Genomic DNA, 136,452 nt, shown 5'->3' with positions numbered 1-136,452 from the left:
ATGGTGTGAGACTGTGGTGTTGTCTGACATGACTTTCATGGCGAGAGACTTTGTTGTCTGATATATGACAGTGATGGTGTGAGACTATGGTGTTGTCTGATATGGCAGTGATGGTGTGAGACTGTGGTGTTGTCTGATATGGCAGTGATTGTGTGAGACTGTGGTGTTGTCTGACATGACTTTCATGGCGAGAGACTTTGTTGTCTGATATATGACAGTGATGGCGTGACACTGTGATGTTGTCTGGCATGACAGTGATGGTGTGAGACTATGGTGTTATCTGATATGACAGTGATGGTGTGAGACTATGGTGTTGTCTGACATGACAGTAATAGTGTGGGACCGTGATGCTGTGTGAGTTGAAAGTGATAATTTGGGACTGTGATGTTGTCTGGCATGACAGTGATGATGTGAGACTGTAGTGTTGTCAGACATGATAGTGATGGCGTGAGACTTTGTTGTCTGATATGACAGTGATGGAGTGAGACTTTGGTGTTGTCTGACATGACAGAGATAGTGTGAGACTATGGTGTTATCTGATATGACAGTGATGGTGTGAGACTATGGTGTTGTCTGATATGGCAGTGGCGATGTCAGACTGTGGTGACATTGTGGTGTAGTCTGCGTTGAGAGTGATGATGTAAGGGGTTGATGGTTTTCAGAATTTAAAACACCATTGGCGCTCAAAAGAGCAAAGATCATCTTATATGATCACTCATGTCCAAAGCAGATAAAGCTAATATACCTGACTATATCACTTTACGTCCTCTTTGATCACGACTTCTTATTCTCAATGTTGTTTTATGACTGACCCAAAGGCTCGTCATTGCATCTATATGACCCTGTGTGATGCCAGCAACAGTATTGTCGACATTTCCATTGGAAATATAGTCGTCTATTTCGCAAAGAGCTCAGAATACACAAAGAGGACAATTTCTGCTGCAAATAGAAGGACGTAATATACAAGAGCTTTTCAAAGGAAGACAAACAGTGAGTAATCTGGCCAAGTCTTTTTGATGTTAAAGTAAAAGACGATACGTCGTGTTTTCCCGCCGTTTTCTCCTCCATCGTTGCACACTCGCCCTGGGATCAAGAGATTCGTTAGTCTAATTGCTTTTCTTTCTATAAAAGACGCAGAGAGATTAAAGCGACCCATCTCGCCTTATGTGATCTGAGGTACGGATAAATTCAACGATAGGCACAGTCAGAAATGTAGTGCTCCACTTCATCAAATGAGAATTTCAGTGTTTCACCACATCAAATAAAGCATATAGTGTTCAAGCTTTATCCAAAGAGGATCTCAGCACTCCACCACAGTTTTCAACTTCCTGTACACCGCCTCATCACATGAGATAAGATATACAATGCACCACCTCATAACATGAGATATACAGAGCTCCACCACCGCCACGCCCACTCCCCGAATCCCGTATCAACTATTCTGAATGACTAATACAAACCTTTTCTCAATCTCAATGCTTTAGTATAGTGTGTCTGTAATGAACTGATGTATAGTTTTCTTTTTATATACACGCCCATTTCAAGTATACTAAACAGCGGTTGGAACCCCCGATTTACATGGAATGGTTTGTTACACTTGACTATTGCTGGGTCAAGTATCACAGACCACGCGCGGCTATGTGCATGCGGGTATGTAACCCCTGGGACGCCTTTCTACCGATCGTCACTATTGTTCATAGTTTCAATTTCAAGCACATCTTTAATTAACTCGAATTATGCAAGGGCCAAGAAAATCCCTATATTTTGATTCTTCTTTATACTCTTGTGAGCTTTACGTAGACCGTCCCCAGTCATCAATCACTGCTCATTAATTAGCGGGTATCAATTAACTTTTCAATTGCAAACCTTACACTGCACGACAGATGTGCCTGGGAAGAATTTTTTCAGCGTCTTTCTTTTTGGGAGACGAGATATTGGGCAGATTTGGTTCATTGTATCTGGGTAGGAATCCCTCATGCTAATCTGTCAAGAGGTCTTTTGAACCGCTGGGGCGCGAGTGCACAGGGGCATGCAAATCACACGCAAAATACGCGAGACGATGACTCAGATTTTAGAACATTCTACACAGACAACATGGATGTCTGGAGCAGCAGCCATTTTGAAACTGATTGATAACTTTGCTTTTCAAACGTCGTTTGTTTCATCTGTTAATTTTGACAAGATAAATTTCATTACTCGACACGCGTTCACAGTTGCTATCAGATATTAATAATCATTTTGCAGAATAAACTTTACACGACTCTTGTCAATCACTGTTCAGCTACGTCTGTCGTGTATGGTGTAGAAAGGTTGAGGCTATTTAAGGGCAACCATTGGATATGCATTAGACAAAATCACATGCTAATGGGAAAGAACTGAAAACAATTACATCGCACAAAATGCATTGTGTTTTCTTCATTTAAACAGCTGCACAGCCCTGCATCTCGTATTACACGAGAGTTCTCGAGACTCTTACCCCGTCAGACATAACAATGTGCACCTGTATGCAAATGAATTGACACGAGAGTCGTCTCAAAACTGCCACTCGGGAATGCATATAAATTAGAACAGTGCTCAGCGTTTTATACAAGGGGTATGGACTATCCTTAAGAAATAAATTGCTTCAAGATTGAGTGAATTTGATGTGCAGTGGCCTATTACATGTGAATACTGGTCGTGTGTGCACATTCAAGACGGCATAAAGCAGAGGAGCTCATGGTCTGTAATAAGCCGCCGCTGCTCCCATCTGTCTGTGTGAAATCTCTCAGCATGGCTTGTACGTAATCACAAAGCTCGTTCTAGACCTGCATACCTCACAGCAAAATACAGTTTACTCCAAATGCTAGGTATCTCAAGGAAATGATATTATTTAGCACATTTTAAGATTTGAACCCCGAGATCTGGCAATAATTACCGCCTCCCTAAACAGAACACGCAGGCGGTCGACTAATGACTTGACAGTTTAGGAATATGGTGAATAGTAAGCCAACAGGCAAACAAAAACACAGAGCGTCACAGAAGACATGGGTGAGGTGATGTGGGCTGGAGAGGTGAAAGCCTGGCAGACAGGCCAATAATGACCTAACGACAGGCTTTGTCATGAAGGGTAACGATGACGTCAGCTTCACATAAGTCGGAGATTCACGGAGGATTGTTTGAAATGCTGCAGCCGAACTTCAATCTTATATTAAAATGATACTCAAAGCCAACTGACAGCATTTGAATCGGCGAACAGGTCTTCGCAAGTAATAAGACTCTATTAAAGAAACAGACTGATTTGAAACAGAACCTAGAAACAGTTGTCGCAAGTTTCGGTCCGAATCGATTTCCTCACGATATAAGTAGAGTATGTATCCTTTGTGTTTGGCCATGATATTATCATGTAAGAAACAAGGCGGAAACAACGTTACTGGCGCAGCTTGCGCTCTATTTGGACAGTAATAACGAGTGGTTTTCATTCAAGCCATATCGGTGGTTACTGCAGTATTCTACCCCAGACACTGTAGCCACGATACTATACTGGCCAATGACTGGATGGCATACCTCTCTCTACAGCAACTGTCGTGCCATCCATCCACTTACATAGTGGTGGAGTTCGGTTGAACATTGGTGTTTGCTACTCTCAAAAAATTGATTGGGAATATATATATATATATATATATATATATATATATATATATATATATATATATATATATATATATATATATATATATATATATATATATTCACTATGTATTCATTATAAATAAGTTAACTAGAAGTAGCAGCCGAATAAGTATATGTCATAATGAAATCAATCAGTTTCCCATATTTTTCATCTTTACTTACATTAATATAAATGTATTATTGTTGCACGTAAAATTAGCATCCTACCCGACAACATATCTAAACACACACAAACCAATCTTCAAACACACTCCTGTACAACACATCTGATCACAACACTCAAATTACGAAGAAGTAATCTGACAACATTCACCCTGAAGCCTGATAAAACTCAGACCAAATCTATTTAGATGCTGCGAAACCTTTTGACCAAATAGTACTAGATGACAAACCATCTGACCACAGTAGCTGAAAATATATCGTACTACATCGATACAGTAGCTGATTACGCATATGCCCACATTACACCAGTAGCTGAGGAAACAACATGAACCAACGCTAAACCAGTACCTGAGGAAACAACATGTAACCACGCTAAACCAGTACCTGAGGAAACAACATGTAACCACGCTAAACCAGTACCTGAGAAACCATCTGATCACATTACACCAAGAGCTGATAAAACATCTGATTATATTACACTAGTTGCTGATATATAAAACATCTGATCATAGTGCACCAGTAGCTGATAAATCATCTGATCACATTGCACCAATAGCTGATCAAAGATCTGGTCACATTATACCAAGAGCTGATAAATCATTTGATCATATTACATCAGTAGCTGAGAAACCATCTGGCCACATTACACCATGGGCTGATAAATCATCTGATCACACTGCACCGGTCTCTGATATATAAAATATCTGATCACCTTGCACCAGTAGCCGATAAATCATCTGATCATATTACATGAGTAGCTGAGAAACCATCTGATCACATTACAACAAAAGCTGATAAATCATCTCATCACATTACACCAATGGCTGATAAATCATCTGATCACATTGCACCGATCACTGATATACAAAACATCTGATCACATTGCACCCAGGAGCTGATAAAACATCCGATCATATGACACCAGTAGCTGAGAAATCATATGATCACACTGCATCAGTAGCTGACAAAACCTCTGATCATATGATACCAGTAGCTGATAAATCATCTGATCACATTGCACCAGTAGCTGATAAAAAATCTGATCATATTACACCAGTCGCCGATAAATCATCTGATCATATTACACCGGTAGCTGATCAAAGATCTGGTCACATTACACCAGTAGGTGACAAATCATCTGATCACATTACACTTGTAGCTGAGGAAACATCTAATCTCATTACACTAGTAGCTGAGAAAACATCTCATCACATTACACTTGTTCCTGAGGAACATTACATCAGTAGTTGTAAGATGTCATCACATCACATCACGCTTACCAATATAATGCTAATTTATATCTGTATGGAAAGTAATACCATTGTAAGCAGTAGAATAGTAGTAACTATTAGTGTTGGTAGGGAAACATTAGTAATAATAAAGGAAGACCAAGATTGTATGATAAGGCGGTTTATTTACTCAAATTTTAGAATTAGGTTTAGCGCTAACAAAAGTTGTTGGTCTCAAATACATCTTAGGGAAAGACTAATGAAAAGCTTAATGTATAGTTGTGGTTCACCTTAGCATGTGATAGTGACTCTGCCTGACATTGAACAGATAGTACAAATGTGCAATTGCTGACCACTACCGCCACAGTGACAAACGAGTCATTGCTACAATGCTGAATTTATACACGTTTAGCAGACAAGGGGCAAGGAAAGCAACAGACACATAATTAGTTAGGAAATAAATGTGACTGATCTCATATGCTAAAGTTTTAGAGGAAATTCTACTTAAAATCCCCAACTGCTGCAGAACGCGTGCCTAATATCATTTATTGCCTAAAGTGATCATTATTTATGAACAGAAAGAATTGTTTAACACGTGCATAAATCAAGATTACTGTAAAAACTAAATTGATATGGGAGCGTTGATACATCGGGAAAACAATGAATAATAGCGCAGGATCTGTATTAAGAAGTGAAATCCCCGCTTCGGTGCTTTTGTTCAGACTTCAAGTCGACAACCAAGATAATTTAATTAGCTTCACATTTTCCTTGCTACAGTCACGCAGACAATTATACCAACAGACTACCCACGCCTGCGAAAAACGTGCAGACAATTATATCAACATACAACCCGTACCTGCTACAGTCATGTAGAGCGGGTAGGGGAAATAGACAAGTGGGAGGGTGGGTAGGTTGGTAGACTGGTGGCAGGGTGGGTAAGGGACGTAGACAAGTGGTAGGGCGCGTGGATTGAGTAAGGTGGTAGGGTGGGTACAGGACGCAGACAGGTGGTAGGGCAGGGAGGTTAGTAGACAAGTGGTAGGGCAGGGAGGTTGAGTAGACCGGTGATAGGGTGGGTACAGGACGCAGACAGGTGGTAGGGCAGGGAGGTTAGTAGACAAGTGGTAGGGCGGGTAGGTTGAGTAAGGTGGTAGGGTGGGTACAGGACGCAGACAGGTGGTAGGGCAGGGAGGTTAGTAGACAAGTGGTAGGGCGGGTAGGTTGAGTAGATAAGTGTTAGGATGAGTGGGTTGCGTAGACAGGTGGTAGGGCAGGTAGTATGGGTAGTATGAGTGGGCGGGTGGCAGGGCAGGTAGGTTGAGTAGACAGGTGGTAGGACGGGTAGTATGAGTGGGCAGATGGTAGAGTAAGTAGGTTGAGTAGACAGGTGGTAAGGAGGGTTTGTGGAAGTAAACAAGTGGTAGGGCAGGTAAGTTGAATAGTCAGGTGGAAAGTCAGGGATGGCCAGGTAGGCGAAGTAGACAGGTAGAAGGCCAGGTAAGAGAAATAGACAGTTGTAGGCCAGGTAGGGGAAGTTGACAGGTAGTAAGCCAGGTAGGAGACGTGGACAGGTAGTAGGCCAGATAGAAGTGGACGGGTAATAGGCCAGGTAGGAGAAGAGGACAGGTAGTAGGCCAGGTAGGATAGGTGGACAGGTAGGGGAAGTGGGCGGGTAGTATGTCAGGTAGGAGCAGTACACAGGTAGCAGGCCAGGTAGGAGAAGTGGACAGGTAATAGGCCAGGTAGGAGACGTACACAGGCAGTAGGCCAGGTAGGAGAAGTACACAGGTAGTATGCTAGGTAGGAGAAGTAGACAGGTAGTAGGCCAGGTAGGAGAAGTGGGCAGGTAGTAGGCTAGGTGGAAGTGGACAGGTAGTAGACCAGATAGGAGAAGTGGGCAAGTAGTAAGCCAGGTAGAAGAAGTGGACAGGTAGTAGACCAGGTAGGAGAAATACACAGGTAGTATGCTAGGTAGGAGAAGTGGGTAGGTAGTAGTAAGCCAGGTAGGGGAAGTAGGCAGGTAGTAACTGATGGTAGGAAAGGTGGACAGGTAGTAGGCCAGGTAGGAGAGGTGGACAGGTGCGTGGAGGGTAGCGGAAGGAGGCACTTTGTTTGAGGAGTTCGAGAAATATATAGTTGGGAGAGGGGAAAGGGGAGATGGGTAAAGGGTTTGGCGGGGTGAGGTAGTGGAGGGATGGCAGGTTGGTAGATAGCGATAGACAGCGTTGCGAAGAGAAAGGAAGTGTTGCGTGCTGGATGCTGGTGTGACGACTGACATCTAAAGGAACATACATGAACTATGATAAAGGCTGTTGCTCACGCCCAGGGGAATATACCATGATATATCAACCAGCTTATATTGTACTGGACTGAAGATCGCCGCCCGTCTCCAAGAAAAAGTATCGCAAAGTAGATTAACATGGAGTCGAAAATACTGTACTATGCTGCAAATGTTGAGCTTACAGGTGCCACCAGGGATACTGAATTTCAATCAGGCGCGGGGGCGCAAGAATACTGGTCGCCTTCAGGCGACATGGAGAGACGTATGCTCATTTTATCTTACTGTTATTCCGTTTGATGTCTCATACTGTTACTTTTGGTGTCATGAGACCTTGCTTAGTGATTCAAATATTCCGGCTATACACAAATTCGCTCATTTAGAAAACAACGCAAATACCTATCCCAGAAACATAATAAGTCATCCACATGAATCATCTTACATCAGTTTGACACGAAGGTGATTATAGAGTGAGTGCGTCTATCACCCAATGTACTGTAGTGTTGAAGTCAGAGTTACATATAACCAACCATCTTGACTTTTGCATAGTGACGTCACCACCTTCGGTACTTTATTATTGTACTACTGAGCTGTATTAAGAAGTACCAGTGCACTGCTTCCTCACAATCTTGTATCAGGAAGTGTTGTATTAAGAAGTAACAATGCACCGCTTCCTCACAATCTTGTATCGAGAAGTACTGAGCTGTATTAAGTAGTAGCAATGCACCGCATCGTCACCATTTTGTATCAGTATCTTAAACATGTAAAGATAACATTAAGATAAAGGGGTCGACAGTTAAATATGAGGTCCATGCTGTGCACAGTCATTTCAGGGATACACTGTCCTCCACGGCAGTGGAGTCAGTGTCATTAGCTCTGAGGAGACATGGTCTTCAAAACAAGTGTGGCAATATTCCCACCTTCACATTTGAAGGATTGCCTTCCTAACCAGTGAGACACAGTGGAGTACGACTACCTCCACCATGCTCATAGTGTAGTTCAACCTCAAGCCTGTCCACAGTGCGGTACACCCTCTACCATATCCACAGTGCATTCCACTTACACCTACAATATCCACTGTGCAGTACACCATATTCTACCATGTAGACAGTGTAGTACAATCTTTACGTTGTCCACAGTGTAGAGCAACCTCTACCGTATCCACAGTGTAGAACAACCTATACCGTGTCCATAGTGTAGAACAACCTGTACCATGTCCAGAGTGTAGAACAACCTCTATCATGTCCACAGTGTAGGACAACCTGTACCATGTCCACAGTGTAGAACAACCTCTACCATGTCCACAGTGTAGAACCTCTACCATGTCCACAGTGTAGAACAATCTGTACCATGTCCACAGTGTAAAACAACCTCTACCATGTCCATAGTGTAGAACAACCTGTACCATGTCCAGAGTGTAGAACAACCTGTACCATGTCCACAGTGTAGAACAACCTGTACCATGTCCACAGTGTAAAACAACCTCTACCATGTCCACAGTGTAGAACAACCTGTACCATGTCCACAGTATAGTGAAACCTCTACCATGTCTACAGTGAACAGCCTCTACCATGTACCTAGTGTAGAACAACAGATTCTACCATGTCCATTGTGCAGCACAAGAGATTCTACCATACCCATGGTATAGACCAATAGATTCTACAATGAAAACGGTGTATAAAAATCGATTCTACCATGCCGATTCTTGCACGCCCACAGGGTCGACCAATAGATTCTAACATGCCCACAGTGTAGACCAACAGATTCTACCATGCCCTCGGTGTAGCAAAATAGATTCTACCATGCCAATAGTGTCGACCAATAGATTCTACCATGCCCACAATGTAAATCAATAGATTCTACCACGCCCATATTCTAGACCAATAGATTCTACTATGCCCACAGTGTAGACCAGTAGATTCTAAGAGCCCCATGGTGTAGTACTATCTCTCTCATGTTCACAAATTTAGGTTAGCAGCTACCATTGTGCCTGCTTAAACGTGTGAAAGCACCCACCATTTGTACTAAATTGAACAACAATCCTGTCCTATGTAGACCTTGACATTAAACTGCTACGACATGATTCCCTTACCAAGTCACAAGTCCACATGCAACAGTCTAGTTTAATTTACAAAAGAAGTTTTATGTTGGCCAGAGCAACATGCCTATTTACAGAATATTTACAGCCAGTTCAACAACTCTAAACTAGGCATGTCAAATAAACATGCTCGAATCCTCCGGTCAACTTTACCGAAAGGGTGTGTGCCACCATCCACTGGAGACTTTGACAGAGACATAGGTTTAGCAGTACAAATAACATTACCGGCAAGAAGGGTGCGTTTCACTGACAAGCAGTATCTCACTGTCTAGGATGCCCATCACAAGTCAAGCACAAGCCTCCTTTACGCTGGTAATTGTCCTAAAGTCCGGTCTAGACCTGTTCCATTCCGTAATATGGAATATTTAGAGGTAGATATTAAGTTTGGATCAGATGGCAATTGTCTGGGAGGATAACCATGATTGATACTGTCTAGTCACATGTTGTGTGTTAACCGGTCCACGCCACTCAGCTACATCAAGCAGATCGAACCGTCTGGCGGGACAGTCCACTTCAACTGGCATGTATTAGAGTACTCTCCCTTGGGTCATTGTCATGAAAATTACATTCCCTGGTGAATTAGAGTTCTTTATAAAAACAGACATGGTATTAATTAATGTCAGCGCTGTCATATATAAGTGTGTGTGTTTGCGTAATGCACTTTCGCAGTGCTAATGCAAGGTGGAAGGGTTTGTTCAGTGAATCACTGAACAACTGTAACACAAGTTCAGACGTATGTTTATGTTTGGTACCACCACCACCACAGAGTCATCCTATGCCTAATCTAAGGCGAGTCTATTTGCAGAGTTTGTTAGAAAGCCAATTTAAAGTTGTAAAATACGAATTGACAACACGGGAATTTCAATAACGCTGCGCGGTTTCTGTATTTTTTTCACACGATAACATCTCGTCTTCTTCGGGGGTTGGGCCTTCAGCAATTTAAAGCACGTGCGCATCGCTTGCCAGGAAACCGCGTGGGTCGCTTCAACGAGATTTATTTCTAGTTCTTAACTCAGTTTCAGCAAACAGCAGATACGCCTTCGAGCTGAATACATTTTGCCTCATCTGTTTAACGTCGGACGTTCTAGTGTAGACATGGATATTCAACGTAATTAAGAGGGCTGGTCAAAAGGTTCTATGGCTACATAACTTCTAGACTGCTGACACCAACTAATCTTAGGTGTGTTGTTTTTACAGTGTTCTTCATCAGCATTTTCTGTCACATTACTCAAATAGATCAACTAGTTCGAAAGCAACATGTCCTTGAAGCACACTGGGGTATACATACGAGTACAACGTCAGAGATCTTAACTGCTGATTTTACATGACACTGCTTCGTGTCACGCCTCTCGACTGGCAAAGTCTGCAGTACATCAATGTAGCATCGAAGAACTTCCTCATCCTCCACATTCATCTGACCTGGCTCAAAGCAACTTTCACTTATTTCCAAAATTGAAGGAGCATCTCCGTGGAAAACGCTATGCCGGTAATGACGAGCTCAAATCTGCTGTATTCGTATGCATACCCTAGTATGCTTCAAGGACTTGTTGCTTTCGAACTAGTTCATCTATTTGAGGAAAATGACTGGAATGCTGATGAAGAACACGCCTAAGATTAGTTGGTGTCACCAGTCTAGAAGTTATGTAGTCTCAGAACCTTTTGACCAGCCCTCGTAGACACAACGGCCGTCCATAACACTGACCTGTAATAAACAGAAAACACGTGCTTTCGGTGTAGCAGATCTGTGTTATTCAAGGTACACACAAGACATGTTTCCAGTATAGCAAGAGATCTGTGTTATACGAGGAACACATAAGACATGTTTTCAATCTAAGAGGAGTGAGTGAGTTTGGTTTTACGCCGCTTTTAGCAATATTCCAGCGATATCACGGCGGGGGACACCAGAAAATGGGCCTCACACATTGTACCCATGTGGGGAATCGAACCCGGGTCTTCTGCTTGACTAGCAAACGCTTTAACCACTAGGCTACCCCACCGCCCCATCTAAGAGGAGATCTGTAATATGTGGGAAACACACAAGACATACTTTCAATCTAGCAAGACATGTGTATGATTTGTTTGATTGGCATTATTAGAAGCTGGTGAGTGATAAGAGGGTGAAGTCCAAAATCTGGCAGAATCAGTTCAAATTAGGAAACACAAGCCCCCAATCAACAGAGGTCAGGGATATTTCATCCCAACTGCATACAATGAACTGATAAAAATAACAGATTAGAGCTCACCGGCTACCATTACTAATTACCCTATCAGCCATGTATACTTTGTTACAGCTACAGCCACTATTGGCTTCCTCTTATTGTCACATCATTACTACCATCCATTGTTGTTGTTAATACCCCGCCTTTGATTCATACCTACATGTTGTTATTGCTTTATTCCTGTCCATGTATATAAGTCTGTTCTGTGATGTATTACTCCACTCTTGCTTGACAGGATCCATACAGAAACGTCATATGTAATAAAGAAGTTGTTATCCATAAAGAATATTACCCTCTTAAGACATCTGTAGTATACTGGGAACACACAAGACATACTTTCAATCTAGCAAGACATCTGTAATATACAGGGAACACATATGACATGCTTTCAGTGCAACCTAGCTCTCAGTGTTAAATATTCGTTGTAACTAGTACTTACAATTAATCGTGTCCTAATGTATATCCCTGCAACATGTATTACAACTCTGTTTGTAACCCTTGTGTTTAAGGGTCGATGGCCGATTACCTTGCCCTGTCAGTGTAGGGGGAAATCTGTGATATACAGAGGACAAAAAGACATGCTAGCAGGGAGTCTCAAAAGGGTAATAACAGTAATGGTTGCTGACATAAATCACTTCAAATGATGTGGGCAATGCTGACTGACCTGAGTGTACGAGCATCGATATGGACCCACTACTTCTTCAGATAATGCATGTCTTGTAAAGGAAGTAGTAAAAGTTGAAACACTCGGTACAAGTTAAATGTTCAGTTATTGGCAACAGATTAAACGATGGGCACAGTAGTTGACGGTGTAAGTCAAAACCTGGCCGATGGTAATACATTCGATAATACAACACATTGCCACTTGGTACAAAGATTTCAATTAAACTAAGTGTCATGTCGAGGTTCATTAGAGTATAGACCTCCACGGCAGTTCTCCATGTCACGTGATCACAGACGTCAGTTCACGAGGGAGACATTGGGGAGAAAGTGGGTCTTCCCATCAGACACCGTGTTTTCTGCTGTTACAAAATCATTGATTTTCTCTGCAAAAAGACCCACATCTCACACACCGGGGTTTCGTAGCAATGTGGAGTCTTTCAATTCTGAATTAATGGTGTGGGTTGGGTTTTAAGGGGGATACCTTCATTCTTTGTGAATGCATTTCGAGGATGCAAGATGTACGTAGATGCTGAGAGCAATACAAATGACTAGAGAATACAGAGACACAGTCTGATTATCCTTTCTGGTAGGACTGTGCCGGATGTAACATTGAAGGTCTCAACCATTTCATTTTTTTACAGATAAAAATAATTCACCTCATCACGTTTGAACGACGATGGTTGCTATAGCAAACGAGAACAATATGAACACAATATATGCTACTGTCGCTGTCGCACAGAACCAGGATTAAATAATACGTCTACTTGTTACTTTGAACCGCACTTATGTTTCCTTCATTACATGCAGAATTTAACAGTAAACAGGCGATAAAAAGTTAATAAAACATTTTGTATGTATTAATGTCAGCATGGCGTTGTGCATTGTAAACTAACGTGACTGTGCTGAAACAGTAAACCTGCAGTAAATATAAACCGTCCAAGTCAGAGCTGTGTGAGTTTGACATGGAACAATGTATGACCATAAGCAATCAGTCTATTTCCAACCTGCTCCATGTCTGTGCCGGAAGCACTTGAGCGGAAACGAGGTTTCATCGAGATGTGACTCTGCTATCAACCAGCTTTCATCTATGGGCTCACGGAAGTAAATTTACTTCGCTTTAATGGCAAAACTATCTGCTACTCTCAATGTGATTAACATTTTGTAAATGTGGTAATATTTCTCGGAAATTTATGACAATCCACTGAGGGCGAGATGGTCTTGGAGCTCGCATCAATAATAAATAGTTGATGGAAGGGGAGATCAAGTTCGCCGACCCTCAATCCCTTGGGAAGACTAGACGCCGTAACCGGAAGTGCAAAACGAAAGGAGGCAGGTGATTGGTGGAAATAACCTTGCTTGTCACAGAACCCGTCTGCGGCGGTGTTACTAAATTGCAATAACGTGGAAATAATTCATTACGTGATTTTTTTTTGCTGAAATGCAATACAGAATATAAAGAGAGTTAAACATATTCAATTCATCTCGTCCTGCTCTTATCGCCTCAGTGAGTCTAAAGGTCATTCGTTTGAACGAATGGTAAATTAATCATCCATCACCTTATCGTTTATCTATCCATAGTCACTACCTCATAATCATGTGTTAGTAGCTGACCAAATCACCATATGCGTTGACACCAGCACTAGTAGTACAAGACTAATCACGTCATACATCAAAATACTGTGAAATATATTCCTAAATATATCAACGTTGTAACGCGTATTTCAATGCATTTTGTTGGCAGTCGGCTTAATCTCCCGGATCAGTTTTAAACTCTATTGTCGTCCATGCCAGGTTCTCAGTGTGTTTCAAGTTACACGAGTAGCTGACTGTTACCACAGAATGCCTGTGACGTGCAGTATCTTCGCTCAATAACTACAGTGGTATTTGTCCACGTCCGCCTCCAAATATGGTACAGACCATTTACACCTGTCGTTCAACGTCTTGACAGGAAAAAAACATTTGTAAGTCAGTGCTTCGTAGACGGTAAGAGTGCAAATATGAACCCGCCGATGGTTAATGGGTTGTTATAGTCTAGCGTCAATCTTCCTTGAAGTAGCCTACAAACGACGAAGATATTTCGCCCGAGACAGCCACGCAAATAAACCATATGGAATTTCCAGTCAGTTGCAATTTGCTGAAACTAACTGTGATATCGAAGTGGTGAATGCGTCCGTATTCAATACGACTTGTGACACGATTGTCTACAGGGAATGCAAATAATGCACTGAAATGATTAACTTCCAAATTTATTTGTAAAGTAATTCGCTCAGCGTACAATGAGTGGGTATACTTTTACGCCGCTTTTAGCAATATTCCTGCAATATCATGGTAGGGAACACCAGAAATGGGAAGCATACATTGTACCCATGTCAGGAATCGAACCCGGCGTTCAGCCTACAAAACAACGTTAAGAGGAAATGTTTTCTTTTGCCATAAAAAAAACCCCCCAATTTCCTCAAAATATACAGAGTGTACAGTTGATGTTCAGGACTTGTGCTTTCACGATCACTCGTCTCTCACGGTTGGTGGGTAAAAGCTGCTTCAGCCTGTGGGATATTCTGTGCTAGTGTTTAACACTTGTAACACGTGGATCAATATAAACCAGCAATTGCGTGTGACGTCTAGTCAGTGGCAAGTGGGGATGGTCGCCTGACAGTACAGTATGAGGTGTATACAGGTGAGCGATCTGTACTGAGTTGTTGATGGTATGCATGTCCTGGGTGTTGGAGGTATTACTGCAAACCTTTTCCTACAAGGTGCGCCTGGTTTGTCTGAGACTGCCCAAAATCCTATAGAAAAAGGATATGATGTTACTACTTACCTCTATGTGCAAGAGAGCGTCGGTATGCTGTGTACTGCTTGTGCACCGTGATCATGGCAATGACGAGAATATGTCACTGGCCATATTTTACTGCATCTGTTCTTGCGCACTCATTCAAAGGACTATAATGTCTGTTGCAAAGAACTGATGGTTGTGTTATAGGAGATTGGGGCAGCGCTACATGACCGAAGGCAAACGCGAATGAATCATATTTTGAGAAGGTGGTCAACCATCCGTCAGTGCGGAGGAGGGCTGCTGTATCTTGCATGTGGAGCCAGTTCTCATGAACGACATATATATATATATATATATATATATATATATATCTTTCTTTCTCTCTCTCTCTCTCTCTCTGCGTGCGGGTGCGTGCCTGCGTGCGTGCGTGTGTGTGTGGCCGTGTAATAAGCTGCCAGTCCTACTGTCGGATGAAGCTGCTCTTGGGTTGATTACGTGTCTTAAGTTTATCTGTACCATCGAGTGGCTTGCGGGAACATTCAAAATGGCGCATATTGCCGTCTGCTTCGTCTCTAACACAATGGCGGGAAAAGTAGGGAGCAGGAGAAGCCCTCAAAAGCGCGCGACGTGATTGACGCAAACGATATGCTTTGATTACCTGGTGCAAGCGACACTTCATCAACGACGTACAAAAAACTATCTGCAATGGTGCAATTGAGATGGATCCCTAGGGCGGCCTGATTTAGAGAAAGAAGTGGTCTGGCTTTGTCTAATTATTGCCTGCGTTTGAGACGCATTCGGCCGAGGCCAGATTTCAAATTGATTCTGCCGGTCACTGGGTTCCTGTCAGCAAATATAGCCCCAATTATGAAACAGTTGCGAGGGCCATCGCCTCTCAGTTGTGAGAGATGCACTTTGCAAACTGCAGCAACATGCTTGTTAGCCAGTATCACGCGGCAACACAGCACTGCGTGATTATCTGGCCACGGGAGACGTCAAACATGCCATTTTAACCATATCTAATGAACAGTGATCAGACTAGCACACGATGCACTACGTAAGAAAGATTCAGAATGTTGTCAAATTGCACACGATACTTTATGTCAGGGATTTCTCGAGTTTCATAGCGACGTTTGACAGGATTGCAGAATGGAATGTGGCAGAAGATTTTACGAACTGAAATGCACCAGGAAGGCCCAAAGTAACGTCTAGTCTTGTCATTAATTCTGTGGTTTGTCCATATTGTAATCTCCAAGGGTTAACTGAATGCCTTAGCTAAAATATGTCTTGTATGCTGAAAGCCAGGCTTTTCGTGAGAAGCATTATTTGGTTTCTTGCCCATTAGTCTGCTTAATATATAGGTGAACCAACGTTGTCTGGTAAAACCCGCTGGTAAACTATACTGTTAATTTATTAATCCGTTGATGTTTGCCTGTTATGCTAGTGAATCTGTCTGCTACACTGGGAACTTATCCTTCTATGACGCCAAACTTATAGTGTCTCCGCTACTATACCGGTGATTCGTAGCCTGCATGCTGTACTGTACAGCTCAACACGCATGAACTAATGTCTGTACACTGATGGGCACATATGTTTTATGTCACATTTGGATCAAAACGTAAAACCATTAACAAGTTAATACTTTACAACCCAATGGAGGGAGATGGCACCGTTATATGCTCATAAAGAAAAAAAAAAGTAAGGACCAAGTTCAAGTAAATACAAGGAAATAACCGGTGTTCATCATCAGCCAAAGCATTTCATCTACGTAAACTGAAACTGTAGCTGGGACCCTGATGATCAGAGTTGGAACTAAGTGTCCCAAACAACAAGTGTATGTCTTCTACACCAGTGGATGCAAGTCTGTCTACTCATTTGGTGGATCCTTATTTTAAAATTGCCCACTCTTCTATAACTATGATAAATCCCAATCTGTCCACTGTACTGCTGTGTGCTATTCTGTCTCCGTACTACGCCAAGGATACCATGTCTGTCTATTCTGCTACACAGGTCAGTCACGTGTTCCCTCGGGGAAGTCGACTCAATATTCTTGTTTGGTTAGGTCACTCTGACCCAGGCGTATGTTCGATGCCAAGACGACGAGTAGAAAATTGTGTTAACGTAAATTGGTCTCCGACGACGATGCCTTCAGATTGTTTCTTACGGCTGCGGCCCTCGCTAGCGTCTTGTCTTTATTGAACATGCACAGCCTTATTGTGAGTCTCTGGAGAGGAGTAGAGGCGGCAATGTAAGGAAGGTTAATTGTCCAATCATCGCCTTACACATGTCCTGAATAAAGAGAAATAATTCGAAATGTAACTCTGACTCGGGCAACCTGTCTTCAAAAAATAATATCATCCACAGTGACTTTTGATTTCTGTTTTTAACTTTAGTAGTTAGACACGGAAAACAAGAAACAGAGAAACAGGATAATCAGGCCCTACAATGCCTCGTGCACGTCTAGTAGTTCGTTTCCGGTTAATTCATTTCGGTTTAAAGGGCATGTTCTTTAGAAAGATATAGGTACAGATGTGAGTCCGTCTGCCGGAAAGTCGTCCGAGTCTCTCCGTCGATGCGGCTGACATGAGCAGCTAGAGCACACATATGCTATTGAATCGCTCAGTGTCAAACAATCATAGCAGTGGTCAAACACGACCATGGGATTTGTGTACACTGTGTAGGGAGGATATTCACCGACACGGGGCCAAGGAAGTTTAAGCGATTCCAACTTCAAGACTTTAGTGGGCATCTCGAGCGCTAATTCTGAGTTGTAACGATTTCTCACGTCGCATATGCCGACACCAAATGATCACACAAACCTAACACGTCAAGTCTGGAAAGAAGCCTTTGTGAGTGTAGGAACGCGTTGATAACACGGGAATCTCAGAGTAAGAGGTTTGTTAAAAGTGACAGTAAAACAAATGCATTGGCTCTAATCACAAGGCATAACGGAAGATCAAAGAGGAAATCGCTAATCAAATCAGATAAATTACTACCCTTGGCAGGTAGGCAGCGCTCATCTTAATTGTTGCTTTGATATTGTGCAATTCAAAGACGATTTGGTCGCCAGAACACACATAACGTGTCGCATGAGAACGAAGCAATGGATGAAGAAGCATGTTTTCTGCGTGCACTGTTTCCGCCTCAGACCCAGATTTATTAAAGGTGATCCCTACAGAGCGGCAATTCCGGAAGTGAATCAATGCAGCATGGTTTAGACTATTATTGGGGAGGACGCAACACGTCCTGTACGGGCACCACGCGACTGATTCTGTCATCCTTACTTTAACGTGACGACGTTAGATCGACATATTCTCCACGCACTCCCTCTATTCTATTTTCTTTCAGTTTCTTTCTACATACCACACAAGGCTACGATGACAGCAGACACGTGCAAGAGGGGAGTTCACGCGTGATACTTTAATTGGACACGTTCGATCTCAAAGGCTCTTTTCCCATTCGGACAAGACATGACTGATTCTGTTCAAATGTTATAATGATGATTTTTCTAGGTAAATTAACATAATGGTTCTTCAAGATTCACAGATCGCCACCGAATGTGGGTATTATACCAGATCGCTCAGTCACGTTTTCAAAATCCCATAAAAAAGCTGATGGCGTATTGTAGTTTGGCCTACATTGATTTAGACAGACATGTTAATTACAAGTGGCACGCGCAGTGCTGTTACGTGTAGAGTGAATTGTACATCCAGGGAAGCCAGTTCCAGCAAGCGGGCAGATGTATCCAGGCTAACTCAACAACTATCTCGCATTCATTCACTGAAACATTGGGAATGTAGCTATGTAAATCCGCCCCAGTCTGGGAGTAATGCAGCAGCACTAAACTCGTATCTCCCTTTACAATAATAACCCATAGCTGATACCACGGACAGCCTGGTCTCACGTGGCCACGAGCCCATACTCCACACCAGACGGGATTAAATGCTTACAAATCTCTCACAGCCTGATGGTGAAAAAATAACTATCGGTTAATATTAAATTATAGACGAGTCGAACAACTGAAAGCTTAGCTGAATATAACATTTCCCTGAGCAATGGGTTAGAATGAGACTATCATAGATAACCCAATGAATTGTGCATTCTGCAAAAGAATAATGGTTTTGTGGAAACAAGCTGTAAATTGATGACATTGTGTATGTTGATCCGAGGAGTGCTGTGTCGGCTTTCAACGGGAGGAGGGATTCAGCGTGAGTGTTTGGCGATGAACATTTGACTTCATAATGTTTTATGCAGTACCTGAAAGTGTTAGCGCCTTCACAAACCAGACCGTACATATTGTCAGATGACTGTAGCTTATCATTCTATATCTCTAACAAAAATGTCAATCTTTTTGCAAACACTGTTGTACAAGTGTTTAAGTAAAATACCTCTCAAATAAACTGTGACACACACAAATCACACGCACAGATTCAGCACAAACAACACTCACACATATAAAAACACACTCAAGTCCCACCCCCACCCACCCATGTCACAACAACACATTTATCTAAAAACACTCAGACATACTCACGTCACATGTTCACCCCCTGTGACACTGGGATCCTAACTACACTAATCACAGCTTCCTCTGCTAAAACTTAGTATGCTTCTTTTTATCTTAGGTATTATTGAACAAAGTTTCAGTTCTAGAGTCTTAAAACAGTACTCGCCCAGCACACCTGCTAACACAACTATTAGCTTTTGTCCACATATTGTCCCTTAGATCAATTTCCGTTCACCAGTTTAGAAATCTCTGATAAATTACGCAGTTAATTCTCAAAAATGTCGTTTTAAACAACGCTATGGGACATCCTTTAGTTTAAACCCGTGTGTGTTGAAGCTGTGCTCAATCCTTTTGTGTAACTCCCATCCAACCTTTGTCGCAACTTATCTATTGGTCCAAACGCTTGCGCATCTTTCAGTGGAACCCCCAAGCGCTCTGTGCAGAATCTTTAGTCCGTCCTTAATTTAATCTGCCGCTCGTCACTCTTAGTTTATCATCTTGTACATACTCAGTCCTATCTGATAGAAAGACATTGAATTATTTTCCAGTTACTGGAAAAAATATCACTTGTTTTCAGATTTTACTAATGAAGCCCAAATGTTCACTGTGTGTGGGCAATGCCCTTAAATACGACAGCAAGTCCCGTTGCACAGCTGTTACCAGACAATGAACGTGTAACTGGGACTACTTATGGTTTCACGGCTTGGTACCATTGTGGTGGGATTACCTCATTAAGCTCGCTTCAGCCTTTATCACGCGCAAAGATGACACTGTGGAGATTGCATCATATGTTAAATGTAACACCTCAAACGTGGTCTTTCCCAAGATTCGTAAACGCAGCACCTAATGTACACAATGTGTTTTGCTTTATTTTCACCACAGTAATGGACACTGGACAGTGGTAGAGCGAGGGGTGACGGAATAGTCTGTTCTCCAGGCACGGAGTGCGGAAAAATGTTGCCTGCCATTCGTCCTAGATACCCTGATGGATGAGGCTTAAAGAAAGCTCCACCGCACATGTAGCATTGCGTGTTGGTCACCTCCTCCTTGTAATAGCTACTCTCTAACGACATGTTTGATTAAATGATTCCACTTAGACAAGACTACAGGCGCCTTGTGGCAATTAGCGACATAGTATTTCACAAGATATGGGGCATTAAACTATCGCCAAATCACGTAAAAATTACTTTTTACCCATTTGTACAGACACGAAGTTCGTGAAAGCAGTTTAGAGGAAACGTATTTGGAATTGCGCCCATGTTGATGAGGTCCTAATGTGACCCACGTCCAGCGGTTGACTGCCGACGCTGTTGTTGGAAAACCACGGAACCTTCAATAACGATTCATGGTCCAGAAAACACTGCCTGAACATCGACACCCACCCAATTGTTGTCAATATATAGTTTTGGGAATGAAGTTGACATCACGAGTAACTATTCCAATGTAAACATTTTCCTACTCAGTGCTCACAACCAAGCGTCATCAGTAACTATTTTAACAATTATTGATTAATCCAGAGATCATTACCATCAGTAGAAGAAACCAGACGGACGATACAGAATTTGACAGTTATCTAATCATTACTATATTGTCACAATGTACACCGAATGTGTTAGTAACATACACAGTAACTACATATAGTCTGTATTATCCACGTCGGAGACTCAGTGGACGTGGTGCAGGTTGCACATAGTCAACATTGTGTACGTGGTGAAGGTTGAACATAGTCAACATTATGGACTTGGTGAAGGTTGCACATAGTCAACATTATGGACTTGGTGAAGGTTGCACATTGTCAACATTATGGACTTGTGAAGGTTGCACACAGTCAACATTATGGACTTGGTGAAGGTTGCACATAGTCAACATTATGGACTTGTGAAGGTTGCACATTGTCAACATTATGGACTTGGTGAAGGTTGCACATTGTCAACATCGTGGGCGGGGTGAAGGTTGCATATGGTCAACATTATGGACTTGGTGAAGGTTGCACACAGTCAACATTATGGACTTGGTGAAGGTTGCACATTGTCAACATCGTGGGCGTGGTGAAGGTTGCATATGGTCAACATTATGAACTTGGTGAAGGTTGCACACAGTCAACATTATGGACTTGGTGAAGGTTGCACATTGTCAACATTATGGACTTGGTGAAGGTTGCACATTGTCAACATTATGGACTTGGTGATGGATGCACATAGTCAACATCGTGGGCGTGGTGAAGATTGCATATGGTCAACATTATGGACTTGGTGAAGGTTGCACATAGTCAACATTGTGGACTTGGTGAAGGTTGCACATTGTCAACATTATGGACTTGGTGAAGGTTGCACATAGTCGACATTGTGGGCGTGGTGAAGGTTAGAAATAGTCAACATTGTGGGCGTGGTAAAGTTTGCACGTAGTCAACATTATGGATGTGGTGAATATGTGTATATAGTCTACATTCTGGACGCGCTGAAGGATGTAGATATTCTTTGTGGGCGCAGACACTTCACGAAGTCCATGATGTTGTACAGTGTAGACGTAGTGAAGCGTGTACATAGTATACATTGTGAACGTAGTGACAGGTGTATAAATAGCCTTTACAAATGCATTGTCCGCCAAGTGAATGGGGAACATTGGCTACTGTGTAGACGTAGTGAAGGGTCAACATGGTCTACATTCTGTACGTTGTGAAAGGTGTATATGATCTAAGTGGTGGACGTGGTGAAGGGTGTATATGATCTAAGTGGTGGACGTAGTGAAAGGTGTATATGATCTAAGTGGTGGACGTAGTGAAAGGTGTATATGATCTAAGTGGTGGACGTAGTGAAAGGTGTATATGATCTAAGTGGTGGACGTAGTGAAAGGTGTATTTGATCTAAGTGGTGGACGTGGTGAAGGGTGTATATGATCTAAGTGGTGGACGTAGTGAAGGGTGTATATGATCTAAGTGGTGGACGTAGTGAAAGGCGTATTTGATCTAAGTGGTGGACGTAGTGAAAGGTGTATATGATCTAAGTGGTGGACGTAGTGGAAGGTGTATATGATCTAAGTGGTGGACGTAGTGGAAGGTGTATATGATCTAAGTGGTGGACGTGGTGAAGGGTGTATTTGATCTAAGTGGTGGACGTAGTGGAAGGTGTATATGATCTAAGTGGTGGACGTGGTGAAGGGTGTATTTGATCTAAGTGGTGGACGTAGTGGAAGGTGTATATGATCTAAGTGGTGGACGTAGTGGAAGGTGTATATGATCTAAGTGGTGGACGTGGTGAAGGGTGTATTTGATCTAAGTGGTGGACGTAGTGGAAGGTGTATATGATCTAAGTGGTGGACGTGGTGAAGGGTGTATTTGATCTAAGTGGTGGACGTAGTGGAAGGTGTATATGATCTAAGTGGTGGACGTGGTGAAGGGTGTATTTGATCTAAGTGGTGGACGTAGTGGAAGGTGTATATGATCTAAGTGGTGGACGTGGTGAAGGGTGTATTTGATCTAAGTGGTGGACGTAGTGGAAGGTGTATATGATCTAAGTGGTGGACGTAGTGGAAGGTGTATATGATCTAAGTGGTGGACGTAGTGAAAGGTGTATATGATCTAAGTGGTGGACGTAGTGAAAGGGTTATATGATCTAAGTGGTGGACGTAGTGAAAGGTGTATATGATCTAAGTGGTGGACGTAGTGGAAGGTGCATATGATCTAAGTGGTGGACGTGGTGAAGGGTGTATTTGATCTAAGTGGTGGACGTAGTGGAAGGTGTATATGATCTAAGTGGTGGACGTGGTGAAGGGTGTATTTGATCTAAGTGGTGGACGTAGTGGAAGGTGTATATGATCTAAGTGGTGGACGTAGTGGAAGGTGTATATGATCTAAGTGGTGGACGTAGTGAAAGGTGTATATGATCTAAGTGGTGGACGTAGTGGAAGGTGTATATGATCTAAGTGGTGGACGTAGTGAAATGTGTATATGATCTAAGTGGTGGACTTAGTGAAAGGTGTATATGATCTAAGTGCTGGACGTAGTGGAAGGTGTATATGATCTAAGTGGTGGACGTAGTGGAAGGTGTATATGATCTAAGTGCTGGACGTAGTGGAAGGTGTATATGATCTAAGTGGTGGACGTGGTGAAGGGTGTATTTGATCTAAGTGGTGGACGTGGTGGAAGGTGTATATGATCTAAGTGGTGGACGTAGTGGAAGGTGTATATGATCTAAGTGGTGGACGTAGTGAAAGGTGTATATGATCTAAGTGGTGGACGTAGTGGAAGGTGTATATGATCTAAGTGGTGGACATGGTGAAGGGTGTATTTGATCTAAGTGGTGGACGTGGTGGAAGGTGTATATGATCTAAGTGGTGGACGTAGTGGAAGGTGTATATGATCTAAGTGGTGGACGTAGTGAAATGTGTATATGATCTAAGTGGTGGACGTAGTGGAAGGTGTATATGATCTAAGTGGTGGACGTAGTGGAAGGTGTATATGATCTAAGTGGTGGACGTAGTGAAAGATGTATATGATCTAAGTGGTGGACGTAGTGGAAGGTGTATATGGTCTAAGTGGTGGACGTAGTGAAAGGTGTATATGATCTAAGTGGTGGACGTAGTGAAAGGGTTATATGATCTAAGTGGTGGACGTAGTGAAAGGTGTATATGATCTAAGTGGTGGACGTAGTGAAAGGTGTATATGATCTAAGTGGTGGACGTAGTGAAAGGGTTATATGATCTAAGTGGTGGACGTAGTGAAAGGTGTATATGATCTAAGTGGTGGACGTAGTGGAAGGTGCATATGATCTAAGTGGTGGACGTGGTGAAGGGTGTATTTGATCTAAGTGGTGGACGTAGTGGAAGGTGTATATGATCTAAGTGGTGGACGTGGTGAAGGGTGTATTTGATCTAAGTGGTGGACGTAGTGGAAGGTGTATATGATCTAAGTGGTGGACGTAGTGGAAGGTGTATATGATCTAAGTGGTGGACGTAGTGAAAGGTGTATATGATCTAAGTGGTGGACGTAGTGGAAGGTGTATATGATCTAAGTGGTGGACGTAGTGAAATGTGTATATGATCTAAGTGGTGGACTTAGTGAAAGGTGTATATGATCTAAGTGCTGGACGTAGTGGAAGGTGTATATGATCTAAGTGGTGGACGTAGTGGAAGGTGTATATGATCTAAGTGCTGGACGTAGTGGAAGGTGTATATGATCTAAGTGGTGGACGTGGTGAAGGGTGTATTTGATCTAAGTGGTGGACGTGGTGGAAGGTGTATATGATCTAAGTGGTGGACGTAGTGGAAGGTGTATATGATCTAAGTGGTGGACGTAGTGAAAGGTGTATATGATCTAAGTGGTGGACGTAGTGGAAGGTGTATATGATCTAAGTGGTGGACATGGTGAAGGGTGTATTTGATCTAAGTGGTGGACGTGGTGGAAGGTGTATATGATCTAAGTGGTGGACGTAGTGGAAGGTGTATATGATCTAAGTGGTGGACGTAGTGAAATGTGTATATGATCTAAGTGGTGGACGTAGTGGAAGGTGTATATGATCTAAGTGGTGGACGTAGTGGAAGGTGTATATGATCTAAGTGGTGGACGTAGTGAAAGATGTATATGATCTAAGTGGTGGACGTAGTGGAAGGTGTATATGGTCTAAGTGGTGGACGTAGTGAAAGGTGTATATGATCTAAGTGGTGGACGTAGTGAAAGGGTTATATGATCTAAGTGGTGGACGTAGTGAAAGGTGTATATGATCTAAGTGGTGGACGTAGTGGAAGGTGTATATGATCTAAGTGGTGGACGTGGTGAAGGGTGTATTTGATCTAAGTGGTGGACGTAGTGGAAGGTGTATATGATCTAAGTGGTGGACGTGGTGAAGGGTGTATTTGATCTAAGTGGTGGACGTAGTGGAAGGTGTATATGATCTAAGTGGTGGACGTAGTGGAAGGTGTATATGATCTAAGTGGTGGACGTAGTGAAAGATGTATATGATCTAAGTGGTGGACGTAGTGGAAGGTGTATATGGTCTAAGTGGTGGACGTAGTGAAAGGTGTATATGATCTAAGTGGTGGACGTAGTGAAAGGGTTATATGATCTAAGTGGTGGACGTAGTGAAAGGTGTATATGATCTAAGTGGTGGACGTAGTGGAAGGTGTATATGATCTAAGTGGTGGACGTGGTGAAGGGTGTATTTGATCTAAGTGGTGGACGTAGTGGAAGGTGTATATGATCTAAGTGGTGGACGTGGTGAAGGGTGTATTTGATCTAAGTGGTGGACGTAGTGAAAGGTGTATATGATCTAAGTGGTGGACGTAGTGGAAGGTGTATATGATCTAAGTGGTGGACGTGGTGAAGGGTGTATTTGATCTAAGTGGTGGACGTGGTGGAAGGTGTATATGATCTAAGTGGTGGACGTAGTGAAAGGTGTATATGATCTAAGTGGTGGACGTAGTGAAAGGTGTATATGATCTAAGTGGTGGACGTAGTGAAAGGTGTATATGATCTAAGTGGTGGACGTAGTGAAGGGTGTATATGATCTAAGTGGTGGAAGTAGTTAAAGGTGTATATGAAGTGTGTGTATTCGCATTAAAGAGAGGGCGAAATGTTGACGATATGTTTCATAGTTGTTCCGTTTATGTGTAAAGAAGGTCATACTGCCTCTAAATCTAGAAATCTAGTCTCTCTAGGGGGATTATCATTGCCCCATTAAATTGAAGCACATTATCTCAGGCACATAAACACAGGAACTATTATCTAGCATGTCGGTTCATCTAATAAAATCTCAAAATTTAATGTTCAGAAGTGGCAGTATTGCACAAAGGTTCGGTGTCACGTTACTTCGTTTTCAACGGAAATCGACAATAAACATTACCCAGAAATCCCCTGGGTTGTTGGTTGAGCTCACCGCGTCAAAAACAAAAATCTGGCCTCACAATGAAAACAAATACTGCTTGGAAATTCAATTGCGAAAACGGTGTGTTGACTTCAGAGTATCAAACACAAAAACAGTTAATACTAATTTGAAATTTAATCTCTGTTAATAAGCCTTCTCTTGAGACAATGAATTGGCGTATGTGGCCTCTGGGTGGGCAGACTGGTGTTGTGAGCGAAGGCTACGTCACGCATGCTGGGGCATGGACTTCCAGACGTAATCGGATAGTAACACGTGAATATTGCACGCCAAGCTCGCCAAGAAGACATCGAGGTGGCACGTGATTAAACCAAAGTACATCCAAGGGAATTTGTCTGATCGAGACGGATTCCGCTAAAGTGGAAGCGTTAACGTAATCGCCCATTGCAAGCTGACCAGGAACTGGATGTACTGTGTTTAAACCGTATATATACTTTGTTGATGTGTGAACACACTCAGACTACTGCAACACCAAGCTGCTTATACTGCCTCTACTTCGCTGTTGGGTGCATTGATTCACAAACGTATATTCTTAGGACTACAGCTAAAATGTGCTACTAAAGGATTATATTCCGTTATACACTGCACTGGACATCCACATTGTTGTATAAATAAGACGCATGTCGATCTCTGTGTACTACACAAACTGTGAGAGATATTTCTATAATATGCAATTGATTCCTTCAAAAAACAAAAGAGCATTGCGTCGGGATTGAAGCTGACGCTGTTGCTAGGATGTGCTGATGAAGACACCGGGCGTTGTACAGGTGGCGCTATCTCGGTAGTCGGCAGGCTCCCGTACCTATTCACACACATGTCCAAGGTTGACAGGCGTACACATGCCCTTTAGAGACATTGTGAGCTCATTATTAGAGTTGTAGAGGGTTTTATAAGTGTTACTATGCATTAGCATCAATATTGCAGGGATGGTGGAAACATAGCATTACAAATTCAGTAAGTGCAAACCACGTACCCGGCATTTACGCCGGCTCCGCTGGTCACGGACGTGTATTTTGGGATGCTAAAACCCCGGCAACAACAGGTCGATACAAAATGAGTGAGTGAACGGCGGTCCACAAACTAGTAATCTCCTTGCTGCACCTGAGATAGAATGGCTAATCTAGATTGATCTGACGAGCTCATTACATCGGCTCAAGGAGTACTCGGAAATATAGAGTGGTATAGTTGGATGTGCCTTGTCATGCAATACATGGATGAGGCAAAGGTTGTGTTGGATATGATTTGTCATGTGTAACTGGGGTGAGACAAAGGTTGTGTTGGATATGGCATGTAATGTACAATCTGGGTTAGATGAAGGCTGTGTTGATACGACATGCAATGCATAATCCGAATTAGACAACGGTTGTGTTGGATATGACATGTATTGGGCAATCTTGGTCAGACAACGGTTGTGTTGGATATGGCATGCGGTGTACTATCTGGGTCAGACAAATGTTGTGGTGGATATGACATGTAATGTACAATCTGGGTTAGACAAAGGTTGTGTTGGATATGACATGTAATGTGCAATCTGGGTTATCCAAAGGTTGTATTGGATATGGCATGTAATGTGCATTCTGGGTCAGACAAAGCTTGTGTTGGATATGACATGTAATGTGCAAATGGGTTTAAACAAAGGTTGTGTTGGATATGAAATGTAATTACAATCTGGGTGTGACATGTCATGTGGGCGTTTTTGCTTGATGGGGTGGTCAGTTTTTCTTCATAGTTCTAGAGTGTGTCCAAAGCAGTACTACGGTGTGTCCGAAGCAGTGCTCGAGTGTGTCCGAAGCAGTGCTAGAGTGTGTCCGAAGCAGTGCTCGAGTGTGTCCGAAGCTTGTTTTATTGTTGTCAGGCTTGACATTACCCTTGATGATATACCATGACCGGACATATCCGCCACACCGCCCACACATCGTGCAGTGTAACTCTACATGGACACGACCATATTGTATGTGTATTGGATCCCATCCGCTACACCTCTGTTGCCATGACACAAGCTGTTTACACTGCGTCACTGGTATGAGACTATTCGACCTTTCTCGATCACTAACACACCGTCCGGCTTCTAGGATTGTTTAATAGTTATCCGTGTTCCCACATTGCATCAGCGTGCTCGTCCCAAGCATTGACGAGGTTACGGGGTTGCATTTACCCATTAACTGAGGTAAATCATTTTTTCCCTTCCTGTCGGATCGATACAAAGCCGTCAGCCGCTAAAGCATCTATTGGGAAAACCCTCATTATGACTGGCTGGCTGAGAACTCAGCAGGTTGACCCAGACATATAAAAAGAGATGCATCCCGGAGATTACCGGGCTCCGATATGATGGCCTCTCCAGCCATCTCTACATCCACCATCGATTATCTCAGTGCTGTTGGTATCCACTTCACTATAATGCTACCATGTACAGATAAAAGATGTTGCTGAGAAAATATAACACTAGTCTCCATTAATCATTTGGTGCACAGTTTGCGAAGGTTTCATGGTTCCGATGTAACATGGTTCAACAATAAATCAAGATAGTTATGAAAGACACATGTCCAGCAAAACATATCGAATACAAAATCATACATTAGTACGGCACGAACTGTACAGGACTAAACAGACTATAAATCACACTTTCAAAACCTTACCAAAATAGCATTTACAAGCCTTACAGCACAACAGAACATGCTACTCTAACGAGTCCTGGGGGAATATCATGTGTAATTAGACAAATTCTTTGGGGACTAAGCAAAATATCCGTTGGAGTGTGAACCTTATTGCCTACAAAGATTAAGCTATCGTTAAAACCCTCTTTTTAGTCTCTTTGGAAGTGCATTAAGGAAAACATGAACTCTCACAATGGTCGTAAATTTCCTCTCTGCCTCCACATCACACAAACTGCTTGTTCACATATGTCACTACACGGACCTTTTTCGAAAGGAATTAATCTTGGCCACGTTCAACTTTTGGTAAAAAAATACCAGCTCTGTCTATTAATCCTGTATCAAGCTAATTGCGGAACAGCCCACAATAAACAAACGGCCATCTTGCACGCACTAATCGTTTTGGAACGGGCGATTAAAAATAGGAAACGGATTAGATGATGGAATGCAGATTTACGATGAGAATCCTATTACCTGAAACGTTTCTTCAAGATGGGAAACCGCTACGTGGGACAGTTTGAGATTAGTGCAGCCTGAAACGTATAATGGATGCTTGCCGAAACTTTAAATAGTGTACACAGAAAATGGAGTAGAAACACCATGTGCACATGCAAACAGGATGAGATGTAAGACACCGGAACAAAGAAATTTTGTGTCACGGGGTATCAGGGAGGTTTATGCAAAATTTCACCTCTCTCAGTCCATAGAAATTGCCGCTCGGTCACAAGGTTTACAATACATAGCTAACTTTAGGAGGTTTATTACGTCATGTGGTAACAATGAAAGGCCATGATAGTTACATGTCAGTATCGTCTTACTATATACGGTAACATAAGCCATGACAGTTACAGGTCAGTATCGTCTTACTACATACGGTAACATAAGCCATGATAGTTACATGTCAGTATGGTCTTACTATATACGGTAACAAAAGCCATGATAGTTACAAGTCAGTATCGTCTTACTATATACGGGAACATAAGCCATGATAGTTACAAGTCAGTATCGTCTTACTATATACGGGAACATGGGTCATGATAGTTACATGTCAGTATCGTCTTACTATATACGGTAACATAAGTCATGATAGTTACATGTCAGTATCGTCTTACTATATATGGTAGCATAAGCCATGATAGTTACATGTCAGTATCGTCTTACTATATACGGTAGCATAAGTCATGATAGTTACATGTCAGTATCGTCTTACTATATACGGTAACATAACTCATGATACCTACAAGTCAGTATCGTCTTACTATACACGGAAAAATAAGTCATGATAGTTACATGTCAGTATCGTCTTACTATATACGGTAACATAAGTCATGATAGTTACATGTCAGTATCGTCTTACTATATACGGTAACATAACTCATGATAGTTACATATCAGTATCGTCTTACTATATACGGTAACATAAGTCATGATAGTAACATGTCAGTATCGTCTTACTATATACGGTAACATAAGTCATGATAGTTACATGTCAGCATCGTCTTACTACATACGGTAACATAACTCATGTTAGCTACATGTCAGTATCGTCTTACTATATATGGTGACATAAGCCATGATAGCTACATGTCAGTATCGTCTTACTATATACGGGAACATAAGTCATGATAGTTACATGTCAGTATCGTCTTACTATATACGGTAACATAAGTCATGATAGTTACATGTCAGTATCGTCTTACTATATACGGTAACATAACTCATGATAGTTACAAGTCAGTATCGTCTTACTATATACGGAAACATGGGTCATGATAGTTACAATTCAGTATCGTCTTACTATATACGGTAACAAAAGCCGTGATAGTTACATGTCAGTATCGTCTTACTATATACAGTAACAAAAGCCATGATAGTTACAAGTCAGTATCGTCTTACTATATACGGGAACATAAGCCATGATAGTTACATGTCAGCATCGTCTTACTATATACGGTAACATGGGTCATGATAGTTACATGTCAGTATCGTCTTACTATATACGGTAACATAAGTCATGATAGTTACATGTCAGTATCGTCTTACTATATATGGTAGCATAAGCCGTGATAGTTACATGTCAGTATCGTCTTACTATATACGGTAACATAAGTCATGATAGTTACATGTCAGTATCGTCTTACTATATACGGTAACACAACTCATGATAGCTACAAGTCAGTATCGTCTTACTATACACGGAAACATAAGTCATGATAGTTACATGTCAGTATCGTCTTACTATATACGGTAACATAAGTCATGATAGTTACAAGTCAGTATCGTCTTACTATATACGGGAACACAACTCATGATAGTTACATGTCAGTATCGTCTTACTATATACGGGAACATAAGTCATGATAGCTACATGTCAGTATCGTCTTACTATATACGGGAACATAAGTCATGATAGTTACATGTCAGTATCGTCTTACTATATACGGAAACATAAGTCATGATAGTTACATGTCAGTATCGTCTTACTACATACGGTAACATAACTCATGATAGTTACAAGTCAGTATCGTCTTACTATATACGGAAACATAAGTCATGATAGTTACATGCCAGTATCGTCTTACTATATACGGTAACAAAAGCCGTGATAGTTACATGTCAGCATCGTCTTACTACATACGGTAACATAAGTCATGACAGTTACATGTCAGTATCGTCTTACTATATACGGAAACATAAGTCATGATAATGACATGTCAGTATCGTCTTACTATATACGGTAACATGGGTCATGATAGTTACAAGTCAGTATCGTCTTACTACATACGGTAACATAACTCATGTTAGCTACATGTCAGTATCGTCTTACTATATATGGTGACATAAGCCATGATAGCTACATGTCAGTATCGTCTTACTATATACGGGAACATAAGTCATGATAGTTACATGTCAGTATCGTCTTACTATATACGGTAACATAAGTCATGATAGTTACATGTCAGTATCGTCTTACTATATACGGTAACATAACTCATGATAGTTACAAGTCAGTATCGTCTTACTATATACGGAAACATGGGTCATGATAGTTACAATTCAGTATCGTCTTACTATATACGGTAACAAAAGCCGTGATAGTTACATGTCAGTATCGTCTTACTATATACAGTAACAAAAGCCATGATAGTTACAAGTCAGTATCGTCTTACTATATACGGGAACATAAGCCATGATAGTTACATGTCAGCATCGTCTTACTATATACGGTAACATGGGTCATGATAGTTACATGTCAGTATCGTCTTACTATATACGGTAACATAAGTCATGATAGTTACATGTCAGTATCGTCTTACTATATATGGTAGCATAAGCCGTGATAGTTACATGTCAGTATCGTCTTACTATATACGGTAACATAACTCATGATAGCTACAAGTCAGTATCGTCTTACTATACACGGAAACATAAGTCATGATAGTTACATGTCAGTATCGTCTTACTATATACGGTAACATAAGTCATGATAGTTACAAGTCAGTATCGTCTTACTATATACGGGAACACAACTCATGATAGTTACATGTCAGTATCGTCTTACTATATACGGGAACATAAGTCATGATAGCTACATGTCAGTATCGTCTTACTATATACGGGAACATAAGTCATGATAGTTACATGTCAGTATCGTCTTACTATATACGGAAACATAAGTCATGATAGTTACATGTCAGTATCGTCTTACTACATACGGTAACATAACTCATGATAGTTACAAGTCAGTATCGTCTTACTATATACGGAAACATAAGTCATGATAGTTACATGCCAGTATCGTCTTACTATATACGGTAACAAAAGCCGTGATAGTTACATGTCAGCATCGTCTTACTACATACGGTAACATAAGTCATGACAGTTACATGTCAGTATCGTCTTACTATATACGGAAACATAAGTCATGATAATGACATGTCAGTATCGTCTTACTATATACGGTAACATGGGTCATGATAGTTACAAGTCAGTATCGTCTTACTATATACGGTAACATAAGCCGTGATAGTTATAAGTCAGTATCGTCTTACTATATACGGAAACATGGGTCATGACAGTTACATGTCAGTATCGTCTTAGTATGTACGGTAACATAAGCCGTGATAGTTACAAGTCAGTATCATCTTACTATATACGGTAACATGAGCCGTGATAGTTACAAGTCAGTATCGTCTTACTATATACGGAAACATAAGTCATGATAATGACATGTCAGTATCGTCTTACTATATACGGTAACATGGGTCATGATAGTTACAAGTCAGTATCGTCTTACTATATACGGTAACATAAGCCGTGATAGTTACAAGTCAGTATCGTCTTACTATATACGGAAACATGGGTCATGACAGTTACATGTCAGTATCGTCTTACTATGTACGGTAACATAAGCCGTGATAGTTACAAGTCAGTATCATCTTACTATATACGGTAACATGAGCCGTGATAGTTACAAGTCAGTATCGTCTTACTATATACGGAAACATGTGTCATGATAGTTACATGTCAGTGTCGTCTTACTATGTACGGTAAGATAAGCCGTGATAGTTACAAGTCAGCATCATCTTACTATACACGGTAACATAAGCCATGATAGTTGCAAGTCAGTATCGTCTTACTATATACGGTAACATGGGTCATGAGAGTTACAAGTCAGTATCGTCTTACTATATACGGTAACATAAGTCATGATAGTTACATGGCAGTATTGTCTTACTATATACGGTATCATAAGCTGTGATAGTTACAAGTCAGTATCGTCTTACTATATACTGTAGCATAAGCCATGATAGTTACACGTCAGTATCGTCTTACTATATACGGAAACATGGGTTATGATAGTTACAGGTCAGTATCGTCTTACTATGTACGGTAACATGGGTCATGATAGTTACAAGTCAGTATCGTCTTACTATACACGGAAAGATAAGCCATTGTAGTTACAAGTCAGTATTGTCTTACTATATACGGTAACATAAGCCGTGACAGTTACAAGTCAGTATCGTCTTACTATATACGGAAACATGGGTCATGATAGTTACATGTCAGTATCGTCTTACTATGTACGGTAACATAAGTCATGATAGTTACATGTCAGTATCGTCTTACTACATACGGTGACATGGGACATGATAGTTACAAGTCAGTATCGTCTTTCTATATACGGTAACACAAGTTATGATAGTTACATGTCAGTATCGTCTTACTATATACTGTAACATAAGCCATGATAGTTATATGTCAGTATCATCTTACTATATACGGAAACATGGGTCATGATAGTTACAGGTCAGTATCGTCTTACTATATACGGTAACATAAGCCGTGATAGTTACATGTCAGCATCGTCTTACTATATACGGAAACATGGGTCATGATAGTTAGAGGTCAGTATCGTCTTACTATATACGGTAACATAAGCCATGATAGTTACAGGTCAGTATCGTCTTACTATATACAGCAACATGGGTCATGATAGTTACAAGTCAGTATCGTGTTACTATATATGATAAGATAAGCCGTGATAGTTACAAGTCAGTATCGTCTTACTATATACGGTAACATAAGCCGTGATAGTTACATCTCAGCATCGTCTTACTATATACGGTAACATGGTTCATGATAGTTATTTGCCAGTATCGTCTTACTATATACGGTAACATGGGTCATGATAGTTACAAGTCAGTATCGTCTTACTATACACGGTAACATAAGCCATGATAGTTACAGGTCAATATCGTCTTACTATATACAGTAACATGGGTCATGATAGTTACAAGTCAGTATCGTCTTATTATACACGGTAACATGGGCTATAATAGTTACGTGTCTTTTTTATCTATCTTTTAATCCTTTGAGTTTTCTGCTCAGCAGGGAGGAGGGTTGCCATCCCGGACCTCCTCAGCACAGATCCCCTACACCTCTTACTCATCTCCTCTAAATGGATGACATCGAGCTCCTTGACAAAGGAGATATTAATTTGAAGGAAGAGGTTCTCTTTGTCGAGTCCTTTTCTAATGATACTGGCATGACTTTTGGACTCGACAAATGTAATACTCTTCATTTGGAACGTAGCAAGGTAACTAATGGATCGATTAAGTTACAAGGGGTAGGTGTTATTGAGCATCTTGTGGAAGGTCAGGAGTGTACCTATTTTGGAATGAAAGTTCGAGACAAGCTCCAGAACGCCCAGATTCAAGATAAACATTGGGCCGAGTATAAATCTCGTTTAAAGAAAATCTGAAGCTCAGAGCTAAATGCTCGAAGCCTAATCGCTCAAAGCCACAATGTTTTGGCTGTGCCAGTTCTTTTCTGTTCCTTTGGAGGAGTTGATGTCACAAAAAAAGACATCCAGAGTCTTGACCGCCTGACCAGAGGGATCATGTCTGATAACAGAGCAACACCCTCGTTAATCTCTTAATCGTTTATATAAGCCAGTCAGTTCTGGAGGTCGGGGTTTGATTAATTTCGAGGCTCTTCGTGACAGAATTGTATTGTGTACTTTTGCACATATTTATTTATGGGATGATCCTCTGATGATGCTTGTCAAGACTCATGCTGAAAGCAACGAATTCCACAGCTATATTAGGCCTGCTTCTTCCCCTGGATGAAGTTGGTTGGACCCAAATATGAAACTGAGGACTTCCGTTTTGCTCCTCAGGACCAGTCACTTCCCACTCGCAATCGCCAAATGTGATTCTTAATCACAATATCAACATGAAATGTCGACTATGTAATGAATTTACAGAGACTGCCTAACACCTTGTGAGTGGATGCCCTTCTTTAGCACAAACAGCATATTTAACAAGATATGATTTCATGGCTCGCTGCTTTTACTATCGTCTCCGCTATGCCTGTGGCTCTGACTCCGAGGTCCATCCATGCTACGACCCTGAACATGTCCAGGGCGTCCTGGAAAATGAAGCTTTTAAACTTCTGTGGAACAGGCCTATATACAGCCTGTGACGAATTCCAGCCAACAAACGTGATCTTGTCCTTTTTGATAAAGCAATGAATTGAATTTTCAGTCCCTTTTGACAGCAATGTGATTGACAAGATTCAGGAAAAGCATGTTCTCGGTGGTCATTGTTCTCAGTGCTCTTGGTTTGCTACCTCCTGATCTCCTGGCACAGATCATGATCACCCGAACCCCCTCTGCTGCATATTACCTTTAATCTGTGAAACATAATAATAATATTTTGCAAGAAAAGTCTTGGTTACTGGTTGCAAGTCCTGACAGCGTAGCTCAGGTGACACTGAAAACAATCCGCAGGTTGAAAGAATGTGTTGTCACATCGACAGTAGAGACAGAAAGAAAACTTGAAAAATCATTTATCAGAATTCCCGATAATCTCAGTGATAATTGGGATGTGATGAGGGATAGGTGACATTCATAAGCTCACAGACCCGATGATGATTTACATGAACCCTTTTGAAGTATTCACCCCAGTTTAATCGCCAGATCCTTTCTTGCAGAGGATACATGTAAGATCTAAGCTGAGGCGATTCATTTAAATAGGAGGCCAATGGAACATATGAAAATGCATACTGAAAGTGGAGGCAATATTTATACCCACGACGTCTGGAATGGATATTGTACAAAACCAGGTATATTTTGCCACTAGCTGCAGCCGCCGTGTCTCAATACACCCAGTATAGAACCACCTGGGGCTATCCACACTGTATACCTCATTATAGTACATAAGTTGCTGCAGTGAATATAATGAATGGATATTACACAATTTGAGACGAGGGTACATTATTGGCCTTATACTAGAAAACAATATTAGATACAAAGTGGCTTCACTATTACATTAATACTGAACCGCAAAAGAAACGCAAGCTACTCTTTTCAAAACATACGTTCTAAATGCATTCCTTTTAGGACCAACGTATACCATTATAGCACCAAGCATAAGAAGAAGGGTTTGCCGTTGTTGCCGCTTATTCTTGATCATATCGCCCAAACGCAATCATTTTCGTGTATTTTGGACGAAGATTTTGTGTTTCACACAAAAATGCGTGCACTTCACTCCAGTTTGAAGCTTTATAAAGAGGGTCATTCAAAAAACACCATAGAACACAAAGCCGCCGTTGGAATGTTGCAGACCTGATCCACACCAGCTGCAGTGGCCAGGCACTTCAGATGTCACGTGACAACAATTACGACACTATCCGCAAGGTATCGTCAAACCGGTAATGTTCGAGACCGACCACGTACAGGACGTCCGTGGGTAACAACGCCAGCGCAAGATCATCATATCCGTTTTACTCATCTGTGTAACCCACAGCAACGAGCAACACAGACAGCTGTATCCATTCAAAGGCCACAACGTCACATCTCTGTCGACACTGTTCGTCGCCGTCTGAGTTCAGCAGGGATCAGATGTCGCCGTCCTTACGTCGGACCGATTCTGACACAACGTCACCGCAAAAATTGTTTACAGTGGGCGCGACAGCACCAGCGTTGATCACGTCAACAATGGCAAAACTGTTTTCTGATGAGCCCAGATTCAACTACTACCACGCCGGTGGCCGATTACGTGTATGAACGTAACGAACGTTAGGTCAACTGTTGTGTTGTGGAAACTGACCCCTGGGGAGATGGAAGTCTCATGGCTTGAGCACACCACAGAACGTGTTTCGTCAACGTGTGACTACCGTAGTCTGCAGAGACCAGGTCCTTCAACACGACGTTGTACCGTTATTCCAGGCCCAACCTCAGCTCCAGACATTCGGACAGGACAATGCTCGTCCTCACACTGCACGGGTCTCAATGGCATTCCTCAGAGGGAACAGCATTGTTGTACTGCCCTGGCCCTCTCTATCCCCCCGGATATGGCACCAATCGAGCATGTGTGGGATGAAATTAGTAGATGGATACAGACAGCTGCTCAACCTCAAAATCTTAGAGATCTGGATGCCAGATTGATCAGGGAATGGAATCAAATTCCCCAAGCCTTCTTTCAGACACTTGTTGACTCGATGAGACGTCGTTGTGCTGCCTGCATTGCAACCAATGGATGTCACACGTGCTACTGACTGACGCACTGTTTCGTGACATTTTTGGTGTGTGAGGGTGGAGTGATAACATATGCTTTTACAGTAAACTTGAGTGTAGTTTTCACCAGAGATCACGACTCATTTCTTCAACAATCACTTGTCTGTTGTTTTTCATACTGTTAAGAGCGTGTTCCACAGATTAGGAAATTTTGACATTTTAAAATCAAATTGCGTTTCTTTTGCGGTTACGTATATTACTGAAATAATGACTATATTTGAGTGATGGTCAGTCCTGAGCCTGTTGGCATTATTTGACTGAATGAGACGCCAAGAAAACTAGAAATGTTACTTATGCAAGAGAAAAATTTTAGAAATAGAAATAATATTTAAATGCCATGTGATTAGGCAGTGAATATGCAGTGGAATCCATATGCAGTATTATTTTACAGACATATAGGATACGTCGACGCCAGTTTGTAATATGTTTTGGTATGTTAGATAAACACGAAGCAGACGACGGAACCGAGCCTTGTTAACATCCGGTGCAGTCATTTCGTAATGCAACCAGAGGCGAACCGAAGAATGCCGATATTACCCGAAGGACAGACGAAAGTTATGCGCTTCTCAGTGCAGATCATCAGCAGTCTGTGGGCGGGTTGGCACTACATGCTTCCAGACGGCACCATGACTGAGCGCATGGTTTGGAAAAGGGGACAATGATCTGGCCACTTTTTAATTTAGAATAAAATAGCAGCAGAGTTCTGTTGTTAACAGGAAGAAGTGGAAGTTGGAGCATATCCACTGACAAATAATATTACGAAGTTATTTCCAAGCACAAAACGTTATTTTGTTGTTATATGTTTGTATAATTACACGTTATTAAAGTTAAGTTCCAACGGTATATATATTACAATGAATATATGTCATTTATCTTGCCACTGAGTGTACGTTTGGACAGCCACAAATGAATGACATTTTGTCAGTTTGACACAGCAAGGAACACTGAGGACAGTGACCAAACACTAGTTCTTTATTTTGATATACCTAATTAATAAAAACATTCAAACACAATTACTCAGCACATTAAAGAAATAGAGGTACATATCTCTTTCTGTGAAACAAAAGGCTCTCACGCCACAATGATATATTCCTGTCTATGTCTCTCTGTGAAACAAAAGGCTCTCACGCCACAATGATGTATTCCTGTCTATGTCTCTTTCTGTGAAACAAAAGGCTCTCACGCCACAATGATGTATTCCTGTCTATGTCTCTCTCTGTGAAACAAAAGGCTCTCACGCCACAATGATGTATTCCTGTTTATGTCTCTCTCTGTGAATCAAAAGGCTCTCACGCCACAATGATGTATTCCTGTCTATATCTCTTTCTGTGAAACAAAAGGCCCTCACGCCACAATGATATATTCCTGTCTATGTCTCTCTCAGTGAAACAAAAGGCTCTCACGCCACAATGATGTATTCCTGTCTATGTCTCCAATTCAGCGTGGTCGGCTAAATGCCACTCGCGGCTGCACGTATTATATGGACGCTTGTTGCAAAATCAGTAAAATGCAACTTGGGATTTGATGTTCCATACCAGCGTCCAGATCCATTCAGTGAGTTTGTGCATTGACTCATTGTGTGTAGTATGTAACCATCTCTCTCTGATGGTGTGTAGTATGTAGCCATCTCTCTCTGATGGTGTGTTGAATGTAACCATCTCTCTCTGATGGTGTGTTGAATGTAGCCATCTCTCTCTGATGGTGTGTTGAATGTAGCCATCTCTCTCTGATGGTGTGTGGAATGTAACCATCTCTCTCTGATGGTGTGTTGAATGTAACCATCTCTCTCTGATGGTGTGTTGAATGTAGCCACCTCTGTATGATGATTTGTTGTATGTAGCCAGCACTATTTGGTATTTTCTTGTTAGTAAGCATCTCTGTCTGATGGTGTGTTGTATGTAGAAATCTCTGTCTGATGGAGTGCAGAATGGAGCCATTGTGACTGATGGTGTGTTATACGTAGCCATGCATATAAGATGACGTGTTATATGTAGTCATATCTGTGTGCTGGTGTATTGTATGTAGCCATCTTTGTTTGATGTGTGTGTTACCTGTAGCCATATGTGTCCCAGGGTGTGTTGTATGTAACCATATCCATCTGATGATGTGTTTTATGTAGCCATCTCTGTCTGATAGTGTTTTCTCTGTTGCCATCTCTGTCTGATGGTGTGTTGCATGTAGTCATTTTGTCGGATGCTGTGTTGTATGTAGCTAAATATATCTGATTGTGTGTTCTATGTAGCCATCACTGTTTCATATTTTTTTGCTTGTGCGCATCTCTTTCTGATGGTGTGTTGTATGTAACCATCTCCCATGTAACCATGGTGGAGATATGTATCTCTATCCGAAGGTGTTTTGTATGTAGCCATCTCTTTCTGGTGGTTTGATGTATGTGCCATCACTATTTCATGTTTTCTTGTTTGTAGGGATCTTTATCTGATGATGGTGTGTTTCTGTATGATGGTGTGTTGCACGTACCCATCTCTATCTGATGGTGTTTTGTATGTAGCCATCTCTATCTGATTGTGTGTAGTATGTAGCCATGTCTGTTTGATGGTTTCTTGTATGCAGCCAGCTCTATCTGATGGTACGTTGTATGTAATCATCTCTTTCCGATGGTGTGTTGTATGTAGCCATTGCTGTATGATGGTGTGTTTTGTATGTAGTCCTCTCTGTCTGATGGTTCTTGCATGTAACCATCTCTATCTGAAGGTGTGTTGCATTTAGCTATCTCGGTCTGATGGTGTGTTTTATGTAGCTATCTCGGTCTGATGGTGTGTTTTATGTAGCTATCTCGGTCTGATGGTGTGTTTTATGTAGCCATCTCCCTCTCATGGTGTTTTTTTATGTAACCATTTTGTCTGATGTTGTGTTGTATGTAGCGAACTCGATCTGATGGTATGTTGTATGTAGCGAACTCGATCTGATGGTTTGTTGTATTTACCCATTTCTAACTAATTGTGTGATTAATGTAGCTATCTCTGTCTGATGGTGTGTTGTATGTAGCCATCAATGCCTGAAAGTGTGTTGTATGTAGTCCTCTCTGTCAGTTTTTGTATGCAGCCATCTCTTTCTGATGGTGTGTTGTATATATCCTTCTCTGTATGATGATTAGATGTATGTAGTCATCTGCCTAAAGGTGTGTTGTACATAGGGGTCTCATGGTGTTTTATATGTAGCCATCTCTGTCTCATGGTGTGTTGTATGTAGCTAAATCTATATGATGATGTGTTGTACGTTCCTATTTTCATTGATGATGTGTTGTGTGTAGCCAAATCTATCAGATGGTATGTCGTCTGTTGCGATCATGTCTATCTGATTGTGAGTTGTATGTAGTAATCTCTGTCTGAAAGTGTGTTGTATGTGGCCATCTGACTGATGGTCTGTTGTATGTAGACATTTCTAATTGTTGATATGTATGATGTCTTGTATGTAGTAATTTCTGTCATCATGGGGTGCTGCATGTAGCTATCTCCGACGACTGGTGTTGATTTGTGTTAGTGGGGGAAGGTTGGTTATGCACTCCTGATCATTTTGTTGAAAGACATGTAGACACAAGCGAAATTGTAAGTGGTTGACTCCTGTAAACAGGCTACGTTAACGTTGAATTTGAATTTTATTCGTAAATGCTTTATGATGGAAGAAAGGGGGAAGTGGCACACTAAGCAGTCGCATACAGCGATGTGTTTACTCCTTTGGACAGTAAATAGATGCCACAACAACTGGCACTTCCTGGACTGGGCATCAAACACGGTTTACTCATATGAACAAACAGTATTATCGGGACTTTTAATGGCGATTTAGACTTTCACCCGTGTAGTCAGTGATCCAGCTTGAATGAATGATGTGCTCTGATAGCACTCAGTAGAAGTACTTGGCATAATACTCTCAGTGGAATGTTCTTGTCAAAATATATATGCCCATTATGGTATGAGTGACGGAACTCCCGCCCCGATGCTCCTTACTGTGAGTGGTCCAATACACACTGGAATGCTTGTGACCACCCATTCTGACAGAGGAAGCCTTACAAATAACTACCAGTAGGCGTCACTTACACCACATCCTTATACACTCATATGTGACCAGGCCTCATTTATAAACGTCTATATTGACGACATTCGTTTCGAATTGGCCTTTGATCTTGTGACGTAATGATGGAGAGGCAGTCACTGGTAAAAATGGTGTCGCAGACAACGTACCACTTGGATGTTTATTTTAACAATTTTGCACATTCAGAAAACAGTGATATATATAGCAGCACATCTACATGTTTCAAGCTGTGATGGTGTAAATATCGTACTTACATACATATTTCATCTGCTAGACACAGTAGGCTATGTATCGGTAATTGGTTGACTAGCTATAGATATTACATATTTGAATTCATTTGTCGTCATGTATGTATAAAATGTTAGTCTTGTTTAATATTGTCATTTATTCTATGCTGATATGTACACGTGGGAATTCCAGTGTCAGTAGGTAGGAATTCGTAACTGAATGTACACCGTACCGTTATCACACTGTGTACTTCTCCAGTAATGATTTGTAATATCATTCAGTAAAATATCGAGCGATGCTATATGAGTAATCACATGATTTTTGTTAGCCTTGGTACATTATCTTTGTATCAGGTCCACTGGCACGTTTACTTGGCGACTGGTAAAAGATCAAGTGCAGCCGCCCTAAAGAATAATTCGGCATTTTAGCGGACATAGAAGATTTTAGGTGTGAGGACCAGTAGGAGCTTCCCCTATTCGAGTAAACAGTACATATATAGCACAGTTAGTTCACATATGTTTCCATCTGTGCAGAATAACGATATGGTCAGTACTTTATACAACCCATCCCAGCCGATGCAAACATGTATGTTCCGTACAATAGACAAGCCATCCCATCCAGTGCAAACATGTATTTTTAGTACTGTACACAGCCCATCCCATCCAGTGCAAACATGTATTTTTAGTACTGTACACAGCCCATCCCAGCCGGTGCAAACATGTATGTTCAGCATTGTATACAACCCATCCGATCCGGTGCAAGCATGTGCTTGTAACATACGTAATATAATTTCCAAAACAGAAATAAGACAATGTTGTAGTTTCATATCAGGAATAGACATTTATAGACATTGGTCTTTGTACAATTATTTTCCCGTGGGGCTGTACGTTTTTGCCATCCTAAATTGTTTATTTACATACATAAGTATTTCTGAACATCTCATACTACGTGTGAGTAATACATAATTAGCATCACTCTGTTATGCTTTATTAATAACATGTTCTTCAAAAGTAAATAACACTTTGATGCTGGCTCGGCGTGAACACCCGTATACAGGGCAATTATCGAACACAAAACTGAATCAAGCTGAACTGACTCCACGGCCATGACGGGAAAACCAGAGCCCTCCGACTCCGAGGTATTCAGTGACGGTGTGACAATACAGCATGGGTTGCTGGATGCGTTTAAACATTTGTCATGCACTTGAAATGCAAGTGAGTGAGAGCGGGAATAAAACCCACCTACCTGGTCTGTGGTCAGCCGTCTACAGATACAGCACGAGTATCTGCTTGCACTCAGCTTGCCCAAATCGTCACAGCCGCTCACAAGATAAAACAGAGCTAATACAATGCAGAAAACAGGCCTTGTCGTTAAGTAATAGTTTGGTGTGTTAATATCAGGTCGTGAAAAGGCAGACGTTCAAAATATAATCGCATCTGCTCGCACGTTTGAATTGTTTACTGATGACGTCACGGCCAGACATGGCGCTGACATAATATTGGGAAGTGGCGAGGTCAGGTGACCCGAGGTACCAACAGGGATCAGGTCAGGGTACCCTAAAATAAGAAGAAACTTGTCTCAGAATAAATAAAATGAGATACCAATACGTTTTACTAACTTAAAATACATTAAACTTGTAGTCCATGCTTTCTACCCTGCCCCATCCCACTTTGTCAGATATTATATCTGTTGAACTCGATTTATTGGCGTTTCACATTTATTATTAAAACAATTTCCATCAACAGCTAATTAAGTTTTCTCCTTGCTGTTACTGTATACGTAGACATTAGAACCAGAGAATCGTCTACTTAGAACCAGGAACTAAACACAGTCGCTTTGTTTAAAGTTGCCAAGCAGTTTTACCCGCTAACTCGAGCATTTAAATAACCGATCATCAACTAAGCAACGAATGGTATAAAGAATAAATTCTGTTAATCTAAAGCCTATTCCTATTTTCTGTTTTTAATGAGATATGTAGTTCGCCAGTATGACATTGACGTCTGCCTACGATATATCGGTCGTTTAACATAAATATTGTAGATACAACATTTGTCTTTCATTGTAGGAAGTACCCTAAAATTTCATCCTTGTTACAATGAATGAGTACGGTGTACTCAGTACTGTGTAAGCTATTTGCTGTGTTGTTGAATGACAGAAGTACTGTCAAAGTTAACTGTTGTTGATTGACGGAAGTGTTGTGCAAGTTATTAATTGCTTTGTTGCCTGACAGAAATGTTGTGAAAGTTATCAGTTGTTTTATTGATTTAGAGAAGTGTTTTACAAATTATTTTGCGGATTGACGGAAGTACCATGCAAGTTATTTGTTGTCTTGTTGAATGACGGATTTACTGTGTAAGTTAATTGTTCTGCATCACAGGAGCATACTCTAGAATGTCACCATGGCAGAAAATATGTCTACACATTTATTGTACCTGTGGCCTCCTGAATCTGCAAAGACAGAACTGTCAACCAAGTGCAAAAATCATTGGCAACTGAGCTATAAACGTTTAAGTTATGTTTGACGGCAAATACCATTTAATCTGAATGAAAACCTCTAAAACAGATCTGATGTTTTGAGGTTTATCTGACTGACTGCAGGGATTTGACTAGACTAACAGCTAGTCTCTGAAATGAACATATTTAACGGAAAAAACGTTCATAGTGACAAAACAAATAATATAATGAAACGAACTTTCTTAATTTTCAGAAGCTATGAAAATCTAGACTTGCCACATTTTCTAGACTTGCGTGGGCTTTCTTGGATATATATACTTCAGGGTCTGTACGACAGACTAGGATTTGACTAGCACCTGCTGCAGCTTCAGCATCAGACCAGACATACTACAGATCGCAGGCGTTGTGGCGCCATAAGACCGATCATTAGCAGCTGTATGGGGTTTTATAGGGTTTCACTTAAATTCATATTGATAAATCTCTGCTCATATTGCTAAGTAGTAATTAAGAAAGGCTAAAAAGTAATTATATCACATAGCGAGTACATTGTCATTCCACGGTAGCACAATGTTAAGCTCGCAGTTACCAGATCTGTATTCTTACTTTCCGTACATGTCAGTGAGCTTCTATCACTGGGTTTGTTGTTGTTATTGATGAACAGTAATTGATATGTCAGTGACCATTTGGTGTGTCGTATGGTCACCGTGATTAGTAAGTTCACCGGAGAGGTGGTTTCGTCACGTCTCCAACCCAGGCCTGGGCCCCGTTTCACAAAACTCTCGTAGCCTAAGATCTATGTTACAGTATAGGAGGTACAATGGCTACGAGAAAACTTACGAGATCTTAGGCTCCGAGAGTTTTGTGAAACGGGGCCCTGGATAGTAAGGTCACCTGGCAGGTAGTGACGTCATGTCTCACACCCAACCCAGGTCTCTATAGTAAGGCCACTAGCCAGTTTTGAGACGTCATATCTCCCACCGAAGCCTTGATAGCCAGACCACCTGACAGGTAGTGACGGCAGGACTCCAACCAAGGTCTGGGTAGTAAGGTCACCTGGCAGGTAGTGACGGCAGGACTCCAACCAAGGTCTGGGTAGTAAGGTCACCTGGCAGGTAGTGACGTCAGGACTCCAACCATGGTCTGGGTAGTAAGGTCACCTGGCAGGTAGTGACGTCAGGACTCCAACCAAGGTCTGGGTAGTAAGGTCACCTGGCAGGTAGTGACGTCAGGACTCCAACCATGGTCTGGGTAGTAAGGTCACCTGGCATATAGTGACGTCAGGACTCCAACCAAGGTCTGGGTAGTAAGGTCACCTGGCAGGTAGTGAGGACATTGAACAATGTTACTACATGATTATTATCTTACATAGACAGACACACAGACACAGAAACACACACAGACACACACAGACACACACATACACATACATACACATACACATACAGATACATACACACACATTTTGAAACATCTCTCTATTCTGCTAGGATGTAATTTTGCTGTTGTTATTATCCAGCATATGGCCCTTGTTTCAGCCTTAGACAGCTTAGATCAAATTACTTCAAATATGAAACAGCAAGTCTAGCTTGAAACTTAGTAAAAGACAGAAATCCTTGATGTCATTAGCGATATACACTACAGAGACAAAGGGCTGTTCACCAATAAATTAACTGTATTCCTGGGGGGAAATTCTCAGTCTATGTCAACCCACAAGTATGAGAAGATAATGGCTTTTACATTGCCAAAAACACGAAAGCTATGTATGTGAAGTTGAGGAGCAGGATGTCTGTTGCAATGAGTAACTTTTCCAATATACGACCTTGAAGCGCTCATGGATTTTGTTTGCTACATGTAGAAAGGAATGTGCTTTAACAGTTCTCATGTACGCAACAGCCTTCAACTCCGCTTTGAAGCATACATCCCATAACAAGGTGACAGGTCACGCCGAACAGCGCACACATCATGACTAGTCATGTCAATCCAAACACGCATTCAGAGCATTCATTCTGTGGCTTGCAGATGTGACGATGAGGTCTTGGTCTTGGGACTCACAACACCTTGTACTAAATGTGCTTCTATCCATCTAAGCACACCGTCGAGAACAGATTTCTCGATAATGTGACCTTGACGAAATCGCTGTTGTATAGCACATATGGAAGTAAATATAGCAGTGTAACACTATGGCAATGTGGCAGCTTTGTTACATTGTACTGGGCTAAATTACATGTGTGTTAACGCGATGACAATGTGATCTAGGTGACACTGCTGTCACATGATGGTATGCAGGAGACCGAGTGGTTGTCACAATGTAGTAGATGTGGCTGTATCACGTTGTTTCACATAGTCGTAGAAATGGACACATGGATATGGACACATGGATATGGACACATGGATATGGACACATGGATATGGACACATGACTTCGTTGCTTTTCCCATTGTGGTAGATCAAGCAACATGTCACATTGTGGTAGGGTAGATATGGCCGTGTCACACTGCGGTAGATATGATCGTGTCACATTCTGGTAGATATGTCTGTGCCGCATTATGCTAGATATGACCGCGTCACATTGTGGTAGATATGACCGTATCACATTGTGATAGTTATGGCTGTGTCACATCATGGTAGATATGGCTGTGTCACATTGTGGTAGTTATGGTTGTGTCACTTTGTGTTAGGTATGGCTGTGTCACATTCTGGTAGATATGGTTCTGTCACATTATGATAGATATGACTGTGTCACATTGTGGTAGATATGTCCGTGTCACATCATGGTAGATATGACTATGTCACATTATCGTAGATATGGCCGTATCACATTATGGTAGATATGGCTGTGTCACATGGTTACGCAATGACGAGAATACATGATACATGATACCATGACGGGTATGTAGCGTCACGTAACGCGAGACACATGTGACAGTACCTAATCAGGTATCCCTGTGCCAATGTGACCCAGAAGTGACCGAGACTTGCATGATCATGAATTGGCATTACCTGCACGTGTCATCAGTCTAGACGTCTGACAATCACCATTTCCTCTCAAGATGTAATGTGATTACATTCAACTCTTTATCACCGTGTAGCGATTAATAACTTTGTGTTAAACGGCGGCCGCCATATTGATTTCAGCGCTGCGCTGCCCGTCGCGGCTCCAAGTTGCAAATCTAGCGGCTATGGACAGGTAGTGTTCCTACAGGGATTACTTGAAAGGGAAATGTATTCTGTAATTATGTGTCTGGGCGACAAGATAGTCTCTCGCAAAATTTGACTGCACAAATAGAAGATTACTGCTTCCTTGCGAATATGTCTTTTCTCCTAAATGAACCGTTCGTGTTGTATTGTAAGTGTCCCTTTAGTCTGTGTGTGGTCATCAGGAATTCCATTTTGCATTTTTTTCATCTTAGTAGAAGACAGAAATCCTTGACGTTATCAGCGACCCCATACACTACACAGGCAAGGGGCTGCTCGCCAGGGAAATGGAATTAGGTCCAACTCTCTCTCTTGCCACATGTTTCACATTTCAATGACACCAGTCAAGACAAACTCTTAGCAAATGCTTCATAATTCCCAGTGACACCTGTCATGACAGATAGTTAGCAGATGCTTCATAATTCCCAGTGACACCTGTCATGACAGACAGTTAGCTGGTGCTTCACATTTCACACCTGACACATGCATTTTTAAACATTATTTGTTGTATCAATTCTATACATAGAGAAATTATATGATCCAAGCACTGTAGAGTTCTTCACGCTGAATATACTGAATAGTGGCCTGAGCTGTGGGAGTCCTGGCCTGGAACAAGCCCCCTTGGCAGTCAGTGATCTGAAGCATGTGAATCCTTACAATTTCGTTTCTGTACCAAATAGCATCTAAATTGCCCTGACGGTGCACTCAGATTTCTGCGTGTAGGATATGGCTCACCACATAATGACACTTTCACCACCATATCGGTCGACCTAGGCAACACTATTCTGGGACAAACGTTCATTTCGACGTCGATAGGCACATACTCATCACAACCATACACAATACATGTTCAGTAGAATCGAACGTTATTGCACCACTCGACCCGTCGACGTCGGGCCAAAACAGGGTCTTTTGGTTCGAAGTCTAGTTTCTGGTAAAGGATAATGAAAGGTTTGTGCCGACATTCCCCTCAAACCAGGCACTGCAGTTGCAGTTCCAGTTCCAGTTACTGCGACAGATGAATTCCGCGAATGAAGTACCCGGATGCATAATCCTGAGCTGAAGTTGTAATCCGATGTCTACCATTTCGATGCCGATCTTGCGTAGAATAGGTTTGTTAGGTTCCATAAACGACTGATGGTTCTCTGGTGGACATTGATTTGACGTGCAATGGCAGACTGAGACTGTCCACCTTCAAGACGTCCCATGGCAATGTTTCGAGTAAGTCGATAACTATTTTCTTTCATTTAGCTGAAAAATGCCAGTGACCGTCTTCGGGCAAAACGCTTATCTAGACAGTGTCCTCAGAACTGCACGTGCATATTGTGAACCACTTACTCACAATGAAAACCTAATAGTTGTCATGTATCCATATCTCGTATGCGTTACCTTTTTGGGAGAGTATATTTGTTTAATCTATATCGAATTCGGTTAATACTGGTGAAGTTTCGGGTTGATACCAGATCCAAGGTTTACCAGAATGTCATTGTTTAGTCATGACTCGTGTTCTTCTATGCTTCATTCCTGCTTCATGTTTCTGCTTAGATATATGTAATATCAAGTTCAACCGTCCTATACACTCCTCACTGAGACTGATGGTTAAAATAGCAGTACCGGCTATATAATATTAATGTTGTCGTATAACATCCTCGCTATGCCTGATGGCCAGAATATATAGTTGCACCGGCTGATTCAGCAGACATTGTTGTTGTATCTATGTAGTGTCATCGTATAGCATCCTCGATATGCCCAAAGACGATAATAACAATGTATGGTTGTAACGGTTAACTCAGGAGGCATTGTCGTTGTATCTTATATAATGTCGTCCTATAACATCCTCGGTATGGCCATTTTATATAGCTGTACGGCTCGCTCCGCAGACACTGCTTACATCACGGGCAGAGAGCAGTCATAATATACAACTGTAGGTTAAGAACTATCAACATAATAATGGACTATCGAGAAGCCGTCAATATCATAGAAAGAGTATAGCACCATGTCTCCCGGATGGCACTACAATGGTCCTCAACCTATACCGTATCAGCATGACACCAAACATAGCCCATCTTATTGATGCCACATTGATTAGCATCACAAACAGTCTTAAAGCTACCATCATTATACTTTTGTTTGACCTTATAATCCATTACGTTTTCACTTGAAAGGAAACTTGTAAATCGGATAGGATATTTGAGTGTCCCGTGTTGGGATCAAACGTCTGCACTGAACAACACTGTATTGAGCTGGTGCTCTTTTCACCGGTTTATAACCAGTCATCATTGTTACAAGACTGATGTCGCGCCGCAATTACAAACATTGCATCGTTTTTATTGAGTAGCCATCGTAAAGGTAGCAATTTTCTCTGAACTTTCACATGAAAAAGCTTCCCTGACTTTTTATTCTAATTGACTAACTGGGTATCTAATCGCTTGTTAAAATGATTGATGCAGCTCAACCGGAAGAGACCACCGGAAGTCGTCTGGCGTGTTCTGAACTTTCCCGCCATTCAATTAGACATGGCCGCACTGAGGTTTCCGGAAGTCGTTGCATCCCATAGATCACAGCGGTTCTACCGCGTGGAAAGATATAGAGGTTGCTTTAAAACACATCACAAGGGTCAGAACGCTTATCACTCATATCATTTAACGAGCGGGAACATCTCAAGAGGATACTTTAGTCAAATAACCGGCCACTGGCTCGTAAATATGGCTGATAAACAGGAACCATACGGTGAAATCGCTTCTTCCTCATTTTTCATCTATCGAGCGGAAAATGTTCAATTCATTCACATTGTTGTTTGGAAGAGATACAATATAAAAAATATCCACCAGATTTAGTGTCTGTGCCCCAGCGGCCATTAAAGCTCGGTCGACTTTCCCGCCAGCTCCAGCTATAAGAGTATTGGGATCGATAAGGGATCAACGGTCTTGTGTAATGGATCTCACATAGGTGGAAAATGCACTTTTGATGGAAACATGAGACAAGTAGCTCCAAAGATGGACATAAATCACAGGAATTGTGACGACCATCTTTTAACTGTGATCCAAGTGGCGCCAGGGAGAATTACTCATCTGCCGCTGATCTCTCTGGTGACGGCGCACGAGAGTGTTGTGAGACGGGGAGGGGAGGGATACAGCGAATCAGCCTGACAGCCCAGCGGCTGGCATAAGCTGCCCCGGGTAGCAAGCAGACAGTAATTCTTAATAACGTTTTTTCATTGATCTCGATAATGAAGTGATTCCGCATCTTAAGCCTATCGAACCAAATCCTCCAAACCCCAGTTCATGCGCAATGACGTTAACTGTTTCCCCAGCCTGTCCCTTGTCTTATATCCGCTCACATTATTGACCATTATCTGTTATGAACAAATACTCATTCGATATGTTTCATACCAGAAGGAAGTGTTTTCATTGATAACCAGATTTAGGCACTATATCAACAAAACATTAATGCAAAATAGGAGTTTTGTTTTCTCTTGTAAGGCGCCAAATAATCATGATGGTCTGATCCAATCGTCGTAATGTGTTCCCTTCAATACATTGATAGAGGGCAATAGTATGTAACCGTAAAATCCAACCTTACTAAGTCACTTACTCAAGCCATGAAAGTATATTTAAATGTATCACGCACCCTAACTTGGGTGACTTACTCATGCCAAACAAAACCGTATACATGTATATGCTACAGAACAGATCGTGAAAAAAATGACGAAAAATGTCTGTCGTTTCGTGAAGTGAGGTCAACCGTTTCGCGTCATTTATAATCAATATACTTCAGTCATTTCATGAAATTTCATTTCATCTGTATGTGTTGAACAGGAGTTTGTGAGGTGTGGCTGCTCTGGACAAAGCAAGTGTCAAATAAAGAGATGCTTTAAAACCAATTTGCCACAGTAGCTGCCACAGTAGCTTCAACTGTTCAAACAAGTGGAGCTGAAATTGGATCCACATTTGTAGATTAAGTTATTAAGTGAAATTTTATAAAATGATTGAAGTATATTGATTGATTATAAACTTTGTTGATAGTTAGAGACGAGGTGGTGGAACACCAACATCCGGTCTGGTCTGACAGTGAGAGACGAGGTGGTGGAACACCAACATCCGGACATGGTGGTGGAACATCCGGTATAGTCTGATAGAGATAAATTAATGATTCAGCGACCATTCCCCACAAAGGGAGTTCGGATGAATACGACAGGGATGAACATGTTCTCGTATTATTTCCAAATATGTCTTATCATCCAATAAATACCTGGTTTACAAAATGTAGATATTGCAGCCTATATTACAGACGTCGGTGCACGAGACGTGCATGCCACACCACCATATATCATCCGTTGCTGAATGCCTAGGACCTCCTCATGACATCATAGTAAGGTGCGTCGTCTCGCTTCCAAACATCAAAGAGCGATAACTTCAAAGACTCTGATACTGTTTTGAGTTAATGAACCAACGCGCATTTCATTTCCCTCGGGGATGTGATTTTACCAATAACAGCTTATTTCTAAAAGCAATCAAATTTGCTGGGACTATGTGTTAACCAAGAGTTAACGAGCAGGGCATAGTTTACAAAACAGACGGATAAATGAAAAATGACGTTTGAAGACATTTCACTCTTACTGATAGCGTTATTAAATGAGAAAAGAAAAACAATTTCTAGGCGCATACGTATCTCTGAGCAATGGTGATAATTGTGAATGCTGTAGATATTCGACATTAGAATTGAATGGTAATCTGTTCGTATACTGTTGACGATACAACTGACAACATGAAACTATAACACTAAACTACTTGGTAGTTAGCTATATGAATGCACCTAATCAAGAATTAATTACTGTATGTGAAGTGGTGAGTTTGACTGTGTTAATGAATCATGTATACATCCACACGTGTGGTATTCTTCAGCATGTTGTATATACTGCTAGCCCACACCGTTATCAATACAGCATACACAAACTGACGGGGCTCCTTATCCAATCAGTTATCATGCGACAATTAAATAAATCATTATACCGTAAATGAGTGTCCGCCATTTTCATAATTAATTGACAAGGTTTTAAACTTCCTCCGTTAACCTTGGTTATTGCCGAAATCAATCTGTACAGGAGGCAGTGTGGGCCTCCTGTTGTTGATGAGGGCGTGAGGTGACCTGAGTCGTGTGGATGTGCTCCACTCACTCATACATGCCCACCTCATACAAATCACGGTAAATCAAAACACACTGACAATGAGTGAGTCACCATTTGTGTCACATGACCTAGGCCATGTTGACCTGACCTTAAACACACGTGCCTTTACGTGGATGGCACTTTGCTCATACTTCAATAGCATTTGGATGTAAACGCGACACGCAAAGTCTTTTTTCAGTGTGTAGGTAAAGCATACCGGTTGTTTTCCTACCAGGAGATAACGTTCAAGGGATGATTCAAATATACACTTAGCAGTAAATGTAAGGGTAGTAGATGTCAGCTGTGTATGAGACCTTGGGGGACACTCACCTGTGACAAGTGGACACGGTAAACACACCTTGCAATCAATCTCGTAACTGAATATGAACAGTAATAATGGTTCTCGTTTTTCTCCCCAGTAATGTCCTGTTTTGCCATGTCGATTATAATTTTATACACTTACCCGAGACTAGCGATAAATATAGCGATGTACATATTTGTATATTGTGTATAGGATATAAAACTGCACAAACTGTCCCGCCTTAAAAAGCTTTTTCATTGTAATCCATGTCATGCTGCTTGAGCGAGAAGTTTAGTACCGGTAGCCGAACACAGTAGTAAGTTCAACCTAATTTGTGTTCACGGAAGAGCAGTTAACAAAAATACGTGGACATGGTCAATAAATAACTATGTTATACTTGTAAGTAATCGGGATTTAGGCTTAATACAAATGCGCTGACTTGTGAAAATTTGAACACTAACCTTATCTTCAGTAAGTCTAATGTGAATGTGAACATAACGTAATTCTCTACTAATGCAGTGTATTTATCTGTTGTCGTGGAAACTGTTCCTAGTATACTGCAGCTGGTGACTCATCAGAGAAGTCGTGTCAGACACAGGTCCTAAAAGTATTATATTTAAGCATAGTATTTTCCTTAACGATATGTGTCACACGTGGTATGTGTCACACGTGGATATTTAGAAGACACGAGCACTGGCTTTGATAATACAATATGCATAATAACTACCACTCATGTATGCCATATAATGACTTGCAGAGCACATATACCATTATACTCCGACAATCCATATTGAGCTGCATAGACGGACTTATTCAGCGCTGGTGAGAGTGGGCGCTATATAGGTAATTGATAGGGTCTTTGGAGAGATTGTCTGCTGTCGTGATATGATGAAAACCCTCAGTCTCGTAAATGGAAGATGTATTTTTTTTATTTCCAGTGAACAAAGGCCATGTGTGTAAGTAAAGAACACTTATTCCCCTTTGTGTGTTTTCTGCTAATCAATCAAATCGAATAGATTCAGTCTAGACACAGTTTGGGCTGTATTAGTAGGCAGAATTCAACAATGAATCATCGGTTGTAGATGAGAAGGCGAACAATGGACAGACTATCCAGTCGTGGCGAGACGACGCGTGTTCATCTTACAACACGGTGTGCGCAGTAAACGTAGGATGCACTCGTCACTGCTATGACAACGTCCATAGGAAACTAGGTGCTGAGTCCTTGTTTGAGATGAGCTGACATGTCGATCAAAAGCAGTCGTCACTGTTATCCTCGCATACAGGATTTGTATGCATAACACACTCTGTACATACCTAAGACAAGTATGGAAGTGTATTAGTTCCAGAGTCCTGAATTTTCAAGATTATTTAAAAAGTAACCCTTCATTTAAATGTGCAGAAGATTTGTCCATTAGTTTGTTGGGCATTTTGTATATCATCTTTAATTGAAAATATATTAGCTCTTGAGTCAAAGAATTCATCGGTGTTATGAAAATAAGCAACCAGTATGCTGACTAACATTGGACTTGTTAGGTGTGTGTATACTCTCCCCAAAAGACACGCATCGGAGTATTTTCACAAATTTTATCTGCTAAGTTGAACGTGAGATAACACATGTAATTCTGGATCATTTGCATCACTATTTCTCAGTTAAAGGGGTGATAGGTCATTTTGTGCATTAAATACATTCCTGCCATATCCTTCTCTGCTAATGTTAATGTTTTGATGTTCTCAAACAACCCTTCTGTCATCAGAAATGTAGCAATGTTTATCTATCATACTGTAAAGCACCGCCATTCATATATGGGTGCAAGCAAGTGATGTTGTATTATGGGCCGATGGCCTTCATACATTCTGTGAGTAACGAATTGATGTACAGCTTGTAAAAAGTCCAATAAGTGAAGGCGTTCGCTCCCAGTTGTGCTTTGTCTACAATATTTGTTGTGGCCATTTTGGGGTGTCGGTTGACGTTCGCGTACGCGTCGGCCAAGGCCATCCCAAGAATGGGGTGTGAGGCCGTGCGACTTAGAAGGCCATGATCCAAGCACTTTAGAGTTCTTCGCGCTGAATATACTGAATAGCGGCCTGAGCTGTGGGAGTCCTGGCCTGGAACAAGCCCCGTTGGCAGTCAGTGATCTGAAGCATGTGAATCCTTACAATTTCGTTTCTGTACCAAATAGCATCTAAATTGCCCTGACGGTGCACTCAGATTTCTGCGTGTAGGATATGGCTCACCACATAATGACACTTTCACCACTATATCGGTCAACCTAGGCAACACTATTCTGGGACAAACGTTCATTTCGACGTCGATAGGCACATACTCATCACAACCATACACACCGCCTGTTGAATCGAACGTTTTTGCACCACCCGACCCGTCGACGTCGGGCCAAAATAGGGTCTTTTGGTTCGAAGTCTAGTTTCTGGTAAAGGATAATGAAAGGTTTGTGCCGACATTCCCCTCAAACCAGGCACTGCAGTTGCAGTTCCAGTTCCAGTTACTGCGACAGATGAATTCCGCGAATGAAGTACCTGGATGCATCAAGCCTGTGCTGAAGTCGTAATCCGATGTCTACCATTTCGATGCCGATCTTGCGTAGAATAGGTTTGTTAGGTTCCATAAACGTCTGATGGTTCTCTGGTGGACATTGATTTGACGTGCAATGGCAAATTGAGACTCTCCACCTTCAAGACGTCCCATGGCAATGTTTCGAGTAAGTCGATAACTATTTTCTTTCATTTAGCTGAAAAATGCCAATGACCGTCTTCGGGCAAAACGCTTATCTAGACAGTGTCCTCAGAACTGCACGTGCATATTGTGAACCACTTATTATCCGTGGCATTTTCATGCAAACTGATACTTTCTTGTGCTGTGCATTCGTTTCATGTGCACTTACCAGGATCATAATTGTCGAAATTATAACCCATGAAAGCTAACTTTTTGGGAGAGTATATTTGTTTAATCTATATCGAATTCGGATAATAAGACAAAATCACTAAAAGATTGGCATATTTACCCTCTACAAGCATTGTACAGAAGATGAACCTGCTGGCGTTATGTGGGCCAGGGGATGATGTCCTCCACAATTATTGTACAGAGGATGGACCTCTTGCCGTTACATGGAGCAGGGGATCTAATCCTCCAGGGAGCAGGGGATATTTTCAGGTGCACCTACTGCGATTAAGAAGAAAAGAATGACATCAAGGAATACTTTTATCTGGAAACAGATCTGTTCCTACAGTTTCTCTTGAAACTCTCATATGAGGTGTCAGTTGCATGCAGTACGTACGTACATACATAGTATGTGTGGCTGCATGTAGATGCATGACCCACTGACAGTGGGTGTATGTACATTCACAACGTACTGACAACAGTGGGTGTACGTACATGCATTGCCTACTGACAACAGTGGCTGTATGTACATTCCGACGTACTGACAACAGTGGGTGTATGTGCATTCACGACGTACTGACAACAGTGGGTGTACGTACATGCATTGCCTACTGACAACAGTGGGTGTATGTACATTCCGACGTACTGACAACAGTGGGTGTATGTGCATTCACGACGTACTGACAACAGTGGGTGTACGTACATGCATTGCCTACTGACAACAGTGGGTGTATGTACATTCCGACGTACTGACAACAGTGGGTGTATGTACAATCACGACATACTGACAACAGTGGGTGTATGCAGGTCCGTTGTGGAGTATGTAGGCTACATGCCTCAGCTGGGGCTGTGGGACATTTACCAGGGCGAATCAGTGCTAATAATGGTTCTTCGGATATTTCTTTTTTCACGGACATGAACGGCATTGTTTTCTTCGGTGAAATTAAACTTTGTTTCTTGATGCTATCACGACTGAAAATAATACCATATCTGCCACGTTCTGGCACTGGTGTTGTTGATGTGAGGAGCTGCGTTAAATCAGCGCCTGCAGCGTGAACATGGACATTCCGTGACAAAACATACTCTTTAATTAAGTTCGTTTTATACACTTAATGTGCAAGTCAGACCATCACAGAATTCGATCTCTACAACAGTCATCGTAGGCTCACGTTGACAGACACATGTGTACTTATGTGTGCAGGAATAAGTGTGTGTGTACACGAATAAGTATCTATGTACACGTGTGTGTCCGACTCTCTTCATGTATATATGTGTCTGTGCAAGTGTACATGTACAATGAATGAATGATTTTTCTTTCAATAACTGTGGAGAGTGGGGTATGTTCGTTGCTCTGCTAACACAACATACTTACAGATGTATTATAAAGAAAAATTGTTTTACAAAACCAGATATTTACATTCTGGTGAGAAATAAGCCGCTGTCTAAGGATCACCATCTACAGATGACTGACTGTACATACAGCAGTGATCGCAGGCTCCAGGAGCTAATGTCACTTGAGACACGTCCTTTTAATGCAGTCCAAGTGTCAAGGCTCATACTCTCTACAGTAGGGATTATGCCACCCAGTGATGTCACAATTTGACTTCGCCATCTGCACAGCTTTCGTTCCACATCTACTTGTCCAGGCTTTGTGTGTGAAACTGGTGGTCACAAAGTAATCTCTTGCATCCGCAAATGCTGCGCCATATATTATTTTGTGTTTTATTATACCATTGCATTCATCATTGTCCAGGTATTATACAGTAGTTGGTTTCACAAGTGTACACAGGTCTGGTAAGGATGTTGTATAGAATGCACACATTTTAAAGTCTATTTGGAGCAAGTTAACTGTGGAATCCACAGTCAAAGGGACGTAACTGGCATTTCGAAGACGGACGATGTCTTTGTTGTGTGCATGCATGCACAAATCTCTCTCTGTTTCTCTCTCTGTCTCCCCTCTCTCTCTCTCTCTCTCTCTCTCTCTCTGTGTGTGTGTGTGTGTGTGTGTGTGATATGTAGTCCTGCTGCACGTAAAATCAATATTCTCCCTCGCCATTTCTCCGGTGACCCAGTCTACATACCATATGCTACAAGTAGTGACCCAGTCTACATACCATGCTACAAGTAGTGACCCAGTCTACATACCATGCTACAAGTAGTGACCCAGTCTACATACCATGCTACAAGTAGTGACCCAGTCTACATACCATGCTACAAGTAGTGACCCAGTCTACATACCATGCTACAAGTAGTGACCAAGGTGACTATGCTTGTCTTAAGAGACGACTAACGGGATCCGGTGGTCGGGAAAGCAGACTTGGCTGACAAATGTCATCGGGTTCCAACTGCGCAGCTCGTGCTGTTGATCACAGGGTTGTCTGGTCCATACGCGATTAGTTACAGACCGCCGCCATATACCCGTAATATTGTTAGGTGCGGCGTGAAACTCAACTCACTCATTCACCATGGACACAAAGCACATCATCCTGGTGGATGTACATGGCCACCATATAGCAGCAACTACGTAAAACACAGACCTGGAACATTAACCCAGCATATGTTCATGGACACGCCAATCAGTACCACAAATGATGAATGAAAAAGTAAGACGTCTACAGCTGAGTGGACAGACGGACGTAAATGTCCACATGCTGCCTCTCGACTGACGAATTAGTACATGCAAGAAGTTGTTGGTGTCAGAGCACGTTATGTTTGGGAAGAATCAAGGTTCACTTTGGACCTCCTAGACAGCCACAACAGAGGCTGAAGCAATGGGCGTTCCTACGCCGTTAACGTTAGACACAGTGATCGTTTTGGATCTGTGTGGTGTAATGGTGTAGGTAGGATAACTGCCTTCACACGGCATTAGAGGATTTGTCAGTGGACAGTACCACCATGACAACTTTCATCTGAGCTCTGGCGTCGGCATCCTTTATTTCAGGACAACAACGCAGGAGTACACAGGGTGGTGATTTTACGGAGTACCTTCAACAGGAAACATAACCACGTCACCACGGCCAGCACAATGTCCATGCTTGCCACCCACTGAACATGTCCGGGGTCACCTTGGACTTCTTGGTTCTCAACCAACTTGGCACTGCCCTGCAGGACAATATAGGATGGAATGAACCGAGTGGGTACTGAAAATGTGATTAGAAGCATGCCTCATTTAATGTCTGGGGAAATGCTCCAGGCAGATTCACGAGATATTAGTAACATTTGTGCCGTTCCCGGCAAACGACATTACGAACAGTAGGGCGCTTTTTGGCCAATCATCTAACAAAATTGACTTTCAACGACTGATGCAAATCTCAGTCCCTGTTGCTCTGTTGAACTATATATTTATCTCACTAAAGAAATAACAGTTGTGACACATTTATATTGAACATCCAATATTTTCTCAATGATAGAGTATTGGCCCAATGGAGATTCAAGGTTACGTCCTGGCAGCTCGTGCTTGTTGTGAAACTCGGTGGATATGGTAAACTGCCTGTGAGCATACCTCTGTTACATCAGCACTCACTGGTTTGCCAGTTCAAGACTTGTCAGTCAGGAGAATCTTCCCTCGAACCTTTCAGTAAAATACTACTGGAATAAAGTAAATGTGCGTTATATGATGTAATGACATTTTAATGCAAAAAGACAGCAACATGATTTGTTGTGTTTTCCTTAATCATCACCGTTTAACTGTCGACAGGGTGATATCAAAATCTGTATAATCTGACACAAGGCATTGGACAAGCCATTGAAGAGATATATTGTCAAAAGTCAGTTCTCAAGTTCAGTATCGTGTGTGTCCACCAGTGGCGTTCAGAACGACGCCGCACAGACGGCACTATGCGATTGAAGTAAACTTGGTGAATGTTGTTCGAGGTCTGAACCAACACTTATCCCAATTCAGCTAGTGTCGATGGCCAATTCATACCATAACGCTGTCGCCGTCTGAGCTGTCCAGATGAAATATCGACACGTCACTGAAGAAAACACCGTCCCAACCTTGTCCCCTATACCGTAGATACTGTTTGCATCAGACAAGACATTCTTGTTGGTGACGTTGAAGCAAAATTGCAGGCCGTCGTTGTGCTCCCTCCATCCTGGAACTGATTGTACGTAAGCCTAGAATGGTCCCCGCGGTCAAACTGGCAGTCTGGAATCGACACATAGGATGGGTCAGCCGAATGTGGTTGTCTCCTGACTTCACTCGTGGAGTCTCGTGTTCCTATTAAGTTGAAAACGTCTCTATAGAGATGAAATCCTGTTCCGATTGACATCTTAAGATGTTTAGCCACTTCATTTTGGGCCATTCCAGTCTCCAGCATCCCCACGGCGGCGAGACGCTGATTATCTGTAAGTCGTGGAATGGCGTATGTGCAGTTTGGGTTGAAATTAACTTGCTGTCCACAAGATCAGTGTGTGAACTTACGATGTCATAAAGCATGTAAATGTTTGTAAGTTCATTGTGCACAAAGAGCACGAGCCACGAGTTATGTGACATACAATTTTCATGGCAAGTGCTTTGTTACATGTTTCTTTTTATCACTTTATAAATACCGGTATCTTTTATGCTAGACACGGTTATTTTTTTCTGTTAGTATCCTAAATGGACATCCAAAAAAGGCCAAGGAAACTGCACATCTGAGTTGACTTTCGTTTTTCATCTGAAGCAATATTACCTAGCAAGATGAACTGTAGGGGCTGCTGTCGCTTGGTCAGGGAATATTTCTCCTTTTTTTCTTCACAATGCGGCTAGATTTATGACATTCAGAATTCGAAAAGAATTAGATTATGCATAGTCTGACAGGTGTCTTAGTTGTCTCATCTGAAAATATCGATCAATTTGACCCGTTCTAATTTCAGATACAGTAGGGATCGGATGGGTGCAAATATAGTTCTTAACCCGGTATTCATTAAACCAAATTGTATTGTTTACATCAAAAAAGAAAGAAAACAAACAAAACAAAACACAAAAAACAAACGAAAAGAACCAAAACGAAGATAGATTAATTTTCACTAACTATAGTCAAGTGGCAGACGCTTAGGTAACCACATCATCACTATAGTTCAGTAGGAGACGTTCATCTCGATAGTTCAGAGGCAGACTCCTTAGGTATAGCACATCACCTCTATAGTTCAGTAGAAGACGCTGAGGTATAGCACATCACCTCTATAGTTCAGTAGAAGACGCTAAGGGATGGCACATGACCTCTATAGTTCAGTAGAAGACGCTAAGGGATGGCACATCACCTCTATAGTTCAGTAGAAGACGCTAAGGGATGGCACATGACCTCTATAGTTCAGTAGAAGACGCTAAGGGATGGCACATGACCTCTATAGTTCAGTAGAAGACGCTAAGGGATGGCACATGACCTCTATAGTTCAGTAGAAGACGCTAAGGGATGGCACATGACCTCTATAGTTCAGTAGAAGACGCTAAGGGATGGCACATGACCTCTATAGTTCAGTAGAAGACGCTAAGGGATGGCACATGACCTCTATAGTTCAGTAGAAGACGCTAAGGGATGGCACATCACCTCTATAGTTCAGTAGAACACGCTAAGGCATGGCACATGACCTCTATAGTTCAGTAGAAGACGCTAAGGGATGGCACATGACCTCTATAGTTCAGTAGAAGACGCTAAGGCATGGCACATGACCTCTATAGTTCAGTAGAAGACGCTAAGGGATGGCACATGACCTCTATAGTTCAGTAGAAGACGCTAAGGTATGGCACATGACCTCTATAGTTCAGTAGAAGACGCTAAGGGATGGCACATGACCTCTATAGTTCAGTAGAAGACGCTAAGGGATGGCACATCACCTCTATAGTTCAGTAGAAGACGCTAAGGGATGGCACATGACCTCTATAGTTCAGTAGAAGACGCTAAGGCATGGCACATGACCTCTATAGTTCAGTAGAAGACGCTAAGGCATGGCACATGACCTCTATAGTTCGGTAGAAGACGCTAAGGCATGGCACATGACCTCTATAGTTCAGTAGAAGACGCTAAGGCATGGCACATCACCTCTATAGTTCAGTAGAAGACGCTAAGGCATAGCACATGACCTCTATAGTTCAGTAGAAGACGCTAAGGGATGGCACATGACCTCTATAGTTCAGTAGAAGACGCTAAGGGATGGCACATGACCTCTATAGTTCAGTAGAAGACGCTAAGGGATGGCACATGACCTCTATAGTTCAGTAGAAGACGCTAAGGTATGGCACATCTCCTCTATAGTTCAGTAGAAGACGTTTAGGTATGGCATTATCAACAATGAATAAATATTTGTTACATTAAATGATATGAATCACGTACCAACATTGTACTGTTCGTAGTTGTCGCTTGATTATAGATCACGGGGGTTACTCTTTCATAATAATTGCGTTCGTGTTTTGAAGGACATGTCGATTAAAATAGAATACATGGGTTTGATGTTGACTTGTGTACACCTCATAAGCTGAGCTGGGGGCAAAGTCCAAAGTACGCGGAATATTACCCTTACTGTGCAGAAAACAGATACGAGACTTAAGTCACGGACAGTAGGTACCATTTCTACATCACCTTAGCTATGTTGGTATCTACCTATCAGCATTGTACCTCATTAGGTACACCACTATAATTATACACTGCATCGTATTATGCGTAGTGGGATAATATTTGTAGGATAACATCTTTTTGAGTGTGTTGATGTTTTCACTATGTGTTATTAGGTGTTGTGGTGTATTCATTATACGTTGTCATTTTACAAGATATCATATTTAAGACGATCAAATTAGGCATGTTTACGTTAATCGTTATGTTTAGGTTTAAGGTAGATCTACATCTGTTTGTTAGTTTACCTCTAAGAGCGACGGTATTTCTAATACGTTGCATACACTAAGAAAACTATACACGACTGTCAAAAAGGGTAAATGTAATTTTTCTTACATAACCTTATAATGTCTGTTTTACAGGTTTATTCTCACTAGTCATCAATATTCCTTAATTCCCTTCCTACAAATATATAAACTGAGAAATTACTGCCAGGCGCCCAAAATCTGATGTTCCCGTCTTTCCAGATTTTATCCAATGTGCGTTTCAGTAACGACATGAGCCCCTCGGCAGTATCTTTTGGGGCAAGTCTCTTCTAGCAGCATTTCTTCCTAGCATGAATATCATTTGTAGTGACTTGTAAGGAATCTTGCAAGACACAAAAACACTTTTCGACCAATGCTTCAAACACAATCATCACTTGAAAGGAAAAATGAACAATTCAGTAAAATGTATTCTAGACAGTTTAATAGCCAATCCGGCGAATTGTGCTTTCTCGATTATTGCAAGGGCAACTGTAAAACATGTTAAAGGTACTAAAGACAACTCCATCTTAAAGTCAGCCGAATATCTACAAGTCTGTGTATAGATCTACAGATATAACACGGTTGAGTTTTGGGGGTGAAACTCAAGGACAAATTCACAAAACAAGTCCCAAATCTATTTCGTAACCTTTTGATTGGTGGCACCAATATATGTTTTGCTCCACACGAGGTCATTCACATGTTAGAAATGTATTGTACATAACAGTTGTAGCTGTGCGGGTCAGGACTGTGCAGATTGCGGTGCAAGGGAGCAAACTCTAACATCCAGAACGGAAGTTTGATTCAAAGATGGCGTCTGCCTTATTTCGAAGTGGCCTTACGGCTGAAAGATTAGCTGTCCAGCATGCCGCACGGGTAAGTTTCCACTAAAGAATCTTTCAGGGCATTATTCATTTAAGTACAAACAAAATAGTGATTATTGTTTTGCATGTACGTAGTGTTTTACTGGCGCTTTTTGTCTTAATCGACTCTGCTGAAACAAGTTTGACATTGCAATGTCAATGCCTGTATCCCTTGATTGTGCATACATATCTCGAGTATTACCCGTCACACGATTGTTTACGTTACACTCACTATTAGTAGTTGCAAACACTGACGGGTTTTTGCAAGTATTGCATGCGTCATGTCGTATTGGTAGGGAATCGTGATCTCCGCTATCACGATAATTCATGTTTGTTTTGGATCAAGTGCAATATAGCATCTCAGTGACACAAGACTGACACTGGATCCCCAAGAAGGAAACGATCATATTAAAATAAGTATATTCACAACAAAAATGCATATAATACAAATGGTGCCCAGAGCAATTCTTACAATCTAACAGCAAAGGTAATGCAGACTCGACTAATCATAGCTTAGACTGGATAGAGGAAGACTCAATTGTTTTACCAGTTCCTATTCATTATTTCGTGTCTTGCAGGCAGGATAATCAAAGCCATTACTTCTGAGTCTTATGACTTGTCTCTTCTTGCCAACTATACAACCGGCAGACGTATGTGAGAGTAACCAATTGGTAGTGATGTCCTGAATCATCTTGCTAGTGTTCAAGCTTGTGAATCAAGTTCCTATTAACTTAACATGAACACTACAGATATACCATCTAACTTCATGTTTAATTACAAAACTTCTATAATGTTAGATTATTCATCGTAATGACATTAGATCTGATTTCGGAACAGATCAATTACTTTCCCTCACATACCACACCTGTTTCCATGGGAACGATATCAGCTGATAGGAAAAGAACTCATTGAAAACACTGATTGAGCTAACATTCATTCAGTTGAATATTGGGCTCCGAATATTGAAATTGGAGTCAGGAATCAGGATATGATGTAATGTGCATTTAATTGTTTTAAAATGCCATTAATTGGTTCAAGGTTAAATGTCACTCTTTAATACATTTGTAGTATGAAAAAGGTCGAATTCAAAAGTTCTAAGTGTATATAACATCACAGACCAAATCCTGGCAGTGGTCATGGAGGTTGTTTGATTGTATTGATAATAAAGATAAAGAAACCCTTTCATACAATGTAATTAGATGATGGAAATATTGGACACTAGATGTTTGAAATTAAAGTATTATCAGAAATGAAAAAAAAGTTTCTAGGCTGTTACTCTGTATCCCTAAAATTTACAAAACTACATATAGGATATTTCAACATAACTCACTTTGGCCCAACTGGGCATTCAGTGGAATGTATAAGACTATATCAAGAAAAGCATGTTTACAGTGTATGAAAGTCCTACAAAAAGACAGAAAGCCCACAGGGCTGATAACTAAAAAATGTTGCCGGCTCTGTTAACATGTAACCAGCCCTGTATTAAATATAGGAAATTGAGATATTGTGTTAAAAGAAAGTAATTAATGAATAACTTGTATTGAGGTAAACTTAAAGGTGTGCAAAAGCAAGTTTAATAAAACCATGACTTGGTAGTTACTGTTTTTTCATTTAGTGTCACGGCCATCAGAAAAGAACGACATTATTCATAGCCTGAAAGCATTCTCTATACAGTCACATTTAGTGTTAGATAAATGGGTAGGCTGATCTGCGGAAGCTACAGTTTGATTGATCATGAACTATACAGACATGATCTAATTACCACAATATTTCCCGTAGTCAGTGACATGGGAAAATATATACCCTTGGAAAATGTATTGGCCCACAGGACTGCCTACAAAATAAAGTCGTAAGCCTGCCATGTAATTAGCAAGCAGCGGACCGTCAGGCAGATGCTATTTCATCCACTGATGTTTACTGATAAAATTGGACAAAACTTAGAAACAATACAACTACTGCTGAAAACAATAGATCACCTGGCTCACCTGCAAATGGGGCACAAAGGGCCATTTCAAAAAATATTTTTTTTGCTTTTTCACATGAGTTGAATATGTGTCATATATTGCTTAACATCTTCTGTGTCTTTCTTTCTTAAAGTTTCTGTTGAGATGTGTAAATGAGTATGATACATGACAGCCATAGAGAAGCATCGTATTACATGCCTCAAACTCTATAGGCAGCATGACCACCCGAGGATCGACAGGACTGGTTTATGGATATTATGAGAAAACTGTTATGTACTTCTACACTTTAATTCCCCAAAGTTATTATCATACATATAGAGAGTACTGAACTCATGAATGGCATCAGCATCTGACTTGCTTTGGCTTGTTAGATGCCAAACTTCACTTGTTTCATAAATATGGTATTACACAGGACATAGTTTAGTATTATGTTTATTACTCACCCAACATTAGCAAAATAGTATCGAGCAAAGTACTTCGTTCCTGAGAATTCAATGAGTGTGGTGACTCTCAGGTTTCCACGAGTCAAGCAAGGTCTAATACTATTGTGACAGAGGTATTGGCATTGTGACATCATAACTTTGATGTCCTTTGTAATGCAGTATCATCGCACACAAATATATTATGTTACCTATCTCCCTACCACTGCAACAATACTGAGGCCGAACTTAGTTTAATGAATATTTCATACTTTCACATATAAACAGCATAAATTTTAGAGATAAACATGATAAAGGTGAAAAGATAGTTTTTTCCTATAAACTAAATCTCAAGCCTTGTAAAGCACTTACTCATATTCTTCTTTCTTGTAAAAATACATGTGGTTTTGAAAAGATTTTGTCTGAAGATGAAATTGCTTTGTTAACAGGTAATGTGTGTAGCTAATGGTGGTGCACACGGTCAGCAGAAACGCCACCTATCAGTCCATGAATACATGAGCTTTGGCCTATTGCGAGAGGCAGGAGTAGCAGTACCATCCTTCAGGGTTGCGCAGACAGCAGATCAGGCATATGACTTTGCCAAGGAGTTGGGTGAGCACCATACATGTTACTAGATGTAGCAAACATCACATGGGACGTTGCCCTGTCAGTGATTAGGCAGTCACAAGTGATTCCCTCTCAGGTAGTTGCTTGTATGCATGTAATGAAGGACATGTATCCTCTACTGATATTCAGGAGCATAAATAAGAACCTCATCCTAGGGACACAGGCAATTCATGGTAAAGCCACCAGTAAACCTTATGTTTTTGTATGTGGCGCCTATCGTTTCATAACTTCTGCAAGACTCACTTGTATATGACTCTAGTATCTATTTAAGAAATATAACCTAACTTATGTCTCTAAGTGCAGTGCCATGTGTGTAATGAGACAATCTTATCTAGGTGTGATTTGTTTAGGTGTCCCATGCTCAGGCCTCATTGCAACCCTGCATGCTTGATTCCACTTGGTACTTGTGAACTGTAGTCATTTGAAAAACATTCCATTGTCTCAATGCATTTTCAATTTCCTGCTGTAGTACCCACAGTTCGCCATTTTCTCTGTTTGAGTTTCTCACTCACTCTGGATGGGGAACATGAGTTCAGGGGTTGGATTGCTGGGCTTGGCTTGATCTGTCACCTCGAGGCACCACTAGCTTGAGGTCCAGAGGCCTTGGCCACCTTGGGAAGGGAGAGCTCCCACCATTCCGTCTCTCGGTGCTTATACAGGACTCTTTGAGGACACCTGGTGTTCTGGTCCCTGCGCCCCCTTTCCCCTTGAGAGCAAAGGAGCCAGTTTCATCTGTGCTACCTCCTGTCACCTGGTCCTGGTATGTTGTCGGTTTCCAGAGCAGAGAGTGTCTAGGGCTCTTCCCATCCCTTGCAGTCTGAAGCAAGGGTTGGGTTTTGGGTCTTCTCATTGAGAATGTAGGGGAGATTATATCTCGGCAACCCTCTCAGATGCAGCTCCGCATTCTGCCTAATTGATTCAGGATGCAGACCTTATTGGCACTTCCAACTTCCATTTTGGCAGAATGTGATGTTTCTGGAAGCTCACCAGTCATTCAGAAGGCTGCACAGCAACGACCTTTTTCAAGGATTCTAAGGCTTTGCTAGTGTAAGACTTAGCAAATTGCTGCAGTTACCAAATAATTGTGCCTCACGGGAAAAAGGGATAGGCAAGGAAATTACCGATGTTTTGCGAGTGAAAATCGATGGAAGGGAGATAACTCTAAATCTGTTTACTTTGTGTTGTCTGCAAAATGGCGATTTGCCTCGCATTCAACAGAAGTGCTTCAAACAGTTCAAAATTAAAATTCATGTGTTAGGTAAGATAAATACGTTGTTCACTGGTCCCTCGGGGGGGCATGGGTTCATGTACCTATGGCCCCCTCACGACCAGTGAACAACTTATATTGAAACATAAGACCTAGTTAGGGCTTGCAAGTTCCGACTGCACAGTCCCGTTGAAACCTAAAACACAATCCACAGGTTAAGATGGCTTGTTGTCACCAAGACAGTGTAGTCAGAAAGAGCTATTATACAGATACAATTATGAAAATTAAAGTCACATGCAACCAGAAAATCAAACATAATTAAAACACATTTATCACTTATTCATGACATATAATATACATTGCTGCTTTTAAAAAAACAAATAAACAAAATTATAAGCGTACAATCGCGATTCAAAAGTGCAATATTTTGTACTTGGGCTTACTTTCCCCGAAACGAAGCCCTCGGGAGACCGAACCCAGTCATAGCGGGTGGATATGCACTCAAGTGTAACGATGGCTCCCGATTGGCTGTTTCATTGCTGATATGCTGAGGGTTCGTTGTGTGTACAGAAAGATGATCTGTTTGATGGGCATTTTAGAAGTATAGCCAGTCACAAGAAAGTAAAATTCTTTATGGATAGCAACTTCTTTTTGTGTACTTGATGCGTTGTTTCAGTATGGATTCATATACTGTTGTCAAACAAAATCATATACACTAAAAGAAGTTGTTATCCATGAAGAATGTATATAGAGATGTTGGGTTTGGAAAATACATGTTCTCTGAATTTGCGCTCGATCCAATAAAAAATCATGTCAATAGAGATGGTAAACTACTGCGCGCCTGGAATCTGTCATTCGTCCAAGTACAAAGGAGTTTGCACCAGTTTCCGTCAGATCCAGTCATTCGAAAAAAATGAATGTAGTTTGTTTGCAACCCACAGACATAAAAACATGTCATGTGTATCACACGTGCCTAATTACATAATGTGGCAGACACGGGACTCGGGTGCACGGGTCATAAATCAACTTATTTTCTTAATGTCGTATAGTCTGATAGGTGTTAAGTTCAAATTGCATGTGGTCAATGATTGAAGCTGTGTATTGCATATTGTCTTTAGCAGACAGGCAGACATATAGGTGTGAATGAACCAAACACTGAGCTTTCTCTGTGACAGAGACTGCTTACCACAATCAACAAGTTGTTTTACGTAACGAGTAGATTATTTACTTGTTTGTGTACACAACCAACATTAGACTACTGCTCACGACCTCAGATGCTGGGTATGCATACTGTTTCAAGCTCCGCGATCCTATTCACTGCGCATGCGTTATGGAAGCAGTGCAGCACAGCTGTTGATACCAGTTTTCCCCCCAGCGCTGGGGGAATTCAGTGAAACGTTTGAACTCCTATTTTGCGGGCTTTTTTTCATTGCTTTTTTTTTCAACTTTATAGGTTGAATTGGCATTTTTTATGATTTGTTTCGGTAAGTGCATACCGAAAGGTACCAGAATCGGCAAAGTTGTGTTTTACGTTGCATGTGACCTTTAACAATAATCTGAGTGATATATGGGATATGTATATGTACACAATAACCATGACAGGACACCTGGCCTGTACGATATATGTGGCTAAGGGAAATGGGGTATGACTGCGTGCTGGATGATCATACTTGTCCTTATGAGGTTAGCGCAAACAGAATGTCAATACACCCAGTAGGTTAGCAGACAATTTTTTCAAACAAATCACATAAGCAAGTTACAATTCTAAACACACAAAGGACTTTGCTTAAATTAATTACTGAGGAAAGTATTTTACAATGAGTACATGTGATTTGTTCTTGCCATCAAGTGCACTTTTTGACAGTTACAGGTGAGTGACACATTTTGCCAGTTTGGCACAACAGGAACAAATGATGACAGTGACCCAAACACTTGATTTGTATTTTGATATATCAAAATTAAATAATAATGTATTAACTTAAAAACTGCACACAATTACTTTTCCTCCTAACAACATAACTATACATTGGAACCTAATACAAGAAAACCTAGTAGCAGTTTGGAAGCAACCTGGGATTTTACCTAAAACACAATCCTGAGGTTAAAATGGCTTTTCACCTAGATAGTGCAGGCAAAATGGGGAAGATTTTGAGCTTGGGGGTCCCACGCTCCCTCTTACGTGTCATGTGACAACATAGCCCCAGGAGCAACCCAAAATGTAGGTATGATACCCATGGCATCAGTGCCTTGATCCCCAAAACGTTATCAGATAACTGGTAAAGAGCGAGATATTGGGTTACTTGTACACGGGCACGAGACAAAATATCTCGTGGCAATGGCATAGATTGATGCTCATGATGTTGATCACTGGATTGTCTGTTCCAGACTTGAGTATTTACAGACCATTGCCATATAGCATAAAGCTAAACTCATTCACTCACTCACTCTAAGGCACATGTCCATTCTCAGGTTGTTCAACTTCATTGGGCTACTGCACGACCATGACAAACATCCAGCAGGATTGCAGATCCCTTTCCTGTGGATTTAGTCCAAGTTTTGGATTTTCTGCAAGCTCATTTCATAGGCTTAGCGGCTTCAATATTTCTGTTCACTGATTTATTTAGCAAAGGAGTGATGATATGGGCTTAGGTGCTTACATGGTTGGCCACACATGCATGGCATGGAGGTAACTCAATGTGGTGGGGGCCATATAATAGGTAAAAAGAGGCTTTTTATTTATTGTACTGTGTATTATTAAAACATGGCTTTTTGAGCTACAGAAAATGCATATATGTACCCCAAGGATGATTCTCTTCAAAGAACTGGAAACCTCTACAAGTTTATCTACATTTCTTTCGTGATGCCTGAGCAATTATATTTTTGCTTTACAGGTCTGCTGGTCATATTTTTTCAAGAATAAAAAAAATATAGAAATGAACTTTTCCCACTCAACAAAAAAAATCCTAATGTTTTTATTTGCCAAAACTGTAAAGTTACAAGTAAATTCCTTTTAGCTTGCTTTTTTACCCTTATACACTTCATAAAATGCCAAAGGTAAAAACTTTTAGTATTTAAAAGGAATATTACTTTGCCTGAGTTTTTGTTGGTTTTTTCCCTCCTGCCTTTAGGTTTTCTAAGGACAAAAATTTGTAAAAGGAAAGGAAAGAATGGTCTGGCCTGACTAAATCTTGCATTCAGATGCAATGCCATGGTGTTGTAAATGTACACCTCAGTCATCAGTCAATGACAGCAACATTCAAATGATTGATGAGTTCCCATATTTTTGCTGCTAGTTTAATGACAGTGTTGTTTCAGGCCATGTTGCTGGATCACCTGATGTCGTACTGAAGGCTCAAGTGTTGGCAGGTGGAAGGGGTAAAGGATCATGGGACAGTGGACTCAAGGGAGGAGTTAAACTGGTGTTTTCGTAAGGACACTATTTCCATGAATGTGTTTTGTGGATAGTGTTTTTGTAAGGACCACCTACATGGTCAATGAAACAATGTTTTATTATGAATGCATTTTTTTAATTGCTTATTTGTGATTGATGAAATGCTGTACACATTATCCTTATTCTACAGTCAACAGAACTTTTTCTTCAGTGTAATTAAATGAGTGATTTTGAGAAAACTGAATTGCAGTTAAGAATGTATATCTTTTTGCAAATTTATGTGTTTTGATCTGTTATTTTCAGGGCTGATGAAGCAAAGGATTTGGCATCGAAGATGTTGAACCACAAGCTGTTTACAAAACAGACTGGGAGTGAGGGGAGATTATGCTCCAATGTAATGGTGGCAGAAAGACTGTACTCAAGAAGAGAATTCTACTTTGCCATTACCATGGAGAGAAGTTTTGGGGTATTTTGTCCTTGAAAAATACTGTGGCATGCCAGTGTTCCTAATTCATTCATGTATATGGATTGTGAAATTCATTAGGAGCCTTACCTAAGGTGGCAATGAAGTGGCTTGTGATAGTCTGTACCAGTGGCGCTAATCTGAAACAAGCAAACAAACAATTTGTTGTCAGTTTGCACATGTCGTGTTAAGCATTCTCTCAAAATGTGCACCATGCGTATCTGCTCTGTTTTTTAATCTCTCATAGAAATCTTGCAAACTTCATTTGTGAAATTTTATGTAGGATTGAAATGATCTGAATTTTTGTCTTGATTTTCAGTGTGAAGAGTTTCCAACCCTGTTTCGTTTATGCTAAGCTTATTAGCTACTTGTGTTTTCCCCCTCGACCAGTGAAGATTAACTGTCATGTATTTCCAGGGCCCAGTGCTGGTTGGCAGTTCCCAGGGAGGTATGAGTATTGAAGATGTCGCCAAAGACAACCCTGCTGCTATTCTCAAGAGTGCAGTTGATATTTCATCTGGTCTGTCAAAGGAACAAGCAGTCAAAATGGCAGCAGATATGGGTTTTAGTGACCAGTGTGTTGACGAGGTTAGTCATTCAGCATGTTCAAAGTTAAAGTAAGCTGTGTCTATTTTGCTGTGAGAATTTTATGTTCCGTAAGTTGAAGGATTCTGAACTTGTACATCATATAGATCTGCCGTTACAGGGACTACGTTGATTATTTTTCCTAAACCTGACTTGTGCTTATTATGCTGATTTCATTCTTCTATGCAAATGATAGTGGAACATTCAATTCTCTTGTAGTTCCCATGAAGAGGATGTAAAAGGTCATTCACCCATGAGTTGCCTCCCTTGAAGACTCTCCTACCCAAACACATGCCTAACCATGCTTGTCACTCTCTTCTTTATCGCCCTAGTGGATGGTTTGGGGAGCATGAGGGTCTCTAGATGGCACTATATCCTTTTGTTTTTATCTCTTTATCCAAATTTAACTGTGTATGGTTTTTGGTTTTTAATTACCTTTATTGTGTGTAGGATATTGTCAATTATTTTTTGTGTGTGACCTTTTTTCATCTCTTTTAGTTTTACTTTGTTTACATTTGATGAAATCTTGCATCTTGGACTCTTTGTAGGTACAGGTTGTCTGTGGCTGATCTTCTTGCCCAGTGTCTGTCATGCATTAATCCATGTGTTTCCCAGCCTTTGTTACAATCATTGTATCAATTCAATAATTATTTGTATTCCATTCTCAGACGCTCAATGGACTGAGTGCGAAGGTTTTCACAAGTCACAGCTGATAAAACTGGGAATAGTGCCAGTAACCGAGTCTTGCAAACTACTGCTGATGTTGATATTTCTAGTGAATTGCTGAGTACGTTGCAGGGGCTGGCCTTTGTTCCAGACAAGGAGTTAGCAATGCAGACATCAGGAACCAGAGACAACATCTATGTAACCTTGTTGCAGTTGCAAGAAATTACAGATAAAGCCTCAGTGTTCTCTAAGACTTCATCTATACCGCTTCAGTTCCAGCAGAACTTTGACCCATGGGCTTTCATGAAGCAGTTTACAGAACAGATGATAGCAATGATGGAGTGTTGATTTGTGAAAAAGGACTGCAAAGCAGAACTCTGTGATGACAGTTGGCATTCATGACCTTGTCCCTGAGAGATTGGCAGCCTCTTCTCGCTGCATTACAGATGAAGATGATTTGCATGAATGTCAGCATTTGACAAGATCCTCATGGACAGAAGACTTGGTTGTCTTAGAAGACGAAGGCTCTATGAACGTCCCTGGAACTGCAGCAGTTCATGAAGCAACATTCACAAACCTTCTACGTTCCAAAACATCAGGTAGGATGGAATCCTCACCAAGACTCAGTCACTCTGCTTCTGAATCCTGTAGCTCGCACAGGTAGAGAAAAGGAGACAAGAAACAGGGAGGAGCATTCACGAATGCATTCGCGAAAGGAGGAGTCATAAATAGAGCATTCACACATTTAAAGGAGCATTCATGGAAAGAGTATTTATGAAGTGAGAATCCATGTATAGAAGGTTCATTCGTTGGTTTCACATTAATTTCAGACTCGCTGTGCGCATGCGCAGAGCGTGTAAAAATATCTACTGGTCAATTCTGCTTTGGACTTACGCATACCGATAGTGTAAATACACTCAAAACAAAGTGATTAAATAATAATTTATTTACGAGTGACAACTGTTCCTAGCTGACTAAATATATCAATTTACATATGCTTTTCAGGTATTGATGTGCTATTTTGGTTGCAGCTGCATCAGAAATGTGTGTTTTGATAGTCGTGAGACGGGGATGTGCGGGAAGAACGGTGGTGGCGAGATGTGTTTATACAAGAACTTATTGACATAAATCAAGCTATTTATTTCTCTATTCCCGGTCTTTTGTACATACAGGTATAAAAATAAGTTGTAATAGACATAAAACTATGTATTTGGTTTGATTTTTCGTTTTCTTTAGCGTGTGTTTACACTATCGGTAAACATACGTCCAAAGCGGAATTGACCAGTAGATATTTTTACACGCTCTGCGCATGCGCACAGCGAGTCTGAAATTAATGTGAAACCAACGAATGAAAGGACAATGAGTGAAAGGAGAATTCTCAAAGGCACAGTTCAATGGACCCGGAGATCAGATCATTAGTGAAAACATTGAGCCTCCCAGTGAAAAATATGTTCATCTTGATTCTCTGATTTTGATGCCTTGGGTACCCTTAAGATCAACGATCACACTGACGCAGGCTTCTTCGTGGTGGCATGATCTACCCCTGCAGTTATGACAGTTACCAGTTGTTTGATGATCAACCATAGGCAAGGAAGACGTCGGTCATTAGGGATATAACACCAACATAGCCTCATCGCTTCAAGAAGATGAAGACAACATATGTAGCATATGTCATATTTGGGATTTCACTTAAAGTACAAATTCTAGTACTTTTTTTTTGTAGAGTCCCATCCGGGCTTAAAACCGCGCCCTCAGAGTCAGGCACATAATCACGAGCACACAGTCAGCCACCTAGCCCGTTCAGCCACCGCAAAAAATGGAAATCCGACAACTGGTAGTCTAGACTGCGTACCTTGTGTACCCCTCTAATAAATTTAAATTGGCATGGCTCAAACGGCCGAAAGCTATGATTACACAATGCCGTTTTAGAAATATGACTGTTGTGCAATTAGAATTGCATCTTATTACTGGAAGATTGGTGAGACAAGATTCAAGCCATGATTCCAGAATCAATCAACTCTGTTACCAGAGCTCCAGATAAGCTCTGTATTTGTGTCAAATACGCTGTACAAAAGTTGAAATACCCACAAAAGATAAATACCATCATATGGAAAAAACACTAAATATTCATGTTTATGCTGTGTGAAAATAACAATGCATATTTACCCAATACATCAACATCATGTTACATTTCATATCAATTCAAACCCTATTGAACGTAAAGTTTTTCCACCTCAAAATATTCACAACTAAACAGCTAAGTGCAAATAAAATGTACACCATATATATACTGGACAAAATATTGAGGGATATATGTAAAATTTCAAATTATGAATAATGATATGTTTATTCATTGACACACTGATAAAATATCAATCCTGAAATTGCAATTATCCCTAACTTATTTTGTCCAGTATAGAATACCAATGTGGTTTGAAAACCCTTATTAACCCTTGTTAACACATATTTGCTCATCTTTAAATAGTGACCAATCAAATAGTTGTTTTCTTTTTGTAAACAAATCAATAGTTTTGAGCAGGTGTGGTAGAAAGATTCCACACACTTAAAAAAAGTAAAATATCTAGTGTTTTACACTATACAAACAGAAAACTAGTTCATAAGGGGACTGCTAGATGAATAAATAGGCAAGTTATGTGTTTCACACAATCAGATATTTTAAATGAACTTGTAACATAAACTATTTGGCATGGAAGTGAAACAATGATGGGAACAAGTTCGTTTTCTTTTTAAAAAGAAACACCAACTGTTAGAGTGAAGACATAGCTGGTAAATCATCTAGTATCCATTAGATTAGGTTCCACAAGGGCACTGAGTTGGAATCTCACCCTTTATCATGTTGACGTGTTGATAACATACTCTCTGGAGAGCTATTGGTACCTTTACTGCAGACTAGCATGAGTGATTAAGACCCTGTACTTATAACAAAGATATTCATACGTTGAAATATTCGCAAGGCTTATAATAAGAAGATATCATAATTCATGAGATATATTTATGCTATAGATAACTTGCAGAAAGAAGATACATCTAAAAATCCACTTGAATCCGAGAGAAGAAGCCTGACAAGATGTGGTTCCCCACTCTTCTTTGATGTCCCACCTACCCGAAGTGACAGTTGGAAGTGCTGTTGTACAGTTTCCATGGAGCGAGATACAGGACATATCTAAAGGGCAGCTGTTTAATCCACAAGGCGGCCTGGCTCACCATGCAAAAGAAAACAAAATTTGTGTGGACTGCAAGAAGACATTCTTCATCGAGTGCCTACATGTATCCTTCATAGACTGCATTGTTATTTTGCATTTGTGGAATAGAAGACAAAAAACTATATGGAAGAATGAGGCTCTACTTCAGCTATGAAGAAAAAAAGAATTTGAGATGACTATATCAGCTGTCACAGGTCAGCAGACACAAGGCAAAAGAATTTAGCCCTTTTTCAACGAAGAAAACCAAGAGGCTCATGAAGAAGGCACATGGGACAACCACACATATATAAGATCAAAAAACTTTGAGATACATTGTCAGATTATCATGAAGTGAAAATTGTGATGCACCGAGTGGATTGCCAATCCCCCCATACTGGTGCATTGCAGTTAGCCAGTTTCATTGGTACTACAAGATGTGGTGAACCCATATTCATTGGTACTACAAGATGCAGCGAAGCCACTTTTGATGAACTGGAAAGATGCATCTGTTCCTCATAATTCAATGATCTCCTTGAGTTCGGTGAGACATCAGACATCAGAGAACTTGAGATGACTTTTACATACCAAAGAATCTCCAATCCCTAGGCTGCCAGTGTCATTGTACACTGTCATTAAACATTCTTCGAAATCACTACCTACAACATCTGAGTACATCCAAAAAATTGAAGGTGTTTACTCTTGCCACCTATTCAGCAGCCATCAACATGGTGATAGCTATGGCAACTGGTGTTGAGATTACCACTGTGCCTGAACTCCAGTTCCTTCTTTGCTCACTTAGGTTATCTGTGGAATCGTACAGCCTGGGACCTCTCTGTTGACACCTCGACTCCAGTGACTGTGAACCTCAAGAAGAGAAGAACTTTGAGCTCATCACATTTAAGATCTTTCTGGTAGCTCTTGATACTACTGCACTTATGTCAGAACTACATGATCTTGACGTCAGTCAAATATGTTTCAAGAGGAAGAGGCATGGCAGAGTTTTGCTGAGTCTCCAGTGGGACTTCATTGCAAAGAACCAACTGCCATGGTACCCGGACAGACTATATACTTTACAACCGTCCATCATCCTCGGGCCTGATGACACTGAATATCCCTCACCCTGTTCCATCAGAGCGCTGAAGATTTTACATTGTTGCCTTACAAGACTGTTGCAGGTTGCGCATCTGTTTATCAAACTTTCAAAAGCTTCATCAGCAGAAGTGTCCTCGATGAGATCTACCATCCTGCAAGCAAACACTTTCGTGGTCTTCCTCTTGCAGCTGAGGATAATCTGCAGCCCACCATCGAACTGTGGCATAAGTACACTTCAACAGAGAGGATAAGTTTAAAAATCTGAAAATTTTAATGATTAATTGTAAATTTATAATACTTATCCTATCTGTAATCTGTAATCCTATGGATTCCCATCCGACCAACTACGCTTTACAGAATACAATTACTTTAAGATGAGAGTCTCGTGACCAACTGGAGAGCATGCTGCCTATTTCTCAGGAGGCTTTCAGGCTGTCCAGAAATAAGAGCAGTTGTATGTGTTCATGCGAAGGGTTCAAGAGAGGCCAGAAACTAAGTTGCCTGATGATGTATACAATTTAGATTTTAAAGTTTTAAATTTTTTAGATTGTTGTTGTTGTTACACTGAATTTTCCTTTCGGAAATGTCCAGGGTAGCTTATATACTGAGTGAGAGTGACTCTGAGGGCAGTGCTAATTTTTACAGTGTTTCTGCTGTTTTCCTGTATTAACTTCACATTGCTTTCCTTTGAAAATGAAAATGCTAGAAATATGTAAATTCTTGTTTTGACCTTTCAATTTTTGAACACACAACAGAAATTGTAATTATCATGTAATGTAACATTTAAAAAATGCCCATGTTTAGCATCTGATTGTATTTACTTTATCTGTTTAGTCTACAACTAATTACAGTTGCAGTTTCTAAATTATTATGGGTAATAAACTCATAACCTTTTATTTTTTACATGTTATATTCTATTACATTTTATATTCTATCAGTGCACATGCCTTGTTCTGATGACTCTACTCTCTGTATGCTGGGATAGTACACTAAACCCAGTCAGCAGTTTCATATGTATGTTACAGGCGGCAGACTATATGCTAAAGCTCTACAATGATATCTTCCTCAAGTATGACGCTACATTAGTTGAAATTAACCCAATGTCAGAAGATGCCAATGGACGAGGTAAGTACATTTGTTCTGGCATTCAAAATGTTGTTACGGATATTTATGTTTAAGTGTCATTGAGATGGTAAAGTATGATAGGAAAGTAGCATTTCGGTTTAGTTGTATGTAGTTACTCCTGTGTGTCATGAGACAAAATAGTACAGTTAACATTTAAAAAAGCAGCCTCAATTAATTATTTCTTTGTTTTCGATAGGAAGCAGCCTCACATGATGTCTGCAATAACTTATTGATTGGCACATAAGACTTACTCTCAGTTAGTCGTCAGGTGCATTCCAGTAGATATGTATATTTTATGTGAATAGGATTGTGTATTCATGGTACACTGACTGTCTCCAATATATTTCACACCACTTAACCTGTCCCTCCGTTCCTGTACTGCCTGTTTGGTAAAAGTGGGGAAGCTAAAGCACTGTGTAGTTTTTAAGTATAAAAGCATTGCATTTAAGCCATTTTTTGGTTTTGCTTTCTGTCAGTCTTTGGTGTCATACCTTTCAGACTTATGCTGCAAGTCTCAAATGGTGCCATCAAAATCTAGTGTACACATTCTTATGCATATTGTAGTCTTTTGGACCATTTTCATTGGATCTTTACTGCAACTTATTAACTGGAACTGTAACCCGGATTGAACTGAAAAATCATCTTGTTTGGAGGTATTGATAAATTATGGTAAAAAATCATCAACACCAGACTAAACTGTTGTCTGATTGTTGCAAGGAAAAGTCCTTGTAAAGCAGAATTGCCATCTACAAGTAAGCCTAGTAAACTAGGGCTGTGTATTGGCAAATAAATTGTATTGCAATATATTAAGCAATATTGACACCAGTTGTATATGCAAAGCCTATTTTCTACACACTGAATCTATAAGAATATACATTTTCCTTATCCTGACTCATGATTATTTGCTTATCTCCTCTCTCTATGTGTGGAACACTTGAAACCCCTTGAAGTTCCCGTCTTTTGAAGTGGATGTACAATCACCCTCATCCACAGGAAGCCTTCCTGTTTCCCATTGCATCAGTCACCCTGTTTGTCACTTTCTCCTCTATCGTCCGATGAGATGGTTGGAGTCAACTTGAGTCCTGATGTAGGTTATGGCTGTCTGAGGCTGTTATGTATTATTTTGTCCTTCTTGCATGGTTATTTGTTCTTCCAGTGTTCACTGTGAACTTGGTAATGATTTTGTTTATATTTGTCTACTATTCGAATCCATGCTAAAAATATTTTACGTAGGCTCTCTCAAGTCTTGTCTGGCAATTTTGATTCTAATTGCGTCTGGTACCTGTGTGCTAACTACTGCTGAGAATTCAGGTTTATGGTGATTCACCAGACGTACCCTGGGGGTGTCGTTGGGATAATATGGAGACTAGGTCCAAGTCCCAGAAGAGGTCATCGTCAGAATCAATGTCACATCAACCAAAGAGTTGAAGTCATCTATGTCCTCCTAGTTTTCCACTACTATATACTACTAGATCATTGCTGAAACAACAGACCAGCTCTTCTACATAGTCCTTCAGCGATGATATCATCCCTCATGACAAACGAGACATCTACAAAGAATCTCGACTCTTACTACCTGAGATACAGAGCTTCAGGGAATCAGCGTAATGTGCAGCATCTACTAGAACTACATCTACAATGGTGCTGCAACCTTCAGAGTCTACTTTCAACGCAGACATCGACAACATCTCCACTCAACATGTCAGATGCTTCAGCGAATCTACAGCCACTGCAGCATTTGAACACCTGTTACAGTCACCTTGCATGGGGATTCAACAGCTGCAACAGGTCCATCAGTTGAAGAAGATCTTCACCATTAGCTGCATCATCTTGACACACTTTAGACAATGCACTATGTAAATGCTCCCATTATGAACATCTCCATCAGCTGTATCAACTTGACACAGTTCAGAGGATGCACTCTTCATCGACTCTGTGAGTGCACTCATGCGTGTATCATGCTACAGCGGCAAGGATGCACTGACTGCAACCACAATCGTCACAAACGTCGTCATCGTACGTCATCTTTGAAGGATGTGGTCTCCACACACAGGCCTGTGTGGAAGCATTCATGGAATGCTGCATGCAGACATGAAGGTCACTCTGACATTTGGAACAGGGACGACTTTGAAGGTACCCTTTCTGAGAGAGAGGAGGTTCACTTGTGAATGCATTCGTGGAAGAAAAGAGACAACTCATCAAACAGTTGTTGGCTTACATCTTGGATTTCGTTTGGGCTGGACGTCCCTTCACCTTTGAAGGAGTCCTATGATGCCCTCACCTACAAGATGATCTTCAATGACTTGACATCATGACCTCCTCTTACGGTACCAGACAACTTATCTACGATTTCCCACTTGCATGCGCAAACACATTCGAGGAATGCGAACTATTGTACAACTACAAGAATGACGCATGTGGCATCAGCTTACCAACATTCGCATTTTAATGGTAGATGTTTCCAACTTTGAAGAAGATAAGATTATTTATCTACTCAACTTACTACTACTAACAATTCATTTTGAAGTACCTGGCACTTACATCTGATATGTCAATTCCATATCCCAGCACATCACAGGATTTATTATTATGCCCAGTGAGCATTTAAAATACATCTTCAGTGAACTAAGTCAAGGTGACAAAAGTTAAAACGCCTATTCATCCCACCATCTACTGAGACACCTACGGAAGTATCTCTGGACATTATCTGTGTATGGATGAGAGCCATTATACTTAGGGCCGACAAAGGAGCAGGACTTAAACCTCTGCAAGCCTCCAATCCACATGAAATAAGAGCATTGGCATCAATACCTGCTCTACATGGAAATAGCTCGCTTACTAAGACGCTCTATGGAGTAAAATGGTTGAGAGTCCATGCGCATGTGCCGAACAGACAAGCACGAGTGATTATGACCCAGTATTCGTATCAGCGATCACTTCACAAGAAGAGAAGTTTGACTGGATGTGATCCCCCTGTTTCACAGAGTTCTGAAGGGGGAAGTGCTTAACGTACTTATATGGCAGCCAACAGAATCCATGGTCTGACCCACCACCAATTCCATCGGATTCTGTAACCAAACAAGAATGAGTCAGGATAAGGAAAAAAAATGTAATTTTCTAAATAAAATTGATATTTTAGGGCTGGTCATGTGACCAATGCTGTGGGAAATGGGGAGGTTTCCTGTGGGTGAGTGTGATTGTCCATCGGCTTCAAAAGAAGGGAACTTTAAGGAATTTCATGTGGCATAGAAGGAGGAGATGAGCAAATAAGCATGAGTCAGGATAAGCATGCTATATCAATTTAAATAAAAAAATTACATTTTGTGGTTGTGATAACAGAATTCAAATTTAGATGTGATTTTGAGAGATTATATTTTCTTGTTTTTTAAATGTTTTGTATTTCAAGTATGCTGTGTTTAGTGTGTTGCCAATTAATTACAATTGAAAATTTCAGTGTGAATTAAAGTGTGTGTAGATTTTAAAGCTCATATACAACTCTAAACACATGCAGATTCTTATACCAAGGGTATGGACTTACAGTAACAAATTATCAAAAATGCAAATTCAACTTAAAAAGTTGAAAAATAAAGCGATGAAAAAAAACCCCATGAAATCAGAGTTCTAACATTTCACTAATTTCACCCCAACTGGAGAAAAGTGGTTTTATTAGCTATGCTGCACAGCGCACATAGGGCATACGCAATTATGAGGTTCGTGTGGCTTGAACCGGGATGCCTGGATGGTTTATTCACGAGAAGGTGACTTGTAAACACAAGTTATGTGGAAGGATCATTGCTGTGATTGAAGTGAGAGAACAGAAGATTTTTCTTGTGATTCCAAGCATCTTGGGTGTGCATAAAAAAAAAACACATTGGTTCCATACTTTCTTTATTTTTTCACATCTTGCTTTTTTGGGGTTGGTAGATTTCAAGAATGTGTAGCAGTAGAAATGCTAATATCATTGCTAAAAATGCTCAACTTGAAAACTGAAATGTTTTGATTCTTGTCAATGGAAACAGATGAGATACTGGCTGGTTGCCATAAGCAACTACCGTCACAGACAAAAGTCAGTGGAAAAAAAGTACTGGTGAAAAAGTACTAAATTTGACAGGGAAGAAATGTCATCTGGAAAAGAGTCCTGCTTTCATTTTTCTGTAACAAAAGTTAAGAAAAGAGAATAATGATATTAAAGTTTCTAATACAGTTTGCAGGACTTTGGGAACATTTACTGAGTTTTATGCACACCATGGGAAACTTGAATTGAAACAGTGCATAGTCCCTGCAGATATTTCTGCATCTGGATGACATGGTTACAAATGCATGAAATGCAGAAAAACTGTATACTATACTAAAACTATATACTCACACCTGAGCGTATTGGCAAATGAACCAGTTATTGAGGGTCTTCTTTACACTTCTGCGTATCCCTCGTTTTGGGAGTAGTAAAACCCAAGTACAAAATATTGCAATTATTATTTGTGATTCTATCCTTATAATTTTGTTTATTTGTGTCTTCGTAATTGGAAATGTATGTTATATGACATGAATAAATGATAGGTTGTGTTTTAATTATGTTTGTTTTTTGGGCAGCATGTAAGCGCTAACTTAAACCAAAGAGATAACCACAAAACTTCATGAATACATTATTACACAGTATAGCAGTTATGAGAAAAAGCTTTGCAATACATATTGTGTGAAAAGCATATTGCTGCATAACCTTCTATACTGAAAGTATAAGTGTCCAAGACGTTGACAGTCACATGTGCTGCCTGTTTGTTGAGGACACTAGAAGAGTCTTAACAGTTGTTGACATGCAACAGTTGAGCTGTCTGGCCACTGCATGTCACAGCTGTTTAGGACCAGGCATCTTAGTTGATACACACAGCGTGGTTGGCTGAGTCAGGAAGGCAGAGAGAGACAAGGCAGTGCGGTTGGACTGTACATTCCTGAGCCCTGATCTAGACCGCACATGCTATATAAAACCTGCACGTGTGTTGCGGGTATTCCCTTTAGGCACTAATATACAATGGAATTTGGTCAAGGTTGTCACATACATCACTGCTATCTACTATTGTTTAAGAAATGTATGTATGTATTGGATTTATTCAGGCAGAAAGCTGACATTCCGTACATTTTCAAAACATTATAATAAGAAGAATCTGTTCATTTTCAAATCACTTTAAGAGGTCTTTGTAGAGATTTTCCTGCAATTCAGTATATATGCACATTGAGTGTGTTATCTAATTCTGCCAATACAGTCATGCAGTCATATTCAAGCAGGGTATTTGGCCTCAAAATTATAAGGAATTTGGACTCACTGTTTTGAAACTGATAAATCCATCCACTGCAGTTAATAGCACATTTTCGGCTCAGTAATTCCAGTTTTTTAAAAGTGATTTTCACATGTTCTTTCCATTTTGAGTACAAATTCCAACGAAAATAACACTTAAACTTGCTCCCTATAGAATACACAAAATGCAGCTTCAAACCTTCTCGGAAGTGCTACTAGAATGTTCAACAACCAGTGTACTCTGTCTGCCACACTGTATGAATGAAACCTATGTTTGCGATAGATTCATGTGAAAACAAACCCTGCTTGAATAAACTGTGTTAATTTCATCTGAAAGATGGTAATTGAGGCTTTACGACAGCGTAAACAGTTTCCTGTAGAAAACCCGGATAAGATAATTGTGACACTTCAACTAAACATACTTTTCAGTTTTACAGCATTCCAGACTGGGTTTGTTTACTGTGACCTCCCTTGTCAAGATTTCTACAGACAGTCACTAATCTTCATTTATGGTTTGCCACAAAGTAAAGTGTTAAGATAACACCAATTATGTTAATACAAACAATGTTAGAGTGGAGAAATAGTGTGAGTTAAGCTTCAGATGGAAAGGGTTGCTAACATGGCCGCCATCTGTAAATGATGATGCCAGCCATAGCAACAGTTAGTACACGCATGCGCAAGCCATGACTGATTACTCTCCTCGCTCTCAGCAGAAGGCAGACTAAAGAGCCTGCCTGGGCCAGATATAAACAGCTGTGATGTGTGAATAATCCACCTTTAAGCAAACCCACTGCTCACTCTTTTTCAACAGCTGATAACTGAAGCATGGTTACAAATTCACCAGTGGACCAAAGACCAAACATCAAGTGATTCACTTTGATTTAGAGTTGACTGTCCCTTTTACCTCTTAACAAACATGGTGGCAAACACGGCATGTGATTCAGGTTTTGAAAGTGTGAATAACAGTAAGTTTATGGTTTTAATTGTTCACTTGATGTAGGTTCCAGGTTTCTTGTCAGGTATGAAAAGAGACTGAAACTACTTGTAATCAGGAGTCACCTCAACTAATTGTAGTGCTCACAAGCAAGCTATTGAGACTAAAAGTAAGAGAAAAGTAAGTCTGATATTGTTGCTGTGTTATATGAGAGAGAAACCATGGGAAACATTTTATTTTGCTATTATTACTTACGTCAGATAGTACCAGTGGACAAAAACTCTGCTTGTGGGTTTCACACAGTGATGAGCACCTAAGAACTGTATCACAACACAATACTGTTAAAATAGGCTTTAAACTGGCTCACTTACCTGCATATCAGGTTTTAAACTATATTTCATTTCTCAGGGTGTTGCCTCTTTACGAAGAAGAGATTGGAAATTACCTCATATTTTCATGTTGAAGTCTCATGCATGCACATGTAATAAATACTCAGTATAATTATGAGAGTGGATGTCTGTAATGCTTCTTCAGTCACTAATGTATAGTCAGCCAAGCATGAACATCAATGGAGGTCATTAATAGAGCAGACAAAAGTTGTCTGAATTAGTGGAAAGAGACTCAGTGTTGCCAGTGTTACGGTTAAGAATTTGCCATGACAAAAGGTGTAAGAAATCCCTTGTGAACCAGCGAAACAGAACAAAGCCAAGTCTAAAACATTCAAATATTATTATTAGCAAAGAGAGCAAGTTATACAAAGTCACAAGTCAATTCCACAATACAGATTTCAAATACAATACAAGTGAGACAAAATGTAAGGCAATAGGTCACAAAATATGATATGGAAAACTCACCAAAGTCTTAGTGTGAGAGAGAAACAGAATGAAGCAGAATGTAACACCGCGAGCGGTCTGGCAGCATTGAAGGAAATTGATGATGTATATACTCCAGTAATTGTGTGTCTGTGTCCCAAAGATAGCGACTAGCCTTTGTATATTTATTCAATCATAGTTTCAAGAACTTTCGAGCCCTTTCGACCATCGCCACTAACGTTGAGAGCTCAAGAAGGATCGTAGTGGTCTTGTGTTGTTCTTGTTCAAAGGGAGGTAACTCTAAAGTACTGCCTCTTAAATGATTCTCTGTGGGAAATGCGACCCCTAATAACTAACACTAAAACCTTAAATATTGTGACCCAGTTACAACTACTGCAATAATAACTAATAACAACTCAAATCACGGAAAATACACTCTCGTAACACCAGGAACAGAGAAGTGTCACTGCTCATAGCTAGTGTTTTGGAACAGGTGGATTAATGCTTTGTCTTGGATGCTGTCAACAGATGTTGAAATGATTTAAAACTTCCGTTGGATAACATTCCCATTATCACTATCAAGAATCAGTCATGAAATAATGTATTTGAAATTCTTGTTGACAGTATTCTGCATGGACTGCAAGTTGAATTTTGATGACAATGCTGCATACCGCCAAAAGGATATTTTCTCTCTTCGTGACTGGACCCAGGAAGATGAGAGAGACCAGCGGGCTGCTGAAGCAGATCTCAATTACATAGGGTTGGATGGCAGCATCGGATGTCTTGGTATGTCTGTAACAAGTGTCACTGATAGACATCATTTCCAGGAGAGAACTGACACATTGTAGTGAACTGAACCAGTGATTGTATTGATATGCTTGTATATCACTGATAGACATCATTTCCAGGAGAGAACTGACACATTGTAGTGAACTGAACCACTGGTTGTATTGATATGCTTGTATATCACTGATAGACATCATTAACAGCAGGACCCGTGAAGATCTGGAGTAGAATAGGTCTTCAGCATATGTCATCAGTTCCCAACTGTGCAGATCATGCTGATGATCGCTGAATCGTCTGGTCCAGACTTGATTATTTACAGACTGCACCATATACCTGGAATATTTCGGAGTGCGGCATAATACTAAACTCATTCCCTCAGGCACTATTTACAAATTACAGTAGAGAACTGACATATTGTCACTTTCTGTTCTTAACTTAGTGACAGTGTCTTCCATCCTGTTTGTCATGCAGGTTTTGAATCCTCATATTTCAGAAAGTAATATTTCTGAGGTCACAAACCTTTCAAATTACTCTGGTAAGGTATGTTATAACAGATACAGAGGTTCGGTGTGATAAGTGATTTGGTCTGTGTTTGACTGGGAATCCAGCAGTGTAAGAAGTGAGAGATTTGAGGTGTTTTATAAAGGGTTGAAACTAATTTCAGCTGATCAATGTGTTATTTGACAGTAAATGGTGCTGGTCTGGCCATGGCCACCATGGATATCATCAAGCTCCATGGAGGCACTCCTGCCAACTTCCTGGATGTTGGTGGTGGTGCTACCTCACAGCAGGTGACCGAAGCATTTAGACTCATCACATCAGACCCAAAGGTAAGGGTTAACACAGTTTTGTACTGATTGTAATTCCAATGTGGTTAGGCGTAGTCAGCTCTTTTTTCTACATTTCACATAAATGCCTGGTTTGTTATTGGTAGTTTTCCATTTTCGAATGTATTAATTATTTGAGCAAGTCTTAATTTGTTTGTTTGGGTTTTCATTACAGTTACATTGTGACAAGATAATAAAGACAGAAACAGTATTATGTTTTAGAAGAGTGTTGCTGACCTATTGCATTGTGTTTTCCTTTCTGACAGGTTCATGCGATTTTGGTGAATATATTTGGTGGTATCATGCGGTGTGATATAATTGCTCAGGGTATTGTAGCAGCCGCAGCAGAACTACAGCTGAAAATACCAATAGTTGTCAGATTACAAGGTGAGAGACACATGGAAAAACATCCATATACTGTGTCTGTTTGAGGCTAATCCTGGCAGTTGACATGTTTAAGTATTTCCTTGTGATAGTCGACTATAACGGTGAAAGAAAAACATACTGGCATTACTCATGCACTGTGGGGCCAAGTGCAGCATACCTTCTGCAGCTCAGGTAGTGAATTATTTATGTCACTGGTCAAGAGTGACTTGGATTATGACTGGGCTTGTTTGTTTTTGTATATAATGCATGTCTCTTCATAATATCTCAGGGGTCCTATAAGTATGGTAATGAAAACTTACATCATCATTGCAGAGTCTGCATTCTTGTGTCACTTCTGTTTATCCCTGTACTGTGTTTAACATGTTTCTTGCTTAGCAACAACAAGTTCAAAACACACTGACTCACAAATGAGTACTTGGGCAAGTATTTTATTCTGAGTGCATAGAACGTTGAACTGAGAGATAATGGTCACTCTGTTTGCCCTCATTGAATTGCAGAAACTTTATTGGAGTCATTATCAACATGGCAGAGATGTTTTTGTTCGGGCTTAAACGGCCATTAACCCCAGCCAGTCAGGGACACTCCTATGAGGGTGTTACTTTCAATCTTGCAGAGCCTCGAGTGACCTAAGTCTAAAGACTCTGCATCTGTAGATTACAAATATTTTGTAGAAAAGTCAGATGTAGTGCCTAAAGGAAAGGGAAGAAAACAGGTTTTACTAAAATAGCCTCCTTAAGTTTAACTAATGTCAGAAACCAGTGAACATAACCAAGTTTTATGTGGAGGCTCTGCAATCAGTAATCGACATATTACAACCAAGTTTAGTTCAGCAAGCAAGATGTGTAATTTCTTGTATCTATTCATTTGTATAGTTTGGTTGTGTGTAGTGGAAATAGTTTCTGATGCTCCCAATGATCACATCAACAGCCCTAAAGGCAGAAGGTATGACAGCTGATGAATGTTGTTGCAGACTGCTGTAGCATTCAGTTGTTCATTCAGACGTGTGCAGCAGTGTCATGGTCAGATCTCCAAGATCTGGGTTATTTTTTGTACTTTTTTCCAGGAACAAGAAATGAAGATGCAAAAGCTATCATTGCAGCCAGTCAAATGAAGATCTTAGCCTGTGATAATCTTGATGAGGCAGCTAGAATGGTGAGACAGTGTTGCTTTAGGGATTGGTAAAGAGAACTTTGACAAAGGGACATTTCCTGAATTTATAATGGGCCATTACCCTTGTCTCAATAGTTAACTTCAAAATTTTAGTGCAGCATTTTTCATTCTAATGCGCAAAATAACCCATGGTCCCTGCCTTTCCTAATCCCAGTTGCTTGTATTAAAGTACTGCCACAAAGATCTGTAACACAAGCACGTCAATATGGCTCATCTCAGGGTGAGCAGAGTAACAGTACTGCTTCAGCCTGGACAGAATATGGAGCCATTCACTTTTTGTAGCATATAGTCCTGTTTCAGTACATTTTGACAAGAAAGTAAAGTTTGTAATTCCACCAATGTCAAACTGTGACATGATACATCTCTAACCTGTGATTGTTACACACTGCTGTGGTTGCCCATCGCACCACAGTAGTCATGTTGAACATGTAATTTGGCCCTTTTCTTAGCCAGTTATCAATTGCATTGAAATCAGATCTTAGTGCTGGTATGAACGACATCCCATTCCAAGCAGTATTTCCCACAAGCCATGGAAAGTCTCTTCCATTTCGAATGTTTCTCCTATCGTAATATGAAACAGACAAGGATTGTTATGAAATGAGCGGAACTGCAATATCTTTGAAAAATTTTTCGAGGCCCAGTCTGGAAAGTGGTGTTCTTATCGGTCAGACAGAAGTTGTTTTGGCTCATAATTCCATAATGGGGAATGTCCTCAGATGTTTTGAGCATCTCATTTCATAAAAACAAAAAGTACATTTTTGTCTTGTGAGACCTTCCCAACAGCGCCCCCTGTAACCAAGAGCAAGTAACTTGTGCGATCAACCTTGCACCTTACTTTTTAGTCAAGTAGAGCAGTTGCTATGCTGCTGACCTCCAGGATTCATTCATACCTGATATCCCTGCTGGCGGATGACTTTCTCTGTTCTTTTGGGAGTGAGAGAGAGTCACTTCAAATCCCTGGATCCTGTAGACACTCAGAGATTGCCATTTGCTGTAGTGGAAACAAGGCCCTTCCCCTTTCTCTGGGATTCATTACACTTCTGTGCCAAACTCTCAGAAAAATTTGATATACTCCATTCTGAGGTCCATTTGTTGCTGGACAAGGCAGCCATCGATGTGGTTTTGAGGGGCCAAGGAAACCTAGGGTTTTACACCACATATTTACTGGTTGCCAAGATGGATGGAGAGCTTCCACCCATTCTCAACCTCAGGGATCTGATCTTTCAAGAGGCAGAGGACTCACAGACTCCACTCAGATGGTGATGGATATTTTCACCATGTTGGATTATCAACCTCAAGAAATCAGACCTGGTTCCGACACAGGATCTGCTTTTCTTGGGTGTGAGATTTGAAACGCAGCAAGGCATAGTCTCCACATCACTTGACCACATATCCACAGTCCAGAGGATTGTTTTACAATTCCTTTACTTCCTTAATGCCTCAGATTCCTCAGGGCCTCAGATCAGTTCCAGTTGTTAGACAACATGGCAGCGACTGTGAACATAATTTGGTGTATGCGTCTGTAGATGCGATCTGTTCAGCAAACTTTGGCACAGCTTTTGTCTTGCTTGGAGAGTTATAAGATTCTGGTAACAGCGGAGTGGCTCATTTCTCACATGCGGAGTTGGACTGACACCAGGAATTTATCAGGGGGTATACTATTGGAGACCCCGGTGCCAACGCCTACAATTCAAACGGACGTCTCTCTCACAGGGGTGTGTACGCACGCGCAAAATTCCAGGAGCAGATTTGCAACACTGTGGCTCGTCTAAAAATGGACAACCAAACAGTAGTCCTATATCCTGAAGGATCCTTAAGGAGGCGTGGCAGTTTCTACTTTGGTTTGAATGGTTCATCATTCAAGTCATGCCTGTTTATCTCCTGAAGTGGATAACATTGGTGCAGATGCACTCTCAAGTGGGTCCTAGTCAAAAGGGCCGCATGACAAAAGGGTAGCAAAATGGAAGAGTCAAAAGGTCTGCAAGAAAGTCAAAAGGGCCACCTCAAAAAGTCAAAAGGGCCTCAGACTCCTAGTCAAAAGGGCCAGATATAAATAAAATGAGAATAATAATGTCTTTTTTCAATATTATCATAGTAAAACATTTTACATCTACTTAGTGTATATTTTGAACACACTAGTCCTGCTCTTAACAGATATGTTTTTCAATATTAGAAAGAAAATAATGACAAAGAATAGATTATGTAATGGCTACATATTTCATGTCAGTAGTAAAACATTTCCCATTTATTATTATGATAAATATAATGTTTTTAAAAATGGCACCCAATGCACCAGTAAGAAACTAAAATATTGCTCAAAAACACATATACACAATGTAACTCTTCCCTGTAATGTTCGTGTTTTTACTATCATATAAGTTATCACATCATGTCAAGGGAAATACGGGGTTTTATCAGTCCCGAGTAAGGTTGTATTCCCCGAGCCGGGGGCTCACAATGTGATAACCCATTTATCTAGCTGAATGTTTTCACTAAATCAAAACAAAACAACACGCATCAAATCGACTTGCTGCCATGTTGACACCAGCTGATCGTTTGACCTCAATGCACCACACGTTACTAAAGGCTTGTCGATGCATGCTTTTTTCAATTCTCGCGTCGTCACCAAGGCATAGTGGGAGGATAAGACTTTCGCAGCGGGAGTATAAAAGTCGTATACTCCCGCTGGCAGATCGTGATGGATGAACATGGTATTTTATCAGAGTCACATGGACCAATCAAAACTCAACATTCTTACATGAGGCTAGATAATGTAAGTTGTCACTAATCTCATGAATGTCTTTGTTTTCTCTGCTCTTCAGTCAATACTGTCAGAATATTTTAGGGTATTGTTTCCATTGTTATTAAACCTTACAACTGATACTGAGTTGACTCTGTGTCAATGTGTGACAGTATAAGATCATGGCATGCCATCATGTGTGATTGTTGCACAAGATGGACCCACAGGACATGCGACACTGGAGTGTCAGGAGACCAGTTTCCTTTTAGCTGTCACATGTGCCAATCCATTGGAAATGCTGTGGCATCTGTCAGTATAGAAGTTGGTCATTTCTCTCTGACACTGGAGACTTCTACCGGATCAGACTAAGTCCCTTGTGCTGATATCACAGCCTCAGCTGAGAGGTCTATGAACCAGAGACTGTTGACTACACAGTAATGGATAGGGGCGCACAGAAGGGGAAGCCTCTCCTTGTTTTGGAACCTATGTTCTAAAGGTTGGTATACATTAACATGTATAATAGTAATAAAATAATTCAAATGAATATAAAGTTTAAGTGGAAGATTTGACAAAACAGTATAAATAACTTCAATTTCACAATTTTAAATTAAATTGTTTGGTTTTGATTTAATGTCTTTCCCTTTGGTTTTCAGCAAATACGACGTCAGGTTTACTGGCATTGTAGTTGGCGTGTGAGTCAGTGAGTTTAGTTTTACGCCGCACTCAGCAATATTCCAGCTATATGGCGGCAGTCAGTAAATAATCGAGTCTGGACCAGACAGTCCAGTGATCAACAACATGAGCATCTATCTGCGCAATTGGGAACCCATGACATGTGGGAACCAAGTCAGTGAGCCTGACCACCTGATCCCGTTAGCTGCCTCTTACAACAAGCATAGTCGCCTTTTGTGGGTTGTTGAAGGCCTATTCTGCCCTGGGACCTTTATGGGTCTTGTAGTCGGCAAACCCAGTGTGCCGTGCAGTACACAAGAAGAACAGCCAGCAGGACCCAGGAGGAGGTTTTTGCTGCCTGGAGGCTCTTTAAGAATGGAGACGTTAGCCCAGTCAAACTGTTGTGTTTGTGTTCAAGGCTGACAGGACCAGCGGAGTGTGAATGTTGAATGAGATCTCTTGAAATGATGACTTACTGTTCAATGAAATATATAACCATTACATCCATCTAATGTTTGTCACCTTTTTCTCACAAATATTGAAAACAGGACTAGTATGCACAAAATGTACATTGTACAGATGTATAAACAAGACATCCAAGGGATTAGTGACAAAATATTCACTTGCTTACTGTACGTTATGGGCAGTGGTTTTTTTGGGCAAGTTCCCCATAGTACACTCCTCCGAACCTTGTGTTTGGGGGTTGGGCTTTATTTTTGTGTGACACTGTTAAACCAAACAGCATGTAGGCTAAGACATTCTGCCCTAGTCCTCACCCTAGCCATGTCCCTGTCTTGACTGACATTGGCATCCAGGTGACTGGGTGAGTGTAATTTTCCATGTGGTTGTAGATTGTTACTTTGGATGGATTGTTGTGTCAGACAGAATTCCACTCCAGTCTCAAATATCTTTTGGAGTCTTAATTATGCTCATATATACCCCAAGGAGGACTTCTCCTGAAAAAGAATTGTACAAACCTGTAGAGGTTCTTGATTCTTTGAAGAAAGCCCTCCTTGGGTATGGCCACCCACCTCCCCCATATTCTGTCTGATTCATTCAGCATGAAAAGTGAGTTGCAAGGTTGAGTTACCTGCTCTTGGCTGTTGGGAGTCCAGAGCGTCCCTGTAGGGTTGTCTCACAAGACAAAAATGTGTTTTTGCATTTGTAAATATTTTTAAAAAAATAGTTACAACTGTTGTTCTTCAAAGAATCAAGAACCTCTACAAGTTTGTACGACTTTCTGATGTGTTGTTTTCTCATTTTCCTTACCAAACACTTTACTTTTTTTCAGGTTGTAAAGCTATCAACAATTGTGACCCTTGCAAGAGAAGCTGACATACATGTCAAGTTTGAACTACCACTGTAAATAATCCTCAGTAATATATAATCCATGAAATGTTCTGAAAGTTGTTTATTTGAAGAGACTGTAGATAAAACCGCACACACCAGACTTCCAGTATGGATGACTGTTGGTAACTGTTATCTCTCTCTGACAGAAGTGGTCGATCATGACATGTGAGGCAAGGCTGTAGACAGGCATTCAGGGCAACAGATGTAATGTATAGATTTAAAAAAAGAACTCTGTTTGATGCTGAAAATTAAAGATGTTTGTGTAGCTGTGTCAGCATTAATTGGTGGTGTGAGACAGATGTGGCCTGTGTGGTCAGTGAGAACAGGCACATGAGGCAATTTATGTGTTTACAGTGTTGTATGTCTGCGTGGAGTGACACTCTAGTGTTGGTTATTTCAGGTTGTAGCAGAGCTTGGGTAAGTTTGCTGGTGGGTTGACTATACTGCTGCCAGTGTAGGTGAACACCAAGGCAGTCTAACCACGTCCCTGCCACAGATCACCCTCTTCTCTCTCAGATTAGATGTATTCCTTGTCAGTCTGCCTCTTACTGTCCCTGGCCTTCTACACTGACTGGTCACTGGGAACTGTCTTGGGGTGTATGTAGATTACCAGCTGCAGGCCTTGATATATTGTTCAAAAATTCTAGTTGCAAAGGCTAGGATATAACAACTTTCATATACTCTCTTTGATAACATAATGTCCTCCAGAACAACATCAAGTGACTGACCAGGAATATACCCTGACTCTGTTTAGACTTTGGCCTCCTATTTTCATCCAGTGTTTAGAATGTAGTAATAGTGTATTGGTCACTCACTGTTTTCTTCACACATCATTGACCCTGGAGAGCTATGACGAACACCTCACTGAGTGCTCTGTTCACAGTTTGTTTTTTTTCTCATACCCGAGATTACAGTGATATGTGAGCATAATATGGTGTCTCCAGTTAGTGCTATTTATATCACATTTGTCACAGTAATAAGAGAGAAGAATGTTCATCTTAGTATGGGTAGGTTGAGATGACTTCAGTGGAATCTGTCTAAAGTATGTTTGTGTAGAAAGTCAATGCAATGATAACATTGTAAAGTTAATCTTGTTGGTCACATTTAGTTTCAATTCTTTTCATGTGTAATTGTTTAAATTGTTTGATAGTTATGTAACTGAATTTCTGAATAAACCCTTTTGACCCATGCAACTTTTAGGTCAACTTATTTTGCAGTTGGTGATATTAGCTATGATACTGCTATGGTACTGATGCTTTAGCTTTCAATCTTTGTCGTGATCACATTGTTATTGAAGAGAACATCTTACTGGACATGCCAAAACTTCAAGTGAACCTTTGTTTCAGTCTGCATGAGACAGATTTTACTTGAAAAATTGTATTTAGTAAATGTGGTCATTCTTTCAACAAGATTTGTGTTGTACAGATTCCACTGTATTTCCACCATATTGCATCTCAACGCTACAGTGACTGTTTTAAATGCAAACTGATGAAGCAGAAATAGGAATTTAAAGCATGCTGAATAAAATTATGGGATGAATTTTTTTCACATGCCTGTCACAGAGAGTTATTGTTTTGCCATCTTGCACAAACTTTGCTTGGTACAACTATCATGAACAGGGTGTTGTCATGGTTTTCACTTAGCCATGTATGTAAGGCATGCCCGTACCTTTGTCAACAAGATTGACCTTTGCCAGTGTACGGACATGATCAGCATGTATGAAATAGTTCTACCTGTGAGTAATATTTGTTCCTCTCTGTGTACTGAACTTCTATTTCCACTTTGCATGGCATGCCTAGCTGAGTGAAATAGTCTTCTAAACCATATTGTTGTTGTTTTTCACATCTAATAACATCTCCCTGGATGGTGGAGCTGGTTGGTGGAGCTGGTGAAGGAAATATAATTGTTGACTAATTGTGCACATCACTAACACAGGGGTAGGACACCTGATTGTGTCATCGAAACTATCAGCATTGCATGGATTTGTATTAACAACCCACCAACCTATTCTTTTCCCTGCTACAAGTTAATAACACACTTATTCTTGTTTGTCCACACCTAACAACTAAACTATCAGGTGAAGCAGTTACAAGTGTTGTGTGTGAAACAATGCTGGAATGGGTAACCGAAACTCTGACTTGACGAAAAAGATATGTGAAGGGGAGAAAGTACCCAGACTCAGCTTTCTCAACCAGCATCTATTTAAGACAGACAAAAAAGAGAAAACAAATAATATGAAACTCTTCTAAGGTTTTCTGTTTGTGTCAGGGTATTTTTTTTAAAAGATTTCCTGTAATATACATGTTAAGCATAAAACTTGTTTGCTTGAAACAAGACTCATTGTTGATTCAGAACTTCAAGACAATTTCAGAGTGTATAATAGCAAACCCAGTATAACATGTAAAGTTATGTCCAGGGCAGGCACTCTGTTCTTCCCGCATTATATTTCTAGGACAGTTATAGTGGATAATGAAAAAAGCATGTTCAGATAATGATGCTCAAGAAACAATGAAAAATGTACTATTCATAAATTGATAAATATCTTTTTTGCAATTGTTTACCATTCCCAGGCTCCTGACTTCTATAAAGGACACCCTGACTAGCCTCCAGCCTATTGTGGATCACTTAATCCAGCACCACCTTGCAGTGTGGCTGGCAGGACATGTAGATACTGACTGTACAGAAACCCAGTTGCTGTGTAAAGAGAGATGATGATACTATGTGCTGACTGATGCAGAATATTCATTCATGCCTCCATTAAAACATGTTATTCTTTTCCCATGCTTATGTTTTTATGTGTATAGAAATTAAGTTACGAATATTATGTTGCAAAAATAACAGTTGGGTGGTTGTGACATGGCTGAGTGTACAATAGATCAGCCTCGGTGACTCATTCAACAGAATGGTGGACATTTCACACGAAGTCAACCATATGTTTATCTGAACCAAATTAGATCAGGTCACTCTATTCTATTGTTTTGCTGTCATTTGCCACTGCTGAGAATGGTGGTGTAAAGGGTAAAGAGCTACAGGTCACTGTATTTCTGGTTATAGTCTACTTAACTAAAGTGGATATGTGTCAATAAAGGGATGTTCTCTCTTTGCCTGCAGGTTTAGGGATTAAAATCACTGGACTGTACTAATGCTTAGAACAATAGGAATTGAGTTTATGGCTAGGATTAGAAATGCAAGTATACCAGGAAATATGGGGAGACAGTTAAGTTTATCACATTTTGTTATTGCATTTAAAGTACCCACAGCTGCAATGAATACACAAATATAAATCATTTGACAAATATGGTGATGTTTTTAATTTTACTAATATTGCATGAAGCATCAGCAAATACACAATTTTGCGCATATATTCGACAAATATATGAATTTGAATTATTTGCCAAATATGGTGAAAATGAAATGTCATTGCAAATATCATAAAGTACATGAATATATAAAGACATTCACAATTCCACCAGATCATCAACTTATTTAGTGCAGAAGGAAGCTGTCTCTAGTTGTTTGCTTATACTAGATGTCAGGTAGGTTGATGTCTGGTGGTAGGGTTGTGACAAGGTTTTGGCAGTTTGTTTTCAGGACAACCTTTCTTACATGTCCAGCTTGATTTCCTCTTGATTTCACTCTAAATCTATAACCATTGAATACTAAATTCTGACCACCCCAGGAATTGAACCCCTGCCATTGTAGAATGACTTGTCATAAACTGAAAGGCTGTATTATGACCCACATGCCTCATGTCATTTTTGAATACTTTCAATGACTTAGTTCAATCACAGGGAGACTATATATTGTTGTAGATTATCCCTGGTTCAATAATCATTATGAACTGTGTTCAGTGCTGTCCAGTATGACAAGTGAGTTAATTTGTTGGTAATTGAACTCCACTTACTCGAACACACGGGAAGCACTGGACTATGAATTAATCCACATGTGCTTGTAGCCAATTAAAGTGCAGGTATAAAGAGAATACACCAAATACAGCCATGCTTTGGCAGTGTGTCATGACCACTTTTTGCATAAAAGTAAATACTATCATTTTGAGTGTTGCAATACTTATTCGATGGAATATGTGTTACAAAGAATCACATATTTTACAGTATTTCTAAGACTGTATATATTTACACAAAATTCTAGTTAAACTATAATAGAATTTACACACTACAATATACTGTTCGCCTAATTCACACAGCATTAGTACACAATAGTCATTACAATGTGAGTGTACACTTCAGGGTCGATCATATATCTGCTATACGGAACAGACAGAATTTTACAGTTACGTCTAGTTAATGTTAGCGTTTGAAAACATCCACTAATTTTTCCCACATTAAAGGTAAGACTCTCAATATAATCGTTGACATGATATATGCCATGTATTTTCAAAGATACACAAACGTGACGTACCCCTTCAGATTAGCTGGTGTCAACTGAATTTGTATTCTGTCTCGTCCCAAAAGATGATATTGAGCACGTGAGCAAGTGTGTAGAAAATACGAAAAGTGCTTAACTCCACGTAACCAAATGTGTAGAATAATACTGACGTTCATATGACATCACCTTTGGTAAGCGACTTTCCCAATAGTCCAGGAGAATTTCAAAAGGGGCCTAGAAATAGGATTTCGTAGCCTCCCAAGTACTGATTTGGTTTGTCACTGTTTTCAGTTTGTATGATGTTTGAGCTCATGAAAAGGCCTGTAATACTCTCAGATTGCGGTATCAGTGTTTTTTTTCATAGGCCATTTTATGTGAGGGTGGTATGTAAGCATTTTCATGACATTTGGTTTGCTGCCCGACAACATCTCAAAGTTAATCATGGATAGTTTTACTACTATTAATCTGATCACTTTCATTTTGACTTTTGTTTATTGGTATAGGATGTATAATTTGTTTTACATATTTTTGCTTTTGAAAATAATCAAAATGGCCGCCATTTTGCCCGCCATCTTGAATTGTCGTGTGTTGCCTTCTCGGCAGTTAAATTTACACAAACATTAACACCGAATGTGTCCATTTACATCCAGTGTTGACACTTTTGATGTTTCTTTTACACTTGTCTCTTCTAGAGTGGTGGCTTGGGCACAAAAGAAGTAATTTTGTATGGTCATGTCGTGGTAATATAATGTTTTACAGCTTATCCTTTGAGACAGGGGATTTTATATATAATTAGCGATTCTCCGACTTTTCATGGAGATGTGTGGTGGTGATTTATTTATTGAAAGTTTACATTATTCTTGCAACTAGAATGAGTTGTTTTTGTTTCCTGTTTGCTTCTAGAGTGACAGCAGGTTATATGGAATTATTTCATATTACCCAGAATTCAAAATGGCTGCCAAGATGGCCGGCATTGTAGTTTTACTACTGATGAATAGCAGAGGACAAAGTTTGTACTGATATGTAAACAAACAATTCATTTGATGTCAAATATTTTATACAGTATCGAAAAAGAACAAAATTTCAATGGTATGGTTTATGAAAGCGTCATTTGCCTAAAATAGTTGATGAAATAACATCATGCAAAGTGTTAGAAAACTATGCTTTAAGGCCGATAACTGCGTCTAAGCTTTGGCTGTACAGGGTCAGGGAAGCAGGGTACAGCTTCCCCCTATAATGTTTTTACGGGTAACTATGCACAAGCGTATTAATATAACACTCTTTTAATGTTGATAGGGCTCCCTTGATTGAGAAATGATAAGTTCGGCCTTCTTGTAGCTATTCAGTGTGGTCTGTCGGATAACTCTTAATCGCATTTGATACATTCAGAAGCTTACAATTAACTCTTCTCTTCACTTTCTTTCATATAATAAATTACATCATGTCAGAATTGGAGTCATCTACAAGCCAAAGTTGTTCCACCTGCCATACAAAAAGACATGTCTCTGTGCACGATAAATCAGTTCATCTGCATTGGCATAGATCTCTCTGCTGGCATGCTGACCTTTTGCATATACTCGGCGTCAGTTCAACCAATCCACGGGGAGCAGGATCTCTCGACATCAGAAAAGGGATAAGCTGACCATCACAAATGCTCCAACCAGGGCCAACTGGTGAAGGAATCTTCATGATTAGTTGTATCCACACATGCACATTGTGGTTAACTCGCTCAATAAGACGTTTTAGACTGCTGGATGTTGGTGGGAGTTTTTGTCAATACTTCATCTACAAGCATTATTAGATTATTTGGTACATAAGTTGCATTAGAAAGCTGTCCACAAGATGTAAAGACGTGTTTCGTGAACATTTAGACCCATTTGTTGTGTGGAGCTTCTCATCCCTGGGCTTTATCGACTTCTAGGAAAGTTTGTCTTGGAAGAGTTCCGCTGACTACATATGATATTAATCCTTTTGCTCTGTTCAACATGCACGAAGCTGTGAATTATATCCCTTGGGACAACTCCACTTGCAATGTTCATAAGATACAGACATGAAACGTCATTCATTTGGATTGAATGGATTTTCCCATCAATCCTGATTAGCACATTGACATTTCTAGTGTTCCTTTTACAATGGCTCATTCAGATGGAACATCAAGAAAAAACATCAAATGTGGTTTGTAAGAGGAACTTCAAAGGGGAGTGTTTGGCCCTTCATTGCCTACTAGCAGAGGAGAGAATGCTGGCTCTTCATACAGTTAATGGCATGGTAAAATTGCAAATGTGCAGAGAGGGAACTGCTTCAAAATTTGGAGATTTGGCTGATGCATTGATGTAAATTTGGAATAGAACTGACTGCATTAGAGCTGATGCTGTTTGGGACAATTATGCCAGGCAAGAGTCGGTCGAAGTAGGGGGGCTATTCAAAGGTGATCGTTAACGGCACTAGAAGTCAAGATTGTTGGTAAAAACACAGTACTACCAAGACATTGGGATCAGCGGTCCCCTCAACAAGTCTAGTCTTGTCGCAACTACGAACGAACGATGGAGTTCTGTTGGTCCGGCCATGCTACCTGTTGGTAGGCCCGGGTCACACCAAGGTACATTTGTAGTTCTCAGGACGTCGTGACGTGTCTTAACAATAACTGTAAAAAGTGATTGAACGGGATAGAACGTGTAATGATTATATAAATTACAATGATCGTCTGATCATAAATAGCTGTCAGTATGTCTATCTCATCTGTGCCCAATCCTCAGACAGCTGGTATTACGTATAAACAGGGAAGAAATGCGCCTTCACCCCACGTGAACAACGTTTTCAAGCAGTTCAAACCCGTCTGTAGTCAGTTTATATCCGTTCTGGATTAGACCTACCACTTTCTTAACATGCACTACCCAGCTCTAACTCTTTCTTAACTCAACCAGCTCGTATTCAGACACCTCTTCCCGTTTGCACTACATTCACACTCTGATTCTAGCGTGTGCAGTGGTAATAGCAGACATGTCCTGATTTGATTTCTGTAAGTACCCAGCCCATTCTATTTCCGTCATCAGTTTCAAGATGGAAACATCGACGCCACCATGTCTCCACAGAAAAAATGAGGGTGGACCAAGAAAGACATCTTATTAAATGAAGGTGTGATGCATTCAAGAATTTCATCAAATCTGAGTGGGGTGATTCTCAAGAAATTGTAGGCCTCATGATCATCAAGGCGGAGATACTGTGTCAGCTGATGAAATGTTCCACAGCTGTTCCCCTAACAGGTTAAAGCCAGTTTCTCACCCAACCAGTTTTTGTTCGTTTCCTCCTTTCTTGCTCTACCAATTGTTCTGCTTCCAATAAAAATTCCAGCAAATAAGCATTCAGCATGTTGACAGCTATGTCCCATATCCCAAATGGAGATCATGTTAAAAACGCATGTCTGTATACCCTACCGTGTCATATCGTAATGCACACAGTGTTGGCATAGTAAGACCTGTGTGAGACCTACATAAACACAGAACGAGTAGAACTTGGTGAGAATCTATTGGGCTCTTTCAGAACCGAGTAGAAATATACCACAAACTTCGTAAGAACAGTTCATTTGGATAATATGTATAGACAATGTCGGAGAATGTTCCAGATTGTATACGCATACAACACTGCCATCAAATCCCAGCGTCCATTATAGCAGGGTGAGTGAGTGAGTGAGTCAAGCGTTTTGGCAATTAGTGTAGGTTCAGTTAGTTTTAAAGTATTATGTCCTCATTTTGTGCTGTTGATCCAGTCTACCGAATATGCCCTTCCCAGAAACAAGATACAAGAAAGGTCATTAAAACATCTGAGTTTCACAAGAATATCTTTGACTTTTAAGGAAATAAATCGGAATTTGATACAATTATATAAAACATGTATTAATTTATATGTTCTATTGTCTGCAACCAGATCTTAATACACGCATAGGCAAAGTACGATTATTCAAAACCAGATTTACTCCATAAATTTACAATCTACGATCATTTGGATGCAACACATGTACAATCTACGATTATGTAAAACCAGATCTAAATCCACAGATGTTTAACCTACAATGTACGATGACACAAAGATGCATCCATACCATGACTTGCATCTACGTGACAGCTGATGCAGCAAAAGAACATGTAGCTAAGAATGTAGCCAAGAGGTCTTCTAAACATTGGCTAGTAAATATAACATGTTATCATCTGGGAAACATAGCTGACTAGGAGCAAGAATTAGATCTGAAACGTCGTATGAAAAATGAAAAAGAAGTACTGTTATCAATAAAACGTGTCATGTGTTTAAAGTTATATTGTTGTTGGTTTTAGAATATCTCAAACTTGGGAGTATATCATATGTACTTTGTAAATCACCTAGGTGTCAATATTGTTTCAAATGCATATTCCTTTAATGTCAGATTCATCTCCATATCGAGAGATTTAATTCATTCAAAATTTAAATGTATTATCCTATTTTGTCTTGCTAGGATGCATGTAGCATCACACCTTTAGAATTAATTTGCACAAGGAAAGGATGAACAAACCCACCACTAAACATGATGGGCTAAAACAATTCAGTGTCCACCATAGCACCATATCTTGATGATGACATGCATACAGTAATAGATATGGTTTGAGTGTTCCAGTGGTGTAGTGGTGGATGTAGTTGTATCGTAATCACTGGTGGCTGTGTTGCGTCCCATGTTGTGTCGCTGGCTGTGGTGTCTATATGTAGTGGTGCATGTGGTGGTGGTGCCCCATGCATTGGTGGATGTTGTGGTGTATCCACGTAATGCCGTTGGTGGTGCGCCATGTATTGGTGGATGTGATGGTGGTGTCTCATGTACATGTATGGTGGTGTCAGATGTTGAGATGACTTCTCACTTTACCCAAAAAGTAAACCAGACATAGTGAGATTAATATTTCGAATCCACGTAATTTTATCTTGCCAATTGAAAATTTAAGTCTCAGAAGCTAGGATAAAAGTTATTTAACAAACGATCATAGATTCAAATCGTTATTACTGGTTTTGTATTGCAAGGAGGTAAGCGCAGCAGTTAGATCAGTGAAACAAGAGCACAAGTGATTTGAAATTACGATCGTTTGTTAAACAACTTTCATACTAAGTAGAATAAAATTCTGAGAATTACATGTTCAATTGGCAAGGTAAAATTATAAGAATTTGCAATCTTAATATCGCTTTATTCAATTTACTTTTGGTTTAAAGAGACATTCATCGGTACGTTTTCACGGCAAACAGACTGTAACTGCATAATAACACGAGTGAGTCACAAATGCGATGAGCAGTGATAGGCACATCACAGTTTACAACATTCACACCCACGGACGGCCGTTTGTTTTAATTCATTTATATTGAATGATCCATACACCTACGTCACTTGGGGTTTAACTTGTAATTAACGTCATACCTGTATTGTATTAGCCGTTGATTATGTTTTAATCATATTGTCTTACATGAATATGACTGTAATTAATGGAAGAAGTTTTTGTTTCGTTTTGTTTAAAAAAAAAGAATATTACGAGGTCTTTCTTGGCTCAGGCTAAACCAGAAAACATGTCTCTGTGCAAACACTTGTGATTGAGGTGTTTTCAATAGCTTTAACCCTTTGTTTCGTGTTCGGCAACTGGGATTAAGTTGCGTAAGGTGGCTGGATTGCCCTTTGTCGTTTCCAGCTCCACACTTTAAGTGTACGACCGAAGTGAGCATGGAGTCTGAGCACCGACTCACAATGATGTCAAATATTCGTCGTGGGGACAGAAAGTCTTGAGATCCTGTAGAGGTAGGACGACTTCAAGTATTCTTGACGACAGAGGACAGACAGAGGACAGACAGAGGACAGACAGGCAGGTGTTTCCAAATATATTTTGAAGAAAATATGCGTCTTCATGAATGTTTGTTTAATATACAGTGCGCACTCATTCTCTCATAGTATACAGCCATTTAGGTATAGATGGGAAAGGTTGATACTGGTGTCTGCATGTAAACGGAGTGGTAGTGTAGCCTAGTTGTTCAAGGGTTGGCACGCCACGTTCAGTGCCAGTGTTCGAGTCCCCACTTAAATGCTATGGCTCACGCCCACTTCTGAGGCCCATCGTTGGAATATTGCCAAGCGGCATAAAACCACACTTACTCGTTGTTCTTAAACCAATCTACATACGCGAGATGCTTATGCATGACTCATTTCTTTCAGACGCAGGAACCCTGGCACATTCTGGATTTGGTGTTGTGTCCCTCTAAACCCTTCCACCTGGACTTTAGTACACTGGCTTTCCGAGGTACCGATGGGATGAGCTTTTGTCTCATGGTGGCTCCATAGTACGTCCGCTCTCCGCGTAGCCCCTCGCCGACTGAACATGGAGTAGGTTCGGTGTTAGGGACTGATTGTACAGTCAGGAGGTTGTTACTGCAATCCAGCTTGTTTAGGGGTGGCACACTCTGTGGCCCCAGTCTTTTCAGCATCCCCAGTAGGCCCAGTGCTGACTTCACTTGACTGGTAGATTTAGGTGGTAGTGTAGATAGGGCCCCCTTCGTGCATGCCCTGTACGATGCTATCTATAGATGGCATAACTTAGTGTTGACCTACCATTCCGTCCTTCAGTAGGTAGCTCGAGGCAAAGCAAGTCCCGGATGGTCACTTTGAGAGGCCGTGTACTGGCTGACTGCTGGTAAAGTATTTCAATATTTCAATTTAATGTTTAGATTAAATTTTGTTTTCACGCCCCGACATATTTGTATTTAAATCTATGGGGATCGGCGAATAACCGAATGGTTAACGCGTTCGCTCATGACGCTCCAAACAACCCTAATTCGATTTCCCATATGGGAATAACGTGTGAAGCGTATATTTGTTGTAACTCACCGTGATATAGCTGGTATATTGCTAAAAGCAGTGTAAAAAGTACACTCACGCAGTCATAATCTGTGTGGGAAGCAAGAATGATGTAGAATGTTCTTTGCCCTTTTTAGTAGAACCGTCGCCTACGCAAGCAACTGTTTCTTTCAATCACTTTTCTGAAGAAAACATAAAATGCAATGCAACCTTGTTTACCATGACACCTGCTGGAAAATTACAACTTGAGTTTCCTGTTTGAGATTTTTTCACGTGTAAGTATATAACTTCCATTTAAATACACAGTAAGTACCAATGATGTCAAATGTATTCACTTTGCTATTAGGAGCAGGGATACCATCGTCCTGGGGGCGGAAACGGACCCTGAAGTCCCCCAGAGGCAGGACGACTGCCAAGAAGACATTCCATGGACAGAAGTGGATCAAGGATTCTTCTGGAGCAGGATGTGGATTTTGTGATAATGTACTATGCGTGTCCACTACTGTAAACCCTCCAGTAGAATAGGTACCGTTGCATACGTTGAGGGAACACGGTTCCAGAGGGTTTTTTTTGTTTTCTCAAAAAAGTCTTTTATCGCTGGTTTTACGTGTCGGGCTTCAGTTACCTTTGACCTTGTTCAAATTTGAGATTTGAGCAAGGTCTGTTTAGACACACATTCTGCGGCAACGATTTTTGGTGTTTGTGTTCAAGGATTTGGTACTGTTCTATGTTGGGAATGATGACATTAAAAAACGTAATCCGCACAGCTGGTCCAATTGTACTTGTTTGTTTTGTTGTTTTGTTTTTTGAAAGTTGTGAACTCTAGAAGAACTGTTTTTGTCCATGAAAATCGGGTGTGCCCGACTTTATCGCCGTGTAGGCGTGCTTGTTTCTGCCATACACTGCCATACACTGCTAAACACTGCCAACACAGAAACATATCAAGAAACAAGTCCAACATCAATACACGGGCGTAGTATAATATCTACAACCAGAACAATACAAAAGCCTATCAACATTACCAGATTACATCGCACAGACGTTCAGTTCAATGTATGTACCAAACAATCCAGTGATGTCTGTAGATGAGACAAGACATTAAATGAAAAGCTCCCGCTAACAGTCTAGAATATCATATTGAGCAAGTAAACTACCAAGTGCATGTTTGGAAAAAGTATCTGCAGCCAGTCATATTCCTTCACCATTTGACCATGGTTGGAGCACTTGTGGTGGTCCGCTTATCCTTTTTTCTGGTGTTCTGATGTCGAGAGATTCTGCTCCCCGTGGATTAGTTGAATTGACATAGAGTAAACGCAATAAAGTCAGTATGCCAGCAGAAAGATCTGTCAATGCAGATGAACTGATTTATTGTGCACAGAGACATGTCTTTTTGTATGGCAGGTGATTGTTGCCCGAACAGCTTTGGCTTGTAGATGACTACAATTCTGGCATGATATTACAAATGATATGAAAGAAAGTGAAGAGAAGAGTTAATTGTAAGCTTCTGAATGTATCAAATGTGGTTAAGAGTTATCCGACAGACCATTTGACTAGCTACAACAAGAGCTTAGACACACTTATCGATCGTGAAGCATAGTTTTCTAATACTTTGGATAATGTTATTTCATCAAATATTTTAGGAATGTGAAGCTTTTATTAACCATAACATTAGAATATTTTTTTTCTATGCTGTGTTAAACATGTGACACCAAATGAATTGTTTGTTTTATAGATCAGTACAAAATTAATTTAGTCCTCTGCTATGTATAAGAAGTGAAACTACAATGGTGGCCATCTTGGCAGCCATTTTGAATTCTGGATAATATGAAATAATTCCATATAACATGCTGTCACTGTAGAAGTAAACAGGAAACAAAAACAACTCATTTTAGTTGCAAGAATAATGTAAACTTTCAATAAATAAATCACCACCACACATTAACACGAAAAGTCGGAGAATCGGTAAAATCCCCTGTCTCAAAGAATAAGCTGTATATTATATAAGCTGAATAAGCATTATATTACCACGACATGACCATACAAAATTACTTGTTTTGTGCCCGAGCCGCCACTCTAGAAGAGACACGTGTCAAAAAGATCAAAAGTATCTGGTTGTAAATTGGACTCATTCGGTGTTAATTTTCATATAAATTTAACTGCCGAGAAGGCAACACACGACAATTCAAGATGGCGGGCAAAATGGCGGCCATTTTGATTATTTTTATATTTTTAAAAGCAAAAATATGTAAAAAAGAGTTAAACATCCTTTACTAATACACAAAAGTCAAAATGAAAGTGATCAGATTAATAGTAGTAAAACTATCCATGATTAACTTTGAGATGTTGTCGGGCAGCAAACCAAAGGTCATGAAAATGCTCACATACCCCCATCACATAAAATGGCCTATGAAAAAAAGCACTGATACCACAATCTAAGAGTGTTACAGACCTTTTCATGAGCCGAGACATCGTACAAACTGAAAACAGTGACAAACCAAATCAGTACTTGGGAGGATACGTTGAATATGGACGAAGAGTCGAGTTGGCGTACTGATCTCGTACAAGATGGGGCAATGATACTCAGTGTCAAATTTGGAATTTGTGATAAATCCCCATACTCCTACATTTTAACTAATCAGCTATACTTAATTCCTGATTGTGTCTTATATAGTGGCTAACAATCCACGAGATTCCAGCATTCTCACAGGGACTTGTAACCCGAAAATACTGACACAAGGTGACCATTGTCACGGCGAGTTGTTGAAAAAGGTTCTTACATAGTACTGTTACACGCCATGTACCTTGATTCACTTTATCGTGACCTCAGCCTCTTTGATTTGGTTGAAAGCATGCCATCAGTCGTCGCTGGATGTGAGTGGTGACTTGATCGATTTATCTGCGTCTGTGATTTGGTTGACTATGTGTCAACAGCCGTTGCTGGACGTGAGAGGCGATTTGATAGATCAAGCAATCGGTGTGATTTGGTTGACTGTGTGTCACCATACCTTGGTGAGGGAAGTCGCTGATCACAATGATCACAATGCATTGTGAGAAAAACGTTCTGTTTGCAGCATAATGTGACAGAGCGTGGAAAGAATCAGCGCTAATGTTGAGTCTGGGTGTGTTGGTGAGTGAGTAGGTGTGATTACAATAACGCCACTTTTAGCAAAATCACCAATACCATGGCATTAGTAGTTCAGTTCAATTCTGTATTCTCGAAAACCACCTTGGTGGTACAAGGACGTATCTTATAAACACATGTAATACCAATTCAAATTCAAGAGAGCAAAAAACATCTTTTTGTGACAAGAGATGATAGATTTAGGGTATTATTTGATATATTTTCTTTGTCTCGAGATATCTTTACAGATATTTTCGTTTTTCTGTGGGAAAATAGAAGAAAGGTGGGTAAATATTGTTTCCTCAACTTATCTAATGCTTTGCCATGAAACCTATAATGATACTCATCCACAATACTTCAAGAAGTGCATAGTTGATGCGTTCTCTCATCCCTTGGAACATTCTACCAGCGTTAAACGTGTTGTAAATCTCAGAAATGGTAAAGAAATACGTTTAGGAAGGAGGGGATATACACCAAATTGGGAAATGGCTTTAGGTGCTTATAGTATATTCCCATGGTTCTAGAAATAATGTCATTATGCCAGTTTGGGGTAAACTGATCTTTAAGAATATGTTCAACTTTTGAGACCAGCCACTGGGTTGTACAAATCGAGGGATTTTCAAAAACATACTAGGGTTCAGTAACATGTTCAACATGCGAGAGCAAGGTATTATCTCTCTTGCTCTTTGGAATGATACTCGTGCCAAAAGTTTAATAAACGTTTATATGTCATAATTCTTCCTTGGTACCATACAGCGTAAACGGAGGAGTTGAATTTCTTAATCCTGCAATGGATGAGTGAGTGGGTGTTCTTTTACGCCGCTTTTAGCACTATTCCGGCAATATCACCACGGTGACACCAGAAATTAGTTTCACACACTGTATCCATGCGGGGGTTCTAACCCGGGTTTTCGGCTTGACGAGCTAACGCTTCAACCACTAGACTGCCCCACCGTATCCTAATCATGTAATGAGTCATGAGGATTTTAAATGAATTTTCTCCAAAATTTCAAGGTTTTCTAAAGACCAGACCTCTACACCATATGTCAAGATGATGCTAACAATAAGCAGTCTAAACGTAGCTCTAACTTTCCAGCTTTTTTACTGAACTATACATTGCTCTTAAAGCACTATTGTCTACAGTTTCAACACTCAATACGAGTTTTCTGTTTCTGTGGAGCGTTATACCGAGGTAGGTATAACTATAAACTATTTCAAGTAATTTACCATCCAAATGAAATCCATGCTTTTTGATGGTCCTCCCACCAAATATTACTATTTTAGTTTTGCTTATTTTCAGTACAGTATGTGATGAGTGTGATTTAATGCCACTTTAAACAATCTTCCAACAATAATTTAAATATGGGCTTCACACATCAAACTCATATGGGGAGTCCAACCTGGCGACGAGCAAACCCTTTAACCACTAGGCTGCACCATGGCCATAGTAGTAGTAGTAGTAGTAGTAGCACCAGCAGCAACAGCAGCAGCAGCAGCAGTAGTAGTAGACGACTTCCAAATGTGACACCAACATCAGATTCCTATCAATTTCTCGCATACAAGCTTGTACTCCCTATTCAGGAATCATTCTGATGAGGCTGGACAACCGGACTCCGTACACAGCATTTCCGGGAGCACACTTAAGAAGAAAGAAAATAGCCTTATACTTCAAGCATGGATGCGATTATATCCATTGCTGCAGTCACGGTATTTACTGTCAAACACAGGGGAGTCTTCAGCAAGACAGGAAGTGTGGTTTTATCCCAATGTAATACATTATCTTTCATCTTCATCTGGATCTTGCATAAGATGGCCAGGATTCACCACGGAAACAGATCGCAGATCGCGGGCTTTCGGAATCAGCCAAGAGAAGGAATGATTGTTTTGTCTGGTTTGTTTAGAGGCACAAGTGTTTCCATTTTAGGCACAATTTGTAAATGGCGGGGATGACAGGACATGCTTACACTTTTAGGCACAATTTGTAAATGGTGGGTATGACAGGACATACTGACACTTTTAGGCACTTATTGTAATTGGTGGGTATGGCAGGACATGGTTACACACTCAGAGAACACCTGGTGTCACAGCTGATTTTTAGTGTTCCATTGGTATAGTTTTCACAGCTATATTCCCTTTACACCAAATGGACTTTTCCTGGGGACACCATAGACTGCGTATGTATTACTAGCGCGGTAGCGGGAAAAGAATACATATCGAAACGTCGCTCTCACGAAAGAGGAGAAGTTTCTGTCCACTGATAAACAAGGTGATTGTTTCGATAACGGTCCACTTTCAGCTCCGAGCTACTATGTGATTCTAATGTAATCAAATTCACTCATGACAATCAGAACCAGACACACTAGTTGAAATAATGTACAACATGGAACGTTCATGAGGGTTCATGAGTGACACACTTCCTTTCAATCCAACATGTACAGGAACGGTTGATCTATACATAATCCACTGCTTAAAATATTCGTCTGAAGCACGTCTTCAGAACGCTCAAGATGTAATCAACCCACATTCACACTGGCAAATCCAAAAATTCCGTAACATTCAAAGTGGCAGTTTCTGGCTGTGGCGAAGAAGAGTAGTCCCCCATCGATAGTGAACGATCACCTTGGGGGTAAGTAGTGATTAGGCGTCACTCATTCATAAACGTTGTGTTGTGCATTACTGCACAGCTCTGATGAGAACATATAGTTTGAATCTATTCGACCATAAAATGGTCGTGTGTAAGAAACAGATTACTGTTCTCGTGTCTGTGACATACCGTTAACGTTTATCTTACGTAAGTTAAATACGTTTTGAAATACCTCTGTGTAAGATATATTATATAAACCTGACAAACACGAACGTTAGATTACCTGTCATCGTGGCCTGGGAAAGGACGCTCGCGTCTTTATCACGACCATTGCTTCAACTGGAAGACTTAGTGGAGAGAGGGAGGAGGAAGGAAATATGGAAATACCTGAATACCTGTAAATTTTTACCCTCTGTATTTCTATGTTTATTAAATTCATTCCACAGAATATTTGTATTTGTTGCCTGTATCAGTTATTTTTTTAATAAACAATGAGTATTGGGAAAAAATCACAAAGCCCCGACAACATGTAACTGAAAGGAATGTCTTAATTTAGGCAGGTATTAACTGATAAAAAGATTATTACACTTCAGATTTCATATCTTGAACGATATCATCCCTCGTTCGTTATCTGAACTTGGTCTGGCGGTCTCGGTAAAAAGAGGGTCTAGGGGTGATATCTGCTAAAATATGAAAAACGTTTAACAATCTGCAGCTGCACGCGTGACGGTATGGGCGTATGATGTATGTATGTGTGCGTACGTGCGTGCGTGTATGTATTACACTTGTATGTTGCCAAGTCATTCTCTTCCCATAGAAGTTACATAAACTGTCATATCTTCATATGAAGATCGAGATCGATGATTTGTATGTTAAGCAAGAACCACAGGTAAGCATTCTGTTTAACTGTATTCAGAGTTGGCTCACCGTTCATGAAGGACCACTAAATCTAATTTCAAACCGAATGGTACAAATTACAATTCTACCATGACTTCGGTAAATACTGGATTGTGATTGGTTAATCAAAGTCATTCAGACATCTATAATCACTTTATATACCTCTGATTTTGCAAAACACTATGTATTTGTTTAAAATCTGAATAACGCGGTTATGGTAGAATTGAGATAAACGTACTTTCTGTTGGAAAATCTGACGTATATAACGAAATTATAATAGCTCTAAATTGTGCACTTAAAACCTCACGCTACGCCATAATAATTTCGTTATATACCTCTGATTTTCCAACACAGAATGTTTATCTCCCAAATAATTAATGTTATCCCCTCCTCTTTTCCCCCCAGCAACCGCCAAACATCGCTGTCTTCAGTTTAATACGTAGTTTAGTTCATAGCGTTCACATTATCGCCGTATCTTTGTTATAGTCCCTTCGATCACGCAGCACTGGCCGGTTTGCTATAGTATCCTTAGGCCGTTTTCTACAATGGTCGTTTTTACTTGAATGGGCTACGCTATACGTCAACTTCCGGTTGTATCATCGCTTGGTTGCCAAAGAATTGTGAGCGTGGACGTATGTTTTCTGCTGAAAACTGCTTTCTGCTTTGTGATTCACAGCCCTTGTAAGCCGGAATGAATGTTACTACTGGGCGTCGCATGCGCGTGACCGTCAAAATTCGATAGTCGTTTGTAATCAATCTTGTACCCACGCACGTGCTTTTGTTTACAATATGTGATAATATTTAACAAATAAGACGTAACATTTTGAAACAAATTTATCATACAAAAATAATAGATAAATAACCACTTTTATGACGTACTAAAATTATTAGGTTTTCCTTTAAAAAATTACATTAGCGGAGAGAGGCGAACATTGCCGACTGAGCCTATGATTCAGTTCTGGCGCCTAATCCGAAATCGGCGTATGTTCAGCTTGACAATGAGAGACAGAGGGGCGTTGGTCGTGTTTGAAGGGTGTGACAGGTGTGGCAAAACAACCCAGAGTAATAAACTGCTGCAGAAACTCACGGAAGAGGGTATACCAGTGAAGCTGATGAAATTTCCAGGTAAGCACACTGATCCTGGGGTGTTAATGACGATTTTGAAGGTGAAACTTGTGCGACACACACACACACACACAACATTTATGTACAAACGTGTAACTGACACCCCCACCCCTACCCCCACCACCCGCATGTCGTCAGGTCCAAAATCAGTGACACTTCCCACACACATTCTCTAAATTGGATTTTTAGTGTTTTTGTGTACAAACTCGCTGAACCCCCAGAACATATGCCCTGTACAAAATTCATGATGCCCACTCCCTCTTAAAGGGGCACAGATGCGGAGCAATTTCCGTTGTTTCTTTTGTCATTGTTTTTCTCCTGTGAGTACCTGGATGATATCCCAGAATTCGTGACTGGTTCGTGATCTCTGCAGCGCCCCCCATATGCGCAATTGATAGTTTATGTGTAGACTGATCAACAAAGATGAAGTCATTTGACTTCGTTATTGTGAAAACAAATTTAAGTACCTTGAAGTTTACTCATCTGCCAGTGGTATAAAAAACCCCGTTATGAATGAAAAATAATGAAGTCAGTGTACATCTTAAAATTAAAACAAAATGCAAATATTAAATTTAAGACAGACGAAAGTTATAGCAACAATGTCAGGTTATTACCTCGTTCAGGAATGTGTCTATCAATATCCACATAAAAGAACGATATTCCATTCATCTGCAGCTGGTAAATAATCCTGCTGTATGTCTTGTGTCTTTCAACAGTCTAATATGAGAAAAAGTGCCACATCGTTTGAGAATTTTTGACACTGGTGTATACATAATATCGCTGGTCACCCAGGACAGCACACCTGGCAACTCACTGTATGATGTCTGCCATTAGTTAGCCAATAATGAGCAACAATCAATCATTCGAGGCAGTAGCGGTTAATTCTTTGTAGGAAGGATATTGTTTTTACACTCGTACTTTACGACAGGGTGTATTCAGTATAGATTGCGTAAATCTACACTCGTAAACACTGCCTTTTTTACAAATCCGCTGTGGAAGTAAGTAATCAATCCATGTGTTATCGGTTAATGCTTTGATTGATGTTTTTTTTGTAAATCAGGTGGTAAACCCTCATTTACATGCACATATTACATAACATACAACACATATGCCACAACAGACCCTAATTTATAATGTGGAACATTTGCTCCAGACAGGAGAAATGCTAAATCATTAACTGACCATCAAGTGAATGATGACAAATAACATGTGTAGGTTTATATCATCAAATGCAAGTTACAGCAAGGAAGATGTAATCTCTGCATCACTGTTTTGGGGATACCAACGGAACTTCGTTGTTACATAAGAAATACACATAGGCATTTGCTATACATTTGGGTAAATGAGTATAATCAGTTTTTTTACGTAAGAACATTTTCAGATTTCTCTACCAGTGGCAAAGTCGTTGTTTTTAGTTTACAAATTCAGATAAATCAACTGTGTGTTTTTATTATCATAGATAATAAACCAGGGTCGTAGCTACCAAAATTTACGTATGATCTTTGGTATGACAGCTGGGGCAACCCTCAAAACTATCTAAATATAAAGCTTTGCAATCTTTCGGACTTATATGAAGCAAACGGCTTGCAACATGTATGCTGACATCATATTTTCACGTGACATGATTAAATATCAAGGTAAAAACACAGAAATAGGATCAAATTGCATCAGTCACTATACCATCCAGGCATCAGAAAAAAACTACACTGCTGGGATATTTTGTTACAATCAGATAAGGAATACCATGGATATTTTTAAATGGGCATCCGGACTCACTTTTTAGGGTGAAGAAATTCTGCTAATGTGGACAGGAGCCCAGTCCCCGTGTCTAGCACGGTCGACAGAGCAGATGCTGACCAATTTGCTGCTTGGTTTTGTAATTAGACCATTGGTGAGAAACGTAATTCGCTCCGCATCAGTGCGCCTTTAAAACCATAATTTTGAAGCAATAAAACTGCTACTTTATCAGAAATTCTATATCACAATAGTGCAAGTTGTTTTAGTTTCAGGTTTACTAGGCGACTATGCTTGCTGTAAGAGGCGACTAACGGGATCGGGTGGTCAGGCTTGCTGACTTAGTTGACACATGCCATCGCGTCCCAACTGCGCAGATCAATGCTCATGCTGTTGATCACTGAATTGTCTGGTTCTGATTCGATTATTTACAGACTGGTGTCATATAGCTGGAATAGTGCTGAGTGCTGCGTAAAACTAAACTCACTCACTCACTCACTCACTCAGGTTTGCTATATGTTTAAAAAATAACAATAGCAGTTTGAAATAACTAGATGTTTTTCCAGCACCTGTTTCATATGGCACAGTTACCACTGATGCCTCCCACATTCTTGCTACAGCAAGTGAATGAAAACAAAACACAGATATCCTAAATATATCTACAGTGCCCCATATATCATCAGTTTGTTCCTCGTCACATGGGTACAAAGTGGGACGCTCATTTCTGGTGACCCACACATTGCCGTGATGATACAGAGATGTTGCTAATTATCACTCACTCACTCACTCAACTGATCTTAAAGTCTTTTAAAGGTATTTCACTGCAGAGTTGTTTCAGCTGAGATTGCACATACATGTTGATGAATTTAGTGACCTAACATATGTTTTTATCACTCAATGTATTATTGGCATTGGTTTGAACAAAAACTTTTGTTTTACAGAATCACCAAGGATTTTGGTGTATTCCGTCTGCTCTATCAAATCTTACATGTATAAACATTTTTGTGAAAGCCATTGTGCAAGATAACAGCGATTAATCAATAAACACTTTATTGGTTAATCCTTTGAATCCTTACTGGCTGCTCCTCTTTTGTTGTTCTGCTATATGCATAATACATGATGTAATATCTCATTAAAAAGTAGGAGTTATTCCATTAGCCAAAGCCAATGCATGTGAGAAAAAGTAATAAGTTTCCATACAGATGAAACATTTCCCAAAGAATGGAATAAATATCACTATCTCCGTTAATTTCTCTTCATCATCTGTTTCCTCCTTTGCTTCAGCATTTTCATTTTATCTGCCTTGTAAGTCCAATATCCCCTACTTTTTTTTAATGCTATAGATTCAACACAGATATGGCAAGTGCCAGTCACTGGTTGCTATATACCCTTGACGCCCTGAGAGGCAGGGGAGGACTTGATTAAACATTATTAGTAATGTTGTTAGCTAGACGACTTATTTGGGTGCTCTTCCCTTTTACCATGTTTCCTCTGAACAGGTATTATCAGCTTTTCAAACTAAATTATGTAATCATGTACTAAAATCCACCAGCATTACCATTTAAAGAATGTATTACATATCCTTGAACTATTGTGTAGGATTTTATATCATTTTGTTTTGTATTAATGCTCTTGATTATTTTGCTTTTGACATTCCTCTGGATAATGAAATCTCTTAGCTAATGGACGCTTAAAGATCCGGGCAACAAAAGGACAACAGGGGATTGTCTGTTACAGACTCAGTTAGCCATAGCCTGCCGCCATATAGCTGGAATATTGCTGACTGCATCACGAAACTGGACTCACTCCCTCTTTGCTATTCCCAAGGGATGTATGTTAAACGTGGGTGTAACTGCAAAGCTAGTTATGTAGACTAACATTTAGACTCTGAATATATAAATAATTTTGATAGTAACAAATAAGCTGATTTTAACTGAAAAGGAGGCCTAGTGAGATGAGGAATTCCCAACCTGATAGAATCTAGACATTTAATAATGTGGTTCAGGGACCGATAGACATATGCCCAGTTATGTTCAGTAGATACTTCATCTAAGCTGGTATATGTAACTGTTGTCCTGTGTGACAACAGTCTGTGTTTTCCAGTGAGTAGATTCATTGTGGTGGGTTTGCGAGAGAGTTCGGTGAAGATGTGAGCAGAGTAAATCCAGTTTTGTGGTGAGTAACATACTAAACGATATTCATCCTGAAATGGGATGTAAGCTAAGGGACTTTCTGAAGTGGATCCAAGGAATAACTTTATTCATTCCATAAGCGAACCTGACACATCTTGATTACATTGCATGCTCTCCAAATTACAGAAATACAATCAGTGTATGAGTTATGGTAATAGGTAAGACAAACGTAGGATTGGGTCAGAAGATGCTAGTCATCAGAACATGTTAGCAGTGTGTAGTCAGGATGAAGACAGGTCCATTTGACCACATGTCATGGAGCTTCACCTCAAAGAAATTGTTTAATATGTACAACAATTTTGTATGACATCACAATCAGTGATTGACTTCCAACAAAATAGTGGATTCAGAAGGCACACAGAATTTTGTTAGGACTCTTCCCTTGCAGGGATTGTTAATGAATAATTCTATAAGATGTAGATAATCAGAATGATTCTGACTATCTGAATTTTAGAAAATGCCACGCAGTGTAAAATCAGAATTCTTCCTTGTATATATTTCGAACACAGCGTACGTTTTCATTCCCAATATCTTTCATTTCATTTTATCCAGACAGTTGGTATTGTTGACAACAGATCATTTGTAATGAGATTCCTGATTTTGTAACCACTATCCAATATGGCGGAAAGTGCACCTCCAACTGATTCTAGGTTAACTGGCAACGTTTCAGAATTACCACTAAGGATTTCTTGGGAAAATTGATATCAGTGATCATTAATATGCAGTTTTTGAAATTCAGTACTCCCAGTAATTTTTGATCTTCACATTTCAAAACATACAGCAAATAACGCTGTGAATTGTGAGTTCATACACTGTCTCAAAAATGTCAACATTTACGATGAAGCCATCTGGATCCATCGTTAATGTTGGGTTTTCTGTGACCATCCATGATTACAGCTTAAACCGATGTACCGCAAACTTGTTTCATGCGTTTTCCTGGCAGTCTGAAACTGTTCGAAAGTCTAAAAATACCAACATTGCCATTACTACACCCAAGCTTAACTGACATGCATGATATGTAAGAGCAATGTATTGCAATGGTATTCATTAAGTAAGACAATCACTAAAGGCTAGTAACTGTTAGTTAGTTGGGTTAGCAGAAGCTGTATATGTCGCAGCTCAGAATTACAAGATAGATAGACATGACACACAAGTTCAGATTGGAATAGCTGGTTCACACTTGTGGCAACACACTTGTCTCCTGTGGTATGATATGCATTCGGAACATGGAGGATAGTGTCTTCAGCCTTCGTGAGAAACAATCCAACAAATAGAACTTTAATGAGTTACATTTTGTCTCTTTTGAAAAGGTTATTTCCTAATCCCGAGAAAGGTCACAGTTAACTTTGTCAATGTTGTAAAACCTGGCAGCAACCTCTCTTCTAATCACATAATGCAATACTCCAGATAACTGTTATACCATACAAGTACATTACCGTTCATTTCCAGAACTTACATCTACTAGACATACATACTCCAAGTACAGTACTTAACAGCTGAAAGTACTAAATGTAAGGCAGTGATATGGGCCTCATGTCATTAATTCAGATTTGGTGCTGAACATATGTTAACATATATAAGTGTGATATTAGTTAATGGCAATGCAGGATTGGGAGGAAATGAAAGTGTTGCACATAAACATTTTGAAAATGTTTTTGAGAATAAATAGACAAAGTATTGTATTACTTAAATTGTGAGAGTGTATACTGTAGTATGTTGCGAGAGATTACTTGCTTTGTAGAAGATTAAGTGAGGTGAGTTTGGTAAGAAGATAACGCTCTGAACCGTTTGCAGTGTTGTAGCAGTAGTGTATCTGTTCCAGCTTATTGATGACGACAATGATGGTGGTGATGATGATGAAGTTCACAGATCTGTATCTGAGGACACTTGTACAGAAGTCTCCTGGTCTATGTTTCAGACAGGACAACTGTCATTGGTGAGATGATTAATGGATACCTACAGAAGAAGGCAGAATTAGATGACCATGCTGTACATCTGCTCTTCTCAGCTAATAGATGGGAGTGTGTGTAAGTCAAACCAGACATGTTACAGATGGGAGTGTGTGTATGTCCCCAGCAGACATGTTACAGATTGGAGTTTGTAAGTCCTCATCAGACATGTTTCAGATGGGAGTGTGTGTAAGTCCTCATTAGACATGTTACAGATGGGAGTGTGCATATGGCCTCACCAGACATGCTACAGATGGGAGTGAGTGTATGGCCTCACCAGACATGTTTCAGATGGGAGTGAGTGTATGGCCTCACCAGACATGCTACAGATGGGAGTGAGTGTATGGCCTCACCAGACATGTTTCAGATGGGAGTGTGCATATGGCCTCACCAGACATGCTACAGATGGGAGTGAGTGTATGGCCTCACCAGACATGTTTCAGATGGGAGTGAGTGTGTGGCCTCACCAGACATGTTTCAGATGGGAGTGTGTGTAAGTCCTCACCTCACATGATGGAAGTGTGTGTAAGTCCTCACCTCACATGATGGAAGTGTGTGTAAGTCCTCACCTCACATGATGGACGTGTGTGTAAGTCCTCACCTCACATGATGGGAGTGTGTGTAAGTCCTCACCTCACATGATGGACGTGTGTGTAAGTCCTCACCTCACATGATGGGAGTGTGTGTAAGTCCTCACCTCACATGATGGAAGGGTGTGTAAGTCCTCACCTCACATGATGGGAGTGTGTGTAAGTCCTCACCTCACATGATGGAAATATGTGTAAGTCCTCACCTCACATGATGGAAGTGTGTGTAAGTCCTCACCTCACATGATGGGAGTGTGTGTAAGTCCTCACCTCACATGATGGAAATATGTGTAAGTCCTCACCTCACATGATGGAAGTGTGTGTAAGTCCTCACCTCACATGATGGGAGTGTGTGTAAGTCCTCACCTTACATGATGGATGTGTGTGTAAGTCCTCACCTCACATGATGGAAGTGTGTGTAAGTCCTCACCTCACATGATGGGAGTGTGTGTAAGTCCTCACCTCACATGATGGAAATGTGTGTAAGTCCTCACCTCACATGATGGAAGTGTGTGTAAGTCCTCACCTCACATGATGGGAGTGTGTGTAAGTCCTCACCTTACATGATGGATGTGTGTGTAAGTCCTCACCTCACATGATGGAAGTGTGTGTAAGTCCTCACCTCACATGATGGACGTGTGTGTAAGTCCTCACCTCACATGATGGAAGTGTGTGTAAGTCCTCACCTCACATGATGGGAGTGTGTGTAAGTCCTCACCTCACATGATGGACGTGTGTGTAAGTCCTCACCTCACATGATGGAAGTGTGTGTAAGTCCTCATCTCACATGATGGGAGTGTGTGTAAGTCCTCACCTCACATGATGGGAGTGTGTGTAAGTCCTCACCTCACATGATGGAAGGGTGTGTAAGTCCTCACCTCACATGATGGAAGTGTGTGTAAGTCCTCACCTCACATGATGGAAGTGTGTGTAAGTCCTCACCTCACATGATGGAAGTGTGTGTAAGTCCTCACCTGACATGATGGGAGTGTGTGTAAGTCCTCACCTCACATGATGGAAGTGTGTGTAAGTCCTCACCTCACATGATGGAAGTGTGTGTAAGTCCTCACCTCACATGATGGGAGTGTGTGTATGTCCTCATCTTTGCACATCAATCTGAATTTTTTTTAGGAAGGATTCAACATACTTGTATTAGAGTGTCACACTGTCAGTGAAATGATTGTGATGGGTGAACATGTTCATTCCACAAGTCATTTCACAGATACATTTAGGGATTCACAATTTGAAAATTGATTGGTCATAGTGACAAGGGAGTGGTCAAGTTTCCAAATATCATTTTGCTGTTAGTGTTATCCATCTCATGGTGAAGTGACATAAACAAAGTTGACAAGCATTGGTTTTGTTGGCCCAGATGTGTCTCACACGTGAATGAGGGGCCACATGGACATTCCACATTTTACTTGGTTTGTAAATTGTCACTATCAAGTTGAAGTGGATCTCCTCTGTGGCAACTGAATATCAAAGTGGGCTAATATTGCTGTGGCTTCATTTTTCAGAAAAGACATGTACCAGTTATTGAATGAAGGCACAACCTTGATAGTTGACAGATATGCATTTTCTGGTGTGGCATTCACAGCAGCCAAAAAGGTATTCATTGATTATCCTCATGAGATGATCAAAGAAATTCAATGTAATTTTTCCTTGGTTTCATATAAACTTTTAAACTGTTAATTAATTTCCTGTCAGAAATGTCATTAACAGGAGTGAACAGTGAATGTACTCATCCTGTGTCCACTACAGAGATGTTCTAGTTTTGTTTTGTCCTTGTCAGGGGTTTACCTTAGAGTGGTGCAAGCAGCCAGATGTTGGACTTCCCCGCCCAGACAAAGTGTTGTATATGACCTTAACCCCTGAAGCTGCTGGGAAGCGAGCTGGATTTGGTGGGGAGAGATATGAGCAGGAGGACTTTCAGAAAAGGGTTGCTGAAAACTTTGAAAAATTGCAAGATGAAAATTGGCAGGCAAGCATCTAATGATTGGAAAGATTTTCTTCAAGTCTTAATGTGTATAATGTACCACTGAAGTTCTGGTCCTATAGAGTAACAAGGGATAACACTGGTAGATGCTCATGTCCTATAGAGTAACCACTGATAAGACTGGTAGACAGTCATGTCCTATAGAGTAACAACTGATAAGACTGGTAGACAGTCATGCCCTGTAGAGTAACCACTGATAAGACTGGTAGACAGTCATGTCCTATAGAGTAACCACTGATAAGACTGGTAGACAGTCATGTCCTATAGAGTAACAACTGATAAGACTGGTAGACAGTCATGTCCTATAGAGTAACAACTGATAAGACTGGTAGACAGTCATGTCCTGTACAGTAACCACTGATAAGACTGGTAGACAGTCATGTCCTGTAGAGTAACAACTGATAAGACTGGTAGACAGTCATGTCCTGTAGAGTAACAACTGATAAGACTGGTAGACAGTCATGTCCTGTAGAGTAACCACTGATAAGACTGGTAGACAGTCATGTCCTGTAGAGTAACCACTGATACGACTGGTAGACAGTCATGTCCTATAGAGTAACAACTGATAAGACTGGTAGACAGTCATGTCCTGTAGAGTAACAACTGATAAGACTGGTAGACAGTCATGTCCTATAGAGTAACCACTGATAAGATTGGTAGACGGTCATGTCCTTTAGAGTAACCACTGATAAGACTGGTAGACAGTCATGTCCTATAGAGTAACCACTGATAAGACTGGCAGACAGTCATGTCCTATAGAGTAACAACTGATAAGACTGGCAGACAGTCATGTCCTATAGAGTAACCACTGATAAGACTGGTAGACAGTCATGTCCTATAGAGTAACCACTGATAAGACTGGTAGACAGTGATGTCCTGTAGAGTAACAATTGATAACACTGGCAGATGGTCATGTCCTATAGAGTAACCACTGATAAGACTGGCAGACGGTCATGTCCTTTAGAGTAACAATTGATAACACTGGCAGACGGTCATGTCCTGATTAGACTGCGACACATGTAATGTTTTTCATTTTGTTTGCTGTTTCAGAGGATTGATGCTGACAGGAGTATAGAGGATCTCCACAGTGAACTGTATGCCATTGTGAAGCAAACCATTGAAGATGCAAGAAATAAGACTATCGAAAAATTGTGGGTTGATACTTAGTGCTAGCCATAATTCATGCCATCGTCTGTTATTTGGCCTGTCACATCACACCTCACCACCTGAGATCATTATTACATTTGATGCTACAGAAACATGTTTGAATGTCTCATACTTGGGTAAACATAAATTAAAAGTAAATATTATTTATTTGCTCAAACTTCCTTGCTTACAATGATTCATATACAGTGTATTCACAACTTCATTGTCACAGTCATCCATCATACGCTCTACTCTCTGGGGCACCAGGACTATTTAGTATGGTGTTTGGATGATCACATTCTGCTATTTAAGGACAACTTGGATCATACCACATGGGCTAATAGTATTAAAGACATTCTGTTTAATCATGGATTGGGATTTGTGGGTAACATAAAATGTGAGAAATGTGAAGATGTTTATTAATTTTTTAATCAAAGGTTATTTGACAACCTTCAACAATCATGGTGTAGTTCACAACAAAATGTCACATCTAATGTGAGCATTTTAAATCCTTGTTAAATATAGAAAGATATCTAAGGAGGTAGTCTTAATGGTAATCTTATGGCTTAGCGGACATCTTGTTGACCCACAGTCTAAGTTAATTTAGTCTCTGGAACCGCAGCCATATGGCGGGAATATTGCTGAGTGCAGCATAAAACTAATCTCACTCACTCACTAGTCTCAGGATTATTCGTTACACTCCTGAGTCTAACAAACTCTAGTAGGAAGTCTACTTCGACTAAAGCAAAGTCATGAAAAACACTGCAAGACAGGTGAAGTCAAGGTTGTGCTGCTTGAACTCCACTCAAAAAGACCTTTTTTGATGGATGATAGAAGACTGCTATGAATGGCATGTCAGGAACCATTTGGACTTCCAATCAACTCTGTCAAAGGTGACAGCAATGACAGAAGTGAATGTGACACTGGGGCTGGTCCTTGCTGAGTGAAGACTAGTATGGGTGTGACATAACCTCCTTAAGAGGCAGCATAACATTGAATCCCTCATGACAACAAATGGTATGGATTACAACTTCTTTAATGTTTACAACACGATGTTTCTGTGCTACTTCTTGCCCCTTCATCAGGTGAATGACATGGTATGGCAATGAGCAACAATATATAGTATGTACAAGAAGCCAGTGAGATAGTGTTTACAGATTAGATGTACAGAGATCAAGAGGATTAACTGAAGTGTTGATATGCAGGATGTATTGAGTGTTTATACAACTAGAAGGATAAGATTAACATGATAGCATGATTGGAAGCGGGTGAATCCTCTTGATCTCTCTTGTTTTCTAACTCCCTGTTGTGGAGACCGAAGTTAGGGCCATGATAGTTTAACAGATGTTCCACATTTTCACATATTGACTAAATAAATTGAAGATATAAACATGAAAAAGGTGTTTTTTCCTTATTCCAGACAGTACTTTAACAATCATCATCTGTCTGCAGTTCTCATGGACATAATCTGCCAAGCTGCTATATTTTTGACAACTTGACATATGGCCAACAAATCTGCTCAACAACAGATGTTACAGATGTCACAACATTGCTGCACCAAATGTATACTTCAATAACAAAGAGTACCACGCCTTCATACTTTACATTACCATAGAAGCTTTTGTTGCCATATAATGCATACACATTCCTAATCACACAGGAATATATAACACAGACTATTGCACAAACACTGACACTCAAGTGCACACAAGAATAGAGACAAAATCTGTCAGTAATCACAAAAGCTTGCAATTTATGAGCTTAGTTTGCAGCATGTTGTGAGCAGATTTAAATAAGTTTCATTTCCTATAACAAATAAATGCAGTTTATATAATACAAGTATACACTGACATAATTATTAGACTAACCTGATCTGAAAGGTTTGCCACCATCATGTTTGTGAACACTAACAGATGCAGACTTAGTGCATTCAGCTCGGCAATTAGTTGAGCACTTTGAGTCACAACATAACAATCTCAAGCACTAATATCTATACAGGATAAGAAACACTAAGAGAAGATAACATTACTTCTATCATACAGGTATTGTGTCCTTCAGTGGCGGGCCAAATTGCGTGGGGCTTTCATAAGAGCTGGGAGATGAATTCTTAGTGATAAGTTGATAACTTGTATATGTTACAGTCAGATTCTGAAATCAGTCATTTTGTGAAAGGACTAAGTGAGTGAGTGATTGAGTTTAGTTTTACGTCGCACTTAGCAATATTCCAGCTATATGGCGACGGTCTGTAAATAATCGAGTCTGGACCAGACAATCCAGTGATCAATAACATGAGCATCGATCTGCGCAATGGGGAACCGATGACGTGTCAAGCAAGTCAGCTAGTCTGACCACCCGATCCCGTTAGTCGCCTCTTACGACAAGCATAGTCACCTTTTATGGCAAGCATGGGTTGCTGAAGAAAGGACTAAGTAATTTTCTGAAGTGACTAAGAGGGTCAGTCATTTTGTGTAACAACAATCAATATTCTTCAGTCATTGCATCACAGTAGACTACATGTAAAGCACGTGCCATAATCAGAATGTCACGTGGTATGGTGTAAGGCCAATTTCTGGCTTAAACCACTTGAAGGTGATTGTTACAGGTAAGAGGTAGAGGTGAGACCATACGCACGTATTCAAAGTAGTGAGTGCATAGTGCATACACAGTACCTCCCACACCCTGCACATATTCTACGTTCTGTTATACATTTGTGAAACTAGAGGGCTCATGGAAATACATTGTGATTTTATGGAACTACACGTCAATCCCGTAAAGGTAACTCAGTGTATTTCAGTTTCTTTGCTGATGACTGGAGAATGTTGATAAAGTTTTCTGCCATGATAAGGTGTTCTGTAATGATAATATGGTGTTCTAGCAATGTTCTGTGCATGTAAGTTGAGCTCGTCATATGTAAGGAAAGTTATTGAGCGTAAACTCCACTGATCAGCCGGGTCTCACTTGGGAGGTGTTTTCAAAGTAAGGTTTAAGTTACATGCATAACATGTATTATGTATACTCGGAGAAAACAGAAAAAAGCACATTCGGAGGAGTATAGATAGTACAATGAAAGTGCTGAATGCACATGCTTCCTGACTGAATTTCAAAGTGAAACTGTTTGCTTGCTTGGCCTTAAACTAACTTCCCATCTACAGGTTCTTACTCCTTCACACGGAGGGAAACAGACTTATTGCTGCATTGGTAATTACGGTTTCGTTGTGTAAGTGGAGCTGGCTGTAGGGAAACAGATTGGCCCCTCACTGGCCCCTTACCACTCTCTTGCTTTACAGTGTAGACAGGAATATCTTCATTGGGCTGTTTAATGATGATGTAGTCTTCCTTTCTCCAAATGTAAGCAAGTCTGTTTCTTCCTGTGAGTCCAACAGGTACACTAACACTCTGTCAAAGAAGTGAGATCAATGAAGTGATTCTCTTACTTTCTTGTCATAGATCTGTGTGTGGCGATGACCAGCTTTCTTGGATTCCTCAGAGGCAATGTTGTAGGCAAAATGTAGCTTCTTTCTCAGACTCTGGACCGCAATCCGGAACCAGGAAGACCATAACAACGCCATATCATCCACATCTTCATTGAAGTCTGGTTAAACCACTCAATCATACCATTCCCTTGTGGATGATATGGCGTTGTTATGGTCTTCCTGATTCCGGTCAACTGACACAGTTCCTTGATGATTTCTCCCTCAAAGTTTCTCCCTTGGTCACTATGAAGTTTGACTGGGAAACCATAATGGACAAGGAAGCTATCGAACAAACCTCTTGCAGATTGGTTGTGAGTTTGGAGGGCGGTTGCATAACGGGTGAAATGGTCTGTTATCACATGAATATTCTCATTGCCTCCTTTTGATTCCTCAAGTTTCAGATAATCCAAGCACACATTTCCATGGCTTCTGATGACTTGATGCTGAGTAAAGGTGCAGCTTTCACTGTAGTGTCGGACATTTGTTTGATGCAGTTTCCACAGCACATATTGCTCCACGTCCACGGTCGTTCAAGGCCAAAAGAACCTTGACTTAGCTAGATAATAGGTTCTGTCTCGTCCTTGATGTCAAGAGTCACCGTGGAGGGCTTTCAGTACATCTGGTATCTTATGAGAGGGTAAGACAAGTTGCTGTTCCAATTCATCAGAGCCTTTGATTTGTCTGTGCAAAATCCCATCCTTGACTGATAATCAGTCCCAGTCTTTGATTACTCTTCTGACAACAGGATTCTCCAGTGAATGTTGGGGTGCTGTTGGTTTTTGACCTTGCTTGACAAGATGGAGAGCGCGCTTGAAATGCTTGTCACTGAGGTGCTCCTTCTTCCAGGACAGTGAGGTTGGTGTCAGCGAAACATTATCAGGACATACATCTTCCTCATTGAAAGATTGGCTCTCGGCTGCTATGCAAGGAGTCTGGTGGACCTGGCAGATGACCTTGACAAATGTTGGCTGTGTGTGCGTCTCTTGGTTAATGGTGTAGTCTGGCCTTCTTGATAATCCATCAGTATCCATATTGATGGTTCCAGCTTGGTAAGTGATGATGAAATCATTTGTTGATGAGGAAGCTAGCCATCGGTGACCAGTAGCATCGAGCTTGGCGGATGTCAGCACATACATTATAAGATTGTTGTCAGTCTTGACCTCGAACTTCTTACCATAGGACCCGTGAAGGTCTCGGGGTAGAATAGGCCTTCAGCAACCCAAGCTTGCCATAAAAGGCGAATATGCTTGTCGTAAGAGGCGACTAACGGGATCGGGTGGTCAGGCTTGCTGACTTGATTGACACATGTCATCGGTTCCCCATTGCGCAGATCGATGCTCATGTTGTTGGTTACTGGATTGTCTGGTCCAGACTCGATTATTTACAGACCGCCGCCATATAGCTGGACTACTGCTGAGTGTGGCGTAAAACTAAACTCACTCTCTCACTCTTGCCATAGAGATACTCATGAAACTTGTCTGTGACTGACCATTTTGAGTGCCAAGGACTCCAGTTTGTAAGCAGGGTAGTTCTTCTCAGTTTTCCTAAGACCACGGCTTGCATTAGTGATGAATCTCATAGTCACGTCCTGCTTCTGATAGAACACTGTGCCAAGTCCTTCTGCACTGGCATCTGTGTGAACTTCAAACGAAAGAGAGTAGTCGGCATATGCTAAGATAGGATGTGACGTGAGGTGACTGACTAAAGTGTCAGATGCTTCTTGCTGTTCGTCGTTCCAATTCCAAAATTAGATCCAGTTTGGAATTCAGGGGCTGGGCAATCCTGGAGAAGTCCTTGACGAAACGGCGATAGTGTCCAGTAAAGCCACTATCCCTGATTTCATGGATGGTGGTTGGAGTTGGCCAGGTCTTTTAGTGCAGAGACTGTCTCTGGGTCCGTTTCTATCGCGTTGCAAGAGACTACATGTCCAAGATAGGTCACTTGGTCCCTGAACAGTTCGCACTTAGATGGCTTTAGTTTGAGTCCATTGTCATTGAGACGTTGAAATACCACTTCTACGCGTTCAAGAAGCTCCTCAAACTTTTTGGAGAAAATGATGACGTGGTCAGCATAGATGAGGCATTCCTTCAGGTATAGGTCTCCTATGCATTTTCCCATCAAACGTTGAAACATAGCTGGGACGTTGGTAAGGCCAAACAGCATCCTTTTGCACTCGTGGGCCAAGTGCAAATGCTGTTTTCTTCATGTCTTCATCTTTCATTTCCACCTGCCAATATCCCGAGCGTCAATCCAGAGATGCTCCTGAGTGGCAATCCAGTGTCTCATCAATCCGAGAGATGGATTAGGCATCCTTAATCGTCTGCTGATTAATCCAATGAAAATCTAAACAGAACCTCAGAGAGTTGTCCTACGTCTGTACAAGCACTACGTTGGATGAGACAGGGCTCCCATATGGCTCCTCAGGCTAACATCTCATGAAGATGCTCCCTCACTTCCTCAAACACTCCAGGTGGTCATCAGTGAGGTTAATCTCATGTTGAGCTATAGTAGTGTGTCCTAAGCCCAAGATCTTGGACATGATGCAGCCCCACTTCCGAAGCAAAGTAATGACTTTTCCTTCTATGCAGCTGTGAGACAACTATTGGAAAGGTCGATGCTAACTGTTGATGCTGGAGTCGGTTCTACAGATGTCGGAGTTTTCATTGGTAAGGCATCAATAGGTACTGGGCTAAGTACTCTGTAACTTGCAGAGTCTTGTCTTGGTATGGTGATGGTTCTTTCAGAGGTTGCAGATTCGAACAGAAAACCTTGAAGAGTTACCATATCTTCCAATCTCTACAAGTCTTTAGCAAACCGACAGAGGGATACTGCTGTTGACTGGTTCCAAGTAAGCTTCTACCTGATCTATGAGGTTGGTGCAGATTACCAAAGGGACTCTTTTGTTGTACTTTGTGTCACCAGTTACAAGTAGTGGTAGTGTACTGGTTGATAAAAGGGATGTAGATGTTAGCCTCTATGTATCCGATCCAGGGCATGATGTTATCTCCTACTGCCATTACTTCCACTTCAAAGTCAGTGAGTGCCTTCAACGGGAGGTGACTTAGGCTTGACTCGTGATATGCCTGCGATACAGTGGAGACCATGGATCCAGGATCAATCAAAGCTTCATAGTTCAACTCTTCGATGTTGACCAATGCCTTGTTCGCCTTGCCTATCATCCTTTTGTGTACGTCATTTGAGGGGCTAGTAAAGTGTTCAGCCCCTGCATGCCCCGCTGAAGTAGGCTGAATCAGTTTAAAGCTCCATTTCCTCCTCCAGTGCCTCTTCCTCTTGCTCTCCTGCCTCTGCCTCAAGACCTTGATGGTTGTAGAGAGACTTTTGTAGGCGGATTCTCTTTCTGGGATTCAAACACTGTTAACTGATTAAGAATCCGTTGTAGAAGCTGGTTATCAGACTTTGGCTTCCGATGAACTGTCTCCAACTTCTCTAGCCTCTTACTGCTCTGAGACATCCTTAGGAGAATTGGATCTTTGCAGATCTTTCCAGTTGCTGTGAGAATCCAAGAGACTGATGTGGCTGATGAGTGCTACGTAGGGGCCATGATCTAGCAGGCTGAGTGTCGGAGAGCTCCTGCTCGATGAGCCTTACTGTGGTAAGGTGTCGAAATCCATCGTTGAATAGGAAGCGTGTCGTGTGGTATCCTTCAAGTGTGGATTCCTCAGTCCAGTCCAGAATCTATTCTTGAGGACGGGATTCCTTCCGCAATTATCCATGTTGGCTCCTCTGTCCAATGCACGTTGAAGTAAGTCCTCCAATCTTATCACCCGTGATGCAATTGATTCTCGTTCCGTACTGCTTTGAGGTCTGACGAAATTCCTGAAGTAGACATTCTGCTGTGACGATGGTACCATAGGGTCCTTACAAACGATGCCAGTGATCTAATTCCCGAACGTAGTCTCTCCCTGAGGAATTGGATCTTCTCCGGAGAACAAGACTAAGCAAGGTGGCTGCTGGTATAGAGACCAAGGTGAAGGAGGGTAGAGTTGATTTGGAACAGTGAAGGAGTTTGGTGTAGTCACATATGGAGGAACGCTAAATAAAGAAGAATGTGACTTGGGTTTAATGTATGGTGTAGAAGTGAAAGAAGTAGGTTGTATGTTGTGTTTCCCTGTCTTCGGTGGGTATGACAACATCCTGGCTTCATCCTCTCCTGAGATCACTTCCGACATGACTTCCCAATCTTCACCTCCTTGTGCCATGGTAACGGAACCGTGAGTGATATGTATACAATGGGTAGGTGCAATACTAGTACATGTGTTCACATGTAAGAAGCAAGTGAGAATGCAAGTATAAATTGCATATGATCTTTACGAAAGCTAATACGGTAATGTACCAGAAATGGATACTGAAATGTAAACACCAGAGAGTGCCAAATATATAAAACCAAACTGTAAACCGGTAGTGAAATAGATAGATACCAAAGGAACAACAAGAGTAATCAAATTACTGATGAAGCAACGCAAACATTCCCAGCACGAACACAACATCATCTACCGGAATGAAAACAAGGGGAGGTAATCGCAAATAGGACAGGCAAGGATGGACCTATGGGCTAGAGAGAAGAATGAAGACCCTAAATTTTGATAAAGGTACAAGTTTAAGGTTATACAAGGTGCCTACAAACGCGAACACGATGAACAACGCGATAACTGACGCGAGTGCAGTGCAAATGTATGTGACGGACACGCTCACACAATCATAATGTAAACAAACAATATTGCACTAATTATAATGACACTGAGAATACTTTGTCGTTTTACAGGCGATCATGTTGCTATAAGGAACTAACCAAGCTGACTTAAACCACCTCAGCGAACTAAACTAAACTAGGTTGACTTAAAGCTAAGCTAATATGAAACTAACTAAGCCAAAGTAAGTTGCGACACAGTAGAATAAGCTCTGCATGAAATGATATTTGATCATGAGGAAATAATACACAAGAATGCACAATCAATATTGTCTCAACACGTGTATAGGGAAATGCAAAGACAATAATATCATAAGAATTCAGTTATAAATGCAATGTAAATGGGTGAATCAATGTGAAATGTCTATGAAATAAATGCAGGTATCTGGTGATAAATGTCACATGATGTCCATCAGAGATATTCACAGCCACAGTTATCACATCTGATCACTGTTGTCAGAGTTGATCAGTTATCACAGTTGATCAGTTATGCATAACGTTCTGTACGTGACTTCACCCAAGTTCATCACCCAGGTTCATCACAGCATTTACGATATGGCAAGTCTAAAACCTGTTTCATGATGTGTCGCTCCGTGAACGATGTGAATGGGAAGTTAGTATGTGATACCTCGGTTGACAGCACGTGTAGAGAGTGAACATTGACGATGTCGATGCCACTGTTGTTGACGAGGTCGATTGACTCCATCTCTGTTCGGGCGCCAATTTGTCACGGGTTCTGGTCTCACTATTGCCAAGTAGGCAAAATAACGGACGGAGCTCCTCGTTGGTTTAAAACATCTAATTTACTGCCCTAATGAATTTATACAACATTAGTAAGACGTTCTGTCAGCCCTGTATACGTGATGGCTGACGGATGACAACTGAATGTATTTATCAGGCATATTAATCGTGTACGTGATTATACCATGGCACAGTGTGCTTCAGTTATAATGATGATTTCAACTGAATAATGGTGATTAATAACGTGATGACGTCACATGGTGGTGATGCATCATATTATCGCTAAAACATTATACCTAGTTGGTGTGGATAATAAAAGATACATAAAAGTGGTTATGATCATACTTTCACACACTGTCTTACGTGCTAGTGCTTAAGTTAGTAAGTGATATTCGATAGATAGATATGTTTACTTCATGCGCCAGCTGATATTAATAAGATATTTAGCACTAAGAAATTGAGAACGAATGTATAGAGCGGGTGCTCTCCTTTGAATTTATGCAACATTAATAGGACGTTGTTTCAGCCATATGTACATTATGGCTGACGGATGGCAATTGAATGTGAATTCAAATTGTCATACGTCACAGATATAGAAGCCCGTGATTTTGGTGATGAGCGAAATATAGGTAGCACGCACAACTCCCTGTATACGACAGTGGAGAAGCAGCCCTCTGATGGAATGATAGAAAAACAAGAGGCTGTTGTTGACATATACAATGCATTTTAACTTTTAACCTTCTTTGTTGGTTTGGTAACCTGTCTGTTCAAAATAGGGCTAAACTCAACAAAAATGTTAACAAAACATGCAAAATCACACTGAATCAGTCACACCCATCGGCATACGTTATGAGCAGCAAATCACCAACTAACGTGCAGAAAATTTCAAACGACAGCTGTCACATTCTTTTTTTTATGACTTTGAATTTCTTCCATCAGATCATCGTCACTCTTTTGTACCAGACGGTATTCATTTTTTAAACAACAGTGTACACCATTTTACACCACCACCACGCGCGCGCGTGTCATGTGTGACCCACAGACATTCCTGATAATAATGATAGTCCACCGAGAGCCTCTTCACATAATTCTGCTCTTCATGATCTTGAAACACAAACTGCGTCTCACAAGTCCAGATTGTTAGAAACAATAACTTCTGTAACACATGAACTGACGAGCAAAGAGCGGTACACAGCATGTTCTAGTTTTATTAAGGAGCACCCATGTCAATGTAATAGTCATGTCCACTCCTACGTATGTGGATAGGTAATATGTTTCAATTACAGGTCCTCGTATAATTGCATGTGAAAGATACGACACTCAAACGACAATACTTACACAATACCCCAAAATGCAGATACTGTGAAACGATGTATTTCCACAGTTCTTTAACATTTACTTGTAGTACCACATTCCAGTGAGTATGTACGTGACAGAGTCTCGATACATTCAACATCTAAATGCTGTTGAAGGGTGTTGCCTTGTGTTGTGTTCGATTTTAGTTCACATCGGCATTATGTCAGTCATATAGCGACGAGACCAAGTCTGCGTATGTGCATGTGTGTTAAGTACTAAGCTTCAGTGAGTTGGGGTTTTCAAAAACATACTTATTCATTCCTTTATTATTTACAAATATATGAAAGTCATAGACTAAATTATAAAGAACCAATCCCTAATTCACATTGTTTTGTTTCAATTTATGATACACATCAGTCTCTTTCAAGTAGTTCACAATGAGCTGCCCGCTGACGGGAAACAGGTCTTTCAGATTGATCGCTTCATAACGTGAGTCCGTTCGATTTGAAAAGTCCCACAATCAAGCTTGATGGAGAATACTTCATTGCAACATATACACATGAGAAATCTCCACCCTTTTTAGCAGATATCACAGAATCACCCGACTGTGCCCTGTACATGGCCGTACAATTACCTCATCATGTCATGACTGACAACCCAAGAATAAGTATACGCCCGTTGAAGGTTTCAATTCATGAAGTTATTTCTTCCTTCTTGGGTGCCCCACCTTTCTTACATAAGACCCCGAGTATACCGTTTGAGTCACTACACGGGACCAGCAGTGGAGATAACGGCTTAGATGCAGCTTCGGCCTTTGTGTTACCCACTGTGCCTACTTGACCCGGCGAACAGGAGGAGGACGATGTCACATTGGCCATTAGAAAGATCGTTGTAAAGTTGTAAAATGTCCGGCGTGATAGGTTTTAACTGCTTTGAATATTTAGAGGTAAACGTAGCTGTACATGACATGGGCATAAGTAAAACCCCATATCCAACCATACCTGATATTATCGATTATAACGAAAACACCATCACAATTATTTACAATTTCTGTGCAAGTTTGTGTTTCATGAATAGTTCGTGATATACGTGGTATATGAAACATAACATGTAACAGTTTCATGAATTACACCTTCATGTGCTTACATTCCTCATTTTATACGTCTATCGATCTGTCGTCGATGTCTCAGTAACACACCATTAAAACCAAAATATGTAACTATTCAATAACAATAATTCAATTCATTAAACGAAATGTATGCCGTGACTCATTTGAATACACAAATATCCATAGATTTTTTAAACGATTTATGCATTTGTTTTACTTTTACATAGGACATTCAAGAACATCAACTTACATTCTGTTGAGTTTAGTTCCTGTTTTGGGGAGATGGGCCATTTCCGGTTTTCTCCTTCGCAGCTGCCTTTATCCGTTTCCTTGTGTGAATTCTTAAATAGAAAAATGATATGGTTCAAGGACGATAATACAATAAAATTCAGTCTTATGACGAAGGCTGCAGCTCTTACGCCCAACGTTATGCATTTGCATTGAAACAACAACAAGCAATCCCTTAAGTCATATGAGGGTAGTGGGATACCCTGGGCCTACATTTTCGAAGCTCTCTAAGCGCTAAGATAGTTGTAAGTGCCATACATTAACTAGGGCTGTGTGTTGCCCCGAATTCCGTATTGGGATACAGCTATTCACTCTCCAGTATTTCGTATGCGATATATTGTGAAAGAACAGCTATTAAGATATATCCACTTTGTAACATTCTTTCATCTTCAAACTGAATCACAGTCTACGTGAATAACGATGCGCATTTTATAGCTTCTTTCAATGTGAAAAAGGAAAAACCATCCCAGAACACTTCTATTTATGCTTTAGTTTTAAAACACTTTGTTGATATCACTATTCCTAGCCAACACTGTACAAAAACAAAAACAAAAAAAGAGTCTGAGCAAAGTCACAATTATGTGAAGTGATCTTGAAGGGCACATTTTAATCATTTTAGGGACCTGTGCCTATTGTTAACATGACCTATTTCATGAATGACGTTTGGTACACTTTCTCATAAAGAAATGTTTTAACAAAACACCCAATGTGGGCAGAAGTCTCTCTCTTGTAAGTAAAGTATACTTTCTTCAGACTGAATAGGATAATGAAAAAAGAATGAAACAAGAGAAACATAGCCTTATTAATAAAATAGAAGCCATGTTTATCAAGGAAAATTATCAGCCCGTGTAACATTATTACTACTACATGTCATACACCGTTCAGACGTTTTAGGTCTAGTCCAACTGTTCAATTGTTGATGAATAGGTAAGGTGTTTTTATCATATTATTGTTACGGGAGTGTGTTTTCTGATTATTGAATAAGTGATATTTATTACTGGATCACAATGTTTAGAGTTTGGAGTGATGGTTAATATGGGTCACATTTCGTATCATCAGTAATAGTATTTAGCGGCACGTCTTTCAGGTAGCGCTTTAGAGTTGCCTCCTTTTGGTGTGTTTTGACTGTTGGTGAACGAGGCCAATCGCGTGGTTCCATACTTCGCTGGAATGCTCAAGAATCAGTGAGTGTGTATATAAGGCTGGTTGTTGTGTTGACGGGACACACACACTTACACTGGAGTTGAGTCATCATTCGGCCTATCTACATCTGTCTGTCTCTTCGCCAACGTTGACCCACATCGAAGAGAGACCGCTTGCTGTATAGCATTTAGTATAACTGTTTCTCGCTGAAAACAAAGACTTTGGTGAAATGATATTATATTTGTGAACCAATACTTTAGATTTGACTCAGTTGCATTGTACTAGAAACCTCTGTTTTGGATATTTGTATCTGGCTCTTGTCTGCTCAATACATTTTATTAAATATTTTAGACTTGTCAGTGTTTCACTTTGTTGGTTAATAGGAGATTTCTGACACCTTTTGTCACGTCAAATTATTAACTGTAACATCATTCAAATAATACAACTTCAACTTGAATAAGTTTATTTCTGATAGAACTACAAGCTAAAACACTTACAATGTCCAGATAAACCACGATGTAGACAAAAACTCCCGCTATTTTAACCCACATGTAAGATGCCATGACATCATCGTACCTACTAGTATTTCATGTGTTTTCATGTTTACGTAATAAAATCATGGCGGATATGGTTTTAAAGGTCTAATGATCAATAATATCACAGTAACCTTGTCAGGAGCTTTTCCGCAGTTGCAAGAAGCGATTTTATTAGATAAAGATAGGTTTCTAATGACGCTTTTTCTTCTTTTCTTCACAATCTGCTATATGATTCATGACAGGTAAAACTCGTGCACGTAACCTAAGGCAGCCAGTCATATTACAGCAATGTTTTGAGTACAGTAATGCTATTCTGAATGTGTTAATCAAGACATCGCCACATATACACGCATTATGGAACTTACTGGGCGTATCGCGCAAGATGGCGACCTATGACAGGTATTCTCTGTGCAGTTTTTAAGTCCCAGCATGAAGATCGAGGCGACGAAAGAAGAGATGTCACTTGACTTATATAACAGGGTCAATATTGTCATATTTTACTTCAAGTTTTTACTAAAATTTGAAAAATATTCTATAATATATATTTGACTTCATATAGTCAAACATTTGTACATTTTACTCTAACTAACTCTACTTTCACCTGGCATATTATCACTTATTACCTCAGGATACAAGCTGTCGCAACTGGTCAAGTGACACTTCATGGCATTAAAGGCCACTTTGCAT

At 40.4% G+C, this 136,452-nt stretch overlaps 2 protein-coding genes across 4 annotated transcripts; both read left to right on the top strand.

The window, feature by feature from the left end:
- The first annotated feature begins 14,921 nt into the window (after nucleotides 1-14,921).
- On the top strand, nucleotides 14,922-96,681 carry LOC137281515 (succinate--CoA ligase [ADP-forming] subunit beta, mitochondrial-like). Of its 2 annotated transcripts, XM_067812782.1 has the most exons (14): nucleotides 14,946-14,995; nucleotides 64,060-64,208; nucleotides 67,028-67,190; nucleotides 71,728-71,839; nucleotides 72,107-72,269; nucleotides 72,684-72,854; nucleotides 78,838-78,937; nucleotides 86,598-86,759; nucleotides 87,447-87,589; nucleotides 87,853-87,973; nucleotides 89,037-89,125; nucleotides 93,847-93,917; nucleotides 94,306-94,322; nucleotides 96,476-96,566. In XM_067812782.1, the coding sequence occupies exons 2-13, from the start codon at nucleotides 64,143-64,145 to the stop codon at nucleotides 94,310-94,312; spliced, it is 1,368 nt and encodes a 455-aa protein (XP_067668883.1). In that variant the 5' UTR covers nucleotides 14,946-14,995; nucleotides 64,060-64,142; the 3' UTR covers nucleotides 94,313-94,322; nucleotides 96,476-96,566. The 2 variants fall into 2 exon arrangements, with proteins under 2 accessions (XP_067668884.1, XP_067668883.1); XM_067812783.1 differs by lacking the exon at nucleotides 94,306-94,322 and having other exon boundaries at nucleotides 14,922-14,995; nucleotides 93,847-93,931; nucleotides 96,476-96,681.
- Nucleotides 96,682-112,287: 15,606 nt separating this feature from the next.
- LOC137281518 (thymidylate kinase-like) lies at nucleotides 112,288-123,871 on the top strand. Of its 2 annotated transcripts, none has more exons than XM_067812794.1 (6): nucleotides 112,288-112,375; nucleotides 112,660-112,868; nucleotides 118,713-118,821; nucleotides 120,848-120,938; nucleotides 121,123-121,311; nucleotides 122,377-123,871. In XM_067812794.1, the coding sequence occupies exons 2-6, from the start codon at nucleotides 112,691-112,693 to the stop codon at nucleotides 122,491-122,493; spliced, it is 684 nt and encodes a 227-aa protein (XP_067668895.1). In that variant the 5' UTR covers nucleotides 112,288-112,375; nucleotides 112,660-112,690; the 3' UTR covers nucleotides 122,494-123,871. The 2 variants fall into 2 exon arrangements, with proteins under 2 accessions (XP_067668895.1, XP_067668894.1); XM_067812793.1 differs by having other exon boundaries at nucleotides 112,329-112,424; nucleotides 112,735-112,868.
- The last annotated feature ends 12,581 nt before the right edge of the window (nucleotides 123,872-136,452 follow it).

The sequence above is a fragment of the Haliotis asinina genome, chromosome 4, assembly GCF_037392515.1.
Source record: "Haliotis asinina isolate JCU_RB_2024 chromosome 4, JCU_Hal_asi_v2, whole genome shotgun sequence".
NCBI lineage: Eukaryota > Metazoa > Mollusca > Gastropoda > Lepetellida > Haliotidae > Haliotis > Haliotis asinina.
The sequence above is the reverse complement of the archived record's forward strand: the minus strand, read 5'-3'. Positions and strand labels throughout refer to the sequence as shown.

Coding starts and splice junctions, on each gene's coding strand:
- LOC137281515 (XM_067812782.1), top strand. CDS start 64,143: ATGGCGTCTGCCTTATTTCGAAGTGGCCTTACGGCTGAAAGATTAGCT. Junction 67,191..71,727: donor TGACTTTGCCAAGGAGTTGG/GTGAGCACCATA, acceptor GTGTTGTTTCAG/GCCATGTTGCTGGATCACCT. Junction 78,938..86,597: donor AGAAGATGCCAATGGACGAG/GTAAGTACATTT, acceptor TCTTGTTGACAG/TATTCTGCATGGACTGCAAG.
- LOC137281518 (XM_067812793.1), top strand. CDS start 112,378: ATGTTTTCTGCTGAAAACTGCTTTCTGCTTTGTGATTCACAGCCCTT. Junction 118,822..120,847: donor GCTAATAGATGGGAGTGTGT/GTAAGTCAAACC, acceptor TTCATTTTTCAG/AAAAGACATGTACCAGTTAT. Junction 121,312..122,376: donor TGCAAGATGAAAATTGGCAG/GCAAGCATCTAA, acceptor TTGCTGTTTCAG/AGGATTGATGCTGACAGGAG.